The sequence below is a fragment of the Mercenaria mercenaria genome, chromosome 14, assembly GCF_021730395.1.
Source record: "Mercenaria mercenaria strain notata chromosome 14, MADL_Memer_1, whole genome shotgun sequence".
Classification (NCBI taxonomy): Eukaryota; Metazoa; Mollusca; class Bivalvia; order Venerida; family Veneridae; genus Mercenaria; species Mercenaria mercenaria.
Window position 1 is genome coordinate 2,392,214 of NC_069374.1, and position 144,179 is coordinate 2,536,392.

The 144,179-nt window shown below is 35.2% G+C and overlaps 5 protein-coding genes across 6 annotated transcripts; 1 reads left to right on the plus strand and 4 right to left on the minus strand.

The window, feature by feature from the left end:
• Positions 1 to 32,753: 32,753 nt before the first annotated feature.
• On the minus strand, positions 32,754 to 59,797 carry LOC123526142 (ADP-ribosylation factor 1-like). Its single transcript, XM_053523981.1, has 5 exons — positions 58,883 to 59,797; positions 35,895 to 35,972; positions 34,949 to 35,022; positions 34,317 to 34,554; positions 32,754 to 33,016 (listed from the first exon to the last, which is right to left on the minus strand). Exons 1-5 carry the CDS (start codon positions 58,938 to 58,940, stop codon positions 32,754 to 32,756), a joined length of 711 nt encoding a protein of 236 aa, XP_053379956.1. The 5' UTR covers positions 58,941 to 59,797.
• A 5,244-nt stretch (positions 59,798 to 65,041) lies between these two features.
• LOC123526143 (TELO2-interacting protein 1 homolog) lies at positions 65,042 to 114,370 on the minus strand. Its single transcript, XM_053523982.1, has 19 exons — positions 114,252 to 114,370; positions 106,592 to 106,780; positions 104,691 to 104,830; positions 103,905 to 103,980; positions 84,252 to 84,453; positions 83,378 to 83,420; positions 82,064 to 82,303; positions 80,986 to 81,058; positions 79,064 to 79,274; positions 78,609 to 78,745; positions 77,343 to 77,508; positions 75,830 to 76,425; positions 74,707 to 74,906; positions 71,363 to 71,445; positions 70,456 to 70,571; positions 67,725 to 67,812; positions 66,746 to 66,832; positions 66,160 to 66,282; positions 65,042 to 65,647 (listed from the first exon to the last, which is right to left on the minus strand). Coding segments are annotated over exons 1-19 (2,850 nt in total). The 5' UTR covers positions 114,254 to 114,370; the 3' UTR covers positions 65,042 to 65,569.
• An 8,847-nt stretch (positions 114,371 to 123,217) lies between these two features.
• LOC123526147 (solute carrier family 25 member 35-like) lies at positions 123,218 to 128,070 on the plus strand. The gene is made up of 6 exons (XM_045305166.2): positions 123,218 to 123,506; positions 123,829 to 123,896; positions 124,238 to 124,481; positions 125,222 to 125,336; positions 126,756 to 126,859; positions 127,691 to 128,070. Exons 1-6 carry the CDS (start codon positions 123,414 to 123,416, stop codon positions 128,015 to 128,017), a joined length of 951 nt encoding a protein of 316 aa, XP_045161101.1. The 5' UTR covers positions 123,218 to 123,413; the 3' UTR covers positions 128,018 to 128,070.
• A 3,100-nt stretch (positions 128,071 to 131,170) lies between these two features.
• LOC123526145 (hyaluronidase-1-like) lies at positions 131,171 to 137,153 on the minus strand. Its single transcript, XM_053522823.1, has 6 exons — positions 136,787 to 137,153; positions 135,521 to 135,771; positions 135,095 to 135,235; positions 134,345 to 134,549; positions 132,585 to 133,199; positions 131,171 to 131,429 (listed from the first exon to the last, which is right to left on the minus strand). Exons 1-5 carry the CDS (start codon positions 137,078 to 137,080, stop codon positions 132,732 to 132,734), a joined length of 1,359 nt encoding a protein of 452 aa, XP_053378798.1. The 5' UTR covers positions 137,081 to 137,153; the 3' UTR covers positions 131,171 to 131,429; positions 132,585 to 132,731.
• Positions 137,154 to 138,120: 967 nt separating this feature from the next.
• On the minus strand, positions 138,121 to 144,055 carry LOC123526146 (hyaluronidase-1-like). 2 transcript variants are annotated; one of them, XM_045305163.2, is made up of 5 exons: positions 143,728 to 144,052; positions 143,195 to 143,445; positions 142,460 to 142,600; positions 140,044 to 140,245; positions 138,121 to 139,421 (listed from the first exon to the last, which is right to left on the minus strand). In XM_045305163.2, exons 1-5 carry the CDS (start codon positions 144,019 to 144,021, stop codon positions 138,954 to 138,956), a joined length of 1,356 nt encoding a protein of 451 aa, XP_045161098.2. In that variant the 5' UTR covers positions 144,022 to 144,052; the 3' UTR covers positions 138,121 to 138,953. The 2 variants fall into 2 exon arrangements, with proteins under 2 accessions (XP_045161098.2, XP_045161099.2); XM_045305164.2 differs by lacking the exon at positions 142,460 to 142,600 and having other exon boundaries at positions 143,728 to 144,055.
• Positions 144,056 to 144,179: the final 124 nt, after the last annotated feature.

Below are 144,179 nucleotides of genomic sequence, written 5' to 3' on the forward strand. Positions count from 1 at the left end.
AAGTAATCCCCTCCAGGTTAATCTCTTACACCCGTAATGGAAACAAAAAGGCATGGCATGTAAAACACAAAAATGCTCGTGTATAAATATATGAAAGGCAAACCTTAAGAACCAAAAACGTATGTACTCAATGCCTTTTCAGAAAACAGAGCAACAAGAGAAACATCCCTAAGGGCCCGACGAAACAGGCCAGAAGACAAATATCAAAAACAGTTCAGTCCTGGTAGGATTTATAAACTGCTTATCATAGAGTCCTCCCCATCTTCCGTCAGACACAATCAAAGAGGGAAGCGTAGTGTCCAACTGTAAACGGGTTGAATACTAAACATGCGGTATGTCTAAAAACAGTTGGGTCGTAACCTCTTTTAATAAAACGTTTTATAATCTTACCAAATACATTTGGAAAATTACCACGACCCAATATCTTACGAAGTTTGTAAACCACATCCCCATAAAAAACGGGTTTAGAAATACCTTCTCGCAGAAGAGTCTTTAAATTACTATTGAATTTTAAAACTAAATCAGAATTACGATAGTAAAATTTAGCAAAATATTTACGCAGTTTGTAATAACGGTAGCCTTGCTGAAGAAGTATATACCCCATAAGATGTAGCCTAAGGTACATCCCCATCAAAATGGGGAAAATTTACAATACTAAAGTTAAAATCATCCCTTTTGTCATAAATTTTTGGTGTTTATAATATTGTCATAAAAAGAGAGATGTAAATCTAAAAATGAAGCATCAGTATCCGAATTGTTAGTTTTTATTAACTGAAGCTCCCTAGGATAAATAGTACCAACCAAATGACCAAAAAAGAAAAAGGGATTATCCATATTAAGAATATCATCCAGATAGCGTGATGTATTATTAAATGCAGTTATAATATCTGCCTGCGTATCTGGAGAAAGGCTCAACATAAAGTCTCTTTCATAACAATATAAAAATAAATCCGCGACAAGGGGTGCACAATTTGTTCCCATGGGAATACCAACAACTTGTCTAAAAACTGCATTCCCAAACCGGATGTAAATGTTGTTCAATAAAAAGGAGAGGGCTTTGCAAACTTCGTCACAGGTCCACATTGTATAATGTTTAATAATATTGCTAGTAAAAAAAGCTTTATTAAAATTGCAAGCGAGAAATGTAGCATTCTCTCTGACAAATGTCTTTTAAATTAGAGCAGTTAGTTTGTCATTTGTTAAGGAATGTGGTAAAGTGGTATACAAAGTAGAAAAATCGTATGTACTGACTGTAGAAACCTTGTAATTATTAATTTTAAACTTATCCAGCATTTCGCCAGAATTTTTAAACCAAATTGATCTTAATATCCGATTCGTTCCAAACAATTGTCTTCTCTTTCAAAGTCTGAAATATATTGTTGGAAACGTTTGTAATGAAATTGTTTCCATAGGTGATTTGTAGAAATATTAGGGGGAAATAAAGGATTGTAATCAAGGTGATGTGTTTTCGTTGAAATTTGAGAATACCAGGGACTTATGTGTAAAAGTAATATTTCATTACACCATTTAAAAGTGTATGTATAAAATCCTAGATGATTAGGAGAACTAAACAATTCAGTAAACTATAATCTGACCTGCAATACTAACAATTGAAGTCACACATTCTGATATAAACATATACACAGATCATAAGTCAATGGAATTATTACATTTAACAAACCTCTGTTATTTCTTGCAAGCCATTAATGAATGCTAAATAACATGTTCCTGAACCGTTACTCCCATCTTCATCGGCCTCGGAATACAATCTATCAAACTGTGTCACCTGATATCGATGTGTACACTGGTTCTGAACGTGCTCACTTTACAGTAGACATAAACATTTATATGGCATAGTATTGAGAAGCTTACACTTCCATAACCAAATATGAAAGATGAATAAATAAATAAATAAGATCAGATAATAAAGTTAATAATACTAAATATAATAATATTAATAATGATTAACAAAGTTCCGTTTCATCATCATCATCATCATCATCATCATCAATTTGATTGAACGCTAAAATCATGTTATCATCATGATTCATATGTTATTACAGCTTATATGATTTTATGCGTAACTGTTAATCATGAACAATAAAGTTAAATACTCTTTAATTCTCTCGGACTAAAGAATAAATAAATAGATTTATTTAAACCTACTTGTTCACAATTTCCTTGATTTCGTCGTTGAAATCAAGCAGTTTTTGAATGGTGCTAAGTTCCAATCCTATTTTATGGGTTTTCGTGGCACGATCTCTCATTATATAAATCTTGCAACCCAACAGTTCCGCCTTTACAAGAACAATGTCAATATATTCGCCTTCTTTTGAACTGACCGTAGTCATTCTGTAATTATAAAGGATAAAAATTGGGTGTTTTGTTTCTTATGATTCTACCTAGAAGTCGAAACCAAATAGATCAAGGATTGTAAGATCTGATGAAATGTAAGATATGAACTAGAGTATTTTGAAAGTAATTCTTGAATTGTTCTGTTTTTGAATATACACAGTAGTTAACAATTTGTTTCACACACAAAATATCTAAATAGTTAGACCTGTATTTGTCTTCAAAATTTCATTGTAGAATTAGTTTGTCAATAATTGATCCAAACGAAATTGATCTTAATATCCGATTCGTGCCAAACAATTGTCTTCTCTTTCAAAGTCTGAAATATATTGTTGGAAAAGTTTGTAATGAAATTGTTTCCATAGGTGATTTGTAGAAATATTAGGGGGAAGTAAAGGGTTGTAATGATAGTTGTGTGCTTTCGTTGAAATTTGAGAATACCAGGGACTTATGTGTAAAAGTAATATTTCATTACACTATTTTAAAGTGTATATATAAAATCCTAGATAATTTGGAGAACTAAACAATTCAGTAAACTAAAATCTGACATGAATGCTAACAATTGAAATCACACATTTTAATATAATCATATACACAGATCATAAGTCAATGGAATTATTACATTTAACAAACCTCTGTCATTTCTGGCAAGCCATCAATGAATGCTAAATAACATGTTCCTGAACCGTTACTCCCACGTTCATCGGTCTCGGAATACAATCTATTCTAAATAGAAAAAGTGGAAACTCCACAGGTCGCTCAACCCAACAAAAACGAAAATGTTGCAGGCTCGGTTTGATTGAGCCTGTTCATGGACGGTAGTGGAAATACATACGATCCGAACCATTTTCCTATTAAACAAAGAAGGCTGGAAACAGTGAATTATTAAACAACAATTCATTGTTCTGACGTCGCAACTATTACGTCATAGCGTCAAGCGGCGTAGCGGCGCGCCGGAAAAGAACCCGACTGAAAGCGGGTAAATATTTAATGCATGCCGACAAGGGTGTACTTTAAAGTCCTTGATAACGTGTTAGATTCGAAATAATATATCTCATTTAGTGATTTGCTCTTGAATACATCACTGTTTGTCATTCAGATGCGTAGCATTATATCACTCGGGCTGCGCCCTCGTGATGTAATTCCTTCGCATCTTAACTCCAGACAGTGATTTATTCAGCGACAAATCACCGATGAGATATATTATTTCTTAATCAAACTGTGTCACCTGATATCGATGTGTATACTGATTCCGAACATGCTCACTTTACAGTAAAGATCACCATTTATATGATATAATTTTGAGAAGCTTACACTTCCATAACCAAATATGAAAGATGAATAAATAAATAAATAAATAAGATAATAATTAAAATCATGTTAAATATAATAATATTAATAATAATGATTGAACGCTAAAATCATGTTATCATCATGATTCATATGTTATTACAGCTTATATGATTTTATGCGTAACTGTTAATCATGAACAATAAAGTTAAATACTCTTTAATTCTTTAATTCTCTCTATAGAATAAATAAATAGATTTATTTAAACCTACTTGTTCGCAATTTCCTTGATTTCGTCGTTGAAATCAAGCAGTTTTTGAATGGTGCTTAGTGCCAGTCCTATTTTATGGATTTTCGTGGAAAGATCTCTCATTATATAAACCTTACAACCCAGCAGTTCCTCCTTTTGAAGAACAATGTCAATATCTTCGCCTTCTTTTAAACTGACCGTAGACATTCTGTAATTATAAAAGATGAAAACTGAATGTTTTGTTTCTCATGATTCTACCTAGAATTCGAAATCAAATAGATCAAGGAATGTAAGATCTGATGAAATGTAAGATATGAACTAGAGTATTTTGAAAGTAATTCTTTGATTGTTCTGTTTTTGAATGTGCACAGTAATTAACAACTTGTTTCACACATAAAATGTCTAAATAGTGAGACCGGTATTTTTCTTCAAATTTCTTTGTAGAATAAGTTCGTCAATAATTTGATCTAAACCAAATAGATCTAAATATCCGATTCGTTCCAAACAATTGTCTTCTCTTTCAAAGCCTGAAATATTTTGTTGGAAAAGTAGACAAGTAATCGCGCACTGTTTCTTCTGGTTTTACTAAAAGTGGTTCAGAAATTTTAGTACAACTCATATAATATGAGGACAACAAAATCATGTAAAACCCGTACAGCCATGTCAAATTACCTACGAATTAGGAACATCCGAAAATATTTAACACAAGAAGCCACTGGAATTAGTTTTGTCTCCAGTTATTTCATATCTAGATTACTGCAATGTCTTACTGTATGGTGCAGCTTACGGTGAGATGTGTAAGATGCAACGTATTCAAAACATATGTGTAAAACTTGTCCTTACCAGGAGGAAATTCGACAGTTCCAAACAAACATCGTATGACCGGTGAAAGCAAGGAGTGTAAGATTTAAGATACTGCCTTTCATGTATAGCTGTCACATTGGCAGTTCGCCTATGTATTTAACAAAATTGCATACAGAGTATATTTCTAGTAGACAAGGTTTGAGATCTTCAAAAAAATTGAATGTCGTAATGTTGTTCCATACAACAAGTGCAAAACATTTAGCGTTAGAAGTTTCTGTACCATTGGTTCAAAACTGTTGAATGAGCTGCTGTTAGAATTACGCAAAAGTAAATCACTTGATAGATTAGAAAAAAAATCTTGAGACACTTGATTTCAGAGACTTCATGATATTGTTTTAATTTTTGATAACTGGTTTACATGCGAAAACAGCAGTTTTAAATGTTGTGAGTTTTTACATTTCATCATATATATCTTTAAGGTTCGTTAAATAAAATTTACAACGCCATTGTTCAAATTAATCAGTCTCAGATTTCATGTAATGTTTTCTTTTTATATATTCATGCTGAAAATTAAGAATTGTCATAGCTTGATTCGTGAACAAATTGTCATATTGCTGCATGGCTGGAGTTGTAATAATTTGTATCTTAAAACTTGTTGTTTTTTTTTACCTAATAAGGCTAAGTGTAAAGAAATAATGAGGAGTTCATTATGATTACAAAGCTGTGGCCAACTTTAGACAACCAGAAAACGGAAGTGTTTTTGCGTATAGTTGGAATTTAGAATATTTCTGTTTCAAATGTTACTGTATTGCTTGTTTATATGGTTTAATTTGAAATTTATATCAAAAAGTTCTCTGTCGTAATTACCTATTCACGGGTGTCTGTCCTGATAATTTATTTTATTTTTATTTATTTTTTGGGGGTGGGGGGGTTATATCGCACCAACACAATTATAGGTCATATGGCGACTTTCCAGCATTGATGGTAGAGGAAGACCCCAGGTGCCCCTCCATGCATTATTTCATCACGAGCGGGCACCTTGGTAAAACCAGACCTTCCGTAAGCCAGCTGGATAGCTTCCTCACATGAAGAATTCAACGACTCTGATAAGGATGATGAGTGAATAGAGTTTATTTTTGTACACAGGTATACCTTGATTAAAGTTTAGAACTGCCAGTTTTTGCAAAGTTGTTGCCGCTTCTTTACATAAAAGTTCAGTTCCCTCTAAGCAACTCCTTAATGGATGAGTGAATCTATTTTCTTTTAAGTAAACTTGCGTGAGAGGTGTTGCACATTCCATTACCTTTCATGAACAGACTCAATCAAGCCGAGTCTAATATTATTTTGCTTGTTTGCATTCTATCTTTCCAAACTGTCTACATACAGATTTCATTGACACTCTGGGGAATCACATGATCAAAATAATATTTAAACAAAGGTACATTTTGAAGAACATGAAAAAATTCCCTACAGTGATAAGATATGAAATTTAAACAAAGCCTAATATATGACTAATGAAAATTGTTAAATTATTATGTGGTTCACAATAATGGTAGATATCCTGCAATTACAAACACTAAGGAGAATAAGAAGTCTCAGTTTCTTGAAGTTTCTGGGGAATATTATTTAAAACATATCTTTTGAATAATAATGGGTATTTATTTCAGTTTTATATGTTTCCAAATCACTGTATTTCTCAAAGACATTACATGAATATCACATAAGAAAACACATTACAAATGTAATAAGCGAAGGGGGTTTTGTCCTCCTTGTAAAAAAGATGAAAGGGGTTTTGTCCGCCTATGCAAAAATGAGCGAAGGGGGTTTTTTCCGCAGGTGTTTTTGTCCAGATCCCTTCATATACAATGTACTTGTAACACTAATGTTAAAATTGTGATACCCTGTACTAAAACAAAACTATATGGTATCATCCCGCACTTTATTAACCAGTAACTCTAACGTATTATTGTGTATGTGTCTCTCTGAGTATCATCCCTTCAGTCGGTGATTAGATGCCTCTTTAAAGCCATTTTGGTGCCTTGGGAAATATTTGTTATTGTATTGTGGAGGAACTTCAAAGACGGATATAATATATATAATTTAATTACTCCAAATGTTGTTAACTGAACAGAGATTTAGTTAAATGGACAAGTACACTCTGTTTATATGTCCGGTAGAACTTTTATGTTGGCAAGGAATATAAACGCGCTGAGTCCATTTAGCGAAGGGCGGGCTTAAGTATATCACAAAACAGGTCATCACCTCACAGTCCGAAGAGTCAGTAACCAAGACAATCACGTCTGTACCTGTTGTAATGACGGAACAAGGGGTATACACTTTCAAGAACAGAATTTTATTCGTAGCTTGTACAACTTTATGTCTCGTTACATAATCATAGTTTAAGTAATATGGCTGCTTCAAGCCATTATGGCACACCTAGTGTAACAATGACCCGATGGTCATTGTGGGCCCTAGGGACATTGTGAAACTAGGTATTATATTATGGTATTCATTGACCTTTTGTTACACAGGCTGCTACATAACATCGAGGTCAGAATCTCAATCGGGAATCGTTAGTCCATCAGCTTGTCCAGAAATGTCCGTTGGTATCAATTTTAAGGTAGATTTTGGAATAAAATCAATAATGCCCATATTTGTACTGATGTGCAAGACGTTGCGTTTCGGACAAGTTATGTGGACGCTTATTACGCACAAGGAAAAGCGTTTTCTTCCAAACTATCCAAAGTCAGACACACTTTTAATTCGGTATATATCGCATGTTACCATACAGGGATCGATGGCCTATAATGAATAGCATTGTCCAAATAGAATGATGGACCAGTCCAATTCCGAAATTAAGCAGGATAAGGGTTAATATGCAAACAAACGTCACAGTAATCACGATTAATAATGTTAATAGTGTAGAATTGATAACTAATATTCTGGTTTCCTTTAGATCTAGAAATCCCGATGTAATGGGCATAACTTAAAGGACACGTGTTTTTGATAATTTTAACTATAAATTCAAATAATAGGTATTGTGAATTCATTCTCATGTGTGAGCAATTATTGAAATGCACAGTTCTGCAAATACGCGCAATTCGCGCAAAAGAAAGCGGCAACGTGTATTGATATTAATTTCTTTGAGAGATGGAATCAATAGGCATAAATTTGACAATTCTACGAGGGCTTTTTTTGCAGAAAAAAAAATACAGCATTTCAGTTGTTTATATCATTAGATCCAGGTGTTTTGAAAGAAAGCATATTTTGACACTCCTAGATAAATGTCTTGAGATATTGTTTATTCCGATTTCCTGAACGTGAAATATAACAAAACACAAATGTTGTCATTTCCTCTGATTGAATACGCAGTTAGCTCATTCATTCAGTTTTATGGTTCTTGAACCATGTCTGATGATGCGGTAGACGGATATTGTGTTGAAAGCAAACACTGGTACATTTTAAAGATCGCTAAGTATAGTTTTGATCTTGAAACGATACAATACAATGTATTCACTTTCAAAAAATAATACCATTTTATATAGCATACCATTTAGAAACAAATCCACACTTTTCAAGTGGATTTCCCCTCAATAGAATTGGTTGTTATCATTACAACGATCGAAAAAACTTATAGCAACAAAGCACAAAAAAACTCGGAGGCCGAAAAAAGAGAAGTGGTCTGTTTTGTTCGGCACTAAACGGAAACCTTCCAGCATATGCAGAAATGAGAATGGTATGTCATAACCGTTTACTTTTACCCAACTCTTGTTGGATTAGGATGAATGTCTGTATAATTTTTTACCTTCCGACCGGCGTTTTGTATACAATGGGAGAAATTTAGCGCCGGTGTAATGAAGTATTTCGACCCCCATAGAATAATAACCCCCGGTCATTATTCTATAGAAAAAGTGACCCCCGGTTATAGTATTATGAACTCCAAATCATAGTACTATGACTCCCACACGTGAAGTAAACTGAACCTCACGAAGAATATTGACTCCCATAAAAAACGACCCCCGGTCATTTGGTCAAATTTAGTGATAACTCATGTATCTAAGGCCTAAATGCTGCATTTTATGCCCCCACTCGGGGGACGGGGGGGGCATATAGATTTGCCCTTGTCCGTCCTTCCGTTTGACCATTAGCCCCAGATACCATCACTTGTCACAGAAATCAGAGCATTCCGCAACGGGAAAAGGGATTCTATTTCTGGACGCTGTATCTTGGTGTATACATTTTTTTCAGGAAAATAACAATTCACAATACGTTCACAAAACACACCAGTGTCAATAATCCCTGCAAACTTCGGTATGAAGTAATTCTTCAGAAGAAAACTGCACAAGAAACTGCTAGCATAGAACTAAGTATTAATAGAAGTTGCAATACTTAGCAGTGGCAGTAAAATACGGTAGCGGCAACAATAGAAAGTAGTAGTAGTAGCAGTAGTAGTATTGGCAGTGGTAGTGGCAGTTGCAGCAGCAGCAGCAGAAGAATAAGTGACAGCAACAACAGCAGCACGAGAAGAAGATGTAGATGTACAAGACATATTAGTGGAAGCAGGTATAGTAGTATCAGTATAGTAGCAGTTGTAGTAGTAGTAGTAGAAGTAGTAGTAGTAGTAGTAGTAGTAGTAGTAGAAGAAGAAGTACATGTAGTTATAGCAATAGAAGTAGCGGCACCAGTAGTAGTAGTAGTACAATCAAAATGTTAACTATTGGCAATGGAGGGTATTAGAGTTGTAGATCTAGTAAAATTGTCCGTTAGGTTTGGAGGGGATCACTTTTTTATAGATATTATCGTCGAAAGTCTTTTTAGGAGCCGGTGTTTTACACGGAAAGAGTAACTTTTTTAAATAGAATAATGTCCGGGAATCGATATTGTATGAGAGTTCGAATGTAGTAATATCGGCAGTGAGTATTTTACATGGAAGGAGTCACTTTTTCTATAGAATAATAACCGGGGTCGTTATTCTATGAGATTCGAAGGGAGTCATCTTTAGGGAGTCAGTATTTTACTTGGAGGGGTCAGTTTTTCTATAGAATAATGACCGGGGGTCGTTATTCTATAGAGTTTTCAAAGGGAGTCAGTTTTTTATAAGGGGAGTCAATATTTTACAGGAAAGGAGTCACATTTTCTATAGAATAATGACCGAGGGGGTCGTTATTCTATGGGGGTCGAAATACTTCATTACACCGGTAGCCATTGAAGGGCCAGGAAATTCGATTCAAACATCAAATACGTTTATATTGAGTTTGATAAACAACAGAAATCCTTACCAATATGATATATATAGATTACCAGCAGAATATTTGTGTATTTCTCAAGAATTCATCTTATCTATTGTTTTCGGAAAGAAAAAGAAAAATATCCTTCGCCTCGGGAGCAAAAAGCCAGAAAATTCAAAAGAAATACGTAGAACGCCAAACACATTATTAGAAAACAAGAACTAGACAGGACTCTAAATTTGTCCTGTCAAAATATTGTATTTGAAACAAGATTTCTCAGAGTCCCAAAATGGCATACCAAGGTGCCCGTCCGCGGTGAAATTTTTCCACGTCGGGCATCTGTGTTCTTCTTCCACCATCAAAAATGGAAATTCGCCATATTTATAAGTCATTAGATTTGTATCGGGAAATATGCACGAGTTCTTCAGTGGAAATATTGCCCGACTTTAGGAGCGGAATATTCTTCCGCTGAAGAACGAGTGCATATTTTCCGATGCAAAGATACAAACTTTTTATTGGTTGCGGGTTTATCCCGCTACCAAAGTTACAAGTGTACTTCTGACAATCATATAGCATCTTTATTTTATTCCGAATCACATCCAAAGGATGTTCATGTGCTACACAAAATAGTCACATTCATGAACAATGCGGATGAATTATCAATGAGCAAGCAGTCCTTATTCAGCCCAATCCACCCACACTAACCATATAGATTATATAAGATATATCAATGATAAGGTATTCCAGCCCATGGTTACATCACAAGCTAGGTCAGGCAGAGTTCATCTAAGATATGAGGCACATTAAATTTGTATTTGTTTCTCATTCATGTATATTCAGAGACTGGCATTTCAACAGAAAATAAATCTACCAAAAACCCGCAACCATCAGACATGTCAAGGCTTTGATTACATACGCATCTACACGTACAAATATAATGTAAATATCATAAATATGTTCAATAGCCTGGATAGGCTTGACAATATTGAACTAAATAGAAAAAACAGTGCAACATCACACACTGAATTACGTCACGCACCCGATATGAAATTCAGGCGTCAGTGTATGGAAAAATATTGACGTTTCCGGTACCAGTGTAACTTAACGGGGAATAGAAATGAGTATGTAATAAGAACTATTATCTTTGCAGCGGGAAATATACACTCGTTCTTCAGCGGAAGAATATTGCGCCTTAAAGTCGCGCAATATTTCCGCTGAGGAACGAGTGCATATTTCCCGATACAAAGCTAATCACTTATAATAATTGTGCCGGTGTAACATTAAACCCTACAAAATATGCATCTGTACATCCGTTGTTGTAACATTTGTGTTCTTTGAAGCGGATAATAAGGAAATTCAAATGAAATACTAGAAGACCAAACTTGAAAATGTGTGTTTACATGAACCTACCTGGAATTTACTACATACAATGTGGTAAAAGGCAGGTATGTGGCTTCCAGTCTTCCGTTATGAATTCATCACTAAATTTTCGTTTTGGACCACGCTTTATCGAAAATATTTTAATGTTGTAATGCGCGAATAAATATATCTACGTCGGTTTATTTCTTAGCCCATATTTAATCCTATACATGTTATCTTATTGATGAATGTAATTATTATATCTATTATCACTGTTATCGCATTGTATTCATTTTGAAATGGAATACATCTAATTATCTGAACTTTGTGTTAACTTGTTACATAAATATAGACCTATTTCTTGAAGCCTCCATTTCTATTTTTATTGTTTTTGTTGTTGTTGTTGTTTTTTTAATTGAGTTTTGCTTCCGTTCTTGTATTCTTTATTTTGAAAAATAATTTCTAAAACGTAAAATAACAGATCAACCGTTACATTTGAATAGGGTTTCATTTTATACCCATTTCTGAGAAACAGTGTAATTATTCAATGTAAACAATGTATATGGTGCCAACGTTTTAATTATGTTTACAACCATTACGTAATTAAGTAGCATTTTAATGCAATCAACGGCGATTAATGGGGTTTTGCTTAGGCATGAAACAAGTTATTACTATAAAATTGGTTTCTGAACATAATGATCGTTTTCGTTATGGTTATGAAGATAAAGGTAAATTTTATTTACCGTCGCTTTGTGAACCATGATTATAAGCTCTGTAGAGGTCTTGAGCGACCCTATTTTAAGAATAGTTCAAACCAATTATACCTTACCTCCAGCAGTACGCTGGTACCCATTTGCAGCTGGCTCGACTGAGGCAATCATGGTAAAGTGCCTTGTCCAAGGACACACCGCAGTGGAAGTAGAGGATCTTTACCTCCACAGGAAAGCGCCTTAACCCTCTTGACTTCACCCCATTGTACTGATTTCTTTATTCCCAAATTATTAATTTAACATTACATTTAAAGATCCCATCTCTCAACTAGATAATAAAATCTGTAAAAATCCCTTTGGAAGCAAAGAATGCAACCAAGATGAATAATACAGGCTCGGTTTGAATGAGTCTGTTCATGAGAGGTTATGAAATGTGCAACACCTCTCACGCCCCCTAGCACCGGCTTAAGCGAAACTCTATTACACATATATAATAAACATTTGATATAAAGTTCAACAGAAGAAAGCAGTATTTATAGAGCACAGCCTCCCATACAGCAAAAAGGATATTTGTAAATGTATACAGAGGCAAAGTACTTGTATACATAAACACACATGTATGCATAAACGCATATGTACGCATAGAAGCACATGTATGCATAAACGCACATGTACGCATAAACCCCGAAATTTTATTTAAGCCGAAAGATAATTGTAAAACTAATGCGTTCTGTGTCATGGCATTTACTCTAATTGAATGCATTGTATATTGTTGTTACTTCATTTGTTGTAACATTCTGAGAAATAATAACTAAACCAAAGAGAAAATTAGGTTTGCCCTAATGACAATCAAGTGGCTCCACATAACACAAAACTTTCCTTTTTAAAAGTGCAGGTAATACCATCTGTTGCACGGATAATTATATATCTGCCAGGTAAATCTCTGTGGTTTTAAGAGCAGTGTTAATGCAATCATCTTCACTATAAGCCACAGCCAGATTTACCTGTCATACCTGTCATATCTACATACAATCAACATCCATGTTTCTCATGTTTGCATAAATATTCCTCGAGTGATTCCCGAGATAAGGTATTTTGTTTTTGGCACAGGTTATAAATTGCTCATAACAAAGAAGGTTTAATTCATTGTTAGGCGGCAATTTGTCATACTTCGTAAAACGAAAAGTGGTTTCCTCCCACTAGAATTCTAAAAATCCGGAGTAATTCTGAATACTATATTTTGGTATGCTTTGGTTATTTCGCTCACTCATCCAATATTTGACCTGTTGCTTGCGTATATATCAAATATTATATACAGACAAAGCTTCCGGAGTGATATCTTCTAAGACAACGCTCACCACTACAGCAGTCATATTCATCTCAATAAAAGGCAACAATTGTTTTATTATTATAATGTCCAACAAATGGAAAATTTCTCTTACCATCCTAGTATAACTAAATCTAAACATTTGCAAAGGACCAAAGGACACTGAAATTGATAAAAGTTTACATATTTGTGTTAATCAATTACTGACATATCATAAAATATATTGAATAAATCTCCAGTGAAAAAAATGTTACCGCAGAAATAAAAGCAGAAATTTAAACAAGAGATTACTATCTATAGATGGAATGTGTATGATTACTTGTCCAAACTTCAGACGATAAAGCTACGTCGTCTTTCCAGCACAGTGAAGACCTGAAATATTATATACAAAATGAAAACAATAAGTGTCCAGTTTAAACATAATCTGACTTTTCTTTCCACGTTGCACATTCCACTAATTAAAAGATAGTAGCTATAACACACAGCTGAGTATAGCTTCCGACTAATAATAGTTTTCACTTTTCAGAAAAATGCTTCTCAAACATATATTATGTACTACCTCGGCAAATTTCCTTTTAAGCTCTGATTATCTCTTTTCAGAAGGCCCCTCACCTATGTGGTTTTGAGAAGGCACCCCACCTATGTGGTTTTGAGAAGGCACCTCACCTGTGCAGTTTTGAGAAAGCACCTCGCCTATGTGGTTTTGAGAAGGCACCTCACCTGTGCGGTTTTGAGAAAGCACCTCGCCTATGTGGTTTTGAGAAGGCACCTCGCCTATGTGGTTTTGAGAAGGCCCCTCACCTATGTGGTTTTGAGAAGGCACCTCACCTATGTGGTTTTAGAAGGCACCTAACCTATGTGGTTTTGAGAAGGCCCCTCACCTATGTGGTTTTGAGAAGGCCCCTCACCTGTGTGGTTTTGAGAAGGCACCCCACCTATGTGGTTTTTTAGAAGGCACCTCACCTATGTGGTTTTGAGAAGGCACCTCACCTATGTGGTTTTGAGAAGGCACCTCACCTATGTGGTTTTGAGAAGGCACCTCACCTATGTGGTTTTGAGAAGGCACCTCACATATGTGGTTTTAGAAGGCACCTAACCTATGTGGTTTTGAGAAGGCCCCTAACCTGAGTGGTTTTAGAAGGCATCTCACCTATGTGGTTTTGAGAAAGCACCTCATCTATTTGGTTTTGAGAAGGCACCTCACCTATGTGGTTTTGAGAAGGTCCCTCACCTATGTGGATTTGAGAAGGCACCTGGCCTATGTGGTTTTGAGAAGGCATCTCATCTATGTGGTTTTAGAAGGCACCTCACCTATGTGGTTTGAGAAGGCACCTCACCTGTGTGGTTTTGAGAAGGAACCTCACATATGTGGTTTTGAGAAGGCACCTCACATATGTGGTTTTGAGAAGGCCCCTCACAGGCCCCTCACCTATGTGGTTTTAGAAGGCACCTCACCTATGTGGTTTTGAGAAGGCACCTCACGTATGTGATTTTGAGAAGGCCCCTCACCTGTGTGGTTTTGACAAGGCACCTCACCTATGTAGTTTTGAGAAGGCCCCTAACCTATGTAGTTTTGAGAAGGCACCTCACCTGTGTAGTTTTGAGAAGGCCCATCACCTATGTAGTTTTGAGAAGGCACCTCACTTTTTTTTTAAAAAAAAAGGCACCTCACCTTTTTTTTAAAAAAAGGCACCTCACCTATGTAGTTTTGAGAAGGCACCTCACCTATGTGGTTTTGGATCTCGCTTGGGACATATAATTCCACCTTTTTGAGGAAGGCATCCAGTCGGTTTAAGGAAGCCATCCAGTCGGTTGAAGGAAGGCATCCAGTCGGTTTAAGGAAGCCATACAGTCGGTTTAAGGAAGCCATCCAGTCGGTTTAAGGAAGCCATCCAGCCGGCTTAAGAAAGCCATCCAGTCGGTTTAAGGAAGCCATCCAGCCGGCTTAAGAAAGCCATCCGATGGGTGTAATGAAGCCATCCAGCGTGCTTACGGTAGCCATCCAGTCGGCTTACGGTAGGGCACGATGAAATAATCACTGTCAAACACTGGAAAGTCGTTCTTAATACAAGCTAGACATAGCCGCATGAGCTGTTAATTGATGGTTTATACGAAACTTCATATAAACACTATCATTTTATGTATGAACATTCTTCTCTGTGCACCGTCCTTATTTGATAACCTCCGACCACGACATACAGCTTAGAAAAAGGGTTTTGAAAATTGTTTTAGGGAAACACGGATCGAATGACAACCTAACGTCCTCGATTGGGTACCGTGTACAATCTCTGTGAGCTTTGAGAGACAAAAGTGAACGATATTTTCGTGCATACTTTCTTGATCACTACTGTATGCCATACTGTTGTCCTAAAAAAGCAATGATTATTCCTCAGAAAACATATACACAATGTACAGCAAAACCTCTTGTATTTATATACGATTCCACATGCTACAATGAATATTTAGACAAATGGTTAATGATAACTACTACAGAAAGACATTAATAGTGTATATGTTTACCATATGATAATAACCATTACTCTGTTTTGTTAGGTTTTGGGGATTTTTTTTTGTTTTGTTTTTCTTTCGGTTTTTTTTTTTTTTTTTTTTTTTTTTTTTTTTGTCTAGAAATTTCTATGAAATACAGTCTAACCTGTCTTAAGCAGCCAGCCAAGGGAAGCAGACAATTTGGCCGCTAAAGCCAGGTGACCGCTGATCGGAGGTGCAGCCAATATATGTATTGTTCAGACTTCTGGCCAGTTTAGCCTTTAGGCCCATTTTTGGGGGGTTTCCCATTATTATTTTACCAGGAAACAATGACGTGCATTTGCCTTCGCAATACGAATGGTCTTCTTAGCAATCTAAAACTTCGGCGTGATTGTTTTACTACAAAAATTGTTACAGACAATTTTCCAACTTCAAAACAAGTTTGTTTACAATTTTCGCCATTTTGGAAAGGGAAGCTACTCTCCGCGCTTATTGTCTACGCTAAAATCTACGATTGCCGTTACGTTCGGTAAAAGATGGAGTGGTTTATATTTTTTTTTCAAACACAATTAATTTCGTATAAATTTAATAGTATTTTGATGACAGAAGTATGAAAATTGACAAATATTATACTACTAGTTAGTTATCGAGTATTATCTTTAACCGAGGTCAAACTGTGAACAACAAAGTTGACCCGAGGTGACACGCTAATTGCCGATAATTACTGGCCATTTGATCATAACAAAATGGGGATTACACCTTTGGTTATCAGTTTTAATTGAGAAGCTCATGTCATTTTGTCGTTCTTGTGGTGAAGTCACGCGAAACTTAGCAATCACGTGCTTCTCAAAAATCGGGTATCTTCGGCGATTATTGCCTAAAAATAATTGATTTTGGAAGAAAAATGGCCGCTGAAAGGGGTCAAATACGGCGGTCGGGAGGCAATTTTGGTGGCCGCTGGCCGCGGACGGCAGGTGGCCGCTGAATAAAGTGATAAAATATAGGAAAATCCGTCGGGGGCGTCATAAAATGGCCGCTGAACGGAGGTGACCGCTGATCGGAGGTGACCGTTAGTACAGGTTAGACTGTATACAAAACAGACATGTGTTTTGTAAGATACTCTGTTCAGCTTTCAATTTTACGATATTCTATGCACGTGGGCGCAGTGAAATCGTTTTTCTGTATGAGCAATTATCGACATGCACAGTTTTGCAAATACGCGCATCAAATAAATGGGAGATGGTATTGTCATAAATCAGAGAATTCCAGGGACGTTTCTTGCAGAGAAATTTATAGCGATTCAGCTCTTTATATTACTGGATCCAGGTGTTTTGAATAGCCTTTTTTTAATTTTGGATAAAAATGTAGTATTTTTCATTTTCTATGAATTTTAAATACTACCAAACATCAGTCTTGTGCCTTCGTCGGGGGAAAAATACATATTTATCTTTTTCGAGCAATATCCGGGAGGTCGAAGGAGGAACTTTTTCCTAAGCAAGCATCTCTATCTAATTGTTCTTGTTAAAATAATCAGTAAATTAAAAACAGAGACGTTTACACATTGGACTTAAATACCTGCCATTTTAAAACACACATTTAAAATCTATTGTCACCTACATTTGGACATTCTCATAATAATTATCGTTTGAATAAACTTAATAGGGGACTTCAGTGGTCGAATGGTGTTTAAGACCGCTGACTTCGAATCATTTGCCCCTTACCGCTGTAGTTTCGAACCCTCGCATGGAGTGTATAATTATTTCATGTGAGGAAGCCATCAAGATGGCTTATCGAAGGCCGGTAGTTCTACCCAGGTGCCCGTCCGTACCGGAGACAATGCCCGGAGAAGCACATGCGTTCATCTTTTACTCAAAACAACTTAAATGTCGCCAAATGATCGTTTTGTCGGTGTGACGTGAACGTGCCGCCATATGATCATTGTGTCGGTGTGACGTGAAAACCGTGTCGCCATATGATCATTGTGTCGGTGTGGCGTGAAAACCGTGTCGCCATATGATCACTGTGTCGGTGTGACGTAAAAACCATGTCGCCATATGATCATTGTGTCGGTGTGACGTGAAAACCATGTCGCCATATGATCATTGTGTCGGTGTGACATGTCGCCGTATGATCATAGTGTCGGTGTGACGTGAAAACCATGTCGCCATATGATCATTGTGTCGGTGTGACGTGAAAACCGAGTCGTCATATGATCATTGTGTCGGTGTGACATGTCGCCGTATGATCATTGTGTCGGTGTGACGTGAAAACCATGTCGCCATATGATCATTGTGTCGGTGTGACATGTCGCCGTATGATCATTGTGTCGGTGTGACGTGAAAACCATGTCGCCATATGATCATTGTGTCGGTGTGACGTGAAAACCATGTCGCCATATGATCATTGTGTCGGTGTGACGTGAAAACCATGTCGCCATATGATCATTGTGTCGGTGTGACGTGAAAACCGAGTCGCCATATGATCATTGTGCCGGTGTGACGTGAAAACCATGTCGCCATATGATCATTGTGTCGGTGTGACATGTCGCCGTATGATCATTGTGTCGGTGTGACGTGAAAACCGAGTCGTCATATGATCATTGTGTCGGTGTGACATGTCGCCGTATGATCATTGTGTTGGTGTGACGTGAAAACCATGTCGCCATATGATCATTGTGTCGGTGTGACATGTCGCCATATGATCATTGTGTCGGTGTGACGTGAAAACCGTGTCGCCATATAATCATTGTGTCGGTGTGACATGAAAACCGTATCGCCATATGATCATTGTGTCGGTGTGACGTGAAAACCATGTCGCCATATGATCACTGTGTCGGTGTGACGTGAAAACCGTGTCGCCATACAACATTTAGTGGGAGGATAGAAATCATCAAAAAAATTATGTTTAAAAACAGTAGAATATTTATGCTTATTTCAAGCCCATCTATGTTTTATTTCCCAACAAAATCGCAAAGTTTACCTTGCATCAAGAGGAATACTTGTTATGAGAAAATAAAACTTGCATTGTGAACAAGAAACACGTGTTCTTGGATTGACAACAAACATTAGACAAGTTTTTACTTAAGTGATGGCAAAACAACGTAACAGCATTTCTCAAATTCTCAAAATTGTTGTTTATTGTGCCTGTTTGCGTCCGTTGTTGTTGCTGTTTTGTTCTGTAAAGTTTATATTGAAGAAAGATCAAATGAAATAATGGTATATTTTAAAACAAAAAAGATGTCTAAAATTAGCGCTTTTTGAAACAAAAACACATTTTTCAATAAATTTTATAGTTCGGTAAAATCAAAAATATAAGCAACCTAACAAATGATAATACATTCCCATCTCACCATTGTCGCTTTTAAACTTATTTTACATTTTTATACACTGTTATGAAATGCTTTATCTTATCCTTCTTTGAGTTATCTATTCTAAAAGTATCCGGTCCAACATTTTATCAAACGTGTATGAATATCACCTATATAGACAGCTTGTAAGGTGACACTCTTCTGTATGATCCCGTGCTGTACGTAATTTTGTATTTTGCGGACGATTGTCATTAGGAGTCGAATAAGTTTTCTATAATTCTAACACGAAAAGCAAATAATCTACATACATGAAGAGCAAAATCTATCTCGGGTTATTCTGCAATAAACCACTCGCCTGCAATGACGTAATCTGATCAAGGTACGTAGCACAGTCGTAAAAAGTAGTTACCATTTTTTCTAACACTGTTGATACTAGTAATAATGTCGTGTTAGAATCGAAATAATAAGTTCCTAAGTGTGATTTATCGTGGAATAACCAGAGTTTTGAGTTCTTATGCGAAACAATATATCACGAAGGCCTTAGGCCGTAGGCCTTCGTGATATATTCTTACGTATAAGAACTCAAAACTCGGGTTATTCTACGATAAACCACGTTAGGGAACTTATTATTTCTTAATTAAATTGTGTCATAAAAGAAATATTTGTCCCATAAGATGTTGACCGGAGTACATCTCCGTCAAGATTAGGAAAACTTACATTTAATTTAAAATCATCTCTATTGTAATAAAATATTTATATATATACTATTGTTAGATACAAAGAATGATGTAGATCCCAAAATATGCGGTGGTATCCAAATTGTAAGTGCAATTTTAACGGACTTCGTTGGATAAATAGTACCCTTGATCGATATCAGCAATGTTAAGATAGCGCGGGAAATGGTTAAATGCAGTACCAATGTCCGCCTGTGTATCAGGAAAAAGGCTGAACATACAATCTCTTTTATAACAATATAAAACAAATATGCGACGTGGGTGCACAATTTGTTCCGGTTGGGACACCAGTTACTTGTCCTAGCCTGACGTAAATGTTGTTCAACAGAAAGGAGTTGCACGATTCTTCCGAACAGGTAGCACACCATCTGTTGTGGATAATTACACTGTTCTCTATGCTTTTGTTAACAATAGTGTTAATGGAATCATTTTCACTTAAATCTGCAGCCAGATTTACCTATCGTACCTGTTATATATACCTACATCAACATACATGTTTCTCTTAATTACATAAATATTCCTGGAATGATTTCTGAAATATGGTTGTACGTTTTTACAGTCAAGTAATAAATTATTCATGATAATAGAACTTTGATTTATTGTTAAGTTGTAATTTGTTCTCCTTGTAATTAAAAAAGAATGGATCTGTCTTATTTAGCACTCTTCAAATCTGGCATAATGTTGAATATTACGAGCTGCTACTGGTACCATATGATTTTTTACTTGAGCACGAAGTGCTTGGGTGAGCTATCGTGACCACGTACGTCATTTGTCCTTCTTCTACCATCCGTCCGCCCGTCCGTAGGTCATCCGTCAATATATTTAGTAAGAAGAGGTCTCGTTTGAAAACATAGGATGGAAGTAAATGAAAGTTTGCCAGGAAGTTTTATTGATGGACCTCTATCCTCTCTATTATACCTGAACCTACACGCAGAACTTTGGTTGCCAAGCCAACGGAAAAGATAAAAAATAAACCTTCTACTCAGAAACCATTTGCCGGGTTTCAAAATCTTTTGACAGAAATGTTCATTATTGAACTCTTAACTAAGACTTTTCAAATTATTCCGACTCGTCAAAAACATGGTCGCTGCAGAGAGCGTAGTCACATTTTCCTATGTGCATAATGGGAAGTTTTAAAATCTTCTTGCCAGAATCTGCTTGATAACTTCATATAATTTCACAGAAATAATCCGTGGACCTTTTACCGGGGTAATTATTTTTCCGATCAACAAACATGCCGCTTAGAAACGTGATTGTTTCGGCCCAATATGTAAAGTAGACCATTAAATAGTCTTCTGGTCAGAAAGGCTCTTAAACAAATTCTCACAAATTTCCCAGTGGTAGCAAGTTATCTGATTCTCAAAAGCATGCTCCGGATTCGTGGTAAATTTTATATTGTAAAAAAAGGGACTCCAAAACCTTTCTGTCAAATACTAGACCATTTTGAAACAGTTTCAACCGAAGTTCTGACATTTCGTCCCTACATAAATATTACAGATGAACATAATCACCAAAATCAAAAATGAACACTTATCACAATAATGTTATTTGATGTCAGTCTAAGTTATATTCATCGTGGCTTTTGGTGACAATTTGCCAATGAAAAGTCATGGAAGACATGAATAATGTCAGGCGCAAAACTTTCTAAGAAAGCATCACTACAGCAAATGCGAGAGCCAAAATTATAAGATTTAGAATTGCCGTCAAAGACGCAAGAAATTAGCGTAATCTTTGAAATGCCTACCAAAATTCTTGAAGGGAAATATACAATAATGTACTTACTCCAAGCCTGTTTGACATAACGAAGATTTGGTTTATTAAACACCTCTTCTTTGTTCATTGTGCCTGACAGATATTTCTTACTTATAAGGAATAGAAACACACTATTGGCTAGCTCTTTGGCGTGGAGGGTTTCTGATTTGTACGCTGTCGGTAAAATATGTAGAAAAGCTTGCTATATCGTAATATTAAGAACAGATATCTACTAAGAATAGCAATGTTCCAAAACACGTGTCTTTCAAAACAAAAGCCTACATCAGTATGAAATGGTTTGTATCTGAGTGACATTACACAAAAAATACATAGACAAATTAAGAAGACAAATACAAGAACACAATGGGGCACCGCTTTAAAAGTAAAAACATCTACATGTATTTCCATGCGTATGTGTGAGCCGATCTTTATCTCGATATGCATTAAATTTCTGTGTGTTTTTCTAGACTATTTACTTATTATCTCAGTGCAAATATAATTCCTGATTTTCTATTTTACTTGTTATTTTTCTTACACTTTCAGTGTAATAATTGAGCTAAGAATAAATACTTAAATCACTTAACATTTTGTCTCTGGCACCTATATCCCACGCTGTGAATGTAATGTTCTTGTATGTAAGTTGCTCCGCATTAAATCCTGTATAGACATTAAATCTATTTACTTCATTTATTGCAAGTTGTAAATGAGATTAAGTAAGTACTCAAATATAATAGTATCAACAATACAAAACAAAATACTTTCAAAACATATTTATGAAGCCTTTGTGGTGATATGAATGTGCATCGTTAAAGATGTTCTATTCAAGAGAAAGAAAAACTGTTCCATACAAGGTACTCATTGATAACTTACTGTAAGAATAGAAGAAATAGATACACACAGGCGAAGTGGCAATTATTTGTAAACATAAACATTCAGTCTATCAACTGCACAATGATAAGTATGTTTGATAATCACACAACCGGGCACACACACAATTTGGTGCCATAGTTGACTACTAGTATTATCTTATGCTATAGTGATGAATTTGACCCTGAGTGTGCCTTTGCGCTTTGTAAAGCACCTTTGACGTGTTTTATCTGAATGAGCACCTTGATTTTTATCAGAAATGGGCGCTATATAAATTGGCAAAATAAACCTTAGTGACAGTGTGTCCAACTTCGGTAAAAAAAAAATCTTTTCGATTGGGTCTTGAAATGGTCTTTGTTGCTTTTATCGCATGTGAGTGCAGTGCATCAATTTCCTATTAAGTAATGTTTTTTGACATGCTCAGTTTGCATTTAATCACATGACAAAAAGGGCAATGTATAGTATTTCTTGAGATGCATGAATAAGTTTTCCCATTTTTCTTTCGAGAATTTGCACTTATTCTTTTGCTAATTTTACTGAATTCAGGTATTAAAAATGGAGTTTGCCTAAATTTTGGGCAATATTTTATTCCAGTATCATGAATATAAAATTAACATACACCAATTTTGTCTCTTTGTCCGATTGTACTTAGAATACAAGATTGTATAGTGATAAGCGATAACAAAAGGTAACATTGCGTTTGCGAAAGCGTATTTATTTTATCCGTACTAGAGGAAAGTTCGTGATTGAGTAAAGTTGGTTGACGGAGAATTTATGATTGCAACAGCATGCATCAGTAGTTTATTAGTTTGAACCTATGAATTTACAATAGGTCGCGTAGAAGCCATCGACAAATGTTAGACTGACACAGTAGTTTTGTTAGGATGCAAATGTCGGTGATATTGTCGGCGGATGGCAGCGCTTGAGCAATACGTTTATTTGCATTATGTCATAGAGGGAGTAAAAACATAGGATAAATCTGCTTTCAAGCTAATCCAGTTTCAGCGAAATTACAACTTGCTTGCTATTAAGTCCGACTCATTCATCAATTATCGTGTGTTTCACGAGAGTAACGAAAGTGAAATAGCCCTTACGTCCGTAGCATGCTAAGCGACTTCTATTAACATTTATTAATATTTACAAAAAAATTCAAACGTCTTTCTAAATCTGATATTCTGCTTATACTTGTGGTGTATGTTGTCAACATATGCAGATAAAGCGGGAGAGGTTTAGTCCGCACTCATTGATGAACTAAACACAAGAAACTACATGTAGGGAAATCGCGAAACCTAAACATAAATTATTAAATGAAATTATTAAGTACGATGCTCTGAACATTAGTAAATTTTATTTCACAGCCCTGAATTGAAATTGAATAACTAAAACTATATCAATAATTACCAATTAAAACCTTTTGCTTTTGTTCTTATTTTCTTTATTTCAATCATGTTTCCATATCTCTTCAGTGAGTTTTTATCATTGAGCAGAAAGTCGGCATATGTACAATATAAACTCAACAATTGATGCCAACATTTTAATTAATATTTATCATCATTGATACTTTAGATAGCTTAAGCGTGGGTGAGAGCTTGCTTGTAAAGTTTATATGAAAATTAACCAAAATTTGGTTGTATGTGCGTAGTATTTTACGTAATTGCATTTTTTTAATAATGCGTTAATTGTGTTATGAAGAAAGAAAGCAAAATCATTTGAGTTCTTATAGTTATACATGAAGAACTGTCATAATTGTATTAAGTATTTTTCAAAAGGGTTTCGCTAAGGTCGGGTCATATTAATTTATGCGAAATGATAGGTTTCCGTTGCAATGTCATTGAGTAATTTGAGTATATTTTTAATCATAAACGTTGTGTTTTACTTGATATGAAGGTGGCAGTACCACACTAAACTTTTCCGTTTCTTAAAACCGCATAGAATAACCTCTGTTGAAAGTAATTGTTGTCTGTGGTTTTGTTAAGAGCAGTGTGAAAGCGATCATCTATCACTAATAAGCCACAGTCCAGTTTACTGTCGTACCTGCCATATCGCCAACAATCAAAACTATTTTTACGGTGACTCTGAGATAGGTTTTTGTTTAGGCGCAGAAAAATTACTCAATGAAATCAGCGGCGTCTGATTAACATTTTAGTGAGAATTTGTCATTAAAAATTTTATTAAGTTTCTCATATTTCTAGCAATACTGCTCATATAGAAAGGCTAAATATACATTTAACTGAAAAGTTAGTAATCAATAAGTCAGAGTCAGGGCAAATAAGAAATAGTTCATTATAGACCTCAATTTTTTAGAACCATGCGAAGTATTTTTCATTCTAGATGGTTGATGTGTTCCAAAGACCAAGTCCCAAACAAAACAAATCAGACAATTCGTTTGAATGGGGTTTAACGAAAACAAAACCTATCTTGAATCTTATCTGGTGTATAAATGTATGTTTTTTTGCTGAAATTTGTTTTAAAGCTTTAAAAAAGCCGCTAACATACCTACAATCTATTATGTATACTTGAATTTGATCTTTGCATTTTGATGACGAAACGGTATCAAGACGTTTTCTCAGAAGTCAATAGTTTTTGCACAGTTTGACCCAATAAATGTTCGCCTCTGTTTTAACTATCGTATTTCTAGATACTTAATGCGCAAATCAATTCTGTAGCAGGGTAAAAATAGCATCGGTTCCTGTTAATACTTTATCAATATTATAGATCGCTATATCACACCATGTTCACTGTCTCTTAAGTATAATCCATGAACTCTTAAACTGTGATTTTATTTCAAAGTATTTGTTAGACTGTATATGTCTATATATGGATTTGCATCAGATAAAAACAATATGGTAATTTGGCACGAAGGATACAGGCAAAACAACTGATAGCTGCTAGATTATATCGAATGTCATTCTGAATATTCTAGACGTTATGTTTAAGATTGAAATAAAGGCTGTTGGAATCCTTTAACATTTCCCGACAAAAAAAATCATGAGGCTATAGAATCCCTAAATACCTTAAGTCTAAAATTATAGATTAATAACGTACCAAGGAGCAATATTCTGACATCTGGCTGGAATTTTTTTGTCAAAATTAGCCCTTTGCTCAGAAAATATCGTGTTTTACAATAATTCTTACAACGTTTGAAATCTTAGCATATAAAGTAATCTCTGATTTCAATAACAATAAGGAATTTCTTACCCCCAACATTTTGATTCGCTGTTGAATTTATTCTGCTAGACTAGTATATTTATTCCCACCTGCTGAATTCATTAAAAGGTATTTCTCAATGTTCGCACACGTATAAAGCTTCCAAGTTATATATTGTCATAAAACCCCGCATTTATGTAGCCTTCAGCCTGCTGGCGGCAAGTGATTCTGCCTTTGCAACCAGCGCAGACCAAGATCAACCTGCAATTCCGTGCAGGCTGATCATGGTCTGCACTGTTCGGTATTCAGTCAGTAAATTTTCAGTGAACACCCCTTCGAATAATAAATGGTACTGCCCAAATTGAATAATGGATCAGTGCATTTAGAAATTTAGCAGGCTAATGGTTGAACTCAATCAAATGTCTCTTCTCTGTTAGTGAGTAATTCATAATAAACGATTATGTGAAATCATTTTTTCTGCGTTTAAATTTTCTCTAGTGACAAGCAATCACATAAAATCTATTTCTAGAGAGGAAAGGTGCATACATATCACGACTAGTCTGCTGAAATATGTATTAAAATCACCGAAGAACATTCACTGCATGAACGTATATTTGTTCTCTGGAATAACATATAGAATAGCAAAATAAAAATTGTTACGAGAATAACCGCTTTGAACTAATACCTAATATCTCTCATTAATTTCGAGAATGGAAGCTGTTTCTAACAAGCAATCATTATATTCATGTCTTAAACACACTCATAACTTAAGAAACATTTATTTAAATTGCACACATGCATGTTAATGCATTCTTGTTTGCATAATACATAATAGCATTAAATGTTTCAAAAATCAATTAATGAACAAACAGATAGGCTAACAGAATCCACCCTCGCGATTCCATAGTCCAATAAATCACTCCAATAAATCAAAGGTAACTTGAAAGATGTATGATCACAAAGTCGGTCTTTAAGGTTTATCGATAATAACGCAATGATGATGTCACCACTGAGATAAATACAGACTGAAGAATAACAGAAAACCTATTTGTGGCATCTATACCTGTTAATAGTGCCAGAAATGTCTAGACAATATTGTTCAATACGAGGGAAATATCGATTATCACAGCATACTTAAATTGTAGTACATGCATATTTACCACTGTATAAAAAGTAAGCACGAAAGTTTGATGAATAATGTCTTGCCGACGTGACGCCCTCATGACCGTGTTTTAATAATATTAAAACATGATGAAGAGGTTACCCCTTCCGCGCTAGATTTTTCATTGATTTTAGAGCCACGCTGACTGAATTTAGGTCATATTGCGGTTTACTTACAAATATTTGTAATGCGTATACTAGAATTACAGAAGTATAATTGCAACGTTTACATTCTATTAAGTGTTTGCCGTGTGTACATATTTTGAAACAGTGACTTTTCGTTGGATAAAATCATTGTTTGCTTGGAGTTAACATCCTTGACCGTGTACAATTCCGTAATCGCTAGCATTCGACCATCACTTGGCAGTCGGTGTTTTAGGAGTTTAATGCACATGAAAATATTGTAATATTATGTACCCTGTTTTTCAACAGTATTTCAATCATGTAACGGCGGGCAGTTAACCTAACTAGTGTTCCTGGATTCTGTACCAGTACAAACCTGTTTTTCGCAAGTAACTGCCAACTTCCCTACATGAATCAGAGGTGAAGGACTAATGATTTCAGACTCAATGTCGTTTATCAGATAGTGACGGAGAACATACGCCCCGATCAATCTCTTGACCCCGCGATCCGTAGACCAACGCTCTTACCTACTGAGCTAAGCGGGCTATGAGAGACCAAGCTGAACAATATTCTCGTGTATGCTTACACAAAAATCTCTTTTTGATCCTTGCTGTATACCAAAACGTTTACCTCCATCAACGGAAAAAAGAAACAATAAATGTTTATTGTGATTATTTCTCTAGACAAGGTCTACGCAAAGTATCACAGAAACGCTCTTATTTACATATGAGTTCATATGTTATTTCTTGAAATATTCGCCAGACCAAGTGCAACAGTTCACCATTTCCAAGAAAAAATGTTTGTCATACAACAAGGCAGAAAAATACATAAGAAATGTCTCAGTCAGTAAACACGCATTCTTGGATAGGCTACAAGTACTTGGCGAGTTTTTGTAAGAATAGTGACAGAACCACATTTGTCAGATTCTCGAAAACATGTTGCTTAACTACTGGTAGAAGAAGAAGTTTTAGTAGTAGTAGCGTAAGCAGTGTAGCTACTTGCAGAGAGAATAGAGATAAATTTTGGCCGGCTGAGTGGATAGCGATGGGCGAAATGTTAGACTTTTAGGTTCTACGTGATGACGATGTATTAAGTAATAGTTCAATATGCATTATGTCATACAGGAACCTGTAATAAAAAGTTGAAACTGTACGACATATATTATTCAATCTATTGGAAAAATCCTTCCAGTAAAATTGAAGAGAAGAACAAAATTTCCTTAACTGTATATTTCAAAATATTTAATGGAAGACAACAAAAAGAACATATAAGTTTGCAAATACCTTTCAAAACCTCTTTTCCTAAATGACGATAATTCTGTTACTGCATGGGAAGAGTTTTGTCATCGTCTATGGTTCACCCTTGCCCTGCTAAATATCTAAAATGAACTAATATCGATCTTTCAATTTGAACAGTACCATAACTGTAAAAAGGGGTGCTTACCAATGGCGAGCAGTGCAGACCATGATCAGACTGCACGGATGCAAAGGCAGAATCACTTGCCGCCAGAAGGCTTATAGTTTAGGATCATTTAATGTAATTTAGTGTCCTTTTTTTTCTTTTTTTCTTTTTTAATATGAAGTTATCTCTGCTTGAAAGTTACTTTCGTCACCTGAAAATTGAAACAGTGAAAATACAAAAGCATAGGACCATTTTGTTTTTAAAGTTGCTTTCTCTCTTAATTTCTTTATTTCAATGTTTCCACACAATGTTATCTATATAATTCTTTATCATTGAATAGGTTATTATTTCTAGGCAGCGAATGTATGTTCAATGTAATATCAGCATTCGATGCCAAAATTTTATTTCAGTTGTGCTTCATACTCCCAATATACGCCAGTTTATATGGGTAACTTTTATATGTGTCAAATTACAATAATTTCAATGTTAATATCTGTCTTTGTCAAAACGGCTAACTTCCTGTATAATTTCAGCAAGATCAGAAACTTTTGTAAGTGTTTTTTTATGCGTGGAAGCCTGAAATTAAAGTATAATACCTTAAGTTATTAGAATTTTGTAACTGATAACGTTTAATAATACAAACTCAATTCAACTCAATTCATAGTTAAGTAGTTTCATAGTTTGATCTTTAAACACAATGATAAAGTCATAAAATGACTATACCTTAGCTATTACAAGAGGCTGTTCAAGTTACCTAAATTACATTCAAAATTGCATTTAAATGAAACTATAGGCCTACAGCTTTGAAACAAGAACAAAAATTGTATTTCATCTATTACAAAATTAATGTTATTTCTAAACTCACAATGTATTACTACCAGTAAACTGAATTATACAAACAAGCGTTTGAAAAAAAGAGAAGAAATCTTGATATCAATGTCTTTTTTTTTTCTTCAAACATGGGACGACCTTCAAAACTGAATAGAAACGGGAGACAATCAAAATCCCCTTGATCAAAGTCCCCTTCAGTGAAAAATGACAGGGTGTACAAAATCCCTTCATACTTTTGCAGGGGGTATCATAATCCCCTCTGTGATTTTTACTTATTCATCAAGTCAATACACTATACACGTTTAAAGTCATTACATAAGCACGTAAATGCAATCGCTTTAGCAACATAATTAATTTGGGGCACTGATATTATATACCATAATGAAAATCACAGAGGGATTATGATTCCCCCTGCAAAAGTATGAAGGGATTTGTAACTCCAGTCATTTTTTCAGTGGGTGGATCTTGATCAAGGGGATTTTGATATACACTCAATAGAAACAAATATCCTGCGAAAATGACAGAAATGGTTTTCTAACATTCAAAATTCCTAAGACTTGTTATAGAGTAAGAAGCGTCCATGATATAAAATTTGAAAGCAGTTTGGTAAATTTTATTCTAACACATCCAATTCATTTCCTATTAAACAAGAAGGCAGAAAACAGTGAATATTATTCAACAAATCACTTTCTGACGTACAATATACTCATGCTCAAAAGGGATAGGCGCGCTGGAACCGATTGAAAATGGGCAAACATTTAAGAATCCCAAGGATTACTTCAAATCTTGGTACATGTTTGAATTGAAATAATATACATTTATGATTTGCTCGGAAAAATTCATGGTCTTCAGATGCGTAATTTATATCACTTGGCTGCGCCCTCGTGATATAATTCCTCGCATCAAATCCAACAGTGATTTATGACGACAAAACCGATGAATATATTATTCTTAAACAACATCCTTATTACTTAATATAAAACATAACTTATCCTGATCAAATAATATATCAAAATTATTGTTTATATTATAAACTCTATTAAAAAGTTCTTCACGTATATCAGTACACAGGGGACATTTTAATAAAGTATGAATTTCATCCTCTACACATGTAACAGTTAAAACAAGTTCTGTAATTAATATTAATATTTTCATAACTACCAGTTTCAAGTCGAACTGGTGCTACACCACACCTAAATTCTGTGGTGAACATCTATTTTTCCAGATTGGCTTCATGTGCGTTCATGTAATAATTTAAACAAGAAAATTTTTGCTAATGAGTCATTTCAAAATTTACAATATCCGCACCATTTAGGATTGTTAGAAAATGCCATGATTGATATAACCTTAATTAACATTTATAGTGTATGGTATATGTTAGGTACTTTCTAATGAGATCCGTAGTGATCAATGAAGCTTTGTGTAGTACTGAAACATATGCTAGCAGGAAAAATAACGTTTTATGCGTGTAAATTTATTTCATGATTGATATTTTATTCCTATTTCGTAAATTGTGTGAAGAAAAAAAAATACATATAATTTCATGTCTTTTAACAGCGTCTCATGAATAATGTACGGAAGTTTTGACAACTTCCACTCTCAAACCTCCGTGTCTGTGGTCATGTTATACGCAATGTCAGTGATTGACAAAATTTATTCTGACAGTTTTTTTTTATACAAGTGTGGTACCTATGCATGTATTACAAAAGCATTGTCCACTCTCCTTATAATTTTCTCAGAACATCGTTTCTTTAAACTGTCGTCAATTTTAGCATTGAATAATGCGTAATACCCGCAAATATACGTCAAAATGATTCATATGTAAAAAAAGAAATTTCCCTAAATATACAAAACTTAAAAAAAATCTAAAGTTAAAACGCATCCATACGGAGTTCATTTTAACCGCAAGAGTAATAGGCTAGTGTGGTGATATAACTTCGGTATTCTATGCTGTACTGAAAACTACTTGCTTTTTTGTATTGTGAGCAAATAAGTCAGGCAGGTTCAATAGATCGTTACATGAAATAATACCATAAATTTCTGCATAGGTCGTAACTGATTCTCAACAATGAAAGCAACTTGTGTATTTTACATCAAAATGATGATCAAGGTTCACGTTATTGTTCCATGACACGTAAATAGATGTTTTTTGATTTAGATTAAATGTTTAGAACCCTTTATAATTTTTCTCATGTTGCCCATACAACTTTCTGTAACATCATTCAGTACTTGCTCATATGTTTCTACAGGTTTATTTACTTCGGGCTGTATTCGTTTACACAGGGATTTGTGTAAAAGTCATTTTTGTTTATCGATTCGGAGGCAAACTTTGTTGTAAAGTAAATGTTTGTGTCACCTTAAAAGGGATGAGATTTATTTAAAATGTACGTTTAAATGATTAACGCTGTCATGTAATTTTAATGTGATTCAAAATTCGTACTCATTTAAAGGGATTTACTTGAAAAGGTATGAAATGAAGGCACATTGAAATTAGGTGCAAAGAAAAAACAGAGATGGTTTTTCTAAAACAGAGATGTGTTCGACTTTTAATTAAAGCCAACAGTTACATGGGGTTTATTGGGTTAGGGTTTGTTTATAACTGATTATTTAAATCAGCTAACGTCACCTTGAACTATTGATGCAGGTCGGAGTCGTTCCGTACCATGCGGTGGGTAAGTGGTCACAAGATTCATACCATCCGTTAACTTTAGTAATATGCGGTTATTGATTTGTACCAATGTGTTGTGCGTTGCTCCTATATCGTTTTAAGAACCCTTTAGATTATTTGGATACCTATTATTAAAGCATCAACATGGAAAAAACAAGCACGTTTTGTATCGAATGTACCTATAAAAATCTTGAATTTTTTCTAACTAAACGTATAAATAAATTAAAGATATTTTCATAATGTCACATCTACAAAAAACATTGCATGTCAATTTCTCTCCCAACCAATCCTGCGCTTTTTATAGCTCATTGAACAAAAGATTAGGATGAGCTGTTCGTCCATATCTTAATAGTTCGCTGACCGCATAAAGGTAGCAAGAGCCCTAAACGATTTATTGTTGATATTCGCTAAGAAGCATCCGACATAAATGTTTTTATATTTGTTTGACCTTGCACTCGTTGCTTTGGGTCTCTTGCAGATGTTATTTCAGGAATGAGAAAATTGGCCAAGAATTTTGGACGAACGCGAAGTAGGTCATACATCTTTCCAGCTCACATGTTGAGGCCGGTATTTGCCATACTATTGTAACCTTTACTGAAGTTTTTTTCTGTATTGAGATCATTTTGAGCTTTCAATGTATCTATCATTCGAACAAACAAAGCATGTTTGGAGTGAATGTTTGCATGATATAGTTCAATTTCCTTATTGTTGTCATATAGAAACATTCTAATTTGTAAGTTTCTAATGCAATCTCTTCCTTCTTTGAGTGCAATTTGTTGTAGTGATTAACATAATTTTAATTGCAATACTTTCCACTGATAGTAATGATAGTAATATGGAATATACAGTAGACAAAACGTATTTCACATTCCTTCTTGTACGTCGTTTTATGACATCTGTGAACTAATACTTCCAACTTTTTTTTAAAAATACACAATATTGGATTAAAAGGCTCTTATCTCAATACCGGTGGAACACTTGCCGAATGAAGAAGCATTAAAAGCATGTATGCACGTGTGCAGTAATCTTTGTGGGCTGATTTGTCTTTTATTTCTGTTGGTTTATCACAATGGCTTGGGGAAGTGTCACTAGAAGTTCTACGTAAAGCGTGTGATGTTGGCTTCTTGGCTGAGCTCGAACTTGATCCTAGCTGAGTGGCAAGCCAATCCATGCAGTCTGTCAGACCATCACCCTGAATAGCACTTGTCTCAATTATGTCTGCAAATTGAAAAACGCTGCGTTTATTTTAATATAAAACTGCAGTTTTGCATGTTTTAATACAATGTGTAAAGTGAAACGTATACCTACGAGTTAAATATTTTTCTCTTTTTAACCGGCAACGGCGTGTCTTTAGTTCTTACTAGCAAGACCAAACCTGTATTTGCACCAGATCGTCTATCGAGTACCTGTATATGCTTAGGAGAGCTAGTAACCATGCAAGACACGTCATTGACGCCGTTTAATGATTTTTTACTAAAGACTTTAACACAATAATGAATACTCGATTATTTAACTCCTTTAATCATATAAATATCGATGTTAACGGACTATAAACGTGCGTATTGGAAAGAATCATACGTGCGAACACTCGTTTTCTTAATTAGATTGATAATGGTTTTATGAATATGTACGTTTTATGTATAAAATAACGTGTAATTACAAAAATGACATGTCTGTAATATAGCATTTACTCGTAATAAGTGATATTTAATTGCAATAAATACACAACTTTAAGCATTTTGTCATTTGTACTATTCTCGTATGCAAATCAATTTATCAACACGATAAAAATGCTGCGAATTAAAGGCCAGTTTCTCAGCGCTTTTTCGATACCAATCTTATTCTTTTATCATCAAAACGGACTAAGATATGATGAAATTGTCGTCTATATGGTTGTCATTTCCTCATTATCTAAAATGAAAGGTTTTCACTGAAACATTGAAATAATATATAGTTTAAAAGAGATTTTCATGGGAACATTTTGGTACCTTTTAGTAAATTTGTCTAGGGGAATGAATGGTATACATTAATGGACCATAGCCTACTTGGCTTGCATAGAGGTTTTAGTAATTTTCTTTTAATACAGTGATTGGATGTCTTTTGAGAAAATTTTAGCGCCTCGGAATTATACAAGTGCAGGATCTTTGATTTAATTTTACTGTCAACCTAATGCCAAGAGAAATATTAATATTTAATATGATTTGCTTAATATGATATGCTAAAAATACTCCATCATTGCCTTTAAGTGCAGATGAGAATATCCGGCCCTCTGGTATTTGTTTATACGGTAACTCGCGGAGCCTCGTTACCGCCTAAGCAATTACCCGAGCCGGATATTCCCATTGGCTAAGAATCTTATGCTCGGGATGGTATATTTTAACAAAATATTTTGAAAGTAATAGCAATTACTGATAATATGTATATGCATATTTCCATTTTATGGTAAACCGACAAATAAAATCATACGAAAACTTTATATATTGTATTGCAAAGAAAATTTAAGGATGAATGTACTTACTCCAAACGTGTTTGACTGAATGGAGATTTAGTTTAATGGACACCTCATCTTTATTCATAGTGTCCGGCAGATCTTTCTTGTTGACAAGAAATAGAAACACGCTATTGGCTAGTTCTTCCGCGTGGAGGGCGGGCTTTAGTACATCACAATATAGCTCATCCAATCGCTCGCGGTCTGAAGAGTCAATCACCATGACTACCGCGTCTGTCCCTTTGTAGTAATGACGGAATAAGGGACGCTGAAATTAATCATGGAAAATATATATTTGTTACGCTTTTGTACAGCATTTGCTAAACTATATATAAAATGTAAGTCTGCATTACTTGAAGTAGAAAGAACATTTAACGATTCTGGGTTTATGAGATTTGCAATCTAATTTCAAATATTTTGTGATGTTGGTATAAAGGAATGTCCCTAAAAGCTTGCTCTTTCTGAAAATAAACCACTTTAAAACAGTTACACCCATGCACTTGTTTTTGTTCTGTTTTTATCCCAAAGAACAGTTATTTTTTGTAATTTAATGGTTCCTTTGTTTTTTCTCAATACAAATATAGTTCCCGTTTTCTATTTTCAACTTTTTACATACATCTAGTGATAATAGTTGGCTAAGAATGAATACTTAAATCACTTACCATTTTGTCTCTTGCACCTATATCCCACGCTGTGAATGTAATGTTCTTGTATGTAAGTTGCTCCACATTAAATCCTATAAATATAATAACTTGATTAAGTGAAAGTAGAAGGCATTAACAGAAAGGAAACAATCATTTTATGTTACATATGATATTTACGATGGAAATGTAACATTTAAATTAAAAGTACTATAAATAAAATTGGAACAACTACAAAGATGTTTTAATTTTCAATGGAAGTTAAAAAGAAACGAATTACAGGTACTCAACCATTAGCTAATTACTGGAATAACAGGAAATAGAGAGTACAAAACAACATGTACATTATTGCTCTGTGAGGTCAGAATTGTTTTCAAGAAAATTGTAAACATTAACAATATCTTCTTGTGATTCTACTTATTATAGTTTTTCTTTTTCAAGTTGCACACCCGAATAACAAAGCTTGTATGATGTATTCTTGACTTACTATTAAACATTTACATAAGAAATATGTATAATTATATTCAGTTTGAGCGTAATTTTTAGCTTATTGCTTATCTGGTTTAATTAATGATGTAACCGCAATTATTGCATTATTGTATTATTTCAAAAGATAAGTAGATTAATATTATATTAATAAGAACACTACTGACATGCATTGTAAATGTATTTCACATCAGAACACTATTGTGCATATCAAAGATCAGGGACCACTACCCCGGAGATAATTTGAATGAATACTTTCTCAATGACAGGGACCATTCATTATTGATTTTTATCTTTGATGAGAAATATCAGGAGTCGAAAACCATGATCAGCATTTCTCTCGAAGAAAATGATATCGTGTGCACTCGAGAAGCACAATTGTTGTCTTTTCTTTTCGCCCATTGAAAAACATGGCACGAAATGATGACAGTACACATCTTTTGGCGAATGAAGGCGAAAAAAAAAATCAAAAGCGTCTTACCTATAGTTGGAATGTGTGTGACCACCTCTCCAAGTTTTAGACGATAAAGTAACGTTGTCTTTCCAGCTCCGTCAAGGCCTGAAAGACATAATGTTCTTGTTTAATGATAATGGATTCCATATCTCGCCATGCATGATACAGGTCTTGAAAATTAGTGTCAATGGGACACATCCACGTAAGTGGTCATTCATTTGTTCCATGTGAATATTTAATGAATAACTTTTTATATAGCTACATCCTTCACTATACACAATCCTTTAATCGCTAAACTCTGACAATGAAATGAACCTCAAAAGAGAATTTTGATTGGCTCATATCGAGTTACAGCTTAAATACCATATATAGTTCCTATTTATTAACATGTGTACTCTTTACATGATGGCAAAAACAAACAAAGGTACGCGGGCTCAAGGTGAATACCCTTATTTGCAATGTAATGTGTGAAAAGTCCTTTTAAAGCACTGAAGCATTTTTGGTCCTTACTGTATACCATACTTATATTTTCACCAATGTAAATCAATTAATATTTATTGGAGAAAATGTATACAAAGCATGGCGGAAACGCTTATATTTATATACAATTGCACGTGTTGTTTCTGGAATTAATGGTAAGACAGGTAGTCAATGATAACTGCTACAGCTGGTTATTAATATATTAACACTTAGGTAAATACTGAGTATATCGAACACTTTATGGTAGTTACTATTATTCTGTTTCTTTTAAGATTGTAACCCTTACCCTGCTAAATTTTTATAATGAACATATCCATCTCTCAATTTGGATATCATTAACTGTTAAAAGGGTTGCATTCCAAAAAGGACACTGACTGAATGGCGAACAGTGCAGGTCATGATCAGACTGCGCGGATGTGCAGGCTGATCACGATCAAACAGAATCAATTGTGTCCCTAATTGTAAGGGTTAGGTTTCTATGAAACGAAGAAAACGCACATGTGCGTTAGCTTTCAATTTTACGATATTTTTATGCACGTTGGCGCAGTGAAATCCTTCTGTTTCAGCAATTATTGACATGCACAGTTTTGCTATTACTCGCACTAGGAAAAAAAACCAGAATGTATTTATAGCAACTTCGTTTCGAGATGGTATCACTAAGCATATTTATGAGAGAATTTCCTAAGTTTTTCTTGCAAAATATTTACAGCAATTTTCTTGTTTACATCACTGAATCCCAGTGTTGTGAAAAGTTTTGAAATACTCTTATTCTTATTTCATAAATATGAAACTTTACCAGTCATCTATATTGTCATTTTGTCTGATTGTATTCAGATGAAATACCGTACAGTTATAAGCTGATATATTCATAGGTTAGTGGGAGGCGAAACTACTTACGATGTATTATATATATTATATATATATACACCAGCTCGTCTAAATTTAGCATCCTTTCATTTTTTAAAGTAGTTTGCCCTCCTTAAAGATTTTCTGTCAATTGTGAACAACGGAAATAGTTTAAAGTGACTTTTCAACAAAACTGCAGGTATATAAATATGAACTTACATGCTATGGACAAGTTTATAAACCAAATATTTGTACTAGCATATGTTTTATTCTTTTACTTTTAATAATGTATACAGTACTAGTATTTGCATTTGCCTGAAATAGATGTAAATTCAAAAACAAACACAGATGTCACTCTCAGTTGAATAGAACTAGATTTAATCATCATAAACTTTAACAGTAAATTGCAGACAAAATTCATGACGCTTATATTTGGTATATGAATGCGAATTATAAAAAAAAGGAATTGTCCTATCATACACATACATTACGAAAGTCTTCACTATTTCATGTAAAGTTTGGTGAGTGGGTGGATGGATGAATGGAAGTTTTCCAAATTCGTCCAACCATAATTTCCAGAAAAAAAGAAACGCCGCGGCTTGTTATGCCAATAAGCAAAAAACAAATACAAATGTTTAACACGTGTTTTTGGCCAGACAACAAGAACTAGACAAGTTTATGCCTAAATACTTGCAAAACATTTCATCTGTTACAGCATTTCTCAGATTCTCAAAAAAAAACGTTATTTAATATGCATCTTCGCATCCGTTATTGTAACATACTTTTCCTGTAAAGCTGCACTGAAGACGGATAATGACGAATGTTCAATAGATTATTAAAACAATCCGTTATCAAATTTTGCTTTCTTTGCGAAAGTATAGATTTCTTAGTGTTATTATTCTTTATCATTATAAGGATGACGATGAACTGAATGTTAGGTTGATAAGTTTGACAGAATGGCGATTGATCGAGTTTGAGGTGGTCCAGATGGCGACGGCCTCAGCAATACCTAAATCGTATCCTGTTATGGAACGCAGTGATAAAATAATGAACGTATTTATAATATATAAGCTGAATCCTCTTCCGAACAAACCCCATTACATTGAAATTATACATTGGAGAAAATACCTCCATGAAAAATTAAAAGGATAAAATATCACCCAATGAAATTTTCTTATTTCTTTATTTAAACATATTTCCATTAAACTAGAAAAATACAAATAAGTTTAAAAACAACATTCAAAACTTTCTCAGTGGATACATGGGAGGATTTTAATCATCAATGTGTGGATATTGTCAATGTTAGCAAATACAGCAGGAGTGACTTATCCGCCTTTAGAGGTGAATTCAGTCCAAAATGAAGCTGTACATATCGCATACCTAAAAATGCATATTTAATTTTATGTTATAAAAGAATATCCAGTAGTCGCAGCTTGAAAGATACATTTGTCAATACATTTCGTAGCCCAAATATTGAAAAAATGTGTACAAAACCATAGAACCATTCATGCATTCATTATGAGTTTTTTGTTTTATAATAATACTTTTCATACAATGGCATAGAAATATTTCTTTATCACTGAAATAAAACATATTACGTAAGTTCAATATACACTCAGCGATCGATGCCAACATTTTAATTAATAATTATATTCATTACATACTTTAGGTACCTTTTAACGCAATCCACGAGGTTTAAAGAAGCTTTGTGTAGTTATGAAACACATGTTAACCACAATAGAAATGTTTTATGAGCGTCAATTTAGTTCGTAATTGCATTGTTTTATTAAAACGTAACATGTGTTTCATAATGAAATTCGTGAGTTTATACATGCACTGGTTGATGGTATATCAAATTCATAATTTTCTTCAAATGTAGTTGTTAATATTAATGTTAATAGGTAATGATAATGATTGTAACTACTTCTTATATAGGTGTCTCTATAGTTCAAAAATGTGCGCATACGCATTGATTGCGAAAGTGAGTGCCACAATTCTGATGGATTTTTCCCAACTATTCCCAGTTAAAACATTGAATAAAATGTTATTCATCAAAAAGTATTACTGCTCATGAACAAATCATGTTCCTTTAAATTTGTAGCACGATTAAAAGTAAAGAAAATTCGTATAAAATGTTAAAAAACAATGCATCCTGGCCTAGAACTTTAGCACCCTACTGTAATCTAAAGTTATTGTGAGTAAATGAACGAGGGAAAGTATCATTATATAGTGGTTCTCATAAAGTTCAGCATTGGTTGATTTTTTAACCATAATAACTGTAGTGACTTGTTAGTTTTAGAGCAAAATGATGATAAAGTTTCATGTGCTTTCTCTGAATTGTGTATTAATATTTAAAGGCTTTAAATAATACAGACTGTCACTGAATTGATTTCCTTTTTTCGAACCTTCATTTGTTATTCTACTTTTTGCCACTTCATTGAACACATGTGTAAACAACTTTTTAGGTATATTGACATCTGAATTACTGCTGTTGTTCCGTTTGTTATGGAATGATTTAGAGGGTATAACTTTACTTTAGAGGGTATAACTTTATTTTACTTTAGAGGGTATAACTTTACTTTATAGGGTATAACTTTACTTTAAATAGTATAACTTTACTTTATTTAGAGGGTATAACTTTACTTTAAATAGTGTAACTTTACTTTAGAGGGTATAACTTTACTTTAGAGAGGGTATAACTTTACTTTAGAGGGTATAACTTGAATTTACACAGTTCTGTAACTTCAGCAAATCGTGAGGCTATGTGTCAGTTCAACCGGTTTACACCTCCACGGTGCCCTGTGTCTATATACCCATGTATATAGTGTGTTCCTTACTATTTTTATCAATGAATAAGGACGTAGCTGGAATGGCGATTGCTTCAAACATTTCAGTTTCACATAGCGCCCAATGATAAACATACTTTAAACATAAAAAGTTTAACTACTGTTTGTAATGAATACATATAATATTCTTTCCTTCATACCTTTAAAATTGTAATTCAACCCTTTTGCTTCATGGATTTAATATAAGATGCTCATTTTTGTGGTTTACTCTTGTTTCAGTTACGTGTACGTGTATTAGGGAAATTTACACTGTTCTTTAACTTCAGCGTAATTATGATGCATGTTAAAGTGGGGTTTTGATGTTTTGTGCAAATTCAACCGTTTTCCATTCCGATGCTTGACATAATAATTATTTTATTTGTTTTGTCGTACTTATCTATTTGTTTTACTTAACCTTTATTACATTTGTATCATTTTTGTGCATATTTGCTATGTATAAATACATACATACGCTGCGAAAGGTAGTCTTATTTAGATGGGCTCTGTTCCCAAAGATTAAGTTTGTTTGTTTGTTTGTTTGTTTTGGGTTTAACGCCGTTTTTCAACAGTATTTCAGTCATGTAACGGCGGGCAGTTAACCTAACCAGTGTTCCTGGATTCTGTACCAGTACAGGCCTGTTCTCCGCAAGTAACTGCCAACTTCTCCACATGAATCAGAGGTGAAGAACTAATGATTTCAGACACAATGTCGCTTATCAAATAGTCACGGAGAACATACGCCCCATCCGAGGTTCGAACTCACGACCCCGCGATCCGTAGATCAACGCTCTACCTACTGAGCAAAGCGGGCGGGCTAAGATATTTTGAATAGTTTAGATTTGAACCACTATGTATATGTATACACTGTGGAATATTTTGTATCATACACTTGGATCTCATATACATAATTGTAATTAAACCCATGTGCCTTTCTTCAACGAATACTTTACGGTTTCATGGACTTAGTGTTGTTATATTATCTGGTCCTATGGGGTCGTGGAGTTCAGTGAACTTTACTATGACAGAATTCCGCTTAAGCCAGTGCTAGGTGGCGTGGGTGCTGCTAATTCCCTAACTCCTCATGAACAGGCTCGATCAAACCAAGTCTGCTACTATTTTGTGATATTTTTTTCAAAAGATCTTCTTGAATAGTAATTGATTAAAAGATGTTCGTTCAATTCTTTGCAAAGTAATTAAAGCTATGTATTATTCATGGCGGTGAATTTTACGACCCTACATTACAAGTTTTTAAAACACGCGTATATTTTCCTGACTAACATACCAACTACATCACACAACCCCTAATCTAGATTATGGTTTAATCAATGCAGGTAATTTGCTAGCTCTTAATTACATACTTTTTAGTAACATTTGGTTTTCTAGTACCTTGATTAGTGATATACGAGTCACGCTGAATACAATTAATAACCCCTATGTTAGAAAATTTTAAGCTTCAGTAAAACATTCCTTCAATCATGTTCATTTTTGCTCACACTTAGTCAGCATGGCATTAATTCCGTATGATTCATAAATATTTTATTTCTTTGACAATTTTTGTCCAAGATCAAAGAAATAATTGTGTTGGCCTGATGATAACCAGGTGGCTTCACAACACAGAAAACTTTCGTTTTTAAAAGTGCAGGTAATACCATCTGTTGCAGGTAATTATATATCTGCCAGGTAAATCTCTGTGGTTTTAAGAGCAGTGTTAATGCAATCATCTTCACTATAAGCCACAGTCAGATTTACCTGTCATACCTGTCATATCTACATACAATCAACATCCATGTTTCTCTGGTTTACATAAATATTCCTCGAGTGATTCCTGAGATATGGTATTTTGTTTTGGCACAACGAATAAATTACTCAGGATTCATTGTTAGGTGGAACTTTGTCACAGTAAATGGTTACCTCATACGATAGCATTCTAGCATGAAACATGAAAATACCCACAATCTATTGTAAATAAAAGTACTCGGATTTGACCATCTCTTTTTATTTATGAATTTCCAGCCAAGCACATTCTCAAAAGTCACTAAATATGGCACAACTTAATAACAGTGAAATGTTCTTCTCGGTTTTAACTTTATCGTGTTTTAAGATACTTAGTGCAACTGGATTCTGCGGGTACAAGTCCTGATGTCAGAATATACGGAAGCCCCAGAACTGCTGTTCAAAACGAATATAATATGTCGGCTTGAGATAAATAAATTGTTACAATAGGTGTAGGACAGAAAGCTGTTAGTATACCAAAATGTATCTTATGCCAGACAGAATGTATATTTATCTATTGTAAAAACATTGAAAGTTTGCCTGCACAATATAATGAGAAATGTAATTATACCTAACTAAAGAGTAAAATGGCATTACATACCGAGGAGTAATATCCTGACATCTTTGTGTTTGAAAATTTTAGTCCAGAATTGACCCATTTTTGTTACACAAGACGTTCCACAACGTTTTAATATCCGAGCTTATAAGTCTCTATTGAGCACAACATAATCTTTGGTACAGGATTATGACTTAATTTCCCCTTCTTTTCAATTCACCGCTGTGTTTATTTCGCCTTTGTACGAGTCAAATTTGTGTAAGATATATTTTTCAATGGTATAGGCTATATTATCAAAAAGCATGAATACACGTAATTAATTAACTTCCTCAATATACGTATTGAAAATTTGTACGATTAGATTTAATTCATAAAATATCTATATTGAAATATGATACTAGGCCGACATTTTAGCTTCCGGAATACTGAATTCAGTGGTTCATAATATTCAACTGATATTTTTTTTTAAATCCTATCCATCTGAATAAAAAAAAACGTATTTTATCGGTAGCCTTATATAATTTTTCTCTCTTCGTTATGCTAGCTGACATTGGCGGTAAAAATAATGTTGTGGATTTAATCACTTGCACCTCCCACACATCTATTGTAATATTTCACTTCATAAATACGTAAAATCCTTAAACTGTTTCGATTCGTGGAACATTTAAATAAATACACTATATTTTTGAAAAATAAACCCATTTACTAAACTGAATCGTTTACTCACATCACATTTTCTCTTCTATATAATTTTAAATAAATGATTATGAGAAATCAAATAATATTCCCACGTTCCTGTTTTCGCCAGTGAGAGGCAGTCACATTAAACCTATATTTCCAGAAAAGAAATTTCTCTGCACATCACGACGAGTCTACTAGAGTAAGTTCACTCTGTGAATGAATGTTTCTGCCAATATGCATGCAGAAACACGTAACAAAAAATGGATACATGAACAACCACGGCTTTACCGCATTCATTGTTTTCTCAATCTCACATTGATTCAGCACATTCATGCCGTTTGACACAATTGTCTTATCTCCCACGGAACCAGATATCATTTAAATCCTGTTTGTACGACCAGCAGCATTAAAATGTTTCAGAATTACATCAATGAACCTTTGGCTAAACGATTTCTCTCGTATTTCGATAGTTCCAATACATCGATCGCTTTGATCAAAGGTAAAATCCAATTTAAGATGTATTAATCAGTACAACACAGTTATCGGGGGGTAATCAATTATTCTGGCTTACAAATAGAAAAATTAGATTAACCGTAAATGCAACCACGTTATTGAACAATTAAGCTGTGTACAGTCTGAGATGCAGCTAGCTTTATTAAAAAATACAGGATCGGTGTACTCTTAGTGATATGGTCATTAGTAAAAAAGACTTTATGCATGGTAATTGAGCAATTTAAAACAAAGAACACATGTAATTTTTATCTATATACAGGAAATTCACACTTAAATAAAGTTATGTCAAAACCTATTTGGATTTCATATTGATTATTGCATATCTGCTAAAATAATGTATAATGATTACGTAGTTATATCTTTTGACTAATGTTGCATTACACGGAGCCAAACTAACAATCAGATGATTGTAGGGCTGTGTTTCATACCATTGTTGTTGGAGGCCTTACTGAAAATAAGACCGGTATTTTAATATGTTTTATACTTTAATATTGTGTCTAATTGAGTTATCTTCCTTATTTATTGTATGTTTGAGATTGAATTGTTTGAAATTTACGTAAATTGAAATAAGAAACAGGTAAGCCAGCTCATATATGTTCGCTCGCTTATATTGCAGAAGTTTTGTCACCATCCTAATGGCTTTCTAAGAAAATCATTTCATTTCACTGTCGTCAGTGTTAACATTAAATGAAAGGTTATATATATATATATATATATATATATATATATATATATATAATTTTGTTTTCTGTTTTCAAAATTAGACATTGTTTACAGAGACCTATCGCTTTTATGTTTATAGTTTTATAACAATCATTCAGCACAGTAAGTCAAAAATAAATTTTCTAAAACATGCAGTTGTCAAAAATAGCTGATATTACAATTATGGAAACTACCCAGCTAAAACCCTATTTTGGCGATAAATTCAGAACTGATAATACATTTTGACATTCTTTCACATTTAGCGTTCCTAAAATGGTGTTTAACATGAATGGTATTGTCTTATATTTAAACAGAAATTAACCCTAACCCTGTTGGCGGCAAGTGATTCTGCCTTTGCGACCAGTGCAGACTAAGGTCCGCCTGCACTGTTCGCTATTCTACGGAATCCCTTTGGGGCCATTTATAATGTCGCCGTCGCGTTTGTGGGGTCGACACACGACAACGCGAAGTGACATAGCGACATTACGAAGTGACACCCGACAATCGCAAACGACGGCGACAATCCCAAACGACAATGTCGCGATATCCACTTTGAAATGTCGCCTTTCAAAAGCACGATATATCGCGATGTCACTTCGCATTGTCGAGCGTTATATCGCATTGTCGCTATGTTACTTCGTAATGTCGCAATGTCACTTTGCGTTGTCGTGTGTCGACCCTGCAAATGCGACGGCAACATTATCAAACGACATGCGATAATCTCAAACGACGCTCCACAACAAGAAGCGACATTTTCCGACAATTCCAAACGATACATGACACGCGAAGTGACACTCGACAATATAAAAGCGACATTTTTATAATGTCGTATCGCATGTCTCCCGTCTACCGGTGAAAAGGTAAAATATTTCCGTACTTTTCCGTACGGAAAATGTCCGTGTTTTTTCATTAACTGCAAATAATTGTAGAATGTTCCAAACACAAGATATTTTTAGATAACTTTTATATATTAATTCAAACATTGTCTAAACGGATATTTAACTTGTATAATATTACCGCCGACGGTTTCGTCGGAGGACCGTTTCAAAATGTATCAGTTTTCGTGAAAATATGCATACTTCTTCATATATTAAATAGAGGGGTGGTCCTTGTCTGAGAATCCATATCTTCATAACCTGATGTCCGATTTTAATAAATGATACCTTGTTGCAAAGGACAAGTCAGTACCTAATGAAAAGAGGCCACGTCAGGTTCGAACCCGGTCGGCTAGGGGTCAAGGTCATAGGTCAAATTCCGGTAATATTCTCAAAATATGAACTTGTCAGAGCAGTCAAAACGGTCATGAAAACCCAAGCAAATAACAAATATATAACAAATGTTTGAATTTAATATATAAAAGTTGTTTCATTAAAATATCTTTTGTTTGGAACATTCTATAATTACTTGAAATTAATGAAAAACACGGACATTTTCCGTACGGAAAAGTACGGAAATACAGCTTTTATCTTTAATTACGTACAGACGGACGAACAGATGTTGTCTTTTTTGTCACAAACATTCAGATTTTGTCATTTTCTATCAAAACAAGTTTTTATTTGCAGTTATTTACCCAAAATAAATATTTTATAAGCACGTTTTCCTTCTTTTACTGTTAATATTTTAAGCCAAAAATGACAAAGTTCAGCAAATGTTCCCGACGGCGTGCCCGTCGGGGAAGAACATTGTTTTTAATATTTGATTAGGCAATACTACTTATTAAAAGAAATTTCACTTTGATACCTTACTTTTAACGCTTTTAATAATAAAATGAAATTGATTTAATTTTTCGAAAAAATGCGACCAAGATTAGCCGGTATTTATTCAAGTGAACACCGGTCGACACACGACAATGCGATACGGCATATGAAAATGTCGCTTCGTATTGTCGAGTGTCACTTCGCGTGTCGTGTATCGTTTGGAATTGTCGCGCATCGACCCTCACCCAAACCCGCGACACGCGACAAACGATACGACATTAGGAAAATGTCGCTTCGTGTTGTGGAGCATCATTTGAGATTATCGCATGTCGTTTGGTAATGTCGCCGTCGCGTTTGCAGGGTCGACACACGACAACGCGAAGTGACATAGCGACAATGCGATATGACGCTCGACAACGCGAAGTGACATCGCGATATATCGTGCTTTTGAAAGGCGACATTTCAAAGTTGATATCGCAACATTGTCGTTTGGGATTGTCGCCGTCGTTTGCGATTGTCGGGTGTCATTTCGTAATGTCGCTATGTCACTTCGCGTTGTCGTGTGTCGACCCCACAAACGCGACGGCGACACTATAAATGGCCCCAACAGGATTCCGTACTATTCAGTCAGTAAATTTTCACTGAACATCCCTTTGAATAATAAATGGTATTGTCCAAATTTAATGATGGACCAGTCAAATTTAGAAATTTAGCAAGCTAAAGGTTAAGAGAAAACCTTCCTACGAAAAAGATGAATCGAACTGTTGTTAATTTTAATCTTTCAAACAGTTCATGTTATGTATAAACTTGTATTCATTTGGATTTCAAACAAGTAGCTCACTTCCGTGTTCAAAACCACTCAGAATACCATCTGCTGCAGGTAGTTATAACGTTGCCAGGTTAGAGTCTGTGGTTTTGTTACGAGTGGTGTTAATGCGATCTTCGTCTGTCATACCTGTCATATCTACCTACAATTAATGCACATGTTTCTCGTGTTTACACAGATATTCCTGGAGTGATGCCTGAGATTTGGTATTTTGTTTTGGCACAGGATATAAATTACTCATGATAACGGAGGTTTGATTCATAGTTAGGTAAGAATTTGTCATAAAATGATGTTTCTCAAACTGGAGCATTCTAAAAATGCGGTGAGATGTAAAAATCATCTTTCGCGGACATTAACTCTGGTAGGTATAAACATAAAGAAGGTTTTGCTGAAATATGTTTTTTTTTAAAGTTCCGTTTTGAAAATTTCGTTCAAAATAGAAATACCTTAAATATTACTGAATTCGACCTTTGCTTTTCTGTATCTTCAACAGTGTAGTGATCTCAAAAGTCAATAGTTATTGCACAACAATACAGATAAATGCTTGCCTCTGTTTAAACAAATGCATTTCCAGGGAATTAATGTGCAAATCAATTCCGTAGAAAGACAATCATAGCACCGGTATTTTATAGAAAGTTCATTGCTTTACAGGAGTCCCGATAGGGCTATAGATGGATATATTCTACTCTATGGGATATCGCGGTACTAAGAAATCGTATAACAATGGAATAGTAATGGCTTGCATTTAATAATAACCAAACTATTTAAAAGTCATACCATTTATTTAAACTAAAGATTGAAATGGTATTACATACCTAGGAGCAATATTCTGACATCTTTGTGTTTGAAAATTTTAGTCCAGAATTGACCCATTGTTCAGCAAATCTCTTGCTTCACATGCAGGACGTTCTACAACGTTTAAAATCGAAGCTTATAAGCACATTATGTTTTATTTCTTTGATAGTTTGTCTTAATCCACTTCTTTTTCGCTGCTGTGAGTTTTTTATTCGGAGGAGTTTAATTAATTTAGAGGTAAGCATAGCTCGTGTTTATTACGTTTCTGTAAGACGAAATGAGCTATACTGCTGATATATCACGAATGTAAACCACACTAAAAAACTTCCGCAATTTCTGTAATGAATAGTAATATAAAATTTGATTTCATAAAAGAATTTTCATAATAAAACAATTTAATAGAAATTCGACACTACGCAGCACGAGATCAGACTACGGGACAGATTTGCAATCAGTTTCAGTTGCAAGATATTTAAATTCATGAATAATAATGATTTATCGTAAATCTTCTCATATTAAATCATATCATTTAGTATCCGTGTCCTTGAGTACTGGACGAATTCACGGAAAACGAAGAGCTGTGATGTATCATTTTTACATCTCGCAATGCTCTTGTAATATATTACGTCCTCTTTTAAAGTTTTCTAATAAAAAATCTTAAAGCTTTATTTGAATGTTCACAATTTGCACGTTAAATTCCTTTGAAAGATATAAATATTTCATAAAGCTGAATCGTTCACTTATATCACAGGTCTCTCCTGTATGTAATTCATAAATAAATAATTCAGAGATATCATATTGTATTCCCACGTTTCAGTTTTCAGCAGTACAAAGCAATTACATAAAATCTATTTCCAGAAAGTAAATTTCCTCTGTATCACGGACAGTCTGCTGGAGTATATGAATTAAAGTTTAGTCTCTGCCAATATGCATACAGAAACACAAAACATAAATAGCTGCAAAAACCACCAGAGATTTGCTCGTCTCTCGAATTGTTTTCGAGGAATTAAAGCCTTATCTAAATCATTATATTCATGTTGTAATATCTCCTAGGAAATCACCCCAAGCTCTTTATAGCAAACGTATTTTGAGAAATGTATTTACATACCGGCTAGCAGCATTAAAAGTACTAATGAACTAGTCGCTAATAGATTTTTCTGTTCCAATAAATCGATCGCTTTGATCAAAGGTAAAATTACTCAGAATCGCTAACAGATTTACCGATAAACAAGAGATCACAGAGTGATCTTGGCGCCCACCAATGTGCCATTTTTGAGTGTTCCAAATTTCAAGACTTACTGACTAGCTCAAGGTCAAATTTCATTTCCGTACACAACAGTGTGCATGTGGTCCAAATTCGAAAGCTGTAGCTTGAGAAATGTGAAAGTAGGTCACTAGATCAATTTCAAGGACGAAATGTGAAAGTAGGTCACTAGGTCAAAATCAAGGTCAAATTACACTTCAGAACACAAATTTATGCATGTGGTCCAAATTTAAAGCCTGTACCTTCAAAAATGTGAAAGTAGGTCACTAGGTCAATGTCAAGGTCAAAGTTTGTTTCGGTACACAATCCTATGCATGTGGTCTAAATTTGAAGCCTGTAGCTACAGAAATGTGAAAGTAGGTCACTAGGTCAATCTTAAGGTCAAAGTTCATTTCGGTACACAAAACTATGCAAGTGGTCCAAATTTGAAGGCTGTAGCTCGAGAAATGTGAAAGTAGGTCACTAGGTCAAAATCAAGGTCAAATTTTATTTCGGAACACAGAGCTATGCATGTGTTCCAAATTTGAAGCCTGTACCTTCAAAAATGTGAAAGTAGGTCACTAGGTCAATGTAAAGGTCAAAGTTTGTTTCGGTACACAAAACTATGCATGTGGTCCAAATTTGAAGGCTGTAGCTTGAGAAATGTTAAAGTAGGTCAGTAGGTCAAAATCAAGGTCAAATTCCATTTCAGAACACGAAGCTATGCACGTGGTCCAAATTTGAAGCCTGTACCTTCAAAAATGTGAAAGTAGGTCACTAGGTCAATGTCAAGGTCAACGTTTGTTTCAGTGCGCAAAACTATGCATGTGGTCCAAATTTGAAGGCAGTAGCTACAGAAATGTGAAAGTAGGTCACTAGGTCAAAATCAAGGTCAACTCATGTCAAGGTTCATCTTGCCACTCAAAACCATACATGTGGTCCAAATTTGAATGTTGTAGGTTATTGACAAGATTTTAAAATCTTTTCCCTATATAAGTCTATATGAACCATGTGACCCCCCAGGGCGGGGCCATATTTGACCCTAGGGGGATAATTTGAACAAACTTGGTAGAGAACCACTAGATGATGCTACATTACAAATGCCAAAGCCCTAGGCTTTGTGGTATGGACAAGAAGATTTTCAAAGTTTTTCCCTATATAAGTCTATGTAAACCATGTGACACCCGGGGCGGGGCCATATTTGACCCTAGGGGGATAATTTGTACAATCTTAGTAGAAGACCACTAGATGATGTCATATACAAAATATCAAAGCCCTAGGCCCTGTGGTTTTGAACAAGAGGTTTTTCAAAGTTTTTCCCTATATAAGTCTATATAAACCATGTGACCCCCGGGGCGGGGCCATATTAGACCCCAAGGAAATAATTTGAATCATCTTGGTAGAGGACCACTAGATGATGCTTCATACCAAATATCAAAGCCCTAGGCTCTGTGGTTTTGGACAAGAAGATTTTCAAAGTTTTTCCCTATATAAATCTATGTAAATTATAGAAATAAACAAAGGGCCATAACTCACTAAATAATTGTTGGACCAGTCTGATTTTCAGGGGGACACAACTAGGGTACCAATACATCATTCTGACAAAGTTTGGTTAAAATCCCCCTGGTAGTTTCTGAGGAGATGCGATAACGAGAAATTGTTAACGGACGGAAGGACGGACGGACTGACGGACGGACGGACGGACGGACGGAAGGACGACGGACCACGGACGCAGAGTGATTTGAATAGCCCACCATCTGATGATGGTGGGCTAAAAACACAATGATGATGTCACTATAGATATCCAAGCATGCTGAAGATTGATAGAAAGTTGTTTTATCTCCAACGAAACCAGTTATCATTTAAATGTTTGTAGGACCAGCTGCATTAAAATGTTTCAGAATTACATCAATGAACATTTGGCTAAAAGATTTCTCTCGTATTTGGATAGTTCCAATACATTGTATATCGATCGCTTTGATCAAAGGTAAAATCCATTTTAAGATGTAATACTCAGTATAACACAATTATCGAGTCATATGCCCAGTATTTAGCTTGCATATGGCTTACAAATAGAAAAATTAAATTAACGTAAAATGCAACCACGTTTTTCAAGATTGTAAACTGAGCTGAGCAGCTAGGTTTATAAAAAAAATACAGGATTGGTGTACTCTAAGTAGTATGGTCATTCGTAGAAAAGACCATATGCATGGTACCTAGGTACGAGGGGCGTGCGTTCAATATGTAATGTTACTGCGTATGTAGTTCCGTAACCGCTTATCATTTTTAGATGCGGTTTTCGGCACACTATAAAGCTGTTTATTGGGAACAAAATGCTATATAAATTATAAAAATCGGCATGTTCATAGTAAAAATATAATCATTTTAGTGAGGTGTGCTCAGGTATACTGGGCCATAATTATAATTTAGGTTTGTCCTGGGCATTCAGAGTATCAGAAAAATAGAATAACTTGTGAAATCACAAAATTCTATCATTTTTCTACGAGGTACAGCAATTTGTGATGAGTTTGCATTTATTTTAAACTATTTATTGAATTTTTAATTTTACAACTGAACTAAAAAATCTAAACTCGAGGTTGATTCCATCTGGAATTGGTGTTGAGAGCGATTAATCAAAGTTGTAAGAACTAGTTTCGCAATCGAGAATTAAGATACTAGTATCAATTTAAAATGCAAGAACTTTTTAAACGATGATTATCGCGCCTGACAAAATTGCAGAGGCTTATTGTACTCACCTTATCATTTTTCGAGTAAAAATATACAAACTCAATTTAAAAATGTTATAAACTTTTTTATTTTAGTTTTCATATGTTTTTGTGAAGATCATGATTTGTTTCATCTGTTTAAACTGAAAAATGAACTATAGTTCTATTTGTTGAATAGTAGAATCAAGGAATTGCATATTACAATCTTAACATTTTGAACATAAAATTGTCTAGTATACCGGAGTACACCTCGCTCAACAAAAATTATATTTTTACTATGAATCAGCCGATTTTTAAAATTTATACATCATTGTGTTGGCAATAAATTGCTCTATGATGTGCCGAAAACCGCGTCTAAAAATGATAAGCGGTTACGGAACTACATGCGGAGTAACATTACATATTGAACGCCCCTCGTAACTATTTGAAACAAAGAACAAAGAAGATCAAAATGTAATTTTCATTTACATACAGGAAATTTACACGTTAAGTATCTATCTATCTACCGATTATTGCCTTGGAAAAACATATCGACAAAACAAAAGCTTGCTTAAAAGTATCCCTGCTGAAAAAAAATCGTTATTTTCTAATGCATGAAATAAGACAAATAATTCATAATGCTTACATAGTCCTATCCTTTGAGTAATGATGCATTACATGGAGCCAAACGTACAATCAGATTTGAATAAGATGACCAAATTGTAGAAAACATCCATCATTTTTCATAATTTCATACGCATTTTAGAATAGCGTTGACGCATGTTTACTTTGTGTTATACATCTTCAGAATCCCCCGGGAAACGTTGGTACCCTCGCCCAACCGGGCTCGGCTTCATGATTCTGCAGGTATTAACAAGGAAAAACATGCGTTATCCCTACAATAGATTATTTTAAACTATTCATAATGGTGTAAGGAAAGTTCGTTCCACACTAGCACAACTAAAATATGAAAAGTAAGATATGTATAGATTTTCATCATATCTAATACTGATATGTTGACTTATTGCTGCTGAAGAAATTTGGTATATTTCAGATTTCTGTTTTGGAAAAATACAGTTTATTCTGTACACTGGATTCGGAATTTTCCAGCTTTTGAAAATAAACAAGCATTGCTTCTTTCACTGATTCTCAAAAGGTGTTTGCCACCATCCTTATAGTTTTCTTAGAAAATCGTTTCCTTTTTTTGTTTGTTTTGGGTTTAACGCCGTTTTTCAACAGTATTCCAGTCATGTAACGGCGGGGAGTTAACCTAACCAGTGTTCCTGGATTCTGGACCAGTGAAAACCTGTTCTCCGCAATTAATTGCTAACTTCCCGACATGAAACAGAGGTGGACGACTAATGATATCAGACACAATTTCGTTTATCAAATAGTCACGGAGATCGTTTCCTTTCCACTATCGTAAATGTTAACATTAAACGAAATGCATTGATTAAGATATAGGTCAAAAGATTTATATATCATGAATAGATTTCCTTTAATTGGCAAACCTTCCATTTCGTATGACATTATTGGGTAGTAAACTCGTAGATTATTCCATACAACAAGTCCATATGATGGAAATTCGAAAATTATGACTTTAGTATGCAAGATTCTTATATAAGTTACACATCCGGGTGGTTATGATATATTGTCGTTTTCTTTAGAATTTCTTTGGCATTAGATTGTATGACCAAAATTTGTTTTCCGTGTGTGAAATTTTTGAACATGAAACGTTCTTTTTATAATGTTGTTTTCTGTTTTCGAAATGGTACATTGTTTACATAGTAATGTTGCTTTTATGTTTACTAAGTTTTTTAAATAGTTTTATTACAGTCTTTCAGCAAAGTATTTCAAAAATTTCATTTCTAAAACAAATAGCTAAAATGTAGCCTACAATGGAAAATATCCAGTTAGAACCGTAATTTGGCGATAAATTGAAAACTAATAAGACTTTTTGATTTAAAAGATTGCACTATCACCATCAAAGTTCTTAAAAATAGCGTAAAGCATGAATGGTATTGTCTTATATTTAAACATTTATATTAAAATAAGGAAAAACATTGCTACGTAAAAGGTGGATCGAACTGTGATTAATTTTTAACTTTCAGGCTGCTCATATTATGTATACAATTTATACATTTGGATTTCAAACAAGTAGCTCACTTCCGTGTTCAAAACCACTCAGAATACCATCTGCTGCAGGTAGTTATAACGTTGCCAGGTTAGAGTCTGTGGTTTTGTTACGAGTGCTGTTAATGCAGTCTTCGTCTGTGATACCTGTCATATCTAACTACAGTCAAACTGCCTGTTTCTAATGCTAACACAGATATTCCTGGAGTCATTCCTGAGATATGGTATTTTGTTTTGGCACAGGTTATAAATTACTCATACCTCCCATAGGTTTGATTCATTGTTACGTAGGAATTTGTCATAAAATGATTTGTCTCATACTGGAGCATTCTGAAGATGCGGTGGGAATGTGAAAAAAAAGAACATCTACCGCGAACCTTAACTCTGGAAGGTCTAGGGTCACATAAACAAGCTGAAATATGTTTTTTGAAAGTACGGTTTTGGGAATTTCGTTCGAAATAGGAATACCTTAAAAATTATTGAATTTGACCTTTGCTTTTTTTGTATCTTCAGCAGTGTAGTGATCTCAAAAGTCAATAGTTATTGCACAACAATAAAGATAAATGCTCGCCGTTGTTTAAACTATTGCACTTCAAGATACTTAATGTGCAAATCAATTCTGTAGAAAGACAAAAATAGCATCGGTATTTTATAGAAAGTTCACTGCTTCACAGGAGTCCCAATATGGCTATAAAGATTAATATATTCTACGATATCGTGGTATTTAGAAATCGTATAACAATGGAATAGTAATGACAAGTATTTAGTGATTTCAAAACGATATAAAAGTCATCATAGATTTAAACTAAAGAGTAAAATGGCATTTCATACCAAGGAGTAATATCCTGACATCTCTGTGTTTGAAAATTTTAGTCCAGAATTGGCCCATTGCACAGAAAATGTCGTGCTACACAAGACTTTTACAACGTTTAAAATCTAAGTTTATAAATCACCACTAAACACCATATTTTCCGTGATTTCTTTAACAGTTTATTTTAATCCACTTCTTATTCGTTGCTGTGAATGTTTTATTCGTACGAGTTTAATTCATTTATATGTACGCAAAGCTCGTGTTTATTACGTTTCTTTAAGACGGAATGAGCTGAGCTATATGGCTGATATCGCACGAATGCAAACCACACTAAAAAAAACTTCCGCAATTTCTGTAATGAATAGTAATATAAAATTTGATTTCATAAAATAATTTTCATTAGAAAATCATTTAATAGAAATTCGACACTACGCAGCACCAGAACAGCACGGGATCAGACTCCGGGACATTTTTGCCATCAGTTTCAATTGCAAGCTATTTAAATTCATTAGTAATAATGATTTATCGTAAATCTTTTCACTTTAAATCATATTTATTTATCATCCTTGTCTTTTGAATATTTTCTTCCCACGTATTGGAGGAATTCATGGAAAAAGAAGCGCTGTGAACTGTAACTCTTTAACATCCGCAACTCTCATGTAATATATTACGTCCTCTATAAAAAATAAATTCTTAAAGCTTCATTTGAATGTTCACAATTTACACGTTAAATTCCTTTCAAAGATAAAATATATATTTCATAAAGCTGAATCATTCACTTATATCACATGTCTCTCCTGTATGTAATTCATAAATAAATAATTCAGAGATATCATATTTTATTCCCACGTTTCAGTTTTCAACAGTGCAAAGCAATTACATAAAATCTATTTCCAGAAAGTAAAAATTTCCTCTGTATCACGGACAGTCTGCCGGAGTGTGTAAATGCAAGTTTAGTCTCAAATGCTTGACTCCCGCATTGTTTTCCAGGAATTGAAGACTAATCTAAATCATTATATCCATGCTGTAATATCTCCTAGGAAATCACCCCAATTTCTTAATAGCAAATGTATTTCGAGAAATGTATTTAGTACATACCGGCTAGCAGCATCAAAACATGTTTCCAAATTTCATTAATTATATAGTTGCTAATAGATTTTTCTGTTCCAAAACATCATCGCTTTGATCAAAGGTGAAAGTACTCATCACCGCTAACAGATTTACCGATAAAAACACAATGATGATGTCACTACAGATAACCATTCATGCTGAAGATTGATAGAAAGTTGTTTTGTCTCCCACGAAACCAGTTATCATTTAAAATCTGTTTGTAGGACCATCTGCATTAAAATGTTTCAGAATTACATCAATGAACCTTTGGCTAAAAGATTTCTCTCGTATTTCGATTGTTCCAATACGTCGATCGCTTTGATCAAAGGTAAAATCCATTTTAAGATGTAATACTCAGTATAACACAATTATCGAGTCATATGCCCAGTATTTAGCTTGCATATGGCTTACAAATAGAACAAGAGCTGTCGGAGGACAGCAACGCTCGACTATACAACAGCCTTGTCAATTGAATGAATACAAAAGTTGAAAAAGGGGCATAATTTTGTAAAATGCAAAGTAGAGGTATTGAACCTCTGTACTGCATGTCATATCATGACAGTGAACAAGTGTGTGAAGTTTCAATCCTTTCCAATTTGTGGATACTGAGATACCAGCTTACATACAAAATCTTAACAAAAAACTGCTAAGTCAAAGGGGCATAATTTTGTAAAAATGCCAAGTAGAGTTATGGGATCTTCACAGTGCATGTTAGATCATGACAGTGAACAAGTGTGTGAAGTTTCAATCCATTCCAATTAGTGGATACTGAGATATCAGATTACATACAAAAATTTAACCAAAAACTGCTTAGTCGAAAAAGGGGCATAATTTTGAAAAAAAAGAGAGTAGAGTTATGGGACTTGCTTAGTGCATGTCAGATCATGATAGTGAACAAGTATGTGAAGTTTCAATCCATTCCCATTAGTAAGTACTGAGATACCAGCTTACATACAAAACCTTAACCAAAAATTTCTAAGTCGAAAAAGGGGCATAATTTTGTAAAAAAGCAAAATAGAGTTATGGAACCTGTGCAATGTAGATCAGTTCATCACAGTGAATAAGTGTGTGAAGTTTCAATCCATTCCCACAAGTGGTTACTGAGTTACCAGCTTACATACAAAACATTAACCAAAAATTTCTAAGTCGAAAAAAGGGGCATAATTTTGTAAAAAAGCAAAATAGAGTTATGGAACCTGTGCAATGTAAGTCAGTTCATCACAGTGAATAAGTGTGTGAAGTTTCAATCCATTCCCACAAGTGGTTACTGAGATACCAGCTTACATACAAAACCTTAACCAAAATCGGGACGCGGACGCGGACGCGGACGCGGACGCCGACGCCGACGCATGGGCGAGTGCAATAGCTCACTATTCTATGAATAGTCGAGCTAAAAATTAAATTAACGTAACATGTAACCATGTTTTTCAACATTGCACAAAGCAGATTGTAAATTGAGCTGAGCAGCTAGGTTTATTAAAAAATACAGGATTTGTGTACTCTAAGTAGTATGGTCATTAGTAAAAAAGACTTAATGCATGGTAATTGAGCAATAATTTGAAACAAAGAATACAGGTAATTTTTATCTACATACAGGAAATTCACACGTAAATAAAGATATACGGAAAAAAACTATTAGGGATTTCATATTGATTATTGCCTTGGAAAATACATATCGTCAAAACAAAAGATTGCTTAAAAATATTCCTGTTGAAAAAAAAATCATTATTTTCTGAAATAAAGAAAATAATTTAGAATGCTCACAGAGTCCTTTCTTTCGAGTTATGATGCATTACATGGAGCCAAACTAACAATCAGGTCTGAATTGGATGACCAATTTGTAGAAAACATCAACCAGAATTATTCTAAGAAGCCACTGAAAACTGATTCTATTCAAATGTTTCAAGGTTTAAAATGGCTGTTTGCGTGTAGATGTAAATATTTCACAGGACTTATGATTAAAAAGGCTCTGAATAATTCGACATAACACGTATATTTCTGATCTTATTCCAATATTTCCGAATGAAACATACATTCGGATCAACACAGAAAAAAGACATTAATATGCATAAAGGACCAAGAAGTTTGCATAAACGACCGAGAAGTTTTCTGATATGTTGACTTATTGCTGCTAAAGAAATCTGGTAAATTTCAGATTTTTGTTTGGGAAAAATACAATTTATTCTGGATTCGGAAAATATGGATTCAGAAAATTCCAATATTTGAAAATAAACAAGCATTACTTCTTTAACTGATTCTCCAACAAACATTTATTAGTACAATTCGATCCACCTTTTCCGTAGCAAAGTTTTCCCTTAATTTCTGTTTAAATGTTTAAATATAAGACAATACCATTCATGCTATACACCATTTTTAAATGATAATTCAAGCTTTTTTAAAATGTCAAATGTATCATTAGTTTTGAATTTATCGCTAAAATAGGGATCTAACTGGATATTTTCCACTGTAAATTTCAGCTGTTTTGGACACAAACATTCTTTAGAAAAGTTTTGACTTACTTCTTTCAGACTGCTCATGTTATATATACAATGTATACATTTGAATTTCAAACAAGTAGCTCACTTCCGTGTTCAAAACCACTCAGAATACCATCTGCTGCAGGTAGTTATAACGTTGCCAGGTTAGAGTCTGTGGTTTTGTTACGAATGGTGTTAATGCAATCTTCGTCTGTCATACCTGTCATATCTACCTACAATCAACGCACGTGTTTCTCGTGTTTACACAGATATTCCTGGAGTGATTCCCGAGATATGGTATTTTGTTTTGGCACAGATTTTAAATTACTCATGATAAAGGTCTGATTCATTATTAGGTAAGAATTTGTCATAAAATTATGTTTCTCAAACTGGAGCATTCTAAAAATACGGTGGGAATGTGAAAAAAACATCTTCCGCAAACCTTAACTCTGGTAGGTATAAACAAATGTTTACAAGTTTTTATTGAAAGTACGGTTTTGGGAATTTCGTTCGAAAAAAAGAATACCTTAAAAATTATTGAATTTGACCTTTGTTTTTGGGTTTGTTTGTTGTTGTTTTTTTTTTCTTGTATCTTCAGCAGTGTATAGTGATCTCAAAAGTCAATAGTTACTGCACAACAATTCCGTAGAAAGACAAAAATAGCATCGGTATTCATAGAAAGTTCATTGTTTTACATGAGTATGGCTATACATGGATATTTTCTACTCTATGAAATATATCGTACAACAATGGAATAATAATTACAAGTATTAAGAGATTTCAAAACAATTTAAAAGTCATATCGTACATTTTAACTAACTGAATAAAATGTCATTACATACCAAGGAGTAATATCCTGACATCTTTGTGTTTGAAAATTTTCGTCCAGAATTGACCCATTGCTTACACAAGACGTTGTACAACATTTAAATCTTATAAGTGGCCACTGAACACCACATTATCCTTCATTTCTGTAACAGTTTGTGTTAATCTACTTCTTATGCGCTGCTGTCAGTGTTTCATTCGTAGAGTTTAATCCATTTAGATGTTCATGGCTGATATAGCACGAATCAAACCACACTAAAAAAAACTTCCGCAATTTCTGTAATGAATAGTAATTTAAAATTTGATTTCATAAAAGAATTTTCATAATAAAACAATTTAATAGAAATTCGACACTGAGCAGCATTAGATCAGCACCAGACATGTATCCGGGACATATTTGCAATCAGTTTCAGTTGCAAGTTATTTAAATTCATAAATAATTATGATATATCGTAAATCTTTTCACTTTAAATCATATCATTTATTATCCGTGATCTTTAAATATTGTATTTCCCGTATTGGACGAATTCATGGAAAACGAAGCGCTGTGCAATGTATCAAATTTACATAACGCGATTCTCTTGTAACATCATATTACGTCCTGTATTAAAGTTTTCTTGAATAAAATCTTAAAGCTTTATTGGAATGTTCGCAATTTTTACGTTAAATTCCTTTGAAAGATATAAATATTTCATAAAGCTGACTCGTTCACTTACATCACATGTCTCTCCTGTATGTAATTCATAAATAAATAATTCAGAGATATCATATTATATTCCCACGTTTCAGTTTTCAGCAGTACAAAGCAATTACATAAAATCTATTTCCAGAAAGTAAATTTCCTCTGTATCACGTCCAGTCTGCTGGAGTATATGAATTAAAGTTTAGTCTCTGCCAATATACATACAGAAACACGCAACATAAAAAGACACAAGAACAACCAAAGCTTTGATTGTCTCTCGCATTGTTTTCAAGGAATTAAAGCTTTATCTAAATCATTATATCCATGTTGTAATATCTCCTCTGAAATCACACAGTTAAATCCTACACAAGCTCTTTACTGCAAATGTATTCCGAGAATTTTTATTTGTATTTACATACCGGCTAGCAGCATTAAAACATGTTTCAATATTCCATGCTAATAGATTTCTCTGTTCCAGTAAATCGATCGCTTTGATCAAAGGTAAAATTACTCAGCCCCGCTACAGATTTACCGATAAAAACACAATGATGATGTCACTAGAGATATCCATGCATGCTGAAGAATTATAGAAAAGAAGAATTAATGTCAGTCGTACCTTTTTTATTGCTAACCTGAGAAGCACGTGAAGTGCATGTGCATTTTGAAGAACCGTGATTAAGACTATATTAGATGAGACTACAGAAGAGCGGACACAGTGGTCCAGTGTCAAAACTGTCTGACTACGGAATTAGGAGTCACGAGTTCGAGCCCCAGCTCCTCCAAGTACATTTATTAACACCGAGATTCCCGTGTATGGGTGTTATACACCTAGCACGCTATAGAACCAGTGAAGCTTCTGGAATTGGAGCGTCTTCTGTATCTTACACTGTGCTCCAATTAAAAAGTACTAAGTGGCACATATGTCTTTCTGGAGATGGATGTAAGTAAGCTTATTAACAACCGCTACAACCAAGAGTATGTCTGTGTGAAACAAAATACGCCCGAAGAAATGTGCCATCACAGGCCAAAGCATTCCGAGTTAGAACTAAATTGCAAACATACCGACGGAATACCAGCATAATCGCGACAATACTCATAATCGCGACAATACTCGAAAATAAGCACGACAGTGCCCACGACTCTTGACTAAGAAACGTAATAACAGGAGTCAATGCTGCCCGTCTTTTTTGAACTAACAGTCATTATGATATATTGACATCCCACCCATTGCCCGCAAACCCATTAGAGGTCATTCAATGCCTATTGACGTATGTCTGGTAAGTTTTAAGGTCGCAGGTCAAATTATTCGCAAAATATTGAGGGAACTGTTGTTTTTTTTTGTACTAACAGTAACTGTGACCTCCAACTTTGACCCTATGACCTTGTAATCAATGGGGATAATGGACTGCACATGAGGAGGAACAGGTTATGCACGAACAATCACTGTGACCTTGACCTTTGTCCAACTGACATCAAAATCAAAAGAGAGCATTCAATGCCCATGGGCCCACAAAGTTTGGTGATCATATGTTAAGGCATTCTGAAGATACCATGTGGATTTGTTCTGTACTGAGTCGCTGCGACCTTGACCCACTGATCGCAATCTCAAAAGGGATCATACACTACATATGAGCAATCCAAAATATACTGTATATGGGCAATCCAACTGCCAATTTTTAGGATCGTGTCAACGAGTTCTCAAGATACTCAGCAAAATAAAGTCTCTGCGACCTTCACCTTTGATGAAACAGAATTGCTATTACACAGGCAGACAGATGAATGATCAAAGCAATCAAATATGTTCCTTTACGATGTATCAAAACCTCATGACAACTATAAAGATTCAATGCTTTCTCTATTAGATAAACTCACTACGAGAAGAGATTTATTCCTACTGACTTAGGCAGCTGCAAACATCGAGGCTTCGAAGAAAAAAAACATTTGGAAACTTCCGTTTTGAATTGATGTATTGTACCATTCGCCTGCCAGCTTAATACTACATCAACCAGACTTAATCTAAGTCTCCGCAAGTTTGCGGGACTCATCACATTTATCACATTTTGTACTTACGTAAATGATTTCAAGTTCTATCAATCACCCTGATGTCCGACTCCTGAACAACAGATACTGGCATCTGAATACGAGGTGGTCATGGTCATGTAGAGCATTCCAATATTAGATCCATTATGCTCGCTCGTGTCCGACAGTTTACAAAAATAACATTAAAATTTTGAAATTCTAGAAAAGGAAGACATACATGTACTTTGTATCTGGCACAAAAAGGAAAACAATGGGGAACATCTTAATTTTTGTATTCATATTTATTTTCCATAAAATATATTTCATTAGTACTTCTTAACATGTAACAAGCTACAACATATGCAAACATTAAAATATTTCAATACAGTGCAACCTTTGTTGCTCAATGTTGGAATACAAACAATCTTTCCACTACAATGAACATGTTTACATTTATCCATCCCATATCTATTACTGGATTTCTAAAATGTACACTATATAATATTCCGTGTATGAAACTATACGGTATGAAAGAAGGATCTCACATCACTGTGTATGATAGTTTTTTCCGGGAAAGTAAGAAACCAAGCATGCAGACATTAACATCATTTTTTCCTGCCTACAATTGTGAACTTTTCATTGCTATTTTTAACTATACAAGAGGTGTCAGAAGGCAGCATCTGTCGACTATTCAACAGCCTGTGAAGTTTCAATCCATTCCTATTAGTTGGTACTTCAGAAACCAGCATATATACAAAAACTTTACCAAAAAGTGACATTTTTTTAAATGCGAAGTAGAGTTATGAAACCTGTGCATTGCATGTCAGAACATCACAGTGAACAAGTGCGTGTGTTAAGTTTTAATCCATTCCCATTAGAGAGTCCCGAGATACCAGCATACATACCAAAACTCAACCAAAAGTCACATGTGCAGTTCTGAAGTCAAAATTATGATGTCAAAATGTGCATGTGTAGCTTGTATTTTGCCCTAAGGGAAAAGATAAGATGATCTACTACAACAATACCCATGTCTCTTCCAGCTAAGGTAGGTAAGAAATACCGCTTCAAACTGCTTATATTTGGTACCACTATTCTATTTGTTAAATGGCAAAAACAACTATGTCATAATACAACACAATGTAAATAATCATTAATGTATTCCAAATTGCCACACTTACAGCAACAAGCAAGTCAAATATTGCTAGGCAATACAACTCGCCTAAAGGGCTTTATTCCCACACATTTAAATATTTTCAAGGACAATATAACAATTTAACTACTTTATGCGATAAACATACGAGTATGATCATGCTGAAGCATTTAATGCTGAATATTTTGATTTGCATCTTAAATTTATTCAGTCAGATAATTCATCACTCGCCAGCCAGAAGGGCTTGTCAATGTTCTTTATATGAGTCGCGCCATGAGAAAACCAATGCAAGTGGCATTGCGACCAGCATGGATCCAGACCAGCATGCGCATCTGAGCAGTCTAGTCAGGATCCATGCTGTTCGCTAACAGTTTCTCTGAATGCTATAGGCTTTGAAAGTGAACAGCATGGATTCTGACCAGACTGTGCGGATGCGCAGGCTGGTCTGGATCCATGCTGGTCGCAAACCCACTATGTTGGTTTTGTCATGGCACGGCTCTTATACTGATACACCCTTCTGGATTTTACTGGTGGTATTTTGCCATGACCAAAACATTCAATTCATCTCGGCACAGAATATACAATATACAAAATGTACTAATAACCACTTGCAACAATGTACATACTAGTATCAAATCTGATAAATTAACTGACAAATTTTAATCACCGGGAAATTTGAGCACATTGACATTCCATTCCAACAAAACATCACATGAACATTTTTCTGAACTGTTAAAACCTTACAGCAAAAATTTTTACATGCAGTATTCATCACTTTGGTCTTATTTTGTTGCTTTGTTGTGTTTAGGATTATACTGACACAATTTAGGTAATACTGCATCCTTTCAAGTTTCCAATAGTCCCAAGGTGCCCCTCCAGGCTTGTTTCAGGTATAGACAGACACCTGGGTAAAATCGCTGACTATTCGTGAGCAGATTCCTTTCATGGACAACCCATATGAAGTTTCGAGCCCACACTTGTGTGGGGCAAATGATTTAAAGTTTGTGACATTAGTCACTTGGCTTAGCAGGCCACTCTTTCATATAAATTAATAAGAACCAACATGTACCCTAAAGGTAACTCTTATTTTTGAAAAATGGAACAGCGTCCTCACAATTTTAAAATAAACAATCTTTTTCACTTACAGAGAAACTTGCTGATATGTACAACAAAAATTTTAAGGTTACGCTAAAAAGGGGCATAACTTCCTTGAAATACATGTTAGATTTATGAATGTTGCTCTGATAGGTGCATGTCTTGACGTTGCCAACAACTTTTAGTCTTGACGTTGCCAAAAACTACTAGTCTTGACGTTGCCAACAACTTCTAGTCTTGACGTTGCCAACAACTTCTAGTCTTGACGTTGCCAACAACTTCTAGTCTTGACGTTGCCAACAACTACTAGTCTTGCCGTTGCCAACAACTACTAGTCTTGACGTTGCCAACAACTTCAATCTAGTCTTGACGTTGCCAACAACTACGAGTCTTGACGGTGGCAACAACTACTAGTCTTGACGTTGCCAACAACTTCTATGGAATTTGCTGAGAAACCTTTTTACATGGCAAAAATTTTACTAAAATTTCTTAGCCAGAAAGGGGCATAATTTTGTTAAAAGGTAGGCAAGAGTTAAAGAATCTGCTTAGAAAGACAAAATTTAAATGTGGCAATTTCAATCAGGGATTTTAAAATAAAGGAAATTTTACTTCAGCTAGGCAATTTTCTGATTATAAAAATATTTACAATGCTCCTTTTCAAGAAGACTTAAATTATATGTATATATTCTAATAACTATGATACATTAATGCCTGAAAAACAGATAAATTAAAATTTCTTACAAGTGCATTGAGGCAGATTTGTAACTTAAATTGGCTATTTCCAATAAAATAAAGCAAGAACGTTCTGGCACAGCATGAACTCTGGATAGAATTAAAGGAGCATACCTCTAGAATTTTCAAGTTTTCATAAATTGGAACATACTTTCATTTATATATAACATTAAAGTTCTGTTAGGCTTTTAATTCTGTTAAAAACAATAAATAAAGCAGATTTCCAAGTAAATATTATTCGTAACTGTATGGTAAGAATGTCCTTTGTTTAATATTATGTGTGAACTTTAAAGGGAGGTAACTATAGACATTGGATTCAATAAGACTTTCTACCATGTTTTTGAATATTCAAACCTTTGGCAAATATATGAAGAAACTATTATCAAAAATATGAATTTACAATAAAAAGAAATATTTTAAGTTCATAACAAAACTGAAGCAGCCACATTATAATCAAAGGTCATATGAGCATTTAAATAAAAAGAAAGAACAAACTGATTCAGTGAATCCATGACAATCTATTAATAAAAACACTCATGATTTCTGTAAAACACAAGTATGTAAATAAGATATCTCCTTTGTTACTCCTGCAACAAAAAATTAAATGTTTACCAGACCCAAATTTTATGACAAAATTACTCTGTATAATTTACAAAAATGTACAACTAACAAGTTCATGAGTATTTTCTACATTTGAAGTAAATATCTAAATAAATTTTTTTTGTGTGAAAGATAGGCAATGAACATCTTTAAGGTAAATTATTTAGCTGTTATCTTCATTATACTTTTTAACTGGTATTTCAGTAGCAATAACAGTCATAATTAATTCACCATTCGTTTTTTTTAGAAACAATTATTATTGTGAGGAATTTCTTGAGGCATGTCCCTTTAAGAAGCAGATGCAATCACAAAGTGGCAATAATATACCACAATAATTCAAGACACGTAATATGTATCTAGAAAATAAACTATGTATAATATATATGTCTCTCTTGAAGTAGATTTTCATTTCTCTTGTTTGGCAGGTCACAACAGTCCACATTCTGTCATCAGTTTGGTCACATTGCCTGTGTAGGCATTGCTGGAACTGGATTGTTTCAAACTCTGCAATATCCAAATTAAAAACTGACAAAAGCAAAATTTACCAAAGCAATTTAGCCATACAATATTCCTCTACACCTTGGTAGAATCACTGACCTTCCATAAGCCAGCTGGATGGCTTCCTCACATGAAGAATTCAACACCTCAAGTGTGGCTCGAACCCACATTGACGAGGGGCAAGTGACTGAAGACAGTGACCTTAACCACTCTGCCACAGAGGCCCCCTCCACATCTTTCAGAGTGGGCCAACTTCATCAGCAAACTGAATGCATTTGAGCAATGATTTACAATGAAATCACTGAATTTTGTGGACATGAAATCTCGTCGTTTTGATCAAAACTGCTAATTCCTGGTAATTAATTTGTGGATTTGACCATTATATGAACTGGAATTTTACCAGTTTGTTTATCAGGTTGATTGACTCCACCACAAAATCCACAAAAATTGGACCTCCAAGAAAATTAATGATTTCAAGGTATTGTGTGCTTTCAAATGTAGAACAAAACAATATTTACCTTAATTTCACTGTACTGTTCCCCAGGTGGTATATATGATTTAGGGCAGTATACACTACACAGTTTCAACCACATCAGGTCAGCATCTATTTGTATAAGTTCTTTGCAACATTCAATACATGCCTGAAATACCATATACTTGTGTAACACATTGACATATAGAAAACACCAAAAACATTTCAGGAATCTTATATAAAGCTGCTCAATTAGAGACTGAACTAGTGTAAAATACAATTCATCTAACCAGAACATATTTGAAAAGTAAAAAAAAACTTTAAAATCTGACAAAATTTCTACCTGTTCTAGTCTATATTTAAGACATTATAGGATGTGCCCCTGGTAAAAAAAAATTGTTAAACAATATGTCGAATATTTTCTGCTAAATTTAGTAAAAATAGCAGCCCTGAATAGATGTATGAAAATATGAGGATATGTATACTTGTTAAGCATTTGCTTGCAAGTTTTTTTGTTTTTGTTTATTCTTATAATCGGGGACAAATTTGTAATCAAGTCATACTTAATCCTTAGTTCAAGAGAAGGTGTTCATTTTCAACAAGGAGAGTATAATGCATGTGTATGTACTTACATTCTGTAGAGTCGCAGGCTGTTTTACATGAAGGTATGGCATACAGCTGGTAGTAATGATGTCAAGGTCACTCCCTTCTATACTTGTCTACAATATAAAATACAGAAATTTAAACCGTTCTGGGTCTGTGGTAATTGCATATACTAAATTGCTAAGTCATTTCTGTTTCAAAATTTATAATTACGTTCATAAATTAATTGAAAATCAAACAGTTTCTGTCTTAAAAGTTTTAAAAGATTCTGATCCAAATGCAATAATAAAAATTTATTTGCAATTTTGAAATTTTCCATCCAATTTAAAGCGACCGTTCATAGTTTTTTTTTAATAAAGCAGTTATCCATCTAATATAATACAATCACTTCCTGGGAATATGTTGGAGCATTTTATTCCATTGAAAACATTTGAATAATCACTAAATCATGATGCTGTAATTTGCTCTTCCAAATCAAAAGTGGAAATACCCAGAGTGCAGAGTTCACACGTGCCAAGATAACACACAAAACAAGGTCATATAAATAATGTATCTGAACTATCATCAGTACGTGTATCAGGTTTTAACGAGGTTTACATCTTTAAATAATCATTACATTTTTCATTTAGATTTTGTTGCTTTTTTCTCTTCTTTACTTCTGCAGTAAATCGAGCATGATTTACAAACAGAAACTAAAAATAAGAATTATATGTATATGAAATGGAGATATACATCCAATTAGTAATAACCAAGTATTTCCTCTATTTGTTTTAAAGGTAAACAACCAATTCCAACACAATTTTTGTCTTTACTGCAGTAGATAATATAGATGTTTTATATTTTCAAGTGCTTTAAAAGTCGCCAACACAAAGCTTATATCTTATTGTTTCATAAATTTTAGACAAATAAGCCTTTTACATGCAACAAATCATCTGTTTAGTTATTATACCTTTCAAACTGAACCGTAACTTGAGAAAAAAGGACATAAATTGTCTGAGCTCTACTTACGAGTTTTGCTATAGGGCTGATATGTTTAAGTATGGCAAGCTGTAGTTTGTAGTTTACAGTGAACTGGTAGGCGGAGCCAGCATGTACACTGAAATAAATGAACAAATACCGGTATAAATTTCTGGTTATATGAGAGAGACTATATCAAAACTTTAAGATATGGAAACAAGTGTGCCAAACTGTCACAATATACACAAAGAAAATTACTTTTGACTTTCAAAATACTGACTGTGCTGGTAAGTTGACAATTCTCAGTTATTCAAGGGTCATGACTCCAGAGCAACAAAGACTATTCTTCTGGTTATTGAACTTGGTCAAGATAATGTACACATAAATAATCTAGTAAGTTTAGTGAACATTGGATAAGCTTATTTAGTGGACACTAACAATTCTCACAATTGTAAATAACTTTCATTCTTTAACTCTAAAGTGAACTTGTACAAGACATTGTGCCAATAAACACTGTGACTAAATTTGGTGAACACTGCGTAAGGACTACTCAAGTAAGGGAGTGGGTGTTAGTCAATTTTTGCACTTCTGACCAGAGCTGCAGAGCCACTGGGACAATCTGGATGGTTATCAAACACGACTTATACCATAAACATTGTGACCCAGTTTGTTAAACACTGGATAAAAACTGCTTAAATTTTTCACAATTTAAGTAATTCAAGGGCCATAACTCCTTGCAGACTCTGAGGATGTTCACCATAATGCTGTCTGTTTCACAAATCAAGTGATAACAGTTTATTTAAAGACTTGGATAACTTCATTTTTATAAAAGAAAACAAGAGCTGTCCGTAAGACACCCAAGCTCGACTATTCGAAATACTGTCCCAGACGCAGGAAAATATTACCCAAAAAGGTTAAATATCAAGAGTTTTAAGTTCAAAAGGGGGCCTAATTTGACCAAAATATATATCAGTTATGGGACTTGCTGCTATCAACTAGTTTTATAACCCCGAAGGCACATGTGAAGTTTCAATTCAATATCTGCATTAGTTTTGGAGATAGAAACTCGCATGTAAAACTTTAACCAGAATTTTCAAAGTCCAAAAGGGGGCATAATTTGCCCAAAATACATGCCAGAGTTAGTGGACTTGACCCAGTGAGGTTGGTAATTGATCTAGAAAAAGAAAAAATAAGTTTTAAATCTATATGCCTTTTAGTAATTGCTGTATGTACTTCCACGCAAAACTTTAACCAGGACTTTCTTAGTCCAAAAGGGGAATAATTTGCTCAAAATACATGTAAGAGTTATGGGACTTGATCCAGTGAGGTTAGTAATTGTTATAGAAAAAGAAAAAATAAGTTTCAAATCTATAATGCCTTTTAGTAATAGCTGTATGTACTTGCACGCAAAACTTTAACCAGAATTTGCTAAGTCCAAAAGGGGGCATAATTCGGCCAAAATAAAGGTCAGAGTTATGGGACTTGCTGCTATCAACTAGTTTTATAACCCCGAAGACACTTGTGAAGTTTCAAATCAATATCTGTATTAGTTTTGGAGATAGTAACTTGCATGTAAAACTTTAACCAAAATTTTCTAAGTCTAAAAGGGGGCATAATTTACTCAAAATACATGTCAGAGTTATGGGACTTGAAACAGTGAGGTTGGTAATTAATCTAGAAAAAGAAAAAATAAGTTTCAAATCTATATGCTTTTTAGAAATAGCTGTATGTACTTGCACGCAAAACTTTAACCAGAATTTGCTAAGTCCAAAAGGGGGCATAATTCGGCCAAAATAAAGGTCAGAGTTATGGGACTTGCTGCTATCAACTAGTTTTATAACCCCGAAGACACATGTGAAGTTTCAAATCAATATCTGTATTAGTTTTGGAGATAGTAACTTGCATGTAAAACTTTAATCAAAATTTTCTAAGTCTAAAAGGGGACATAATTTGCTCAAAATACATGTCAGAGTTATGGGACTTGATCCAGTGAGGTTGGTAATGGATCTAGAAAAAGAAAAAATAAGTTTCAAATCTATATGCCCTTTAGAAATAGCTGTATGTACTTGCACGCAAAACTTTAACCAGAATTTTCTAAGTCCAAAAGGGGGCATAATTTGGCCAAAATGAAGGTCAGAGTTATGGGACTTGCTGCTATCAACTAATTTAATAACCCCGAAGACACTTGTGAAGTTTCAAATCAATATCTGTATTACTTTTGGAGATAGTAACTTGCATGTAAAACTTTAACCAAAATTTTATAAGTCCAAAAGGGGGCATAATTTATTCAAAATACATGTCAGAGTTATGGGACTTGATCCAGTGAGGTTGGTAATTGACCTAGAAAAAGAAAAAATAAGTTTCAAAGCTATATTATGCCTTTAATTGATGGCTGTATGTACTTGCATGCAAAAACTTAACCAAGGTGTGACGCCGACGCCGACGCCAGGGTGAGTAGAATAGCTAGACTAGCAAGCTAAAAAACCAAAGGGTATAGGTCACAAATCACTGATTTTATGTAATTATGTCTTGCAATAATGAAGTGCAGGCGGTTGAAAGCATACCATAATTCAAGTCAATAAGTGATCTGTAACTGACTCCTAGTTAAAATGCTCCATCTGACACTAAACCACTTTAATACTGAATATTATTCTATAAAATTCAGGTGTTCACTTCTTTTGAAAATTCCTAGCCAGTCATTAGATAAGGGAGATAATTCAATGTACGAAGTTCTTCATAAAGCCTATAATAAAACCTGTCTCCAAACATCAGATTGTCTTACCTGATTTGAGCCTGATTGTTCAGGAATGTGGACAGTTTTGGAAGAATATCTTTGGTGATTCTGTGTTTAACAAAATCTCCAGCTGATCTGGCAATCACCTGGAGAACATCTAATGCCTGAAATATAAATATGTCATAATTGGGACGCGCCATGGGAAAACCAACATAGCGGCTTTGCGACCAGTATGGATCCAGACCAGCCTGCACATCCGCGCAGTCTGGTCAGGATCCATGCTGTTCGCTAACCGTTTCTCTAACTACTATAGACTTTGAAAGCGAACAGTATGGATCCTGACCAGATTGCACGGATATGCAGGCTGGTCTCAATGCATGCTGATTGCAAAGCCACTATGTTGGTTTTCTCATGGTGCGGCTCATATAATGTGCATAATATAGTGATATGTCTAATCTCTTTCAAGGACTTTTCTGAAAAACATTAGCTGTATTTTCTAAAATTCAATAATTTCTACAATATATCTAACATACAAATTTCAATCACCCTATTCAGGTAGTGATCAATTTCAATTATTTTTTCCCAGCACAGACATGAAATTCAACCACATTTTAGGACTTTTTTAATTCATGTAATTTTCAAGAGTGGCATGGACTTTTCAGGTCTATGTAAACCCTGTTTGCACGACCTGTGAGTAAAATTATAAAATCTACTACTTTTTACTGAAAAAGAAACCCCAAAGTTAGGGTCATCTCTTGACAAATCTCCAATTCCTTTTCTCTACAGTAATCTAACCTGAATTGCCTGTTTACCTCTGCAGAGGCCAAGAGGAAACAATTTTGTCAAAACAAGTCTGAATATTGGAACCTGGTATGTGAAACTCATTTACAGGTTGTTGTTGTTGTTTACTATAACAGAGTTCAGGAACAGTTATATGGCTTAAGTAATAATTTACCTTTACTATAACCAATTTCTCTTCATCTGCAAAGCACAGACTAAATGAAGGCCAGATCTGATGAATCAGGGGCAACAACTCATCTGAAATACATATTTATTTTTTTCAAAAAATTCTATCATTAATTTAAAAATTAAGTCTATACAAATGCTTAATAAATGACCACGTGTCTTAATTTCATTGACAAAGGAATGTTCTAAATTTCAGCAATTCAGACTTCATAAAAAACATCAAATTAAGCCCTCCACATACCTGTAACATTACAAATAAATTATGAAACCTTAACCTCTTTATTATCATTATTTAAAATGTCTGTTTTCACCATGTTAAAATAACTTAAACTTTTATGGTGGCAAAAGATCCTAGGTGTTTCCTGTTTCAATTGGGCAAGATCAACACCCCGAGTAAAGAAACCAACCTTAAATAAGCCAGCTGGATGGTTCCCATACACTGAAAATACCACCCATGATGAGGTTCAAAGTTTTTGTTTTGTTTTGGGTTTTACACTAAATTTCAACAGTATTTCAGTTATGTAATGGTGGGCAGTTAACCTAACCAGTGTTCCTGGATTCTGTGCAAGTACAAATCTGTTCTCTGCAAGCAACTGCCAACTTGCCCACAAGTATAATGGTGGCAGACGAATGATTTCCGATACAATGTCTTTTATCAAATCATCACAGAGAACATACGCCTCGCCAAGGATCAAACTCACAACCCCACAATGTGTAGATCTATGCTCTCCCTATAGAGCTTAGCAAGCAGGCCTTAGGCTCAAAGTGTGGGGAAAATGATTCTATGTTAGCAAGCTCAACAACTTGGTCACAGATGACTTAATAACACTGATATACATATAAGAGTGATGGTGTCAAGATACCGTGATATGATAATGTTGTACAGGTATAACTGGTCATGTCAAGATTACAAGTATACCTTGATATGATAGTGTTGTACAGGTATAACTGGTCATGTCAAGATTACAAGTATACCTTGATATGATAGTGCTGTCAAGGTATAACTGGTCATGTCAAGATTACAAGTATACCTTGATATGATAGTGCTGTACAGGTATAACTGGTCATGTCAAGATTACAAGTATACCTTGATATAATAGTGCTGTACAGGTATAACTGGTCATGTCAAGATTACAAGTATACCTTGATATGATAGTGTTGTACAGGTATAACTGGTCATGTCAAGATTACAAGTATACCTTGATATGGTTTAAGTGCTGTACAGGTATGACTGTGTCAAGTCAAGATTACAAGTATACCTTGATATGGTTTAAGTGCTGTACAGGTATGACTGTGTCATGTCAAGATTACAAGTATACCTTGATATGGTTTAAGTGCTGTACAGGTATGACTGTGTCAAGTCAAGAATACAAGTATACCTTGATATGATAGTGTTGTACAGGTATAACTGTGTCATGTCAAGATTACAAGTATACCTTGATATGGTTTAAGTGCTGTACAGGTATGACTGTGTCAAGTCAAGATTACAAGTATACCTTGATATGGTTTAAGTGCTGTACAGGTATGACTGATGGTGTCAAGGTTACAAGTATACCTTGATATGGTTTAAGTGCTGTACAGGTATGCCTGGAGGTGTCAAGATTACAAGTATACCTTGATATGGTTTAAGTGCTGTACAGGTATGCCTGGAGGTGTCAAGATTACAAGTATACCTTGATATGGTTTAAGTGCGGTACAGGTATGCCTGATGGTGTCAAGATTACAAGTATACCTTGATATGGTTTAAGTGCTGTACAGGTATGCCTGATGGTGTCAAGATTACAAGTATACCTTGATATGGTTTAAGTGCTGTACAGGTATGCCTGGAGGTGTCAAGATTACAAGTATACCTTGATATGGTTTAAGTGCTGTACAGGTATGCCTGGAGGTGTCAAGATTACAAGTATACCTTGATATGGTTTAAGTGCTGTACAGGTATGACTGATGATGTCAAGATTACAAGTATACCTTGATATGGTTTAAGTGCTGTACAGGTATGCCTGATGGTGTCAAGATTACAAGTATACCTTGATATGGTTTAAGTGCTGTACAGGTATGCCTGATGGTGTCAAGATAGATTACAAGTATACCTTGATATGGTTTAAGTGCTGTACAGGTATGCCTGATGGTGACAAGACAGATTACAAGTATACCTTGATATGGTTTAAGTGCTGTACAGGTATGCCTGCTGGTGTCAAGATAGATTACAAGTATACCTTGATATGGTTTAAGTGCTGTACAGGTATGACTGATGGTGTCAAGATAGATTACAAGTATACCTTGATATGGTTTAAGTGCTGTACAGGTATGACTGATGGTGTCAAGATAGATTACAAGTATACCTTGATATGGTTTAAGTGCTGTACAGGTATGACTGATGGTGTCAAGATTACAAGTATACCTTGATATGGTCTGATGGTGTCAAGATTACAAGTATACCTTGATATGGTTTAAGTGCTGTACAGGTATGCCTGATGGTGTCAAGATTACAAGTATACCTTGATATGGTTTAAGTGCTGTACAGGTATGCCTGATGGTGTCAAGATTACAAGTATACCTTGATATGGTTTAAGTGCTGTACAGGTATGACTGATGGTGTCAAGATTACAAGTATACCTTGATATGGTTTCAGTGCTGTACAGGTATGCCTGATGGTGTCAAGATTACAAGTATACCTTGATATGGTTTAAGTGCTGTACAGGTATGCCTGATGGTGTCAAGATTACAAGTATACCTTGATATGGTTTAAGTGCTGTACAGGTATGACTGATGGTGTCAAGATTACAAGTATACCTTGATATGGTTTCAGTGCTGTACAGGTATGCCTGATGGTGTCAAGATTACAAGTATACCTTGATATGGTTTAAGTGCTGTACAGGTATGCCTGATGGTGTCAAGATTACAAGTATACCTTGATATGGTTTAAGTGCTGTACAGGTATGCCTGATGGTGTCAAGATAGATTACAAGTATACCTTGATATGGTTTAAGTGCTGTACAGGTATGACTGATGGTGTCAAGATTACAAGTATACCTTGATATGGTTTCAGTGCTGTACAGGTATGCCTGATGGTGTCAACATTACAAGTATACCTTGATATGGTTTAAGTGCTGTACAGGTATGACTGATGGTGTCAAGATTACAAGTATACCTTGATATGGTTTAAGTGCTGTACAGGTATGACTGATGATGTCAAGATTACAAGTATACCTTGATATGGTTTAAGTGCTGTACAGGTATGACTGATGATGTCAAGATTACAAGTTTACCTTACCTTGATATGGTTTAAGTGATGTACAGGTATGCCTGATGGTGTCAAGATTACAAGTATACCTTGATATGGTTTAAGTGCGGTACAGGTATGACTGATGGTGTCAAGGACTAGAAGTCGTAGGCGTGGATTTCTCGATGATATAATATGTTTACATCTCAGCATCACTTCTTTCACTGCTGTAACATGGTGTGGCAGTGGCGGCTTCTTTTCTTCATCAGTTTCCATAGAAATATCATCCTTTGTGTTTGAAGGATCAGGGCTAAAATGGACAGCAAAATGTTAACTTGATTTGTATAACTGGGTTTGAAAATCAGGCTGACAGCTAAGGTTGTCTTGTGACTTTCAAGCTTTCACAATGAAGGAAACAGGAACATTATTGAATAAAAGTTCAAAATTGGTACAACAGCTGATAAATTTTTATGACATAACATTTATAACAGACCTATAAATAGTTCTTTAAAAAAGTCCTCTTAAACTTCTTGTGTTTTACTAATAAGATAAAAAATCAAAATTCATACCCCATTATGTGTCTCTATGGTTATATCAGTAGCCTGATCTGCAATGCTGTATTCAGTTTGTGTGGATTTTGCAAGACCTGGATCCAAAGAAACCCTTCTATCCAGTTTGATCCAGCCTGACAAAATCCATAAGAGCTAAATGAATCATTGCAGATCAAGGAACTGTTTTAGCGACCATTTTATAAATCAAAGTTACCTATTTCTAGCGTCATATCAGCAAAGATTGATTATAACTGTAGTCATTTGAAATGATGTCCTTTCTGATGTAAGTAACATCGAAAGGCCATCATTATGTCATTATTTCAAGTCATATTTTACTTCACAACTAAAGCAGCTGTCAAATTATTGAATATTTTCCTGTATACGATAGTTCAATACAGCATTTTGCATTCCTGAGTAAAACACATGCTGTATTTCTAATAGTAAATTTGTAAGTATATGATAAATGTCAAGATTATTACAGTACTGAGTTCTTGTAGATTTTTAAAGGCAGGATCTCGTTAAGTTTAAACAATTATGTTCTACTATTTTACCAGCAAACCAAAGGGCAGTTTCAATAACAACTATTGCTATGGACCTCTTTATCAATTGATTAGGTTTCAAAAATTACAAACTGATCTGGATAAAATATTATCGACAATCAATATGCTGTGATTAAAATAACCTGAAATTCTGCAATTCATCCTCAGTGAACTCCCCTCTAGCTTCACTCTCCAGTTTCAGGAGGTTAGAAAAGTAACTCTTCAGCTCTTCTGTTCCCCTCCCTATTCTGTCAGGAACTTTTGGAGCTGCCGAGGCAGCTTCGTCTCTAATACTCATACATGAATTATCCTGTGTAACACTGAATTCACAAGTACATCTCCTTTTTTCACTACCACCGTCTGTTGTGTGACTAGAAGAACAGTTACAGTAACCCACTGCACTACTATTTTTAACATCTTCTGAAATATTTTTCTGACCAGTTTCTGAACTTTTAGTAACTATTTCTTTATTATGGCACTGATGTTTTGCAATTCCTTTTACATTTTCCGAGCCTATCTGTTCTTCTCCTGTAGCATTTGAAGAATTATTCTTTGGACTTTTGCTGTTTAACTGACTATGGCACTTGCTGTGTGATTGGTTCCCACATTTACAAACTTGGTTATTGGTACAAGCACACTGCTCCGGGAACCATCTAACCACAGCTTTAGAGAGTTCATTAAGGACACCCATAAACAGAACTGACTCCTCTGCATAGTTGTCATCTAAAGATTCCAAAATCTGAAAAGCAGAGAAATATGTTGATAAAATTCAAATCCCAATGTTTACAGTCCAAAATACATGCTTTTAACATGCCCATGTATTTCATTCTCAAACAGGAACAACAGTAATAGGATTCAATACTTTACTGATTTTCTGCTTTTAAAACAATTGATTTAAACATCTTTCTAACTTGACATGTGTAGATCAGTTTACATTTCTATACTACAACAACTTACTGGCTGTAAATTTAACTAGGGCACTTTCGTCACTTTAAAAGCATTGCACCAGGTCCTTCTAGTGTAAAATCTATGGTAAATTTCCTGACAATGGGGATATATTTTTCTATATATGTTTTGTAATGATCTAAGGATATATGCAACAATCAGTGATATTTTCTACTAAATTAACTTTTTGGACAGCAAAAAAATCTGAGTCCTTTATCCAGTGATAACTAACGGGATTTTTTTTCCCAACAAGTAAGGAGAATCAGTATAATCCCTGACTGGATCAAATACAGGCCCAGAAAAACGTTTAATAACAGCCCTGTAAATATTTACTGCACAATGTGATCTGTTCTGATATATACAGGGATTTACTGCTGAAATATTGACAGAAGGTCATCATTACTCTTTGCACCTGATTCTGGGTGTCTAATCTTATTTGATCATTTTTAATGTTGGGTTACAACTAGTGACAATACATAAACACAGTCTGTCCTTCATTTTACAGTTAATTTTTTCAATAAAAATCCAGTAATGTTTGTTAACTTCAAGCAAGACGCTCGTGACATGCAGGCTGCTACTCAAGATTAGACAACACTTCAATCAAACAGGGGATGATGGAAAATACATTCTTAAAGCTATTTTGCTGAACAGTTTCCCTAATCAAGTGAACTTGAAAATTGCAGAGAAACCAGAATATTTGTCTCAGGTTACCTCATAAACAGTATCATCAATCAGGGGCAGTAACTCTGCACTACTATACTGTAACATGACTTTGAGCACCAGGGGGCACTTCCTGTTCCTGTCGAGATGACGAAGTCTCAGTGAGATAGCATTCATCAGGTAGTCGGAATTATTACGTATCAACTCATCTAGTGATCTGTAATACAATTACATAAAGTAAATTGCTAGCATATTTTTCTGCAGCTACTAAAATTACATAAAGTAAATTATTATTATTATACCAGATTTATATAGCGCCCTTTTCATGATCAATTTCACGTTCAAAGGCGTGTTACATAGTTCAAATGCAGCCACACGGGGCGCATAATTCATCCTTTACTAGAACAGACACAGAGCGATCTGACCAGAGGGACAGAGTGAGACAAAGCCCCCACGACAGAGAGATCAGAAATCAGATACAGGCTTGTCCGGCTAACTTAGCCTAGCTCGTTGCGAATAGACAGCCTGGTTCTTTAACGTGCCCAGTGTATAGCACTGATACAAGCAAGGATTGCCTGGGTTCCTGACCAGTACACCTCTAGTTGGGTGGGAAACACTGAAAAGTGTTTCTGAAAATTCCCGAGTAGCTGCCGGGGTTCGAACCGCTGACCTCAGGATTGGAAGGCCAGTGTGCAAACCACTGAGCTATCCATCCACCCAAAAATCGCTATCATATCAGTTAAACGCAACTTGTTCATAGTTGTGGTGAAAAATTAGAATATCTTCTGATACACTTTGTCATGAATATTGGTATCTTTATTTTAAAAGCAAGTGAAAAAGCAGTAGAAAATATTCGCATTATCCCATGTAGTATGAATATTTTGTGTGTTATTTCAAAAGTTTTTTGGGTATATTACTCCTTTTACGGAACTGTTTTTACAAAACAGGTATCCTCATAAAATTTCATGCAAATAAGTTTAAACCAAAGGTCACTTTAAGTACATACAGATTTTAACAAGAAACGTGATTTCACGAAAACCAGGTTTTCAAACTTTGCATCATGCCAACACGTTCTGTTTCTAAAAAGAGTCATTAGAACATATATATATTTGACTGCATCCAATCTTGCCATTCAGAAGTACAGATATAACAAACTTGGACTATTCATTGCGGCAATTGCCATATGTAATTTGTGACTTATGTCATTCCTTTGACCTTGACACTATGGCAGAGTAAGGCCCAGACAAGGGTTTGAACTGTGACCTGTCAATTTTCACTATTTAAAAACACTAAACATTGTACCAGAAGAAGTCATACTTGTATCTACAGGCAGTACAGACGTCCCAGAGTGCTATAAAGGCAGCATTACTGATATAAGCAGTTTGGTCACCAAGTTTCTCCAACATCGGGTATAATACATGTATCAGAAACCTCTCAAAGTTACTCTTCAACACCTGAAAAACAAAGTCAGAGCATATTTTTTCCCCATTTCATTTTAGGTTTTAGGTAATTTTTTCTGTTAGGTTTTCATGTCACTGTTTTCTATTTTTGTTGACTTTTAGATAACTTTCCTATTGTCTATTTTCCACTTTTTGAAAAACTACTTGCAATATATAAATTCAAAGAGGTTTGTACATGAAGTGCTACTGATTATCAGAACATTATATATCTGTTACTTTAACTAACGGCGATGCCGATGCCGGGACGAATGCAATAGCTCTAACTTTTTCTTGGAAAAATCGAGCTAAAAATGTGTAAGCTTAATAGCAAACCTTGGAGAAATTTCCAAATCCTTCAAGGTATAGTGCAATCTGTACAATGTTACGGTTCATCTTAGCTGCTGTAGCATCTACACCGTGGGAGTTGTTTGTAACAGCCAACCCTCTCAGCTGCTGTTCCAGTGACTGAACTTTCTGATGTGGTCCAGTAACTGAGGTCACAAGGTCAAAGTTGATAGGGTTCAAATACTCATCTACCAACATTCTGAAAAAATATACACATTTCCTGTATTACAATAATTTTTTTGTTGTTGTTGTTGTTGGATTTAACGCCGCAACGACACATGATAGGTCATATGGCGACTTTCCAGCTTTAATGGCGGAGGAAGACCCCAGGTGCCCCTCCGTGCATTATTTCATCACAAGCGGTCACCTGGGTAGAACCACCGACCTTCCGTAAGCCAGCTGGATGGCTTCCTCACATGAAGAATTCAACACCCCGAGTGAGGCTCGAACCCACATCGATGAGGGGCAAGTGATTTGAAGTCAGCGACCTTAACCACTCGGCCACGGAGGCCCCTGTATTACAATAACAAGTCATGGTGAACATATTCAATGTTAAATCTTCTGTAGAGTATTATTTACTGTACACTACTCTAAGTTCTGATACATTTTAACTTATATCATGCTGGATATGACTGATTCTGCCTTTGCAACCAGTGTAGATCATGATCAGCCTGCACATCCATGCAGTCTGATCAAGATCTGCACTGTTCGCCATTCAGTCAGTATAATTTTAGTAAGCACCCCCTTTTAACAGTCAATACTACTATCCAAATTTAAAGATGGACAAGTTCAATATAGAATTTAGCAGGGTAAGGGGTTACCTGTATCAGTTTTTTTTTCTGGATATATAGACACCATGATGATACATTCAATTACTAGAATTTATTCAAGTCTCCGAAGTTACCTCAGCAGATTATACAGCTATAAAGTGAGATTTAAGTTAAATGAGCCGTGCCATGAGAAAACCAACATAGTGGGTTTGCGACCAGCATGGATCCAGACCAGCCTGCGCATCCGCGCAGTCTGGCCAGGATCCATGCTGTTCGCTTTCAAAGCCTATAGTAATTAGAGAAACCGTTAGCGAACAGCATGGATCCTGACCAGACTGCGCGGATGCGCAGGCTGGTCTGGATCCATGCTGGTCGCAAACCCACTATGTTGGTTTTCTCATGGCGCGGCTCAAATAATGATTCAAATTCTTCCTCTGCTTCTGATTCAAGCAGAAAAGCTGTTTGTTTCACACAAAGAAAAAGTAAGAAATGGTAGAAAATGTAGGAAACTGGACAGTCTATACATTATTAAGAGGTTATAATATAACTCAGCTGTGTCAGCTGTGCCTTCTGGCCATAATGGACCGCCCAGAGCCATAACTGCCTGATAGTTTTTTTTCCGAGGGCCATTATGAAACTAGGTGTGCCACTATGGCTAGAAGGCATACACTAGCTGCCTGTTGACCTTTTTGTTATATATCTTGTCTTCATTTATCTTGGTATTTTCATTCTTTTTATTTCCCACAAACTTATATATATCAACTATAGCGTTTTGTTTTTTTGGTTTTTTTTTCACCCGAAATGCCATCAATATTTGTGAATCTACTTGAAAAAGGATTCAGCACCCTCTCACTCTCCATATCGAGTTGCTGTATAACATTTACATTTGAAAACACCAAACTTTTGGTTACCAAAAGCCATTTTTATAACTGCATGTTAGGCAAGGCTCTACTGTGTATTACAGATTCATCAATGGCATCAGTAATGGGGTTTTTACTGGGGTTTCTTTTGTTACTATCTATAGAAATGTATATAATATTCAACTGTAACACTGCTGAAAGTAAGCATTAAACTCATAGCACACAAACAAACAAATTCCCTTCATACAGCAGTATTCTTTAAAAAAAAAAGTTGTATCACCTTATAACACTGTCAATTTCATCTCTGCTGTGTTTGTTCCAACTTTTCCCATTCTTTGTGTTACTTGTACATACTGTAATAATAAATCATTTCGTGGAAATGATAGAGGTTAAACTAACAGGAGACAAAAGTCAGGTTTTACCTCAAACTTGATCTTGGTATGATAATACAGTTTTTTACCATCCACTAGTCAAACATGAAATTAAAGAGCAACAAAATACATTTCACCTCTGTAAGTATGTGCCTTAATACAGGTAGAAATCTGCCAATACCGGTAACAATAAATGTCTAAGAACCTAGAATTAAACTTATCAAACACATCGATGAGGGGCAAGTGATTTGAAGTCAGCGACCTTAACCAAGTTTCATAAAGATTGGGTCAAAATTGTGGTCTCTAGAGTGTTCACAAGCTTTTCCTTTGATCTGACCTACTGACCTAGTTTTTGACCCCACATGACCCAGTTTTGAACTTGACCTAGAAATCATCAAGACTAACATTCTGACCAAGTTTCATAAAGTTTGGGTCACAAATGTGGTCTCTAGAGTGTTCACAAGCTTTTCCTTTGATCTGACCTACTGACCTAGTTTTTGACTCCACACGATCCATTTTTAAACTTGACCTAAAGATCATCAAGACTAACATTCCGACCAAGTTTCATAACGATTGGGTCACAAATGTGGCCTCTAGAGTGTTCACAAGGCAAATGTTCACGGACAACGCACGGCTGACGACTGACGAGGGACTACGCATGACAGACACCTGACAATGACAGGTCACAATAGCTCACCTTGAGCACTTTGTGCTCTGGTGAGCTAAAAAACCTGGAAATGTTATTTAAGTTGAAATTAGAACAAAAAGGCAATTAAGCCAATTTTTAAATTAAGCTACCTGGCTGCTTAAGTTAAGTGAATGCTTAATACTGGTGACATTAACGAAAGTTTAACTGTAAGCTCTGACAATAAGCAAACACTGCCTGAGTTTGCTGACAGATGAACAGATAGACAAGTGTCACAGCAGGATATGCTCTTTCTATAGTAGAAACACAAAACTATATGTAGTTAAGTGAAATTACTTTACCTAATTCTCCAGTTGTTCCCAACATAATTTCATTGATGACTAGTGTGGCCTGCAACTTAAACATACTGCTCTCATGAAATATATCAAGAAAGTGGTCTATCAACAGGTGTATGTCACCATAGTAACCCAAGAGATGACACACACCCTGTACCTTCTGGAAGATGCGATCATTGTTGAAATGTTTGAAGTATTTTCGTGGACGTACGATACTAAACGCTTCATGGGTTATTCCACCACTTCCTAAAAACAAGAATCAAACACTATTGTGAAAAAGAAGTCACATGATCAGCAGATATCTACGTAAGGTTTGTAAATAAGCAATTTAAAAATTTTAAGACCAAGCTTTATTTTGCACTTCCGATGTTAAATTATGGTAAATTTTTAAGAAATCAGGCTAATGCTTAATGCATATGGACATGAAAATATGCTAGCTGAAGGCTTGTAACAACATCAAGTCCTAGCATTTATCTGTAGGATAAAACCATGCCACCATGCCTTTTTGAATACATTTTTCTTGTTCAGTAACTGATATTTTGTTATATTCATGTGGTACGATTTTTTGTTGATTTCATGGAGGCACCAATTAATAAAATTTAATTACAATGCACCTGCCATATCCCCATTTATTGTTTCTTTTTTTAAATCCACAAATGCAGTATATACTAGTAGCCATTTTGCCAAATTCATGTCCAAGTGAAACAGCAATTTTGACAAATTCATGTCCACATCAAACAGCATTTTGGCAAATTCATGTCCATGTGAAATAGCCATTTTGGCAAATTCATGTCCAAGTGAAATAAAAATTTTTGCAAATTCATGTCCACATCAAATAGCCATTTTGACAAATTCCTGTCCATGCGAAATAGCCATTTTAGCAAATTTATGTCCATATGAAATAGCCATTTTGGCAAATTCATGTCCACATGAAATAGCCATTTTACAGGGCTCCAGATAATTTTTTTGGCCTATGAGTATTTACTCACCATAATTTTTGTGAATGAGTAAAATGGTAAAATCTGAAATTTACTAAAATAATTTTACTCCTAAAAATTTTAAATGTGAAAAAAAACAGAAATCGGTTTTTATACCGTTACATATTTTTTGGGGGTGTAACACCCAAAATTTGTTTGCGTTCAGTTTCAATTCCCCATTCAATTTTTTGCTTTTTTTTTCCCGGTTAAAAACATCCGCTATAAATCCAAGATATTAAATATCCCTTTTTAAATTTTTTTGGGGGGATCTTTTTTTTGGTTTAAAAATGCGTAGAGTGTTTGTTCACTTTTAACATTCTTAGAAAGACATTTTGTTGTTTACTCCATACCGGAAGTTGATTATTACGATATTTTAAATCGATACTCTAAAAATTTAATACCGTACTACAAAAAATTTTTTCCCCAACTATTTGATTTACCACGCTTGGTCGTATAATATTTTTTAACTATTTTTTGGGGGCCATTTCAATGCGTTTCTTCTATTGGGAAAATTACCCCGACCGTGCTCTGTTACGTACTTTGAGTAAAGCATTTGCGGGAGTTCTGAATTTTCTTATCTTTTTATACGCTTAAAAATGATCGACACGCGTTAGCATTATTTCAAAGGGGAATTTAGGGCTAAACGATCTTTCTGGACCCCTGTTTTTGCAAATTTATGTCCATATAAACAGCATTTAACAAAATGCCCATGTAAATAAAAATTCGAAAAGATGTGTCAATGGGTAGTTTTTTCGACAAAAAGCATAAAAAGGAAATTAAACTATTTCACGTAACCGGTATTAAATTTTACAAAAACAAAAATGTTTCACCATCCTGTAACGTGGTTTTTCCCTCACAATCTTTATATCAAAAACACCCCAGTTTAGAATTGCTGGCCAGTGACTTTCCCTTCAGGTGTGGCAGTGACAGCGGGAAGTTTTTCAGAGCCCCCCCAATTGCTAGAAACCCCGCCAGCAGTTAGTAGAGATATTTTGTCTTCTTCTTCAAAAAAAAAAAAAAATATTTCTTTGTTAGCTTCTCATTTCCCTTCCCGGGGAGATGGGTGCCAGAATACGCTAAAAGGCAGTGGTCACAGTAGCTCATCTGAACACAGAGTCGGGGATTTAAAGATAAGAAGGTTTTCAAAATGGAAAAAAAAATAAAAACGTGGACTCTTTAAGTCTTTTTCATTCAATTAACTATTAAAGTCCACAGACCTGCAGTCGATCTCTTGGCAATAGGGGCCGGGTGTGTAAGTTCTCCTCCAGTATCTCTGTGAGATGATGCTGCTGGTCCACAGCCTGACTCTGACTGAACAGCTCCAGGGCATGCCGGCTCCCGCTCGCAACCTTCGCCATGTCATCTCCTATCAGGCTTACTAGTATCTCCAGAAATTGAGGCACACTATCTTTCATTGAGCTAAAATGTAAAATTGGTCATTAGTTAAATAATCAGATTTCTAGCTCATTGAGGGGAAATTTGAAGTTTTTTTTATTTCCCTAAAAAGAAACTTGTAAAGCATTTAATTTGGCATCCAATGAAAAAGATGTAAAAATACATTTTTAAACCCTACAGTAAAGATTACTGAGCATTGTTATATTAAAAAAAACTAAAATTTTAAAATTTTTTTTGTTCATTTCAGTGAAAACCAATTAATGTGAATAGAACAAGATCGGTGTGAAAAAAAAATTTTGATTTTCAATATGCTAAAAAATAAAACTAGATGAGTGTCTATAGGACACTGGTGCCCCCACTTATTGTCACTGTGTGATCATGTTAGTTGTTAATAATGCAAGACAATGTAAACTTTAATAGTACCTTTTGATTGAGGTTGTAAATTTTTTATGCGATTAATGCGTATTTTTTACCCATTCAAGGGCCGTAACTCTGGTCTGAGTGAAATACCAAACAAAACTCCAGGTGCCCAACTTCACATGCTGAATAATATTCCTATAATGTTTCATGACTCTAAGTCATACACTTTTTGATACCTATGAAACAAACATTTAGGTCCTTTATGTATATATTGACTAAGTCAAGAGCCACAGGTATGGTGTTACTGAGTAAAATCCCAAACAAAACACCAAGTCACATCTTCAATGCTGAATAAAAATCCTATGTGTTTTTTGATTAGGTAAATACTTTATGAGTATGTTTGAAAAAGATCGGGGCGGGAGGAAGGATGTGCTGACGAGGGTTAAAACCAATGCCCAATAAATTTTTTAAAAAAGTTGAAATAAAAATATTTTAAAAAAGTTGTAAAAAAATAACAAAAGGGTCATGATGACCCTGGATTGCTCAGCTGAGTAATATGACTACATGTTTAAATGTCAATTTGATGCTAAAATTTAAAAAAGTAGGTCAGTGACACATTCAGGGTCCTAAAAAGTGTTTTTAAAGATTGGTATGCAAAACTGTAAAACCATCCAAATTTCAAGGCGTATCTTAAAAAACAAAAATAGGTCAGTAGGTAAAGGCAAATCAAAAACCCCAACATTTAGGTAATCAGGTAAATTTTTTTAAAAAGACGGGAAAAATTGTCGTTTTTTCTAATATGTTTTCCTTATAAATCATTTTACGTCCCCCCCTATGCAGTGCCTCTTTTACCCCAGGGGCTAATTTGAAAAAAATTTGTTTTAGCCCACTAGGAAATGCACATACCAATTAAAAAAAGGCCCAGGCCTTGAATTTAGACAAGAAATTTTTTAAAAAAATTCCCTAAGAAGTCTATGTAAATTGGGACCCGGGGGGGCCTCTTTTCCCCCGGGGGGGCATAATTTAACAATCTTGGTACGGACTAAAGGCAATGTAATAAAGTGTTTGAATTGGGGTATGATAGCCTGAGGCAAAAAATTTCAGCTGGGCTATCGATTTTTTGCAGATACTACCGACAGGTGCTGATTTTTTAAACTGATTAAAATTCATGCTAATTAAACGGATGATCATGATTTCATATGATCTCATTAAAACGCTAAAAAGGCATCACGCACCCTCCAGACTGAAGTTTTTTTTGCACCCTGTGTTTGACAATAAAACGCAGTGTCAAAGGACGTAACCGCAACGTAACGGGCTAAAACAATCCCTTAGGGGAAAGAAAATTTTGATTTCCTTTCACACTTCTGCAAAAATGTCAAAAACCCTTTAAGTAGGCGAAGCTTAAATTACGTTTTCAGCGCGTGTGTGTGTTTCAGCATCTTTTTGACATCTTGAAATTGTCAACAGCAAGTAACGTAATTGGAAAGTGCGGATCCTAAAAAATCGGGCGTTAAAGATTTTTAGATTTCGTTTGGCAAGGATGTATTGTAATGCCTTTTGATTTGGCGATTTTGATCGGGACTGGGTATTTAGAGTTAAATTTTTCAAAAACATAGCAAACATGTATGTATTTTTTATTCCATCAAACATGCACAGAGATGTCTGTAAAACAAGGCAGCTGAAAAAAAGCTAAATCCCCCCCACTGTTGGATAGTAAAAGGGTAAAACCCCTTTGATTTTACTTTTGACCTTGACCTTAACTGCATGCTGACCAATGAATTTGCAAAACTCTTGATGAGGTGATATTTGAAAAAGTTTCTGAAACCCTAAAGGGGGTTTAGGAGATACAGAGCTGAAACCTTTGACCTTCAGTTGTGACCTTGCCCTTGATTGACATGGCTGACTCATGAGTTTTTGATGAGGTGATCTTTTGACCCAAGTTTGATAAAATCCTTAAAGGGGGTTTAAGGAATTCGAGGGGACACCAAATGGAAGGCTCAAACTTTGCCCTTTTAGTTGTGACCTTGACCGTGGGGCGGCATGGTTTGACTATAACTTCTGCTTTCTTTCGATGGGGTAATATTTGACCCAATTTTTATAAAATCCTAAAGGGAGTTTAGAAGATAAGGGGGGCCCAAAAATGAAGGCCAAACCTTTGACCTTCAGCGTGACCTTCCCCTTGGCCGCATGGGACTGTAAGTTTGCACATGCCATGATGAGGTGATCGTTTACCCAGTTGATGAAAATCCTTAAGGGGGGTTAAAGGGGATATAGAGCGGACACAAAAAGGAAAGGTCAAAATTGGCCTTTGTGGGACCGACCTTGAGCCCAATGCTGACTCTGGGTTCTGCACTCGTCTTGATGAGGGGATATTTGACCCTAGTTTTATAAAATTTCCCTTTAAGGGGTTTTTAAAGATATAGAGCAGACATAAAAAGGAAGGCTCAAACCTTTGACCTTTTAGTTTGACCCGACCCGACCGGCCTGGCTAATCTGGGTTTGCTATCATCTTTTGAGGGGATCTTTGACCCAAAATTTTAAAAATTTCCTTTAAGGGGTTTTGGAGATATAAGCAGAAAAAAAGGCAGCTCAAACCTTTGACCTTGAGTTGGACCTTGTTGAACCGACAAGGCGACTCATGGGTTTTGCACATCGCTTGATGATGATATTTTTACCCCCAATTTTTTGAAAAACCTCAAGGGTTTTTTTGCCGGGGCACAAAATTTTTTTACGACGGAAGGGCGCGGACCCTTCCCATAAACCCCCCGCCCGGCGGGGGATTTAAAAAAATGTCATATGGTGCAAACTTAAGTAATTTTTGGGGGTTTAAGTTCGGATAGTGAAATTGGTGTCGGGTTGGGGAAATTTTCCCTTTGGGAGCCCGAACGGGGTAAAGGGTTCAAAACTGAATTTTTTTTACATTGTACATAAAACATCAAAGGCTAGGTCTTTGGTTTCAACAAGAACTTTTTTTTTCCCCTTTTAAGCTATCTAAAATTGGTACCCGCTGGGTGGGGCCTTTTTCAACTCAGGGGTAATTTGAATAAAAGTAAGGGACCCAAAGCAACTAACAACAAATATAAAACCCCTTTTTTTTCAAAAATTAAAAAAGGGACCCCCGGGGGGGCCCTTTTCCCCGGGTTTAAAAATTTTAAAAAAAATCTAAAACCCCAAGCAATTACAAAACCAAAATAAAAGCCTATCTTGTGGGTTTTAGATAAAATTTTTTTAAAGATTTTATTTCAAAAGTCTAGTAAAAATTTGGGACCCGGGGGGCCTCTTTTCAACCCCCAAGGGTTTTTGAATATTCTAGAGGAAATTAAAAGTGTTAAGAATATCCAGGCTCTACTTGTGGTTTTTTGGGCAAGAAAATTTTTTAAGTTTTTCCTTACGTTGCTATGGCAACCCGGTTCTTGGGGTTCAAATTTTTTTTACAATTTTGAAAGGGGGCCCCCCAATGATCATTCCTGTGAAGTTTTACAAAATTGAACGGGGGTTAGAGGAAAGTTGTTTAAAGGAAGTGTGGGCAGACAGATGACGCTAGGCTGAAAGCGAACAATAGCTCACCCTGAGCCTTTTGGGTCGGTGAGCTAAAAAAAAAAATGCCCCTGAGAATGCCCTGAGTATGTCAACCCCAAAAAAACAGAATAGCCATCGTTCACCTTGTGTCACCCACCTTGCAAGTGTCCCCCTTTTATTTTGTCAAGTGGTTTTATTAGGCATATTGTTTGAGGTTCCCTAAGGAACACTTTTTTTCTATTTCTATGGGGAACCCCTGTTTCTACTGAACGATATGTAATGCCACTTGACCCGTAACTGGACAATCACACTGCACCGGGGAAACCTTCAAAAAAAATTTTTAAATCTTATTTTTTACAATGCAGAAAGATTTTCCCACATCAACCGTCCCCCTCTTACTCTCAGTTATAAGACTGGACAGTGGAACTTGCTTCACCAAATAGCTAGGGTTCCCCCTTGTTGTCTCACCCCGGTCTCATCTCTTGTAACAAACCGTCCTGCTAAATTTTATCAAAAATTTCTTTTAAAAAAACATTTATCATTTAAAAAATGACTGACTTCAATTTCTAATACTACACATTTACAGCGAACAAGTGTAATACATACTAATGTATACAGTGAACAAGTGCAGTGATAATTCATTGTATAAGCTTTGCAACAGCGTCCTTAAATAAATTTTAAGTTAAAAATATGGTCAGGGGATATTTTTTCTTGTTTCAAATAGAGAAATTGTGGTACTTTCAACCAAAAACATCTTCTTTTTCCAGAGGTTCCTGGTTCCCGCTTGAACCTCTGGTAATTCGTGATATTTTAAATTTTGCTATCTTTTCTGGAAAAAGTTCCCCCAATCACCCGGGTTTTGCCACAAATCTTTTTGAACCAACAAATTGCTTTCTGATATCAAAGCGAATTAAAAGGAAAATTTCATTTCTGGAGGTAAATTTTTCTACATCCTTAAGAGGAATAAAATTTTTTTAAATCACGATGCAAAATTGTTTTTTTCTTTTTAGCAATTTTTTTGATGTTGTTTAAGTTTTTTAAATTTAGGTTCCGGATAATGGGGAACATTGATGACTGAAATCACTCCCGGAAATAAAACCTTTTTTTTCCCTCCACCCAATAATTAAAAAAAAATTAAATCTCTTCCTTTTAACCCCGTGAAAGAATGGGAAAACTGTATTTAAAAAGGGTTTTCCCGTTTCTGTGTAAAACTAAATTGAAATATTATTAAAAAAGGGGGTAACTGAGAGTGGAATCCAAAATGTACAAATACAGAATAAATAATGGAAACCCCAAGAAGCTGTACATAATCCCTGTTTTTGCCCGTTTTTGTTGACACTTCCATAGTTGTCACCTCACAAGGCTTCTATTTCATCCCTACATACCCTTTTTTGTAACGAAATATTTGGTTTTAAGTTCGGCCTCCCAATTGGTCAAAAAAAAGAGAATTTTTTTTATTTCGGGAAATTTAAAGTATTTTTTTTAAGAATGCTTTGAAAATTAAAACTGACAGTTTTTGTTACAGCACCCCAAAAAATTGTTGTTTTTACTACTTTTTTTCAGTAAAAATCGAAAGCGTTTGTAAGCTTTACTCGAGGTAAAAGCCCCCTTATTAAATCATATTATACTAAAATGCATTTAACTAAAACCTCCAAGCATATTGGTTTAAGATCTTGTGGAAAATTTTCTATTGCCGCTGCGGTCGGGGGTTCGTTTCGATGCAGTACTTTTTTCTTGATTTTGGATTTTTTAAAATAGTTTAAAAACAAAAAAATTATTCTAATGTTATAATTTGACCAAATTTTTAAAAGTTCTAGAAGTGGGCCTTGGCACTGATTTGTAAGCTTCAAGATTGTCAAAATCTAGCTGAAAAAAATCAATCTAGCCTTAAAAAGAACAAAGGAACTTTCAAATTTTCTGCAAATCCTTGTTTTGGTATCACCCTGATTATTTTACAAATGTCACAAAATTCCGGTAGAAAAAAAACATAAAAAGATTTCCCCCGTCTCCTTATACACTGAAAACCGAAAATAAAATATTGCTATGAATGGGTCACGAATTGACGTAAAAAAACTTTTAAAGGTATACTGGACACAATTTTTTATATTTGAAAAAATGAAAAGACATTAATAGTTTTGTTAAACATAATTATTAAGTTGATGTGTATTTAACAATACTATGCAGAAAACGTACACAGATATAGCTTAAAAAAGGGTAAAAGGGGGGGTACCCTAAAAAATTTTGGTGTTTTTTACAAAAGGTGGTTAGTGCTGACAATCAGTTGGAATGTAGCTTACATACACATAAATTTTTAAAATTGATAAAGTCAAATATAAATTTGATGAGGATTTTTATATCTGAAGTGAAAATTTTAAATATTTAAAAAATAAACAAGAGCCCGCCTTTCGGGGCTGAACCTCACTGATTTTTTTTTTTTAATAGAAATATTTTCCACCCATGATTTTCTAAGTCTAAAAAGGACCATCCTCTTTGGCAAAAAGCGGGATAGGTTATGTTTTTTTATGTACTGTCCACTTATGATGGTAAAAACTTTTTTAAATTTTTAAAAAGCAAAAAGCTTTGATTTTTTATAAAAAATTTTACTTAAACAAAATATTCAACCAAAAAAATGATTTTTCTAAGCCCAAAAAGGGGCAAAATTATTAAAAAAAAGGCAGGTGGAGTTATTTCCCCTTGCTGTAGGGGGGCAGCTTATGTTTGGTGAAAAAGATTTGCAATTTTTTAAAGCAATAGTTTTGATATTTTTAAAGAGAAAAAAGTGACCAAAAACATAAAATTTAAACCCAAAGAAATCTGATATTTCTAAGTCCAAAAGGGGCCATAAATCTTGCAAAAACGGGATGGAGTTATTTTTCTTGCTGTACACACGGCAAAAAAAGGGTAATATAGGGAGTGTACGGTCCCGTTTATTTCGAAAATAGGGATTTAAAACGGGATTTTAATTAAAAAATATACGGACCAAATTTTGGGACCCCGTATTCGGAATTAGATTATGGGGAAGCCCGGTTTTATTTGTCTGCATATAGGGGTCCCGTATACGCCGAATAAAACATAAATGTATTTTTTCCCTTTATTTGAAATTACGAACTTTAAAAAAAAACTCTAGAAATTTTGTTTTTTTTGGTGCCCTGCTTTAACAAAAAATTTCATTTTCAGTATTCAAAGGGGCTTGAGACTTTTTTTCCCGTATACTTTCCGTTTTTTAAAATTAAAGGGAAACACTTATACGACCGGGTATATTCCGAATATACGTAGTAAAACGGACCCCGTATTTTGTCATATAGGGGGACTGTGTTTGCTTTTTAATATGGGGGATTAGGAAATTTTTATTTTCTAATATACGGGTTCAAATTTTTTCCCGTATACGCATGAATACTAAGTTACATCCCGTTTTTTTGTCATATACGGATTTGTGATTTTTTTTAAATTTTGGGGGCCCATATACGGACTTGTTTTCCCCCAAATATACGGGTTCGGATTTTTTTCCTTTATACGCATGATTTTCCAAAGTTAGGGAATCCCGGGGTTTTTTGTAAATATAGGACTGTGATTGCATTTTAATATCGGGGCTATAGGATTTGTATTTTCAAATATACGGGGCTTGGGTTTTTTTCCTATACGCATGTTATACAAAGGGCCATCGGATCCCGTATTTTTTGTCATATACGGGCATATACAAACCCTTGTATTTTTTGTTTATACGGGCTACGGACTAGTCCCGTATATGCAGGGTTTAACGCAATATACGGATCCCGTACGGGTGTTTTAACGGGGAAAATACGAAACTGTTTTTTTTTTACTTAGGGCTACGGAAAAACCCCGATATGCAGGGTAAAAACGAAATATAGGGATCCCGTACTTGTTTTCATATACGGAATGTTTTGCATTAAATTTAGGGGGAAAATTACGAACCTGTATTTTTTTGATATACGGGAGGTTTTTCCCCGTTTATGCATGATATGAGATAACAGTTTCCCAAATATTTGTGTCACTTTTAGCCCTAAATTGGGGTTTTTCGTTTTCGGGGAATTAAACGGCCAGTTTTTCAAAAAAGATACTTTTACCAAAATTTTTTTCCCGAAAATGCATGTGTAGTATAAAAACCCCGTATTTTTTTTTTAATTTGAACGGGATTTTGTAAAAGGGGCCACACATTAAAAGATAACAAATAAATGGGGGTGTACCTACAGCAGAATACGGTATGTTGAAGAAAGCAAACAAAGACGGGAAAAAATGGGGAAAAATTTCCAAAATTTTTAAAATTAAGGGGAAAGACATTTAGTTTAAAACCAAACATTTTATTAAATTTAAAATACTTTTTAATCGGGTTTTTCAAAGGGTTTATGAATCTTTTTTCATTTCTTGCCCAATGAAAAAAGCAAAAATTAAAATTTATTTAATAAATAACATCAAGCATTTTTTAAATATTTTATTTTTCTTTCAAATTGGGAAAACGGAAAATTTCCCAACTTTTAAAATTCTGCGCGGTTACTCAACAAATCTTTTGGGATTTATCACTTTTTTACATTGTCGGTACATTTTTTCGTTTTTCCCATGAATGTGTTTAAACCGCTATGGCTTTTCGATTTGCCTTTCTAAAAAGAGGCAGTAAAAACCCCCAAAATGCCCAAAAATGTGTATTTTTAAAAAAGACGATTTTGGTTCTTTTTACTGGAACCATATTTTAACGGGGTTACAAATGATAAACCACAGGGAAAAATTCTTTTTCCTGATTCTATAAGTATAAGCTTTTATCTGTTGTTACGAATGTCCCCCCCTTTGAGAACAAACGGCCCCTGGGCTGCTGTCTGCTTTTTGTTGTCAAAACTAGTAGAAACTTCAAAACATAAGTATATTCTCTATCGTGAAAAAAAATAGTCCCCCGTTTTCTGTTCCAAAAACAATTTTTTGTGTCAACCTGGAATAAAAAAAAAATGAAAGCTTTAAAAAGGGTTAAAAAAAAATGGACCCCCTTCCCTTTTCATAGAAAACTGATAATTAATTATTAAAATGGGAAAAATTATGACTTTTTAAAATGACATGGGGGGTTTGGAAGGGACTCATTAATTGTCAGAACCCCCATACTCTTTGTGTCGCCAAAAAAAAGAAATTAGTACATTAAACGTGCCTGTTAAATTTTAATCCCAAGTTTTTAAATGTAGTGTTTTATTTGCTTTTTATGGTTTTTTTACTTTAAAAAACCTATCCCCAAATTATTTTTTAATTTAAAAAAGCATGGGGTTCATGTCCCGTCAACGTTGTCCGGTCATCCTCCCCTCTTTTTGGGGGGGACTGTTTAAAACTGACATACATAAAAACTAAATACGGGGGAGATTTTTTTTTAAAAGAGAGTTTTTTAAAACCTGTCAAAAAACTTAAAAAGCAATAAAATGCGGTAAGGGGATTAAAAAACATTTCCCCCCATTTTATTCCTACCAAAAGGGAAAAATACAGCCCGGTTTTTTAATTTTAAAAAACGCTAGTGTTAACGTAAACTATGCAAAAATTAGTTTTTCCCTTTAAAACCTGTGCCATTTCGCAATCCTCCTTTTAAAACTTTTTAAAAAAATTTGCACAATAAATCTTTTTTTACATTTTGGGAAAAAATGAAAAGAGTGACAAAAAACCCATTCCCCAAAACCCGAGGTCAAAACCCAGGGTTTCCCCCCCGGGTTTTTTTAAAGAACATCGGGACTGATGAAATGCCAATAACAGTCGCGTTTTTTAAGTTTTTTTTAAAATTTAATTTAATTTTTAAAATTGTGAGGGAAAGTTTTTTGAACATAAAAAATTTTTTCCCCTCAAAAACGTTTTAATTTTTGGGGTTAAAAATCTGAAAAAAGAGTTCCCAGTTTTTTTCCCATCCCCGGTTGGTCATTATAATATTTTTTAAGGACAAGTACAATTTTCCCATCAAAAAAAAGTCCCATTTTTTATAAAAGGGGCAAATAAAATATGCACCCCTGTAAATCGGGAAATTTAAAATTATCCAAAAATCTATAGATTAACCTAATTTAAAAATATAAAAAAATAATATCAGGGTATCAATATAATTTCTTATTTTATTAGATTCCCGAATTTCGAAAATAATTATGTAAGTGTTACTTTTTTCAAATTTCTTTGGTAAAAGGGAAAAAAAAATTGGTACTAGTTTTGTTTGAAATTTTTTAAAATTTTCAAATTAAAACGGGAAAATACTGTTTTCCCTTTCCTAAAAAAAAAATGCCCACTTTTTTTTTTCAGAATAAAATTTGGTTTTTGAAGTGATATTGGAAAAAAAGGGAAAAAGGGGAAAAGTAACAGAAAAAGGTGGGGCCCCCTAGGGGGGGAATTCCCGGGGGGCGGGGGATGTTTTTGGGGGGGGTTTTCCCACATTTTTTTTTTTTTCCGAATATTTAAAACCCCCAGGCAAACGGGTTTTAAATTTATTCCTTAAAAATTTTCCCTTTAAAAAGGCACGGATATGTTTGACGTTAAAATTCTAAAAAAATAAAAAATCTAGGGAGTAAAATATTAAAAGGGAAAGGTTGATTAAAAAACCCAAAAAATTAAATAAATTTTCAACGATACCTTTTTTAAGTTTGAATTTTGTCAAAAATTAAAAAATTTAAAAATGGGAATCATTTTGTTTTTTTAAAAATTTTTAAAAAAATTCATATATGAAAAAAAAAAGGGGGGTTCGCCCCGGGAAACAAAAACACGCCGCAGCGGCAAAAAAAAATTTCCCCCAAATGTCTTTTTAAAAACCCAATTAAAAAAAACGAAGGGGGGGTTAAGTTTTTAAAATGCGCTTTTTTTAAAATAAAATTTTTTTTCCTTTTAAAAAAATTTATTTAAAAACCCATTTATTTCCTCATGGTTTTTTCCGCAACTTTTTCTTAAGTTGTTCGGGGGGAAAAAAAACGGGGGGGGGGGAATAATTTAAAACCTTTAATATCCAAAAATTTTAAAAAAAAAATAAAATTCCCGGGGCCTGGGGGAAAACCCCAAAACATATTTGGGTTTTGGGGGCGACTAGAAAGGGACCCCGGGGCCCCCCGCCTGCGAAACCCCCTTTTTGGCAGTCTGGTAGGATCCGGGCTGTTCGTTTTTTCAAAGCCTTTTTGGAATTAAAAAAAACGGGTTGGGCGAACAGCATGGACCCTGAGAAACTGCGCGGATGGAAAAGGTTTTGGTCTCAAATCCCTGTGGTCAAAAAACAAAGACTATTTTGGGGTTTTTTCTTTGGAAAGGGCCAAATTTAATTTTTTTTTTTCTTTTTTTGGGCGGACGATCGGGGGGCCAGTGCCTTTTTTTGTATTCTTTTAAACATTGCGTTATTTTTAAAAATTTTTTTTCCCCCAAAAGATTGCATACATTACACAAAAAAGAAAAATTTAAATTTGTGTAAAGTTTAATAAACCCTTTTAAAAATTTCTTTGTGAAATTAAATATTGCCGGGGGATAAGAAATAACCGGTCAGTGTTTTTTAAAAAGCGAGTCAAAAAAAATATGTTAACCCACTTACTAAAAAAGCGATAGGTACTTTAAATTTTTATGGTTTTATTTTTAAAACCTGTTAAGTAAATCATTTTGCCCCTGCTGAAAAAAAGACTTTTGGGGTTTCATATTTGAAGTTTTAAACCGCTGTAAAAGGGAGAAAACGGAGAACAAAAAAAATACCAGTCAATCAGAAAAAATTCGCAATTTTAATTTGTTAAGATGTCACAAGGCCTTTTGGAAAATCGTTTAAAATAACAGACTAGCTGAGCAATTACTTTTGTTTGTACATGTAGGGTCCGAAAGTAAAGTTTGTTTTAATGTAAAAAATGTAACGTTTTAAATTTTGTTAGATCCATTTTCATATTACTAAATTTTACTTTTATTGACAATAAATAAGTATTTATATCCCTTTCGATTTTTTTTCCGCTTTTCCCTTTTTAATTTTAAATTTTAAAACTTCATTCAAGACATGTACATCTTTAGAAAAAACCGTTTGCCTGTAAATGCATCAGTTTAAAAAATTATAATGAGAAAAGCTTTTTATTTTATCATTCCCCCAAAAACCCCCCCCCCCCGTGTTACAAAAAATTTTTTGACGGAAATCGAAAAATTTGGGGTTATTTGTTTTTCCCGCTTTTATGGGTTTTTTAAAAGATTTTTCTAAAAATTGGTAATGAAAAAAATCTATAGTTTTAAATGTATTTTAGGCCCCTTTAAAAAATTTTAAGTTTTAAAACCTTTCAGTTTAAATAAAAAAATTCACATAATTAAATTTTTTATTTACCAACCTTTTTTATATATACTTTAAAAAAAAAAGAAAAACGCATCCAAACCGCTTCATGACTTACAAATTTGTAGAGAAAAAATTTAATCTGTAAAAAGTATTAATTTTTTTCCTTCCTGACACTGATTTTTTTCCCCGAAAAAAACTTTTTCTCTCTAGAAAGAGGAAGAAAATGTTTTTAATTTTTTTGAAAAAGTGTCACTAGAAAAAAAGTTTTTTATTTTGTCAGATTCCCGGCCCCCCTTTTCAAAAAATAAAAGATTGAAATTTTAATTTAAATTTAATGTTTTTTCCAAAGATTCCAGTTTTAATCGAATGAATAAAAGTGCGTTTCCCCCATTCATTCTTTTAAAACTAGCCTCCGCTACCCAGGTTTTTAAAGAAATAAAACTTTTATCGGAGTTGTTTTTGTCCTTTAAAAATTTAATCTCGTTTAAAAACCCCCCCGGGATTTCCCAAAAAGATTTTTTGCAGATATTTCTTTTTTTTAAATTTAAACACTTTTCAACCTAACATTGGGTGAAATGAACCAAACCTTGTAGCTATGGATTTAAAAAATGAATGAAATAATATTTTAAAGGTTTTGTTTTGAAACAATGATAAAACGAATGAATGAAAGAATGAAAATATTTAAAAGGCTATTTTGAATTTTCTTTTTTATTTAAAAATTCAAAATTAAAAACCCGATTTTTGACGTTTTGAATTTTGTTAAAGCAAAAAAAAGGGAACCCATGTTTTTTTATTAATTAAATTAATTCATGGTCTGGTTTGTCACCAAAAAAAAAACAGTTTATTAAAAATTAAAAACATATAAATTTTAAAAAAGTACGTACTCGTGACTTCCTTTCCCTCTGAAATGAAAAACCTTTCAGGAAAATCGCCCCTTTCGGGCATTGGGGGCCAAAATGTTATCGCTTCGAGGTAAAGAAAAGGGGCGAAACGTGCGAAGGTGTTCCCAAATTATTGGATCCTAATAAACTATTTCAAAAAAAGACCCAATTAAATTTTTTGCCAAATTTTTGTTTAAATGGGATTCATTTGAGTTTTTTGTATTGTAATTTTCGTTTTAGAAAAAAGTTTTGAAATTGTCAGTCTGGGTTACCAGGCTTGGGTTTCATGAGCTATTTCTATTTAGTTAATATGGTTCAATTATTAAACAATTTAAAGTTGCAGGGAAAAAAATTTTTCGGCAAAAAATTATTTGTTTCAGGTTTTTTTTTCTTGGGGATGGGTTAAATCCGTGGGAAATGCTTTTTTAAACATTTTTTATTTAAAGAAAGACACTCATTAATCTTTTCCCAAAATTTTTTTGAGCGTTTTTTTGTTAATTTTTTAAAAATTTGTAAATTTTTTACAGGGCAAACCCGTGTCAAGCCCTCCACTTACCACGGTTTTTCATTGCTTTAAAGTAAAATAAATTTTTTTTTATCGCTTTCCCCTGTGTTTTTTTATTTTTTAGAAATTTTTTTTTTCTCTTTAAAATATTTTTTTTTTAGGGACGAGGGACTGGTAATGGTTTTTTTTCTTTTTGTCTAGAAAATTTTAAATAATTTCTTTTTTACAAAAAGGGTTTTATTAATATGATAACTTTTTAAAAAATGGACCCTAAATATCACGGTGGGGTTTACCAAAAAAAATGGAAAGTTCGCAAATAAATTTTTGGGGAAGAAATTTGGGGCCCAAAAAATCGAACCACTACCCGATATTGGCACTGAAGCCTTTTCCGCCCAGGGTACCCGCACATGCGATAGTATAAAATTTAAATATTGGGAATTTTTTTTATATGTAATATTTGTAATTTGCTATTTTGTTTTTTACATTGAAAATGAATTTATGGGAAAATACGAAAAAAATTACAGTGCTAGGTCAATCCCAAAAGGGCCCCCAAAAATCCCCGAGAAAAAAAATAGTCTGCCCCAATTTTATACTACAGTGGAAAAGAGGGGCCCCCGGAAAATTTTATTTATCATCCCACGTGTTAGCACCACATTCGGGATATGGGAGATCCCCGTGCGAATGTGTTGATAAAAAAACGTGCGCCCCTAATAACTATCTTAGGAAAAACTTTTGCATGTGATAGCTATCACGTTTGCAGGTTTTTAGTTGACACGTGCGAACGGAAAAATTACCAACGAAACTAATGAAAATTTTAGCCTTTTTTTTTTAAAAACAGAAACTTTCTTCGTAAATTCCCGCTAACTATAAATTTTTCTTCCTTATGAAAAACATCCATTTGAAAAATTGCAGATCCCTTTTACGCTTTTTCCCTTTATCACTAAAAACGTGCCCCAGTTTTAGGTTTTAAAAATGGGCACATGGTAGGGATAAACGTGCTGTCAAATTGCCCCACTTTAGTTTCACCCGCCACGTGTGAATTTCACTTCCCCCCGTGGTTGCTAACAAGTACCACAGAAAAAAAGAATATTTTTCCTTGTCCTCGCTATGCCACCCTCTATAATGAACATCTGCAGAATTTCTTTTGAAACAAAAATCAAAGGTATGAAAATATTTTTTGCTTAAGATTTTAATTAAATAACATTGAAAGTGAACATTGAAAAAAAAAAGATATAAAAACCAAAATTTTTTGCCCTTTGGGAATTATATTAAAATGAATGACCTTTTTGGTAGAAAATTTTTCCCTTTTTATTTAAAAAATGCTAAAAATTTATCCCCACAGGGTTGGGTTTTAAAAATTTGACCCACCTGGAAATGGGTTTTCCCTGGTCGAGTGGTTTAGAAACGATGACTTCAAAACCCTTGCCCAAACACCGATTCGGGTTCAAGGGGCCCCTCAGAGTGTTAAAATTTTTCCCTGTTTTTTGGGGGTTTCTCGCCCCGTCACGGGTGAAATAATGCCGTTAGGGCACCTTGGGGGATTTTCCCCCACCCAAAAAAACAGGGAAAACCCCCTAAAGGGCCAATAGGTGTGTCACGCAACTTAATCCCAAAAAAACACCCAAAAAAAAAAAAACCCCCCCCGGTTTTGGGAGCAGACGATACTGTATTAAATGAACGAAAGGGGTTTGTTTTGAAACTTTGGCCCCGACACATTATATCGTTTTTTTTTGTTTTTAAAATATTTGAAAATTTATTTTAAAGTAAAATAAAAAATTACCCCCCCCCCCCTTTTTTTAAAAAAACTTTTTAAGTACAAAAAATAAAGGGAAATTTTTTTTCCCCCTTTTTTTTATAAATAAATTTTCATTGTAGGGACAAGCTTGGAAAAGTGCAGAAAAAGGGTTTTAAATTTTTCTTCATTTTGTTTTTAACCCAAAGGGGTTTTATCCACGGGGTATTTATTTACTACAAAAAAATTTGGGATGAATTGATTTTAAACTTTTTCTTTTCTCATCGGTATTTAATTAAATTTAAAAAAAAATCGGGAACCGGGTAGATGAAATGATGGATTCATTCTGTTTGATTTTTAAAATTTTTACCGTTTTGGTCCTAGAATGCTTTTTTTTTATTTATTCAATTGGATTAAAAATTTCTTTCTTTCAAAATTGGGGATTCATTCTTAAAAACACGTACCCAAATTCGAAAACATGCAAAACGTTTTACCTTTTAAATGGCCGGGAAAATAATTTTTTAATACAACTATTTATTGCAAACCCTATTTTGAAATATATAAATTATTTAAAAAAACCCCCTATTTCCGGGCATATACGGGAAATTACGGAGGTGGGGCTACGAAAAATAACGGGGAAAATTTTTAAAAACCCGTATTTTCGAAATATAAAAAACGAAAATTAAACCCTAAATCCAAAAAAAAATACGGAAATTTTACGGGGGTTTATACAAAGGGAAAAAACGGGAAATATAAGTCCCGTATTTTCAAAAAATAAAAAAATTATTTAAAACCCCTATTTCTACATATACGGGAAAAATACGGAGTTGTTTTACCAAGCATTACGGGACATATTCGTCCCGTATTTTGAAATAACCAAAATTTTTTAAATCCCGTATTTCCCGGCATATTCGGGAAAAACCGGGGTTGTAAACGAAGAATTACGGGAAATTTAAAACCCGTATTTTTTTGAAAATTCATACTATAAAACATTTTCCCGTATAAACCCGAATAACGGGAAAATTAACGGGGGGTTTTAAAAGAAACATATACGGGGAAATATACGTCCCGTTTTTTCGTAAATAACGGGTTTTTTTATTCCCGTTTTCACCAAAACATATACGGGGAAAATCGGTTTTTGTATACGAAACAGAATTTCCCTTTTTAGAATTTCCCCTTTTCAAAAAATATCGGGGGATCGATACAAAAATTCCTTTTTTCATAGTATCGGAAAACCGTATTTTATTAGTATAGGGGGCTTTTAAAAAATTTTAAACCCCGTTCCCCCCCGTATTTTAGTTTTCCCCCTATTTCTTCCCGGATTGGGTAAAAAAAAAGGGGTTTTCCCCAACTTCCCGGGGGGTTATTTTTAACTTTTTTTTTTCGGGGGGGAGTGGGGGGTTTAACTTATATGGTGAACAAAATGTTGCAAGTTTCAAAGCAAAGCTTTTGTTTGTTTTAAAGGGTAAAAAATGACCAAACATAAAACTTTAACCCAAAAATCTGATATTTTTCTAAGGGCCCAAAAGGGGGGGAATAATTCTTGCAAAAAAACCCAAAATGGAGTTTTGGGTTTTTTGTGTACAGGGTCTGCTTATGATGGTGAAAAAGTTTCCAAATTTTTTAAAAACAAAAGTTTGATAGTTTTAGGGAAAAATTTACCTAAACCCTAAAACTTAAACCCAAAAAATCGATATTTTTTAAGTAAAAAAAGGGGGCCTAATCTTGCAAAAAACAAGTTTGGGGTTATGGTTTTTTTGCCCATACAGGGTCATTTGAAAGGTGAACAAGTATTCCCAATTTCAAAGCAATGCTTTGATTGTTTAGGAGAAAAGCGCCCTAACATTTAAAAATTTAAACCCGGCAACGCCGAGCCACAAACCCCTCAAGTGATGACAATAACCCCATCATTTTTTTCAAAAAAATCAGATGAGCTAAAAAAAAATAGCCATTTGATATCTTTAGAGTTTTTTTTTTAGGGAAAGTTTTTAATATTTAAAAATTTTTTCCTGTACTTCTGACAAAAACCAATGTGTTGGACATTAACAAGGTACTTGTTCAAAATGCAAAAAACTTTTTCAATGTTAGGCTAAAAAGTCTTTTAAAAAGGGTTTTTTTTTTTTAATTTTAAAAGAATAAAAATTAAATTTCTGTATTTCTAATTTTATTTCCCTGAATTCTGCGGGAAAATGGTCCAGTTTAAAAAAAATTTTTGCGAATGCTGGTTGCATTTTCTAGTTCAGTAAAGTGTTGGGGCCCAACTTTTGAAATATTTTTTAAACTGATTTGTCCCAAAATGCATAACATTGCAAAAAATAAAATAAAACAAAGCTTATAATCAAATTTTTTGGGTATAACTCATTCCAAATTTTACTTAAATTTTATTAAAAAGTTTTTTCATTGGGCATCTCTATTTCTTTACCCAAAGTTGGGTTTTTAAACCCCCTTTTTTTAATCCTTTTTTTTTTTTAGGAAAAAAATTTTTTTCAGATTTTTCTTAATACAAATATGAAAATTGGGTGCCTTATTTTGGGCCCCAAATTGTTACTACAAATAAGTACTTTTTGGGCAGCTTGGCTGAAATCCAGCAAACTTCCCAAAACAAGTTTAAACCCCGATAAACGTGCTCTTTTCCCCTTTTGGCTTATTTAGTAAAAAAGGGAAAGGGAAAGTCCTAAAAAGTGGCAAAACATTTAAAAAAGTGTAAAATGCGACCAAAACGAAACAGAAATCTTTCCCACTTGTTTTTATGTATACATTATGTCTTTTATTTTTTTAAAATTAAAAATTTTCAAACACATTTTTATAAATTTTATGAAAAGTAAAAACCATTTAAAAGCACCCCCCAATGGGCTTTATCCTCTTTTCCTCTTTTTCACTACTAACCTGATAATTCTTCATTTTAAAATTATTTTGCTTCAGTTTCATTTCATTCATGAAAGGGGTATTTCTAGACTAGGATAAATGTATTTTTTCTTTTAGAAAATTTTTTGCTATCTTCACGAGTTGTCTTTTTTCAAGGAAGTTAAAAACATTATCAAACAAGAGTGCCAGACTGTCACAAAATACGCCTGTCATCAAACTTGGCCTTATTCATGGGGCATAATCCAAGAGTGTCTGGGGTGATTTGGGTACTTATCGAATTTGGACGAGATATTATGCCCACAAACATTGTCAGCAACTTTGGTGAAAATCAGATGAAAACTGTCTGACTTAGAGACCGGACAAGGCTAATTTGCTGTTTTTCTATTTTTTTTTGTTGGATTTAACATCACACTGACACATGATAGGTCATACTTTAATGGTGGAGGAAGACCCCAGATGCCCCTCAGTGCATTATTTCATCACGAGCAGGCACCTGGGTAGAACCACCGGCCTTCCGTAAGCCAGCTGGATGGCTTCCTCACATGAAGAATTCAACGCCCCGAGTGAGGCTCGAACCCACATCGATGAAGGGCAAGTGATTTGAAGTCAGTTTTTTTTTCGATTAATTCAAGGGCCATAATCCAAGAATACCTGGGGCAATTTGGCTACTTATTGAGCCTGGCTAAGATATTATGCCCATAATCATTTTCAGCAAGTTTGGTGAAGATCAGATGAAAACTGACTGACTCAGAGACGGACACGGCTAAATTTGCTGTTTTTCGATTAATTCAAGGGCCATAATCCAAGAGTGCCTAAGGTGATTTGGCTAGTTACCGAACTTGGCTGAGATATTATGCCTACAAACATTGTCAGTAAGTTTGGTGATGATTGGATGAAAACTGACTAAGAGAGCAGACAAGGTTAAATTCGCTGTTTTTCGAGTAATTCAAGAGCCATAATCCAAGAGTGCCTGGGGTGATTTGGCTGGTTATCGAACATGGCCAAGATATTATGCCCACAAACATTGTCAGCAAGTTTGGTGATGATCGGATGAAAACTGTTTGACTTAGAGAGTAGACATGCTTTGGACGCAGCCCGCCTGCCACTTGTGTTCACATAATATGCCCCGCTCTTTCAGAGACGGGCATATAAAAAAGTTAAAGAAACTAAAAGTCCAGAAATTCTCAATTTCAGAATGCATTGGCAATGTATCATAAACATACATCAGTCTTCCTAGCATAGGCAAATATTTAAACTGAATTTTTAAACTTTCTTTACAGCACCCATTTTCTTTGTAAATCTAGACATATTAACATCTGTTTTGAGTTCTTACCAAGAATCACAAATATTTTCTGTTTATAAGTCTAGATATATTACCTGTATTCTGAGTTCTTCACCAAGGTTCTCAATGTCTGTATAATAGCAATCTTTAATTCTTCACTTAACGTGGCAACTGAAAGAGAATAATGTCCGACCATAGAGGTTTTTGGGGTTTTTTTTTAATATTTCCTTAATATCTACCAGTACATGTACATGCAAAGACACAAAATTAATGTGCATGGCTAAAAAAGTCATTTACAGTCACATGTCATTTTTTACCAAACATTTTTTTGTTCTTCATCGTTTCATTTAAATTATAGAAGCCAGAGAATTCTGCTGGATACAAATGGCCAACTGTCTGAAGTTTAACTTAAAAAAAAAACTTTGTTTAAAACATTCTGTAGACTTAAAAAAGCTAGGAGAATCTTTCAGTAAGAGACTAAACTGGTTGAATACAAACCAAAACTCTTCTAAAGAAGTATTTTCTCATTTCAGCACTTTTAGAAAAGTTTTAACATTTATGGTATACATACTATTTTCATGTCTCATACCAGTAGTTTGTACTATTATCGTTAAACTTTTCCAATGATGCCTAAATATAATGTTTACATGACTTTCTTCTAACTACAGGAAACCCAATGAATTTGCCTGAGTATCAGATTAAGGGTAATTAAATAAAATAAAATGTTTTTTTTTTATTTCAAATACAGAACAGACTTGTGTTTTTATTAAATTTGGCAACAAATGAAAAGGTCTGACATCTATTTTTTCTTTAATCACAATCCTGACATTCTATGGAAACAGATATTTTCATCAATTGTTCTGAATTAGAACAACACATACCTTTACTTTGATCTGTGGGACAGGAGAGCATGGTCGTAGCATTGTGAAATATATCCTGGAAAAGATCCCATCTTGTCACCTTCGTATGTCCTAGAACATACTCCATACACATGTATAGATCTAGATACAGGTCCTGGCTACTGTAAACATTAACAGAAATATAATTAATACATGGGGTTGGTCCAAACTGCATTATGCAATCCAATAGCATAGACAGAAAAGACTTTTAGAAATTTATTTGTATTGTGTATAAGGTATAAATGCATGTATTTACTTAATTGTGACACACTTTCCATTTTTTCAATTTTCTTTAACAGCAACAAGTACTTCGCACACATAAAGAAAATTCTTGTTCTGATTGGACCTTTGATAAAGGCAAGAACTCTTAACTACTGTTGGTGCCAAGGAGCAGAAAAAACTGATCAGCAATTGGGCAGTTATAATCCGTAACTGCAATAAGCCGTACTGATTACACATTTTTCAAATAATCTAATGTAAAGATTACTCTTCTGACTGCAATTTCTTTATTATAATAAATGCTCATGAAAATTCAGCTTGGAATCATGATTCTTTTCTGATTACATTATAAAAGTATGATTCGATGCACCTTGAAAGCTGTAATAAATAAAACGAGGACAAAAGAAGCCTATTGTTGAAACTGCAACGCTTATTTATCGCCAATCAAAGCTGAACATTTTCCCCACTTGTTTTAAAATTTGTTAGTGTGAACGCGGCATATAAACATGGGCATTTTTCAGGTCGGATGCATACAATTTACATCCTACATAAAATGGCACAAAGTGTACAAACAGGAACAATAAGGATATACAGTCAAACCTGTTGTATTAAGCAGCCAGTCAAGGGAGAACAATCTGGCAGCTTAAGATAGGTGGCTGCTGAAGACAAGTTAGAACAAAACGTCAATTTACAAAGTTAGCTGGCCAGCTGCTTAATGTTTACATTTTTATGAATTAATGTAGAGAACTGAGCCAGTCTATATCCTACATGTATGTCCAATATCAACATCCTTCCTCTAAACAAGAGCTGTCACTAATGGTGACAAATGCCCCCCGCAGCGCCTTGTCCTTTGACCTGGTGACCTTTGACCTGGTAACCCTAAAGTCAATAGAGGTCGTGTACTCAATAAGTACTATCAGCATGTGAAGTTTGAAGGTCTTGGGTGCAGTGGTTCGCAAGTAAAGTGCCTTCATTCAAAAAGTTAACGTTAGCCCCTGTGACCTTGACCTCTGACCCCAAAGTCAGTAGGGGTCGTGTACTCAATAAGTACTATCAGCATGTGAAGTATGAAGGTCCTGGGTGCCGTGGTTCGCGAGTGAAGTGCCTTCATACAGAAAGTTAACGTTGGCCCCTGTGACCTTGACCTTTAACATGGTGACCCCAAAGTCAGTAGGGGTTGTGTACTCAATAAGTACTATCAGAATGTGAAGTTTGAAGGTCCTGGGTGCAGTGGTTCGCGAGTAAAGTGCCTTCATGCAAAAAGTTAACATTGGCCCCTGTGACCTTGACCTTTGACCTGGTGAACGCAATGTCAGTAGGGGTCGTGTACTCAGTAAGTACTATCAGCAGGTGAAGTTTGAAGGTCCTGGGTGCAGTGGTTCGCGAGTAAAGTGCCTTCATGTAAAAAATTAACGTTGTGACTAACGAACGGACGGACAGTTGAAAACTAATATGCCTCCCTTCGGGGGCATAAAAAATCCCTAGAATAGACTGGCTTTTGACTCTACGAAATTGAATTGGAGAAAGTGTAGAAATATATTATCAGTCTAGTGGCTAGTCTAGGCAAGTGGCTTCTTAATACAGTGCTTCTAAGTCAGTCTCAACTGTATGTTTACTCATGCTTAACAGAACTTGCCCAACAAAGACAATGTATTTATGTTTACCATTTCTTGGGATGTTTAAGAATAACCCTTAGAGGAAATATAACATATTCCTGTAAATCTTGAAGAAATAGGATGTCCACTGACTGCAATGCTGTAAACAGTTTGGCAATGTTTTCTCTGGAATGTTCTTTTGTTAATGTCACACAGAAAGGCTTCAACAAAGAAAATGCTTCTGATCGAAGAGCATCCCTGCAATTAGAAAAATAAGTAAAGAAAACTCATCTTTTAGAATCTGAATAGTCCACATTCTTACATAGGACCTTCCCCATGCACAGAAAGGTGCTGCAGCGCCTCCAACCCAAAATGAAACATTTAATCACCTGACAGTGCCAAGTGACTTTATCTCATAACTAGAGATGCTTTTGAGAAAAGTGCATGTCTCGCTAGATGGTTTAGACGAGTCACAGTGGATCCAATTACATTGTAGATGGTCTGAACGAGTGGATCCAATCAGTAATTCAAGGACCATAATTCAAAAGTGCCTGGGTGGATTTGGCTAGTTATCAAACTTGGCTAAGGTCTTATGGTCAAACATATTTTGGTCAAGTTTGGTGAAAATCGGATGAGAAATGTTCAACTTAGAGAGCGGACAAGAGTAAAAAGGCTGATTTTTCGGTAATTCAAGGGCCATAACCCTAAAATGCTTGGACCGATTCGGCTAGATATCAAACTTGGCCGAGGTCTTATGATCAAACACATTTTGTTCAAGTTTGGTGAAGATCGGATGAGAAATGGTTGACTTAGAGTGCAGACAAGAGTAAAAAGGCAGATTTTTCGGTAATTCAAGGGCTGTAACTCCAAAATGTATTGACCGATTTGGCTAGTTATCAAACTTGGCCAAGGTCTCATGGTCAAACACATTTTGTTTGTTTGGTGAAGATCAGATGAGAAATGGTCGACTTAGAGTGCAGTCAAGAGTAAAAAGGCCGATTTTTGGTCATTCAAGGGTCGTAACTCCAAATTGTGGACCAATTTGGCTATTATTATCAAACTTGGCCAAGGTCTCATGGTCAAACACATTTTGTTCAAGTTTGGTGAAGATCGGATGAGAAATGTTGGCCGATTTTTGGTAATTCAAGGGCCATAACTCCAGAATGCCTGTATGTTTAAGTATCATGTATAAAAAAAAAAATAGGGGCCTCAAATGAAAGAAAAAACAAAAACAGGCCAGTACCAGTTTTTCCATGCAGGAACAAGGGTTCCCTCTGTATCATTGCTTTTAAAGAACTAAACAAAAACAGCTAGGTTACAGAGGCGTCATGACAGGGGCAATGACTGCCACCAGCAATGGCAAGACAGTGTTTCAATTATTTTGAAAATGTCAACATTTTTTCATCAACTTTCTACAGTCATGCAAAATTGGAGAGGCAAAACAGCAGAAATTGATAGAGCGTTACCAGGGACACGTGTATTGTCAATCAACGTAATCGCCAAGTCTCAAAAATCAGTAAGTTAATTGGCCCTGATTTGCTGATACTTCTGCGAATATTAAAAAAAATAAAAATTAAAAGATACAATTAAACTTCTTTCTGCTCTTTTACAACAATGACTGAAATTCAAAATTGTTGGTATCATTTTATTTGGAAGAGGTGGACCTCTGTCTGCAGGGCTCAAGATAAGGTTTTGTGCAATTAAAAACGGTACTACCTAATGTATGGGGAGAGACAGTGATATGTGATGAGGCTACGGATCCATGGTAATGTAGTTTAAAAGGATCCACCAAAAAAAGCAGGGCTGAAAAAGGTTGGAATGGAGCCACCTTTTTTCTCGGGAACGGTACGGAGGGTGCTGGAGAGGTTTCCCTTCCCACGGCGCGTTGAAATTTTTTGTTACTTCCCATAAGGAAATGGTGATATTCTAGCTATATAGGGGGACTTTTGAATGAAAGTGGGTATACCTCTAAAGCAAGTTTTGTAGTTTAAAATGTTGTTGGATGTTTGAAGCAACCTGTCTGAAATATTTTTCCATTACAGCTTCTTTTTTGTTGTGGGCCTTCTATGTAAATGCATGGCCCTGGGGCTGTGTTTTTGGTGCTCTGTGCTTCCGAGAAATCTACCCTTACCTATTATCTTCTGTGTTGGTAACTGATACAGGATTACATTTCAAATCCATTCCTTACTTTTAAAGACATTCAAAAAACATGATGGCAAACACCTTTACTAATTACTTACTAAGATCACAGACACGGGTCCAGTTATTTTTTTTTTTTGTTTAATATAAAAAACAACCTTTTTTCACACAAACATGCTTTCTATATGTTAGTCAAATGAAAAAGAAATGATGACAAAAATCCAGTCATAGTGTCATGTATGATATTGTGACCAGATTTTTTGTCATCGGTTTTTTTTTTCATTTGACTAACATATAAATAGTATATTTGTGTGAAAAAAGGGATTTTTTATACTAAACAAAAAATACACTGGGCCCGTGCCTTTGACTAAGTAGACTAGTGACTAAGTAGACTAGTGACAAAGATATGACGGTGGCGACAACGTTAAAAAATTTATCAAACCACGATTTATTTATTAATTATTAGATCCATGGAAATTAAAGGCATCAATCATTTAATCATAAAATTTAAGATTATTTTAACCCGATAATTGGTTGCTAATTGATTGCAAATTGCATCTTCTCGCGTGTCAAGATGTTTATTACACATTGTTATATGTAAAGTGAAAGCAAACTGGGTAGTACTATCCCGAAATAAGTTAATTTTATAAGGTAAAATTATCGGAACCAGCCAACTGTTGTTTTTTTTTTAAACATAATTTTTCTGAGGTTACGATTTAGAACGTCTGAAACAAAATGGCGGTCCAAATTACGAAGATTTTTTTCATTTTCGCCACTCGCGATTTTTCTTCGCCACTTTCATCGCAGATTCGCCAAATGGCTCGAGTGGCAAACGACAGCGTGGGCCCTGAAAAAAGTCACACTCCCAATCTACAGACATCAATCTAAGAATTTTCTTCCGTAAATACTGTGTGCTAAGACAATCTACATTTCTGAAACTTTACTTAAAGTAATTTACATAAGCCTCTAAATGTTGAAATCTTTTTGCATATGTTAAGAGGAAACTAGAAAATGCTTTTGTAAAAAAGCGCATGTCTCCCCCAATGCAAAGTCCTGTAGGCAAGAAGTCAAAGAGACATTGATGGTTGGCTGCAATAGGGATCATCTACTTGGCATGTCCAGTCATCCCGCTAAATTTCAACACTCTTGGTCTAGTGGTTCTCAAGTCACTGTTCAGGCTCCTGTGACCTTGACCTTTGATCAAGTGACCTAAAAAAATAAATAGGGGTCATCTACCCTGCATGTCCAATCATCCTATTAAGTTTCAACATTGTAGGTCAAGTGGTTCTCAAGTTATTTCCAAAAAATGATTTTACATGAACAGGCCACTGTGACCTTGACCTTTAATAGACTGACCCCAAAATCAATAGGGGTCATCTACTCTGCATGTTCAATCATCCTATGAAGTTTTAACATTCTGGGTCAAGTGGTTCTCAAATTATTGATCGGAACTCGTTATCAATGTTCAGGCCCTGTGACCTTGACCTTTAACGGAGTGACCCCAAAAACAATAGGGGTCATTTACTCTGCATGAACAATCATCCTATGAAGTTTCAACATTCTGGGTCGAGAGGTTCTCAAGTTATTGATTGGAAATGGTTTTCCATGTTCAGGCCCCTGTGGCCTTGACCTTTAACAGAGTGACCCTTAAATCGTTAGGGGTCATCTACTTTGCATGACCAATCATCCTATGAAGTTTCATCATTCTGGGTCAAGTGGTTCTCAAGTTACTGACTGGAAATGGTTTTCAATGTTCAGGCCCCTGTGACCTTGACCTTTCACAGAGTGATCCCAAAATCGTTAGGGGTCATCTACTCTGCATGACCAATCATCCTATTAAGTTTCAACATTCTGGGTCAAGTGGTTCTCAAGTTACTGACCGGAAATGGTTTTCAATGTTCAGGCCCCTGTGACCTTGACCTTTAATGCAGTGACCCCAAAATCGATAGGGGTCATCTACTTTGCATGTACAATCATCCTATGAAGTTTCAACATTCTGGGTCAAGTGGTTCTCTAGTTATTGATCGGAAATGGTTTTCCATGTTCAGGCCCCTGTGACCTTGACCTTTGACGGAGTGACCTAAAAATCAATAGGGGTCATTTACTCTTCATGACCAATCTTCCTATGAAGTTTCAACATACTGGGTCAAGTGGTTCTCTAGTTATTGATCAGAAATGGTTTTCAATGTTCAGGCCCCTGTGACCTTGACCTTTGACGGAGTGACCCCAAAATCAATAGGGGTCATCTACTCTTCATGACCAATCATCCTATGAAGTTTCAACATTCTGGGTCAAGTGGTTCTCTAATTATTGATCAGAAATGGTTTTCAATGTTCAGGCCCCTGTGACCTTGACCTTTGACGGAGTGACCCCAAAAACAATAGGGGTCATCTACTCTTCATGACCAATCATCCTATGAAGTTTCAACATTCTGGGTCAAGTGGTTCTCTAATTATTGATCGGAAATGGTTTTCAATGTTTAGGCCCCTGTGACCTTGACCTTTGACGGAGTGACCCCAAAAACAATAGGGGTCGTCTACTCCAGCAGCCCTACAACCCTATGAAGTTTAAAGGTTCTAGGTGAAATGGTTCTCCAGTTATTGCTCGGAAATGAAGTGTGACGTACGGACGGACGGATGGACAGGGCAAAAACAATATGTCTCCTGGGGAAGACATAATTATGCACACATTTAATTAACAGAAAACTTACAACATGAAACGCACGTTTATTGTTTTCCCGCCAAAATATAATAGAGTGCTTCAGCAATAAATTCATTTTAGTGCTTAGAGTTCAGGATTTTTCTTTACCGACTGTATTTCAAATCGTTAAACATGAGATTCTGAGCTATTTTCATATTAACATCCATTAAATTGATGAATTTTGCACGTCGACATCGAATAAAAATGGCGGCATCCACGTTTTCGGTGGCAACACCTACGAGTTTAATCGGGAGAGGTGTATTGAATGAATAAGACAGGTAACCCTTCTTGCAACCAGAAATGGACAGAAAATAGTTGTTCCCGCTGTTAATACTCATTTGATTCATATTGACCTGAAAAAAAAAAGACTGGAGTAACCCTTCCACAAAACAGTATCAGTCATGAAAAGCACATGCATATTTCCCGCCAAAATTATAATTATGTACCCACAACGTAAATATTTTCGCAAGCATGCACAATCTATCTCATTTCAAATTTACCAAAAGTATTCTAAGGTGTTGAACTAGGGGTTGTTACAGTTTTGTACAAAGTTTTTTGGGTTTTTTTTTACGGTTGAATAGGTTTTTTTTAGAACGGCCAGCAATATCGCAGCAGACAACTTTGTGCACATGAATAGCTGTTTCTTTTTTACAATGCTTTCTATAAAAGACTGATTCTTATTTGCAACATAATTATTGAAATGTATGAGTAAAAAAAGCATTTTACATCTAGAAAAGTATTTTAACAGTCTGACGTAAGTATGGTTTTCGCACTTTGAAAATTAGCTTTTTGCATTCGTTAGCAACATGAAACAAATTTTGTAAGCTTGTCAATGCAGCAATCATCAGTCATCTAATATATTTTTCACACCTTATGATGCAAACACACTGGCTGATGTAATTATTGGCCAGTTATAGAAATTTGGGGGTTAATTGAAAGTGCTGCTCTGTCACGTGAATGCAGTTTGGGTTAATGTTCTGCAGCTGATCGGAACTTATATAAAAAAAAATATTCTGCTCAGTGGGCAAATAAACAAATTCGGGTCGCGGTGTTTTTCACGGGTCAGTTGGGAGACAGCAAACAAACCTAACTTAAATTTTGGCCCAATCTATTCCGCCATCAAATTTAATTTAAATATAACACCAAAGATATGTCTGATCTTATTTATGTCTTTTTATATGTTTTTATACTATAGTGGTTTTTGTTGTCTTTCGGTATCTTTCTGTTTTTCGGTGTCTTTAGGTATTTATATACACCGATCTAAATGCAAGAAAATTGTGTTATTTGATGTGCAATTTGCAAAAACACCCCTCCCATATCCACCCCATCAATGTATCATGTCGCCCCAATACCAGATGCCTTGCGACATGCCTGGGTTAATGCTAGGAAAATGGCCTCAGCTATCTGCACGATAGCCAACAAGCCCAACATTATGATATCTGAACAGGTCGGAGACATCCCCTGGATTGAGAGACATTCTTTTGATCTAAACATTGTCTCTCATTCGAAAGACAAAATGTCTTTCGATCGAAAGACTCAAATTAGCTTAAGCAATGAAAATCGTTGAAAGAGTAATTAAAACTCTCTTTTTAGAAACTCTCTTTTTAGAATGCGTAAATTTATTTCAAATATAAAAAATTATCTTTCTTTTATCAAATTTTCAAAATCAAAATTATTTTGGGAATTTTGTTTAAGCATTTTAATGCTTAAGCGAACTTCTATGACAATGTGTTTCTTGTAAAGTTTACTTGAAATAACAAATTGTTTCAATGAATAAATAATGTGATTGTAATGAAATGATTGTTTTAATAATGACCATGTTTTTTCAACACTCAAGCTAAATGCTGTCTTTCGATCAAAAGACATTTTGTCTTTCAAACAAGAGACAGTGTTTAGATCTAGAGACTGTCTCTCAATCCTGGGGAAGTCTCTGACTAGTCTAAATAATGAGACCTCGGGCAGACCGATTTTACATTTTGATATTTTACGTTGTCCACCTAGAGGTCTCAACCAGAAACAATCAAAACTGTGGTGGAAACTGTGGTCAATTGAAATTACGATTTATCAGTAGTCACGATTTTTCTTTAGCCCTAACTGCTTACCTGTTGTTTTAAATCATAAATAGTAAATAATAAACATAAGAACAGGACATATTCATCAAGAATTTCTGTTGTAAAAAATTTAAACCTCTAACGTTTCAATCGTCTTCATGTAATGGCGGTCGGAGGCGTGACCAATGAAAACGCTTTGTGTAGCAATGTGTTTACCGGTGATCGGCCATTTTCCAATATGTAGTACACTCGTGTTAACGTAAACCTTGGCATTTTTTTAACTGCCATAGTTTGAATTTTTCTCAAGAAATCTCGGTAATATATAAATCATTGATTAGGAAAAATTACAGGCTTTCTATGTATGTATTTCTTTTTTTTATCCGTTGCATTATTATAACATAATTCCCGCCCAACGGATTCCATTGGGTGTTACTTACGCAAAGAAGAGGACAGTGCTACCACATTCTTTACCTTTTCTGGTTTGTACTCGGAGGCGGATATCGACAAGTCAAAATAATATAACGATATTCAACTCTCGAGTACAATTATTTGGACTAGTCTCTGACCTGCTGAATTTAAAGTTGCAGTTTGAAACACTGCTGGCTTTTTTTCATTTTCTATGGTAACGACTTTCTGATCATTATGCACATGTATTTTCAACTTTTATATAAAACACACTTAATTCTTTGTGTAGTTCAGTAAGACTCTGAATGAATTGATACAACACTTTCTTGCACATCGCGAAAATACATGTCAAATACAACAACCTACGGTGCAAAAGAGCTAGCGTTTGAACAAATATTTTTTCGGCCAAATGATAATGAGGTCAGTGTGCTTACATTTTACGTATGCTTTGTCATAGTAACTATAACCTGCAAGATAAAATTTAACAAATATTTTTGCATTCTGGCGTTTTCTCAACAACAAGGGTGATAACTCTATTATATGATAAATTCCGTTTGTGCCGTAAAGTAGTCACGTCCGGATACTGTTGCAAAGGATTTGTTGATTTCGCCTGAATCTATAATATGCGTGGAAACCACAACAAACATTAGAGCGTTCTATTACATACGGATATATCAAAATCATGATCATTTTTATTTGTTTAAAAACACTTTCAATTCTTTATATCGAATGATCATCCTGGCCACACCAACAAGGAGGCGCTCTAGTCCTAATATGGCCCAACATATGACCCCGGCACAACTGTGTCCATTTGTAACCCACTATATACCGTTGGATACTAGGGTCATTTACTCTATGACTTTGGTAACTTCAACATTCCAGTGTCAGTGTTCTAAGGGATCAGAAAAGTGTTCATTTTTGACCCACTATATACCTTTGGTTACTATGAATACTTACTACATTACTTTGGTTACAACAGTTTGTATTGCATTGCATGAAGACTGAACATTTCCTCCGTCTTACATTGAAATTGATATATGCAACTGCACTGTTTGACAGTTTCTTTTTACAGAAAAGTGATAGGTTTCATAGGAAAGTTATATACTAAAGGGGTGCACATTTTGTGCCATATCTAAAATTTCATGGGAATTCCATGTATGACATCAAAGGAAATGGTCTCTATCCGTGACGGAAGGTAACCGGACCTCTACACCCGGACCTAGAAGTCCGGTAATCAATATACTAGTACTGTGGTACCAATGTACCGGGGAAAGGGTATATTAGCTTTTTTGTCGTAAAGTGTCCCTAATTTCTTCTATTTTATTTGTAAATATTTTTGTAACAACAGTTATTTGTTTTTGACAGATAAATGAAAGTTTCCTCTCAATATTCATAATTCATACTGATTACCGGACCCCTAGTCACTGCCATACCGGACCCCTAGTCACTGCCATTCCGGACCCCTAGTCACTGCAATACCGGACCCCTAGTCACTGCCATACCGGGCCCCTAGCCACTGCCATACCGGACCCCTAGTCACTGCCATACCGGGCCCCTAGCCACTGCAATACGGGACCCTAGTCACTGCCATACCGGGCCCCTAGCCACTGCCATACCGGACCCCTAGTCATTGCTATACCGGGGCCCTAGCCACTGCCATCCGTGAAATATTTTCCCAAAACGGATATTCTTGCCTTTCAGCATTATATGACAGCTTTTTACCGAGACAATTAATGAATTGAGTAATCCTTTTGCAAAGCTACATATATTTATATTCCGAGTCATGCCGTCTATAGACGAAAAGTTCCGGTCTCTCCATGGAAAATAACGACTTCGCCCGACTGCTACCGAAAACTCATTCTTCATGGCTAATGAAGAAAATATGCTCTCCTCCTTTTGAGAGTGAACACGGGTGGTAAACGCGCAATCCAGTTCCCGCTGGGAATACGCTTAAAATGGGTTGCGCAACGTCCGGTGCTGGTGCTTCGCGCAAAAAAAGACGAAATTGAGGTATGTGAAGTTATGATTTTGCTTAGTATGAGACAAGAATGAATTTTCTCGAAAAAAGCAAAATATGATAATACATCATATTTGTAAGATATCTGGTTTGTAAGTTATGATTCGGCTCTATTACCACAAAAAAACTCAGGCGACAAGAAGCGTGAAAAAAATATGAAATCAACAAAAATGGACGTTTCTGACCTCATATGCCTAATCTGAGGACATTTGATGTTTTTTTTTTTTTGTTTTTTTTTTTTTGTTTTTTTATCAAAGCTCATCTGTTATAAAATAACGAATATCAAAATTATTTGCTTCAAATCCTGCTTACGCACGGGGGGTAAACGCGCAATCCAATTCCCGCTGGGAATACGCTTAAAATGGGTTGCGCAACGTCCGGTGCTAGTGTTGCGCGTAAAAAAAGATGGAATTGAGCTATGGGAAGTTATGATTTTGCTTAGTATGAGACAAGAATAAATTTTCTCGAAAAAAGCAAACTGCTATTCGACACAAATATGATAATACATCATATGTGTAAAATATCTGGTTTGTAAGTTAAGATTCGGCTCTATTATCACAAAAACTCAGGCGACAAGAAGCGTGAAAAAAAGTATGAAATCAACAAAAAAGGACGTTTCTGACCTCATATGCCTAATCTTAGGACATCTGATGCTTTTTATGATAACTTAAATGTTATAAAGTAACGAATATCAATATTATTTGTTTCAAATCCTGCTTACGGGGACATAATTGACAAAATAATCATCGGGAATGGGGTTGCGCACCGGGAATGGAGTTGCTTGTATACATCATAATGTATATAATGTATACGCGCAACTCCATTCCCGGGGCGCAACCCCATTCCCGATTATTTTTTTTGCCAATCTTTCCCCCAAAAGCAACATTTCATTCAAGTGTGTGTAATATTCATGACTGTTTCACACGTGTTTGATCATTAGAAGCCTCACATTTCCAGAAAGAAGGCACAAGAGTTAGAAAATTGGCATTTTTCATGATTTCATTTCTTTTTTGACAGTTCTAGCCAGCAGAGTTTTCGTGATAACAGAGCTGATTCTTAAATTAATAAGTTGGTATTTCACACATATGATCTTCATTCATTTTTGTGTCGAATAGCATTTTGCTTTTTTTTTCGAAAACCTTCGTAAATGTGTCATTATTTACAAAAACAAAAACCCACCTACCTCGATTTTGTATATATTGATGCGCAACTCCAGCACCGGAAGTCGCGCAACCCATTTTTAGCGTATTCCCAGTGGGAATTGGATTGCGCGTTTACCACCCGTGTTACGGGGGGACATAATTGACAAAAAAATCATCGGGAATGGGGTTGCGCACCGGGAATTGAGTTGCTCGTATCCATCATAGTGTATATAATGTATACGTGCAACTGAATTCCCGGGGCGCAACCCCATTCCCGATTATTTTTTTGCCAATCTTTCCCCCAAAAGCAACATTTCATTCAAGAGTATGTAATATTCATTACTGTTTTACACGTGTTTGATCATTAGAAGCGTCACATTTCCAGAAGGAAGGCACAAGAGTTAGAAAATTGGCATTTTTCATGATTTCATGCTTTTTGACAGTTCGAGCCTGCAGAGTTTTCGAGATAACAGAGCTGATTCTTAAATTGATAAATTGGTATTTCACATATAATATTATGATCTTTATTCATTTTTGTGTCGAATTGCATTTTGCTTTTTTGGAAAACATTCGTAAATGTGTCATTATTTACAAAAACAAAAACCCACCTACCTCGATTTTGTATATATTGATGCGCAACACCAGCACCGGAAGTCGCGCAACCCATTTTTAGCGTATTCCCAGTGGGAATTGGATTGCGCGTTTACCACTCGTGTATAATATAAGTTCACAAGAAACTCTTTCCCAGGTAGAGATAGGTCAAAATACACCTAAATATTGGATGTAACATGTATGTTGTACCACAGAAATGTGGTCTTGATTTTTCTCTACCGCCAGTAATAAATAAGTTACAATAAAATCTATTTATAGTAACAACAAAGGGATGTGATTCTAAAAACAAGGGTGCCTCATGATGGTGAACATTTGGTCCAAGTTACATCAAAATCCCTCCATGCATGGAGAAGAAATGCTCAATACAAAGTCATTCTTGAATTTGACCTTTGACCTCTAAATATGACCTTGACCATATACCTAGGGACCTGGTTCTTGCGCATGACAATCCGTCTTCTGTTGGTGAACATTTGTGCCAAGTTACATCACAATCCCTCCATGCATGAAGAAGAAATGCTCCAGACAAAGTCATTCTTGTGTCAGACCTTTCGTCTCTAAGTGTAACCTTAACATTAGACCTTGGGCCTGCGTTTTGCGCATGACATGTTGTCTCATCCAGTGGAATATTTGTGCCAACTGATATCTAAATCCTCATTTGCATGACAAAGTTATAGACCGGACAGAAAAAAATCCTCTTGACCTTTGATCTCAAAGTGGGACCTTGACCTTTAAGCTAGGGTACTGGGTGTTGCGCATGACACGTCGTCTCATCATGGGGAACATTTATGCCAAGTAATATTGTAATCCCTTGATGGATGACATAGTTCTGGATTGGACAGGAAAAAACCTTATTGACATTTGACCTCCAATTGTGACATTGGCCTTTGAGCTAAGGGTCTTGGCTTTGCGCATGACATGTTGTCTCATCATTGGAAACATTTGTTCCAAGTAATATTAAAATCCCTTCATGGATGGCAAAGTTATGGACGGGACAGGAAAAAACTCTGTTGACCTTTGACCCCAGTTGTGACCTTGACCTTTAAGCTAGGGGTCCGAGATTTGTGCATGACACGTCGTCTTATCATGAGGAACATTTGTTCCAAATGATATTAAAATCCCTTAATGAATGTCAGAGTTAAGGACCGGACAGGAAACAGACCCTGTTCATGCTATGTTAACATTTGACTGCTAAGTGTGACCTTGACCTTTGAGCTAGTGGTCTGAAAGTTGTGCATGACACATCGTCTTATTATGAAGTACATTTATGCCAAGTAATATTAAAATCCCTTCATGGATGGGAGAGTTATGGACCGGACAGGAAAAAGACCTTGTTGACTTTTGACAGGTCGTCTCATCATGGGGAACATTTTTGCCAAGTAATATGATAATCCCTTCATGGATGGGAGAGTTATGGACCGGACAGAAAAAGGGCTGTTGACATTTGACCTCCAAATGTGACCTTGACCTTTAAGCTAGGGTCCGGGGTTTGCGCATGACACGTCATCTCATAATGGGGAACATTTGTGCCAAGTAATACTAAAATCCCTTCAAGGATGGGAGAGTTATGGACCGGACAGGAAAAAAGCCCTGTTGACCTTTGACCTCTAATTGTGACCTTGACCTTTGAGCCAGGGATCCGGGTTTTGCGCATGCCATGTCGTCTCATCATGGGGAACATTTGTGCCAAGTGATATTAAAATCCCTTCATGGATGACAGAGTTATGGACCGAACACGAAATTGCGGACGGGCGGACGGACAGGCGGACGTGCCAACATATGGTATTTATGTGGCATTTTCTTTGATCTTTAGGGGCTATTTTCCACATAAATTAGGTGGGTTTTTTTTCTAGTTTCATAAATAACATGGACAGAATGAAGCTCATAGGCACCAGGATGTTGGCCCGGACAGACGGACGGACGGACGGAATGACGGAAAAGCGCATTCCTATAGTCCCCGAAACTGGTTTTCAACCAGTAGGGGACTAATAATATTAATAACGTAAGTAGAGATTTCCAGTTTATGGCCCCATACATCACTTAACACTTTCCATGTCTATTGCACTAAAACACTTGGTAATGAAGTTGTCCCTCTATTTTGCACCAAACAATGCTAAAGTCTTACATCCAATCTGTTTACCTAGCCTAACACTGGACAGGTGCCAAAAACAGTGCAGAAGACTTTCAGTTTTATGTGTGGCAAAAGACATATTAATATTGTAATAATAGTAATAATAAATGATGATGATGATGATGATGATGAAGATAATAATAATAATAATAATAATAATAATAGCAATAATAATAGTAAATGATGATGATCATCATCATAACAATAATAATAATAATAATGTAAGTAGAGATTTCCAGTTTCTGGCCCCATACATCACTTAATACTTTCCATGTCCATTGCAATAAAACACTTGGTAATGAAGTTGTCCCTCTATTTTGCACCATACAATGCTAAAGTCTTACATCCAATCTGTTTACCTAGCCTAATACTGGGCATGTGCCAAAAAACAGTGAAGAAGACTTTTCTGTATTGTGTGTGGCAAAAGACACATTAATATAATAATAATAGTAATAATAAATGATGATGATGATGATGATGATGATAATAATAATAATAATAATAATAATGATAATAAAAATAATTATAATAATGTAGGTAGAGTTTTCCAGTTTCTGCCCCCTTACAACACTTGAGGTTTTCCATGTCCATTGCACTAAAACACTTGGTAATGAAGTTGTCACCCTATTTTGCACCATACAATGCTAAATGTTTTCCGTGTCCATTGCACTAAAACACTTGGTAATGAAGTTGTCACCCTATTTTGCACCATACAATGCAAAGGTTTTCCGTGTCCATTGCACTAAAACACTTGGGAATGAAGTTGTCACCCTATTTTGCACCATACAATGCAAAGGTTTTCCGTGTCCATTGCACTAAAACACTTGGTAATGAAGTTGTCACCCTATTTTGCACCATACAATGCAAAATGTTTTCCATGTCCATTGCACTAAAACACTTGGTAATGAAGTTGTCACCCTATTTTGCACCATACAATGCAAAGGTTTTCCGTGTCCATTGCACTAAAACACTTGGTAATGAAGTTGCCCCTCTATTTTGCACCATACAATGCTAAAGGTTTTCCATGTCCATTGCACTAAAACACTTGGTAATGAAGTTGTCACCCTACAATGCTGAAGTCTTACATCCAATCTGTTTACCTAGCCTAACACTTGGCAGGTGCCAAAAACAGTGAAGAAGACTTTTCTGTATTGTGTGTGGCAAAAGACATACTAATATAGCAATAATAGTAATAATAAATGATGATGATGGTGATGATGATAATAATTACAATTATAATAGTAATAATGTAAGTAGAGTTTTTTTTAGTTTCTGGCCCAATACAGCATTAAGGCTTTCCATACCTCTTGCATAAAACATTTTGAAATGAAGTTGTTCCCCTTTTTTTGCACCATAGTCTGCCACTGTGTAGGTGCAAAAGGAGTGAAAAGACTTTTTATTTTTTAATGGTAAAAGACATAATTGATCCGCGCCATGAGAAAACCAACATAGTAGTTTTGCGACTAGCATGATAGACCAGCCTGCGCATCCGCGCAGTATGGTCAGGATCCATGCTGTTCGTTAACAGTTTCTTGCAAAAGTTTTGAAAGCGAACAGCATGGGTCCTGACTATGTTGGTTTTCTCATAGCACGGCTCATATTTATATAAAAATAATGTTGATATATTAATAGTAAGGATAATAATAATAATAATTAGTTGTCCCCCTTCTTTGCACCATTCAATACGAAAGCCTTTCATCCAGTCTTTTGTACCTAGCCACACGCTGGGGTGTGGCTATGCTGTCCTAGTAGAATCATGTTACACGATATTTTACACACCCGTTAACCGGTTCCGAGCAAAACAGTCCGTGGCGGACAAAACAGTTCACCGATATTTTTTCCGGTATCTGCATTGGGGTAAGTATTCTCCATCCAAGAATCGGTTCGTGCGAAATATGTTAAAGATTTTTATTTCAGTAAAAAGTAGTATGAACGAAGAACATGACATGTTTGAATGTCTATAACTCGTTGAATATTGCGTTTTGTCGCTTAAAAATTGGACAATATTCAGGGCAAGCATTATTTTAAAGGTTGACGTTAATACAATAGATCTAAGTTGAAAAGTGAATTAAATATACCGTGATAAACTTTCGTTTTTACATTTTTTCAACAAAATCACACTTTTAACTCGTCATTACTTACTAAATATAGGTTACTTTTAAACGGGAAGCACATGTCATGTACTTCGTTCATGCTACTTTTTACTGAAATAAAAATCTTTAACATTTTTTGCACCAACCGATTCTTGGATGGGGAATATTTACCCCAATGCAGATACCGGAAAAATATCGGTGAACTGTTTTGTCCACCACGAACTGTTTTGCTCGGAACCGGTTAACGGGTGTGTTTTACATGTTTTTCATGTATCTGGAGATATTCAAAATCACAAGAGTAATTGTTTGAAATACTCTTCTGTACTCCTGAAATGACTATAAGGTCGTATTTGCATCATTCATTTTACTGGATAGAAGCTTTAGTATAATATGATATGTTTATTGCTGTTTTGTCTCAAAGTGACGATAAATTGTCATTTTCTACAAAACATTATTTACGGAAATTTATCAAAACAAAATATATGTATACAAAATTTTCGGCATACTTTCGTTCGGATGATTTTAACGAGTTGATAAAGAATCTAAAAGAAAAAATTCTATCAGATAATCCTTTTGAAAGTAAATCTAAATACAGCCAGTAGACTGTCTCGGTATTTTCAGCAAAATTCATTGCATGAATAGAGATAATTTTCAGAACCATAATTTTGAAAAATTTCACACCTTTACTTTGTATCAAGGATAAAAAAATTCAGAGCTATTCAAAAATCATGGTTTAAAAAAAATCACCATTTCTTTATTTTGCCAGAAGGTGACATTGATAAAAATCTAAATATTTAAATCTCTGAATGGTTAGAAAACAGTAACTTTAACTTCTGCCTCGCTCTTCCAGTTAATACATTGAACCGAGGTATCTTGCATATAATGTATTTATAAGCAAAATCTCTTGATCTAATGTAGAAACGTCTCTTGAATTGTACATTTCTTTAAACCAGATGTCCATTTCGCCGGGAAATCGGTTACGACGATACATACATAGAATCAAGTCAAATCCTGCTTTCGGAAAAGTATTTTTACCTAAATATGACTGATTTAGATTTTTCAGTAGTCAAGATGGACTTCGTAGTCAAATAACGTCCCACATTGGATGTCGAATGTTTAGAGGTTAAATTTATTGATCGGCTTTTGGATGTTCAACAGTTCTGTAACAGGTGCTTGGCTACGGCTGAAACATGAGATAATGCCTTGATGGGCATTGCAATAGTTCCCTTCTGGTAACTCAAATTGTGTGAATTGTGTGACTGAAAACCGATCATAAAAGGCAAAAAGAAAGTAACGTAAAATATTAATACTGATATATGCAAAGACAGAGATATGAACATATATTATACCTGGGTGTTAGAGGTGTACGAGTGATAATGGTTAGCTGCTTTGTTTACATTTTGATAAATATAGTAACGATTAAAATAAAGATATGCAAGGTCACACCATTTTTTAAATTTATGTATAACTGTTGCATAGAATTGAAGCATCGTCAGAATGCTAGCTAATACAGAAAGTCTGCTCATTATTGTGTATATCTGGTAATTCCTGGTAATTGGAATAAAATATAAAAACAGGCATATTGTTAGTTTATCACTAGCAGAATGGCAAAGTCACATACTAAGTCACATACTATGGAGTTTGTATGTGCAGGTTTAGCAGGATGTGGTGCCGGTGTCTTCACAACACCTTTGGAGGTAAGTACGTTAGTATTGAACTTCTTCAATTTTTCATGAACACTCGAAGACATTAGTAGCAATACTTGTGAATTAAAACTTTAAAAGTGAGGGACAGTAAAGAATCTCGTCTGCCTTCAATAGGTAACAGCAGAACCCGAGTGATACCTTCTGTGTGACGAGCTTTTGAGACATCAAGGTGAAGAACGTGTTCGCTTACGAGTAGAAATTCGTGTTTGCTGAAAATTTAACGAAATTAACAATTGAGTGCTTTGCTACACAAAACTTCATATGTGATTTACAAATGCTGTAAGCTGAGTTACGGAAGTACTATTTATTGCAGGTTGTAAAAATCCGGATGCAGCTTCAGGGAGAACTGCTCAGAAAAGGACACTATACGGTTCATTACAGGTATGTCTTCTTTTTGTTAAAGTCCTACGAGTTACTGTTTGTTCTTTGGTTTGAATACTTACAGAGGAAGCCCTAACTTCGCAAGGTGCCTTCAGCGCCATATTTCAGACACGGACACCCTAATATATATCCATTTTATTAGAATGATCTGGATGGCGTTTCCAGGGTGAGAACAGAGACTACAGTAATTTAAGGCAAACTGTCGCCATATCAACGACCCTAACATCCAACTGATCATCTCCATTTTTTATTCATCCAAATGTCACATTATTTTTTAGATAAAGCTGATACATTTACAGAATTTTTTTACAGGAAATAATTCAATTTCCATTTTCTTTTAGAAACTGCGTACATGCTTTTTACACTATCGTTAAATCAGACGGGCTTCTTGCACTACAGAAGGGACTGGTTCCCGCACTTTGGTTCCAACTTGTGCACAATGGTACCCGGCTTGGTTCATATCAAGTTATCATCAACACGGGTTTCACGAGAGACGAGGAAGGAAATTCAAAATGGGGGCGCTACGTGCTTGCTGGAGCTGCTTCCGGTGGATTTGGAGCAGCGGTGGCAAGCCCTTTTTATCTGGTAACTGATAGCTTTATTTCAAAAATATAACTTTTTGAACATCACAGTAAAAGATGCCCTGACCTGAAACATTGCTACTTATCTCTTGACTTTAAACAACGCCGAATCCATGGAATCTAAATGGGTTTTATAGAGTTTGCATAGTACACAGCAGGTAAGATACATTGTAGATTTTTTACTTTTTTCAAGGTCGCGCTATCGTTTTCGAACAAGCATACCCGTAAGTTGTCCTTCACTTTTTAAATGATCCCTGAACCTGTCATTCTGACTTTTGAACAACTTGGCATGCTTTCACCATATTAGGTTAAAAACATGTACACAAGAAAGACAATCTGGACAATTTTTGATAACACCAGACGTTAGAGAGTCATTGATGATTTCTGACGATGTGTTCTTGCGAAGCATTTGTTGATCAAAATAACCCAGCATGTCGTCATTCCAGTAGTCTGAAAATATTACATTAGAACACGTGGATTTACCATATCGCAGATGGCCAACCTTTGGCTAGCACACACGATCAGGTTGGGATCCAGACAAGCTAGTTTCAATTAGCAAGTTGACTGGACTTTCTCATTGTGAAAAAAAAATCTGACCGCACTTTGTCATTTAAAAATAAAAATAAATGAAAAGATAATATACTGCACTCGCATGTGATGACGTGTAAAAATGTCAAGATATGTTGCATACTTTGTAAAGGTTAACTTTATATCAACATTTCTATAACGATTGTTATATCACAGGTAAAGACCCACCTTCAAGCACGTGCAAATCAAGCTATAGCAGTCGGAACACAGCATCCACACGATTCCATGACAAAAGGTTTTAAAATGATTTTCCAGGAACAAGGAATAAGAGGTACGAAATTAAGCCTAGCGGCGTGGAAAAATAGTAGATCGTATACACATATATTTTAGACTTAAGAGATTTCACATCATCATTTTGTATACATTAAAATGTCATATAGCTGTATATTGTAGTAATGTAACATCATACTTGGCATGTTGTTGGGTATTGGTCTACGGTCGAAGACCAGTTCGATAGTCTGAAGAGCAATAACAAGACCAAAATCAAATCGCCTACTTACTCGTATTATATTTCAAAGATAAATGTACCCATATTTAGCCGGACAATAAACAGAGTGTTAAGAAAATATGTCGTTAAACATAGAGATATTCACAGAAATAATGCCCTACAATTAATTATTCCATATCATTATGAACAAGAGAGTAGATTGCGATTCCTTTATAAAATACAGAAGGCAAATAATCTCGAGGTTCCGGGAGCACGATTATTATTTCCTTCTTACTTGACATTTGCATACGAATCACCACATATCGTGTCCGAAATCAGACTTTTATGGCGTACATATTGTTGTAATTTTTTAAAGCTTTAACCCTTAATATCCTGCTAAATTTCTATAATAGTACCATCAACTGTTAAAAGAGGTGCTTACCAAAAAGATACTGACTGAATGGCGAACAGTGCAGATCATGACCAGACTGCACGGATGTGCAGGCTGATCATGATCTTCACTAGTCGCATAGGCAGAATCAATCGTGTCCAGCATAATAAGGGTTAAATGTTGTCTTATATTCTATCCCGCGGAGTATTTCACTGCAGAGAATTTCTGCTACTTTCTGCAGAATTCTGATGTCAGCTGTGGTCAGTGTCTATTTGAACATGTAGCTCTTCTGGGTTAAGATTTTTTTGTGGATAGCTTTCAGCATTTTGAAGCTGGTATAAAAGGGGTTGTTCTGATTTTTTTTTTTTTTTTTTTTTTTTTTGATTTCTGAAGTTAAGATGTCACAAATATGTGAGATGAAGAGAATTTATAGTTTCGAAACAATTTCTACATACATTTATATTCATTACAATACAAGCGTAGCATAGATTGAGATGTAAAATGGACGTGAAACTTTGTGTCTTTGTATATCACAAACTTCTGCTTGGAGGTAGTTTAATGATATCAGCCGGAAAATTAGTAAAAATATTATATAATTATTGTCTTGAGTAACTCTCAATAAACCGTTGTGATAGAACAGTTCGTCGTGGTTGAACAGTGCATTGCGGTTGGTCGATACATTATTGTTAAACATGACATTGTTGTTGGACAATATATTGTGTTGAATAGTAGGTTATAAAAGTTGTCGCCTGTACTGTCTACCTAACTGCTGAAATTCACTACTCGTGAATTTTAAATATTTTTCAAATTATATAATGGAGCTCTTGCTTTATTTCGGATTAACAAACTATTGTTTCTTTTTTTCTCGACAGGATTATGGCGCGGAACAATGGCAGCTGTACCAAAGAGTACGGTCGGTTCTGCAGCACAGCTTGCTACATTCAGCAGTTCTAAAGATTATATCGTCAGTCTAAAGGTTCAAGTTCATATATATTGAACAAATAGCTTACTAGCCATTTGCTTATTTTTCAATATCTAAAACATTATTGAAAATATATTTTTATAATTTAGGATACCACTAAAACAAAGTCACGGTTGTTGATAACATACTAAAATTTCAAATTTCAAATGTGTCAATTTTCGCAAAGATACAGTTTTATTTATTTTCCTTCCTCACAACATTTCTAATAAGTAACGAATATACATATATGATATAAGATGGGCGGAAGTCGTAAAATGAATGTATTTATCTGATGACACAGAAATTACCTATAATTTTCAAAGTTTAGACCCCAAAAATACACCAGAGGCAACCATTTCGTACATATATTTCAAAAATTTCGTAATAGGTTACCCCTTCAGTACCCACCAAGAGGTTGAACAGCATTAGTGGTTCTATAGAAAATGATGTCTGCATGGAGGTCTTTCTGTGTCCAGAGATGAATGTTAGTTTGGTACTCAGAACTTAGATGCCACAATTTCATACCTTAATATCTAAATTTTCCAGTAGGGAGTTCATCGCCCCCTCTGACCCATACGGAAGAGGGCACCAGCTATCGTACCTGACCCCCACACGCCGGTGAAGCCATCTCTTTACACCGGTGTCCCCTACCCCTATCCCTTCAGTTTTTGGATCAGGGCAAGACCTTTATAAAAATTAACCTGTCAGCATCCTGATACTCTAGTTACCTGGTTTAGGAAAACTTGCATTTAGCAGATTTTTTTACAAAACAGTACGATAGCCTGATGACTTGTATGTGTACTTTAACGCCGCAAGTGATCCGAGTGTATATATTTTGTATTGCAGTTGTTCGAACCAAACAGCATTTTAAACCCATTCTTCGCAAGTATAGTTGGAGGAGTGTTAATAGTCGCTTGTATGACTCCCTTTGACGTTGTAGCAACGCGCATGTACAATCAACCAGTCAACGATCATGGACATGGGACGCTTTATAGGAATGTGCCAGACTGTTTTATTAAAATACTGCACGAGGAAGGGATTTGGGGATTCTACAAGGGCTGGGGACCATCATTCTTTAGACTGGTTCCCCATACAGTGTTAACTTTAGTATTCTGGGACCAGCTAAGACTTCTACATCATAAATGGACATCAGATATCAACCTCCCTACATAAGCACAATATCTAGTAACATCCGGTTTATGCACATAAACCCAACGACGTTGCTTCAGCGTTTATTGACAGAAAACATTCGTTATTTATGGAAGCGCTTTATCACACTGGTTAGGCAAAACGACAGTCCTCGCGTTGTTACGTCAGACCGAGCGTATTTGACCGCCAAGGCTCGAGAAAAAATGGCGAATTCAGATAAGGATATTCAGGTGAGGCATATTTCTTCCCTTGTATTTTCCATCGTATGCACAGTTTACTTAAATGACCAGTCTTACGGAATATCCAAACCATATCTCCATTCGCCGAAATATTTTATATTACTAGAAACAGAATAGTTTCGGAGTAAAACGCAACAAAGTTTAGCGAGTGACGTTCTAGTGGCGATGAAACATGTAAAATTGTTCACACTTTGTCCTCTGTTTATCAATATCAACGTAATCCAGCCATCTTCTGGTACCTGAAGACACTATATGCATCTGTAATGGGTTGCTACAGAACTTATTTTGACGAATGTATTCTTTATGGCGTTTAAACGCACTTTTTAAAATGCAACGTTAGGGGATACCGATCGCAATACACCGTTGATGTTTGAGAACCACTTTCGTAAATGATTTTTACCTAAAACAAACGCCAAATATGTACTTTAACAATCAATTGTCATGAACATACACTCACTGGGGATCGAACTCACGATCTCGTACATCTTTGCTCTCCCTATTGAGCTAGGCGGGCGATACTTTGAATTCAGTTGTCCTACGTACTAGTATACGGCCTGGTTAATTCCAATAACCTTATATCAACTGTTTATTATCAAAACACTTAAACAACTGCCGTGTACATGAATTTGTTATTCTTTTATCATATTCTTGGGAGTAAAACTTTCTCCATAATATTGAATTCAAAAATTAAATGCTTAACAAGAAAAGACATTCAAAATTTGACTACTTTTTAATTAATCTTGAGCATAGAAAGTGAAAGTTTTCGGCGTACTGAATGATATACAAGGATGGTACTTGCATGGAATATTAGTGGGCCATTTAAAGATTCGTGTTGAAATAATACTGAAATATCATACTGACCCTGACCTTGGGTGGGGCTTAACGTGGAATCATCTTTAGGCTAATTAAATAAAAAAGACGTAAGATCTGGGCTGATGCACTAATTTCATTGTCCAAATTATATCAAATTACAAAGATATTACATTTTTCTAAAGATTTATATTGTAAAATTATAATTTTTTATATGGCACCAAAAAACCACAAAATATGTTTTTTGGTAGGTGAATTATTTCATAAGAGAAGTGAGCTAGACTAACAATTCTACTCAAATGTCAGGAAATAAAAGTAATGAACGGATAAAAAAATGTATAATCAAGGGATTTCCTTTCGCCTTTATGCAGTCTACAGAAAAACGTGGAAAAACTATAATATTAATAGTAATCCACTTTTTCTTAAAGTTCACTTTTCTCCGTCAGCGGTTTATTTTCTTACAGGTAAGAGGTCCTTTATGAAAGAACTGCCTATCGCATACCATTCTTGTATCCAAGTCGTTCTGCTATGAATGCACACATCTGCAATGTCCCGACACCTATTTTCCATGAATTGCGGCCACAAACTGGGTACGCAAAGGGTAATACCTGCATAGAACACCTGCAACACGTTGACTTGAATTGATGTAGTCGTTTATTTCGTCAACATGTATCATCAAATGTTTACACTGTCACTAGGCTTGAAAACACATACGTGTGTTTTATCGTTTGTTTTACGGTAATGTGATTCGTGACACATACAGAACAGGTGATTTCGTTCCCCTGCATGGATCTGCTAAGCAATGGCACACATCTGAAAATATAAAGCAAAGCGTTTGTGACTGTCATTTCACTTTAATGACTTAAGTTTTAATTTTTTACGCTTTAAGTCACGTTCTAGCTTCCAGCTTTTTCTTGCATGAACAATTAATATGCCCATCATGGAATTTTACCTTCTTGTTGACAGTAGTACCTTCCTCGACTTAAAATATTGCGGATGCAATGGTCAAGAGGTAAAAAGAAACTAGGAAAATGAATTCGAAACTTGGCTTCAAACTAAAATTACTAACATTTCGGATAGGAATGACAGTATTAAATGTTGTTTTTGGTGTGTGTTTTTTTTTTTGTTTGTTTGTTTGTTTGATTTTTTGCCAGGCACGCTAAAGAAAAGTCAAGCTTTTGGTTTGTGAGAGAATTCTGTAAAAAGTCAGTTTTCTTTACTGATTAAAAAAAGTATTATTTCTTATAATTAGAAGGACGACGTACTTGTCATGATGACCGTTTTAGTTTATATATTTTATTAGTAAAGTATTAATAAAATCAAAAAGAAGATCATTTGCAAACCAAGTAAAATAAAAGAAGATTTCGTTTGACTGAGCTTTTTTGCGAGAGACGATGAAATGTGAAACTTTTTATGCCCTCTAGTACAGTAAATCATACATACAGAAACCAGCAGCTAAAGGACCGGAGTAATAAGAACAAAACTCGTTTGGTTGATGTAAAAAAAGAGTTCTCATACAGAAAAGCAGTAGAAGAATAAAGAATTCAGACTTCGGCGTTAAGGATAAGTATTTGGGGGTTTTTTTTTACTTAAAAACATTTACGAAAATGGTTCTCGAACGCAACGGTGTATTGCGATCGGGGATCCCCTAACGTTGCATTTTAAAAAGTGCGTTTAAACGGCATAAGAAATACCTCCGTCAAAAATTATTTCGTTTGCAACATTACTCTTATATATGGTGTTTAGTGTACCGAAATGGCTGGATTACGTTGATATTGATAATGCGATGTAAATTGTGTCCAATTTTACTGTCTGTTTTTTCATTTGAACATCACACAACAACTTTGTTGCGTTTTACTACGAAACTATTCGTTTTCTAGCGATATTTGAATATTTTCGGGTATGGACAGATGATGTGGATATTCCGTAAGACAGTCATTTAACTAGAATGTGCATTACAAGTGAAAATAGAAGGAAGAAAAAAGCCTTTCCTGACCATTGGTGTCAAAATTCGCCATTTTTTCTCGATGCTTGGCGATCAAATACGCTCGGTCTGACGTAACAACGCGAGGACTGTCGTTTTGCCTAACCAGTGTGTTTATACACAGTGCACAAAAAGCCAGTCATGTCTAAGAATGTATGTTTTATAGAATATTTGACACTGCATACAGCGTATTTATAGTAGCAAGTGGTATACAATGTTAATCACTTTAAGTGACATAGTTAAACACACTTTTTACATTCTAAGCAATGATTGAAAAAAAAAACAAACAACAACACCATAGTTTCCAGACGTTTTGAAAAAAGACGCAAAAGCAGCAATGGATGTTTCTAAGGATTTTTCATGTTGAATGTAAACAGTGTCAGTTTATTGAAATTATTTTTAGCTCAACTTTTCGAAGAATAGTCTAGCTATTCTATCACCCTGGGTCGGCGTCGGCGGGTCGGCGTCACACCTTGGTTAAGTTTTTGCATGCAAGTACATACAGCTATCATTTTTAAAAGGGATATAGCTTTAAAACTTATTTATTCTTTTTCTAGGTCAATTACCAACCTCCTGGGTCAAGTTCCATAACTCTACATGTATTTTGAGCAAATTATGCCCCTTTTGGACTTAGAAAATTCTGGTTAAAGTTTTACATGCAAGTTACTATCTCCAAAATAATGCAGATATTGAATTGAAACTTCACATGTGTCTTCGGGGTTATAAAACTAGTTGATAGCACCAAGTCCCATAACTTGATTATTTTTTGGCCAAATTATGCCCCTTTTGGACTTAGAAAATTCTGGTTAAAGTTTTGCGTGCAAGTACATACGCTATTATAAAGGCATATAGATTTAAAAATTATTTTTTTTTTTTCTAGATCAAATTTCCTACCTCACTGGATCAAGTCCCATAACTCTGACAGTATTTTGGGCAAATTATGCCCCCTTTTGGACTTTGAAAATCCTGGTTAAAGTTTTACATGCAAGTAACTTCTCCAAAACTACTACAGATATTTAAAATTTAAATTACATGTGTCTTCGGGGTTAATAAAACTAGTTGATAGCACCAAGTCCTATAACTTGACATGTATTTTGGGCAAATTATGCCCCTTTTGGCCTTAGAAAATCTGGTTAAAGTTTTTTCGTGCAAGTACATACAGCTATTACCAAAAGGCATATAGCTTTGAAACTTATTTATTCTTTTTCTAAGTCAATTACCAACCTCACTGGGTCAAGTTCCATAACTCTTAACATATATTTTGAGCAAATTATGCCCCCTTTTGGACTTAGAAAATTCTGGTTAAAGTTTTACATGCAAGTTACTATCCCTAAAACTAATGCAGATATTGAATTGAAACTTAATATGTTTCTTCGGGGTTATAAAACTAGCTGATAGCACCAAGTCCCATAACTCTGATATGTATTTTTGGTCAAATTATGTCCCCTTTCGAACTTAAAACTCTTTTGATATTTAACATTTTGGGTAATAATTTCCTGCTTCTGTGACAATATTTCGAATAGTCGAGCTTGGCTGTCTTACGGACAGCTCTTGTTACTAAAACTTATTTTCAAGTCGACAGACTCTTCTTGATTTTATGATTTTATGCTCGTAATATTTTGATTATTATCCACAGGTGCAGTTTCACCGTTATGATTTAAATATGTTCTAAGGGTATCAAATATGAATATTATTTATAGTTATTTTAAAAACTCCTCCGCTGACAGTACTCTCCTGTCCAACCTTCAAAGCAACTGCACGAAAATCCAGAAAAGCGCTGATAGAGTCCGCCAGTATGACCAGGTTCGGCAACATCTGTAGCTCTGATTGATCTTCCTATCTCCCTAATTGCACCAGATATAGTATCTAGTAGCATTTTAACCAGACTTTTAAACAATCCATTTGAAGCAGGTTCAAAGAAAAGTGTATCGGGCGTGTCTGATTTATAACTCCAGTCAGTTTTAAAACATCGTCCGTGAGAATTACACAGCTCGTCACTGCAGTTCCGTGCCGCTATTGTGACATTCCTGATGAAGGGACCAAGAGTCGAGTCCAAGTAATCCCGTGTTTCTTCACATTGACGTGCGCTTCTATAAGAGGATGAACTGCCCCACAATACAATAGCGTCCAAACCAGCTTCCGCTGCCTGTAGTATGGTGTTGTTTAGGTCTGCCTGAAAGTGATATCAGGCGATGATAAATAAATCATGCGCCTAGGTATAAATCCCGCACGATAACTCATGTTTGATTATTATGATTTTTCTTCATTCAAACGTTTCAATACAGAAACTTCTATCATTGACAACATTTACAAAAACGTTCAACGATGTAACCACAACTGCAGGTACTCCATTGTTCGATTTTACGTAAATTGTTGAATCAACTACCGGTATTATAAAACATCAGAACGTTTATGAAACGACTTGATTATATTCAAATATTACAGTACGTGTAGACTAAACAACATCATCAGACACCTTGTAGGCTCCATTTAAAGTTAAAGCAAAATTAATTTCCATTTTATGACATTTTCTTTCTTATTTCTTTCAAATTCATTCGTACTGATTTTGAGATATAACTTAAGACTTAAAACGTATTTTCAACTTTCAATTACATATTCGTTACAGAACATTTCACACGGTGATTCAGTGAACAAAATGTGTTTATGCTGCAACTACACTCTACTTCTAACAAAATGTCTCATAATCATATAGATAGATAGATAGTTTATTAACAAAAGGTTACAAACCCATGAGTTCACATATAACATATAATCATATAACATTTAAATAGTAATGTCAATGGCGGTGTGAAAATTAGTGATTTTACAAATACACATAAGATCAGATATATCTTTAAGCAATTGTCTTGGTCATAAACAGTTCTGTCAATTAACACCAATTCCTGGACATATTAACTACATACTAAACTCGTTATAATTAAGTTGGAATCTACTACTTATATATGATCACAATCTTCAAGCATGAATTTAGGGTTTATCCCAGGAAAACAGAACATCTTTATGTGGGATTTAGTATAGGAAAACATCTACCTACATGGTAAATAACTAATCAAATGGCTTATTTAGACACATAGCAACCTCATATATCAAATTTACGTAACTGACACAATGGAAGTATATGCTGATATACCCCCGCCTATAGAATCATCATCATCATCAGCAGCAGCAGCACAGAGACGTAGCTGCTGCATCATCATCATCATCGTCGTCACCAAAACCATCATCACCACCATCATCATCATCATCACTACAATGTCAATATTATCGTCATCATTATCGTCATCATCATTATCTTACCTGATTATAAAAGTGTTTTGTGTCTTTATATCTGATTTTTGAATATGGAGCTATTGCTAATTTTTTTCCACCGTATGCTTTCTTCACGCGAAGAGCTTCTTTTAGTTCTCCATACACATGGTCGTACTTATCCACGGATGTCCCAGATTCTTTCAGGTAGATGGAAGGATATAATGCGGTGCTGGCTTTGAACATCCAGCTCAGTCTAAAATGATAAAAATAAATTTCCTGAAAAAAAAAAGAAATACATGTCTTATATGGAGGTCATACCAGTAGGATGTAGATCCTTGATTTTCAGACTGGGCAGCTACTTATAACCCGCTTTTCTTAAAGCAGTCATCACATTGTTTTTATGTATTCAAATGTCGGTCACTCATCCTAGAGGTCCGAGGAGCGAACCTAGCAGAGCTTCTAGTGTGGCACCACATGAGACACCACATAGATAATGCTTCTACCAACAAACTTACCCGAGGGGACGCAGTAAGAATCATGCTGTAACCTCAACCGAATTAAAAGACATTAATTTATTATCAGCGTATGCAGCCTTAAACAAAATCTACCCATGTGATATCAATTTATCTCATACGATCTATTTACCTCATACAGTTGACGTAATCAACCACTGGAATACCTTTCATTTTTGGTTATACATTTTTGTATGCACAGTTGACGGTGCATTGGTTTAGTATGTCGCGCGCATGAGAAATTCCTTTTTTTAATATGTCACTTTCCGTCATTCGTAGTACGTACCTGTCATTGAGTTCTTCTGTGGTGTTAGAACAGTGCCTCTCGCCATGTCCGCGATTGTAACATTCAGGAAACAAGTACAAGCCCCAATAACCACCAGGTCTCAGTTTTCTACACGTGTCTAACGTAGACTGGATGAATATTCTGAAACGGAAGTAACTTAAGTGAGTGACACCAAGCTAAGAACAGTACTCTGTATAATATTAACTGGCAATTAACACAGGCGCCAGTACAAGTTTTATATTACCGTCTTCAACAATGCTCATTTTTACATAACGTAGAATTACACCGATTAAAATCTGTAAATAACAGCAAAGGAACGCACTTCTTCTGCAGTATTACACAGATACCTTTTAACATTAATGTAAACAACAACCTGTTTTGATTAGAACCTTACAAACGCAAGATTATGAATATTAGATAACGTACCTTGCACCATTTTCAAACTCCTTACGAGCCTCATCTTCAATTTTACCCTTTGACCAATCAGGATGATGTTTGCGAACGAGGTCCTCGGATGCCTGTATGTACCGCCTCATTTCTGTGTTATAATGGTCTCTTCTGAAAATTGGCCTCCAGGATTCCCAGTCAATCACGGCAAGACCGTTAAAGCCAACATTTCGCATGTAGTGCTCTACGTCACTTGTAACCTTGGCTAAGTGCGCTGTGATATTGGCGAGCTGTTTACAAGAACAAATTATTCCGATTGTTAAAGAAGTTCGTGCTTTTGAGGTAAAAACACTTAAAAATTGATTTTATTTAGTTTAAGAATATTTTATTGCAAATGTTACACAAGATACATTCATACACATACAGACAGACATAACAACAAAGCAATAGGATATTGACGGAGTATTGAAAACTTATCGAGTCAACCTCCGGAAAGATAATATTTACAATACTTTGGGTGGCTGTTAAATTTAATGTGTAACACATTCTTAGTTATTCATGAAAAGAAAAAAAGCAAAATAAAAAACCAAAAAGAAAAAGGAAAAAAAACAAAATGCTCAGAAATGGAAGGGGTAAAGATGAATAAAAGTATTAGTACATCGCCTTTTAGTTTTTAAGAATATTTAAGCAAAATTAGGTAACCATAATGGTTAAAGTATGAAATAGTACATAGAAGAACTATATTCTCTGGGAATGAAAAGGGAAGGAAGAAATATGTAGAGAAAATGTTCAGCTGCCCCAAACCACTCTAGCTTTATATACTTACAGTCTTGTTGTCTGGAGATAATGACAGTGTGAAACAGTCGATTTTATTTCATTATTACTTTGACACAAATATATTCCTTTAAGACATCTTGTTGCAGTAAAGGCAACACAGAGGTAAATATTACAGATGTGTACGCAAACATGTTTCAAGGCAAACCAGGTGTAAGCGTAATACAGGTTTGCATGTTCACTTGTAAAACCTATTTCAGAAAAATGTTCATAGACCAAACTCCTACGCAGCGACCATTAATGAGAGCGTAGCCGGCAAGGGAGATTACTGCGTAGGAGTTTGGAATTGATACGATCCCATGAATAATTTTAGCAGACGCTCCTTATTGCTCATTATAGCTTCTATGAAAGAAAGGAACTTTCTTTTTGTACACGTGCACGAATACGTACACACTGATAGCAAACCTGTCAATTTCACGTCTCGGAAAAGTTTTTGAGTACTAAACACTAATTAAATTCATTGATAAATACCTGCGGTAATCCTCCGTGTATGAACTTCCCGTGAGCATCTATACTCGGTAATAGTCCCAATCTGCTTCCGTAGAAAATCACAATTTCATCTCCTGCAAATGTGTCATTATGGTTCGCGACTATGTCAAAGTAAGAGAGGTCTAACTGTACACCAAATTTGCTCTCGCATATAGCAGACGGCGCGTTCCAGACAGAAACAAATGTTCTATCTGCAAAGTCAACATTTCCGCCTTCCGCTTCAGGATGGCACAATAGAAAGCCAAAAATGCACACAGCAGATTTGACAATATCCATCTTACATATATATATATAAACTGATGTTGGTTTCACCCGGAGACTTACAGTAATGTGTATTTATTGCATTTAAAGTAAATCAAGCGTATTCAAGGACTTTATTCATGTGACTTCCTTAATAACCTCTCAACTATGAAATATGAGATACATATTAACTCAGTGTGATTTTACAACAATTCATATTACACATTATATTCAGTTTTAGCAGTAAACGAAAGACTTGGAATTTTATTTATATGTTGTTGTAACTGGTTTCAACTAGACTATGTACAAATAACAAATTCACGTCATCAAATTAACGCTCTTGAACCTTGCAATTTTACCGATAAAATGAATAAGTTTACCTCTTCAGTAAAACAAATTTAAAAATGGTAAGATATGATGTTGACAAGCCAGATACTTACTTTCATTTACCGCTTCCTTATTGTTGTTGTTGTTGTTTTATTGTTGTTGTTTTTTGTCATAATCCCTGTGGAAATCCCTGTGGAAAGTCTACTCTTTGTTATATAGCCCACCGAGTTGAGTTCTGTGTTGGGTGAACATTCTTACACTGGTACTGTTTCGGCGCCTTCCGTAGGCTCGTATCCATTCTATCCATTCCAGGTGGGAACTTCCGCGGACTACACAAAGAAAGTTTCTATTGGGCCTAATGAGTTATAACTTTTTCAGTAACTGTTATATATGCGTAACATCATGCTCTCTGCCTGTTGTACTATCCTTGCATGTGTTAAGAATCTCAACCCGTGTTCATCAACATTTTAAAACCAGAAATTTAGACTTAAGTAACTAGCATTCCTTTCCGGCTCTAGATTCTACTGGGCAAACTTCGATGGGACTTCATAGCACAAGTAAATAATAGCGCTACCTCATTTGTAAACAAGATACTGATGAAGATTTAAGCAAAACTAAATAAAGCAAGTAACTTGCTCGATGCCACACTTAAAAATTGGTTAATTTGGCACTTTGTGAAATTAGTGCAACGGCGCCATTGTACAACCTACGCTGGGCTGTAAGGAAAGAACTTAAGAAACAAACAATACTATAAATTTCATTAACTTTACTTTCAACAAACAACGACACAAGAAAACGTAATATCGATACGTTTTAAATAACAGTACAACTTGACAATCAAGCACTAAAAAGCTGTGCCTCAAAAGTCTTTAGTGTCTGGATCAAGAGTTTGCAGTAATGAAAAGCATAATTGAGCCGTGCCATGGGAAAACCAACATAGTGGGTGTGCGACCAGCATGGATCCAGACCAGCCTGCGCATCCGCGCAGTCTGGTCAGGATCCATGCTGTTCGCTAACAGTTTCTCCAATTCCAATAGGCTTTAAAAGCGAACAGCATGGAGCCTGACCAGACTGCGCGGATGCGCAGGCTGGTCTGGATCCATGCTGGTCGCACACCCACTATGTTGGTTTTCCCATGGCACGGCTCATATAACTTTAATCATTCTAATTTTGATACTATAGAGAGACTGGTTCTCATATATGCACCTCTTAATACACTAGAAGTGTTTATTGACAGAAACAAGAACATATCATGATACTGAAGACGAAGAGATATCATTTTGATAAATGAAAATTTGATGTTACACATTGACAGTAACTTTGTAAAATGAAATGTTGACCATATCTGTATTCTAAGCAATGGCTGGAAAAACTATCAACATAGGTTCATATATACAAACATCTAGCAGACGTTGTAAAAGCTTATTTTAGGAATGTTCGTGTTGTATGTAAACGGTATCTGTTTCTTGATATTCCGTCTTCAAGGTTATCGTCGAAAAGAGTTTGTATTATACTAGTATTGAAAGCCTAAACATATTTTGGTACTTTTTACTATATCTCAGTAGACACTGGTATGTGAAGTCTATGTTGTGATCTGTTGGCAGTACTGTCCAGTCCAACCTTTAAAACAATCGCATGAAAATTCGGAATAACGCTGACAAAGTTCTCCAAAGCGGTCAGATTCAGCGACATGTGTATCCCCGATTGTTCTTCGTATACTCACAAAGGCATCAATTATGGTGCCTAATAGTTTTTCAAGCAGCTTTGCAAAGAATCTCTTTGTAGCAGATTCAAAGAAAAGTGTATCAGGCGTGTTTGATTTATAATTCCAGTCAGTTTTAAAACATCGTCCGTGCGAATTACACAGCTCGTCACTGCAGTTCCGTGCAGTTATTGTGACATTCTTGATGAAGGGACCAAGAGTCGAGTCCAAGTAAGCCCGTGTTTGTTCACAGTCACGTGCGCTTCTAAACGAGGCTAAACTACCCCACAATACAATGGCATTCAAGCCAGCTTCCGCTGCCTGTAGTATGGTGTTGTTTAGGTCTGCCTGAAAGTGATATTAAACAGATCATTAATTCATCAAGCGCCTTGACTATATGAGGATGTGCCATACAAATATGATGGGATCACACAGAAAGAACAAAAAAGATACGTGCACACATACTGATACATGTTTACGTATAAAACGTAGTACGAAGTATAAAAAATCTATGTCGTTTCTGTGCCAGCATTTAATATATCGTTCTCAATAAGTTTAGTTTAATAAACTTCAGGAACATGCATGCACAAGTTCTCAAAACTGATGCAATCAGTAAAAAGGACTTTTTTTTTTAAATCGATTGGCTTCTTTTATGGTATTAGGCCAACAGATGGATATTTGGATGTACTTTCGCCTAGACGCTCATCGTAGTCATTATCATCATCATCATCATCATCATCATCTTCATCATCATTATTGTCGTCGTTACCACTACCATCATTGTCATCATCAACATCATCATCACTCACTTTTCTCACAACCACCACCATCATCATCATCATCATCATCATCACCGCCACCATTAATATCGTCGTCGTCGTCGTCGTCGCCATCGTCATCGTCGTCATCATCATCATCATTATCATCATCATCATCATACCAGCTGTGATCGTTTTCATCAGTATTTTACCTGACTATAGAATTTCCCGGTGTCATGCCTGAATTTCGAATAAGGAGCAATCGGTAAGTACTTTCCACCATATTTTTTCTTCACTCGAAGAGCTTCTTTTAGTTGTCCATACACATGTTTGTATCTGTCAGTTGGTGTCCCAGATTCAGTCAAGTAGATTGAAGGATAAAGGGACGTGCTGGCTTCGAACAACCAGCTCAATCTAAAATATGATTATATAATATATAGTTATGTACAGCATTTTTCCAAAACAGCGTTTTCTACGGTGCCCCTAAAGTGACATGTTACACACTTTTTTCCACTTAGGTAATGTGAGACTTTTTTTATTTCGTTTAAACGAAATGATTTCGTTAAAACGGAATAACTATTTCGTTTAAACGAAATAACATTTCGTTTAAACGAAATGATTTCGTTTTAACGAAATGATTTCGTTTTAACGAAATAACTAATTCGTTTAAACGAAATTAGTTATTTCGTTCAAACGAAATCATTTCATTTAAAATTATTTCGTTTAAACGAAATGATACGAAATAAAAAAAGTCTCACATTACCTAAGTGGAAAAAAGTGTGTAACATGTCACTTTATGGGCACCGTAGTTTTCTGTATTAACAAATTAATTTATTTACTATATAGCTTGAAGAATGTGTTACATTTCATTTAATTTTTACACAAAAGGGGGCTAAAACGGAGCATGTATGGACAAAAGGTTTTCGCTTCTAGTTGTTTTTTATTGTGTCTGATTTTGATGGAAGTTTGTAGTTTAAAGTGTTCACATTCGGGTCCGTTTCCTGGAAAGACTCGATGGGCCTCAGTCAAGTTAGAACCTTATTTTTTTGACACACGTCTTTTCTTCTTTTCGAAATTGAATGGAACCGATTATAAGGTATTGCTCACTCACTCTGAAGTCCACGGTGCAATGTCAACAGGGTCATTAGTTTTATAGCACACGATACACCAGTCCTGTTCTTCCTAAGAAACTGACTTGGGACTATCAGGAGGCCGACTTTGGGTTATCAGAAAACTGACTTGAGCCGATTAGGAAACTGACATGGGACTATCAGTAGACTTACTTCAAATTATCAGTAAACTGACTTGAGCCGATAAGGAAACTGACATGGGACTATCAGGAGGCTGACTCTGGGTTATCAGGAAACTGACCTGTGCGGATCGGGAAACTGACATGGGACTATCAGTAGACTTACTTCGGATTATCAGGAAACTGACTTGAGCCGATCGGGAAACTGACATGGGACTATCAGGAGGCTGACCTGGGTTATCAGAAAACTGATGAGCGGATCGGGAAACTGACGTGGGACTATCGGGAAACATGGGACTATCGAGAGACTTTCTTCAGATTCTCAGGAAACTGACTTCAGTCGATCGGAAAATTGACACGGGACTATCGAGAGACTTTCTTCAGATTCTCAGGAAACTGACTTCAGTCGATCGGAAAATTGACACGGGACTATCGAGAGACTTTCTTCAGATTATCAGGAAACTGACTTGAGTCGATCGGAAAACTGACTAGAGATTATCTGGAAACTGACTTTAGATTATCTGGAAACTGTCTTGGGACGGTTAGCAAATTGGACTGGGACAGCTAGAAAACTGACTTGAGCGATGAGAAAACTGATTTGGCATAACCAGAAAACTGCCTGTGGCCATTCAGAAAATTGTCTTGGATCGATCCGAAAACTGATTTAGGACAATTGCTTTGAACGATCAAACAACTTATTCGGACGATCAGAGAACTGTTTGACTTGGGACGATCAAAAATCTGACTTTGAATGATCAGCAAACTGACTTGGGATGATCAGAAAACTGTCTTTGGCCGGTCAGAATATTGACGATCAGGAAACCCACTTGCAACTGTCAAGGACTTGTTTAGGTACTATCAGGAAACTGACCTGAGGCGATCAGCAAACTGACTTTGGAAGATTAAGTAACTGACTTGGGCTGAAAAGGATTCTAACTTGATACGATCAGAAAACTTACTTGGGAAATCTAGCAAACTGACTTCGAACGATCAGAAAACTTACTTGGGAAATCTAGCAAACTGACTTCGAACGATCAGAAAACTGATTTGGGACGATCAGAAAACTTACTTATATCGATCAGAAAATTGATTTGGGACGGTCAGGAAACACTGACTTGGGATGATCAGCAAACTGCATTGGGATGATCAGCAAAATCAGCAAACTGCTTGGGAAAATCGGCACTGATTAGGAAAACGACCGTCAAAGATCTATCTCATGCACTAGGCGTAATTAACCAACAAACCCTGTAACTGTCGTGTTCATACTGTTTTGACCTAGAAGGAAGTTGGCAGTTTTTGGAATTATTTTGCGCCATCAAAATGGCATATCGTCTTATACAGAAGAATGTTTTTGTTTTATAAGTGCCAAACAAACGTACCTGTCATTGAGCTCCATAGTGGTGTTTGAACAGTGACTCTGACCTACACCATAGTTGTAGCAATTCGGAAACAAGTACAATCCCCAGTAACCACCCGGTCTCAGTTTTCTACACGTCTCTAACGTAGACTGGATGAATGTTCTACAACGTAAGTAAGTTTGTTTCGTTAAGTGTAAATCACACCCACACACTTATCTTTAGAGCTTTAAATGATGGTGGAAGACAGAATGGGCCTCTCAGGGTATTATTTCAGACTAGGCCGGGCACCCGGATAGAACCATCAATCTTACATAAGTTCCCTGCAAAAATTCAACAATTGAACTTATTTTTAACCCTTAGGGGATGGGGGTGTGATTCTAAATTATTGACCTTAACTACTCGGCCATGGAGCTCGCCTCCTTACTACTATCTTCCTAAATGGACTGAAGTAAACAACATTAACTAGAAATTTAAATATGCTTCCGTAGGACCAGCATCACGAACGTTTCGAGCACAGTAGAAGCGCAAAGATCGCGCAGTCGCAACCCGTTAAAACCCTTTTTATATAAATCATTCAAACACAGTCAGTGAACATTTTTTCTGAATTATATACATCATTCTTATATAAAACTCTCGTTCAAGAAGTATGTAAAACTGAAACAGCAAAGATATTTCCGTCCACTGAATAATTCTTGGTTATGACATAAATATCTTTATATATACATATATTATTTTGATAGTGAATTGAAGACCTACCTTGCAGCAGTTTCAAATTCCTTACGAGCCTCGTTTTCAATTTTTTTCTTTGACCAGTCAGGGTGCAATTTGCGAACGAGGTTCTCCGATGCCTGTATGTACCGCCTCATTCCTTGATTATAATTATCTCTTGCAAATATCGGCCTCCAGGATTCCCAGTCTATCACAGCGAGCCCGGTGAAGTCAACACTCGGCATGTAGTGTTCCACATCACGGGCAACTTTGGCCAAGTGCGCTGTAATATTGGCGAGCTGGATTAAAAAAACACATATACTCCGATTTTACGGATATGTAGCGAATTACATCATAATATAAACTTGCCCTTCGTAAACACTTATTAAACATGCTTCAATGGGTATTCTTGTATGAAGTATTATATGGCATACTTTCTCATAAATCCATTGAAATATTTCTGTATTTTTACGTAATTTCTTTACGTATGTCTCAACGTATAGCACTGTTATTTAAACCAAAAAGTTTAAATGAAATAAATTGACCGTTAAAACTATTTACTACAAGTGACCGACAAATACCTGTGGTAACCCTCCATGTATGAACTTCCCGTGAGCATCAATACTCGGTAACAGTCCCAAACTGCTTCCGTAGAAAATCACAATTTCTTCTCCTTCAAATGTTTCATTATGGTTGGCCACTATGTCAAAGTAAGAGAGGTCTAACTGTACACCAAATTTGCTCTCGCATATAGCAGACGGCGCGTTCCAGACAGAAACAAACGTCCTGTCCGCAAAGTCAACATTTCGTCCTTCCAAACCAAAATGACACAGCAGACAGACAAAAATGAGCACAGCAGGTTGAATTAAATCCATTCGGTGCAAAAGTGATGTTAACACTTATGTTTATTTATGTTATTATACTTGAAGCAATCAAGCGTATTTAAGGACTCTCATAATTCGACTTCCTAATGACACTTGAAGCATGACATGTGAAATAAGTAGGTATAATGATTATAATAATGTAACTCCAA

Bases quoted from the DNA above. Each gene is read 5' to 3' on its own strand.
- LOC123526142 (XM_053523981.1), bottom strand. From the start codon at position 58,940: ATGGGTCAATTCTGGACGAAAATTTTCAAACACAAAGATGTCAGGATA. The intron at 35,973-58,882 runs GTATGTAATGAC...TATGTCTTTCAG, and splicing joins TGTCAGGATATTACTCCTTG to GCCTTGACGGAGCTGGAAAG. The intron at 33,017-34,316 runs GTAAGTACATTC...TTCAATTTGCAG, and splicing joins TTCAGTCAAACACGTTTGGA to ACATAATTGAGACAAGTGCT.
- LOC123526143 (XM_053523982.1), bottom strand. The intron at 78,746-79,063 runs GTTTGCTATTAA...TTTGTTTTTCAG, and splicing joins GATTTGGAAATTTCTCCAAG to GTGTTGAAGAGTAACTTTGA. The intron at 65,648-66,159 runs GTAAATATTGTT...TGGATATTGCAG, and splicing joins AACAGTACAGTGAAATTAAG to AGTTTGAAACAATCCAGTTC.
- LOC123526147 (XM_045305166.2), top strand. From the start codon at position 123,414: ATGGCAAAGTCACATACTAAGTCACATACTATGGAGTTTGTATGTGCA. The intron at 123,507-123,828 runs GTAAGTACGTTA...TATTTATTGCAG, and splicing joins TCTTCACAACACCTTTGGAG to GTTGTAAAAATCCGGATGCA. The intron at 126,860-127,690 runs GTTCAAGTTCAT...TTTGTATTGCAG, and splicing joins ATTATATCGTCAGTCTAAAG to TTGTTCGAACCAAACAGCAT.
- LOC123526145 (XM_053522823.1), bottom strand. From the start codon at position 137,080: ATGGATATTGTCAAATCTGCTGTGTGCATTTTTGGCTTTCTATTGTGC. The intron at 135,236-135,520 runs GTACGTTATCTA...CTTCCGTTTCAG, and splicing joins GAGTTTGAAAATGGTGCAAG to AATATTCATCCAGTCTACGT. The intron at 134,550-135,094 runs GTACGTACTACG...TTATCATTTTAG, and splicing joins ACAGAAGAACTCAATGACAG to ACTGAGCTGGATGTTCAAAG.
- LOC123526146 (XM_045305163.2), bottom strand. From the start codon at position 144,021: ATGGATTTAATTCAACCTGCTGTGCTCATTTTTGTCTGTCTGCTGTGT. The intron at 143,446-143,727 runs GTATTTGTCGGT...TTTTTAATCCAG, and splicing joins TACATGGAGGGTTACCACAG to CTCGCCAATATTACAGCGCA. The intron at 142,601-143,194 runs GTAGGTCTTCAA...CTTACGTTGTAG, and splicing joins GAATTTGAAACTGCTGCAAG to AACATTCATCCAGTCTACGT.